Source organism: Physella acuta, unplaced genomic scaffold (genome assembly GCF_028476545.2).
Source record: "Physella acuta isolate Inbredline_101_S28 unplaced genomic scaffold, ASM2847654v3 ptg000323l, whole genome shotgun sequence".
In the NCBI taxonomy this organism is placed as follows: Eukaryota; Metazoa; Mollusca; class Gastropoda; family Physidae; genus Physella; species Physella acuta.
Window position 1 is genome coordinate 41978 of NW_026731842.1, and position 133069 is coordinate 175046.

Here is a 133069-nt window from a genome sequence, read left to right on the forward strand (position 1 = left end):
TTGCAGAAACTTACCTGTCTACTAAAGTAACACAACCTTATTCCTAATAACCTTTTCAAAACATAAAGCTCATTTTGCTAAAAACTTAACAGATTACCAAACTTAACGAACTTTTTAAAAGCCTGCTAAAAATTTGAAAACAACTGTACTATAAGTCATGCGTTAACAGCCTAACTTTCTAAGTCTCGACTGAGTAACATTAACTAATGCAAGCTTTAAGCTCCCCTACCTAACATTTTAACACAAACATCTACCACTCACCTGCCTAACATTTTACCACAAAAATCTACCAAACACCTACATAACATTTTAACACAAACATCTATCACTCACCTACCTAACATTTTAACACAAACATCTACCACTCACCTACCTAACATTTTAACACAAACATCTATCACTCACCTACCTAACATTTTAACACAAACATCTACCACTCACCTACCTAACATTTTAACACAAACATCTACCACTCACCTACCTAACATTTTAACACAAACATCTACCACTCACCTACCTAACATTTTAACACAAACATCTATCACTCACCTACCTAACATTTTAACACAAACATCTACCACTCACCTACCTAACATTTTAACACAAACATCTACCACTCACCTGCCTAACATTTTACCACAAAAATCTACCAAACACCTACATAACATTTTAACACAAACATCTTTAACTCACCTACCTAACATTTTAACACAAACATCTACCACTCACCTACCTAACATTTTAACACAAACATTTATCACTCACCTACCTAACATTTTAACACAAACATCTATCACTCACCTACCTAACATTTTAACACAAACATCTACCACTCACCTACCTAACATTTTAACACAAACATCTACCACTCACCTACCTAACATTTTAACACAAACATCTATCACTCACCTAACATTTTAACACAAACATTTATCACTCACCTACCTAACATTTTAACACAAACATCTATAACTCACCTACCTAACATTTTAACACAAACATCTACCACACACCTACCTAACATTTTAACACAAATATCTACCACACACCTACATAACATTTTAACACAAACATCTATCACTCACCAACCTAATATTTTAACACAAACATTTATCACTCACCTACCTAACATTTTAACAAAAACATCTATAACTCACCTACCTAACATTTTAACACAAACATCTATCACTCACCTACCTCACATTTTAAAACAAACATCTATCACTCACCTACCTAACATTTTAACACAAACATCTACCACTCACCTACCTAACATTTTAACACAAACATCTACCACTCACCTACCTAACATTTTAACACAAACATCTATCACTCACCTACCTAACATTTTAACACAAACATCTATCACTCACCTACCTCACATTTTAACACAAACATCTATCACTCACCTACCTAACATTTTAACACAAACATCTACCACTCACCTACCTAACATTTTAACACAAACATCTATCACTCACCTACCTAACATTTTAACACAAACATCTATCACTCACCTACCTAACATTTTAACACAAACATCTACCACTCACCTACCTAACATTTTTACACAAACATCTATCACTCACCTACCTAAAATTGTAACACAAATATCTACCACTCACCTACCTAACATTTTAACACACAAACATCTACCACTCAACTACCTAACATTTTAACACACACAAACATCTATCACTCACCAACCTAACATTTTAACACAAACATCTATCAGTCACCAACCTAACATTTTAACACTAACATCTATCACTCACCAACCTAACATTTTAACACAAACATCTATCACTCACCAACCTAACATTTTTACACAAACATTTATCACTCACCTACCTAACATTTTAACAAAAAACATCTATCACTCAACTACCTAACATTTTAACACAAACATCTACCACTCACCTACCTAACATTTTAACACAAACATCTACCACTCACCTACCTAACATTTTAACACAAACATCTATCACTCACTAACCTAACATTTTAACACAAACATCTATCACTCACCTACCTAACATTTTAACAAAAAACATCTATCACTCAACTACCTAACATTTTAACACAAACATCTACCACTCACCTACCTAACATTTTAACACAAACATCAATCACCCACTAACCTAACATTTTAACACAAACATCTATCACTCACCAACCTAACATTTTAACACAAACATCTATCACTCACCTACCTAACATTTTAACACTAACATCTATCACTCACCTACCTAACATTTTAACACAAACATCTACCACTCACCTACCTAACATTTTAACACAAACATCTATCACTCACCTACCTAACATTTTAACACACACTTCTATTACGCACCTACCTAACATTTTAACACAAACATCTATCACTCACCTACCTAACATTTTAACACTAACATCTATCACTCACCTACCTAACATTTTAACACAAACATCTACCACTCACCTACCTAACATTTTAACACAAACATCTATCACTCACCTACCTAACATTTTAACACACACTTCTATTACGCACCTACCTAACATTTTAACACAAACATCTATCACTCACCTAACATTTTAACGCAAACATCTACCACTCACCTACCTAACATTTTAACACAAACATCTACCACTCACCTACCTTACATTTTAACACAAACATCTACCACTCACCTACCTAACATTTTAACACAAACATCTATCACTCACCAACCTAACATTTTAACACAAACATTTATCACTCACCTACCTAACATTTTAACAAAAAACATCTATCACTCAACTACCTAACATTTTAACACAAACATCTACCACTCACCTACCTAACATTTTAACACAAACATCTATCACTCACTAACCTAACATTTTAACACAAACATCTATCACTCACCTACCTAACATTTTAACAAAAAACATCTATCACTCAACTACCTAACATTTTAACACAAACATCTACCACTCACCTACCTAACATTTTAACACAAACATCTATCACTCACCTACCTAACATTTTAACACAAACATCTACCACTCACCTACCTAACATTTTAACACAAACATCTATCACTCACCTACCTAACATTTTAACACAAACATCTATCACTCACCTACCTAACATTTTAACACAAACATATATCACTCACCTACCTAACATTTTAACACAAACATCTACCACTCACCTGCCCAACATGATCAAATGCTACCTATCTCAGCAGCAACGACGGAGAAACTTCGCGACAGAACATCCCGGGTAGTATAGATCTAACTCTATAATTGTTCTATCTCCCGAACCTATTCTAGCATCGCTCTTTTACTGTAAACCTTCTCACGGAGGACTTTACATTAGAATAAGACCACCACTTTAAATAAAATTGTTTAAACACACATTTTTCTACATTGTATTTTCATAGCTTTGGTGAGCTCATAAACTAATGCCAGGTTTGACACATATAATACATGTGGCTGCGTGGTCGGACTGTAGAGCATACGACTGTTAACCCCGAAGTCTCGAGTTCGGATCCAGGCCTCGAATCTGTGAACATCCCTGGTTCAAACCAGTGCCGATATGTACTGAGTAAAAATAGGAAAAATAAAGCGGCTGGGCATAGAGTTTACCACACTATCTCCCACTAGCCAAAAACCACTTGTCGTAAGTCACTGGCCGCCATTTAAACAAGAAGGATGGAGCTACAGTTCAAACACAGAGCCTGCTATCTCCAACGCGCATCGACAATAGTCAACTAATAAAGTGAGGCAGGGGCGGTGGAGAGGGGGGGGGGGGGGGTGTGGTCTAAAAACGCCACAAAAAGACAGTTGATTTGATAACTTTAAAAATAACAGATGTCTGACCAAAAGATAGCTACTTTATTACTGTGTATTTTAAATTTTAAAAATTATTATAACTCATTTTTTCTGTTCAAGTTAAAAAAAAAGAAATTATTTAATTTGAATTAAAGAAAGGACAGTTTGTTCAGAAGTTAGAGCAGTGGGTGGTGATAGACGCCCTTGATTTACCCAGCAGGCACCCAAGTGACCGATGCTGCACTGTCTATTTTGTCATTTATTCAAGCTCTCTTCACGCATCTTTACCGTATTTTTAATTTTTAGTCGATATGACAAAATAACGTAATGACTTGCTGAGACTGTACCAGGCTCATCACGACTACATCAAGTAATCCAAATCTACACAGATTTAATCTACACTTGGATCATTCCGCAAACAATTGAAAGTTATTACGCTCCCGCGCGCCAGAATGTCACGCGAGCAATATAAAATAAGAACAGCGTGGATCAGTTTAGCCTGTGGGGTTGGCGTAGTTATCGGGAAAATCCATACGACGGAGTTGGGTGCTAGTTAGCTGCTCAGTGTGTTTTTGCTACACATCGAGTCTTTCATAATTGCACGTCAATACACAACACAGACGAAGTAGACGATTCAAAATAAAATCTGTAAACAATTGTTTCCTTGATTTTTACTTTCTCGTATATACGAAGTATAGAGAAAGTATTGTAATCGTGCAAAAAAAAATATCGAGATTTTGACAAAAAAAAATATCGAGATTTTTACAAATCTCGACGGAGATTTTTACAAATCTCGACGTTTTACACCTCACTGATACGGAAAAACATAATTTTGCAACATTGTCCGTATGTCTGTGTGTCTGTGTGTCTGCGTGTAAACACGATTACTTGAGTACCGTTACAGCTAGGTTGATGAAATTTCATATATAAGTATTTTATTAAAATCAGAGATCCATATCAACTTTTGAACGATTTCCGATAACCGGAAGTGGTACTTTTTCTACTTTGAATTTTTAAAAAGCCTATAACTTGAGTACTATTTCAGATAGATAAATGAAATTTCACAAGTAAGTAAACGATCTAATTCTCTACGTTCTGTCAAATTTTGAATAATTTCCGTTGGACGGGAAGTGCTAATTTACGCTATTTCCGATTTCTCAAAAAATGCATGTAAATTTAAAAAGTACTAATAATATTGCGCACTATTATGCACATTTTGTTTTGGCGTTCGCTTGGTGCGTAATTCTTTTTTCTACGAGATTCTATTATATTTTTAAAAGTTTAAGTAATTAAAAATCATGTCTATATTCCGAGTTATATAAGAATTTTCGAGAAAGTTTAGGGGAGATCTCCCGGTTCATTTTAATTTTTGGATTATGACTTTTTTAAAAAGCTGAATTACAATTCATGATATTACTCACTTTCCGTAGATGTATACAATTTCTACAGGCATCTCTACCGTTTCTTCCCCTTTCATAAAAGAACAGAAAACCCAGTATCTGCTACCCCTATCCCCTCCCCCCACGTGCACATACACACACTCCCCACACGCTCCCCCGGACAGTTTTAAATCCCTACCCGGAGATAAATATCTAAAAGAAAAACCGGGTAGCCTATATGTAAAGAGAAGAGAGCTAACAGTCACCAGAATTCCCGTGTAACGGGTGCCGATGGCTAATATATATATATACATACATATATATATATATATATATATATATATATATATATATATATATATATATATATATATATATATATATATATATATGAGACAATCCTGGCTACGCCAATGTTCTGCTCTATAAATTACTAAACAAATTTAAAATCAAATTTCTTGAAAATAATACTGCAGATCATAATCAAGGCTGAAATGCACCATCTTGGTAAAATTTCGATTGCCAAACAAACATAAAAATAGATAAACTAGATACAAAAAGGATTCTCTTTTTTGTTAACCCTGTGTTACATATCTATAAATAACTTGACACTGAATTTAAAAACCACCCAAGCAAGTTAGTCTTACCACCGCGCCACAATTTCAATAGAACGTGTCCCACTTTTTTTCAAAATATAACATACATATGTTACCCAAAATTACTTTAGCGAAGAAGGTTAAATTTGAAAAAGGCCGCGTAACATGTGCAAACAGTCTGATAAACAGCACAAAGGATAAAGTTGTGAGCCTGTATTTCATTAGTAAAACGTTTTGAGAAACAGGAAACTGGTCAGTGCACAGGGCAAGAACTTGCAGGTAATATTGATTTTCAATTTTGTATGTACAGTACATCTTATTTACTACACCAAAGGTATTGTGAATCGGAAAGTAACGCTTAAGAGAATGAATTGTTATATGTAAGAATTTTTTAAAATAATAAGCATCAGGTCACATCTTTAGCCATAAACGCAATGTTAGATATCAATAAGAACTATTGAACATCTTTATATTTTGAATGAATGTGCTCACCATTAGTGTAAAATTATAATTTACTCAATTCTATAGCAAACCTATACGAAATTTTAAAAAATAAAATGCAATGTTATATAAACTTATTTATATCCAACTTAAGGCATGACTAAAAAAAACTAAATCTAAATGTAATCATAAACATAACCTAAAACTCTGACTAAAAGCTAAACTGGTTTGAATGAAATTAATAATGAATGATTTTCTTTTTAAATATATAATTACGAACTACTATATAAATAAACTAAAAATAATGCGTGCTTAGATATTTTATGTATTCAATGCCTTTACTAGAAATTAATAAATAGTGAGTGATCTCCCCTAAACTTTCTCGATGCTCTTATATAAAATAACAGGGGATGGGAACTCGGGCTATAGACATGATTTTTAATCCATTTTAAATACTTAAAAGTTTTAAAAATAGAATAAAATCTCGTACACAAAAGAATTGCACACCAAGTGAACGCCAAATAAAAAAGTGCATAATAGTGCGCAATATTATTAGTGCTTTAAAAATTTACATTAGTTTTTTGAGAAATCGGAAGTAGCATAAATTACGACTTCCGGTCAATGGAAATTACTCATAATTTGACAGAAGGTAGAGAATTAGATCTTTTACTTACATGTGAAATTTCATTTATCTATCTGAAATAGTACTCAAGTTATAGGCTTTTGAAAAATTCAAAGTAGGAAAAGTACCACTTCCGGTTATCGGAAATCGCTCAAAAGTTGACACGGATCTACGATTTTAATAAAATACTTATAAATGAAATTTCATTAACCTAGCTGTAACGGTACTCAAGTTATCGTGTTTACACATGGACACACAAACACACAGACAGACAGACAGACAGATACACAGACATACGGACAAGATTGCAAAATTATGCTGTTCCGTATCAGTGAGGTGTAAAACGTCGAGATTTGTAAAAATCACGATTTTTTTTTTTTTGCACGATTACAAGACTTTCTCTATAGGCCTACTTCGTATATACGAGAAAGTAAGAAAGCGACCCACGCTTTATTTTTAAATATATAAATATTGGTTAATAATCATGTATTTTTAAAAATCATTTTTCTCCTTTTTAGTGCATTTTTACATAAAAAGTTATCAAAAGTCCAGTTTTTTAGACTCGATCAAGAGTAAAACACCGATATTTTGATAAATCTAGAATCTGAATTTTTGCCCGATTCAAATAAGTCTCCTTTACTCCATATATGATGAGTAAAAATAAAATTTAAAATCTAATGCCGAAAACAATACACAACAATAATGACAACATCGATACTTCTTAATAAAGACAATGTTATGATGTGCGTGATAGGGTACGAGAGTAAGTATGTTGTGAAAGGATTTTTATAAAATAAAAGATCGTAGATGTGTGACACGATTCGCAAGAATGTGACGTTTCGATGTAGGTTTGTTGTTGACGGGGAAGAAGGTTAGGGAGTCTTAATATCTTTTGTTCAAGTCATCCTATGTATCCTTTGTTATAACTTGGGGCAATGTTTTTACTTATTCGAGTGCTTGAGAACACATGGTATTTTTTTGTTTATCGAATAAGTAAAAATATTAGAAAAACATTGTTTTCCATATTAAAGTAAATAATAAGGCTCAGTAAAAATGACACAATATAAATTAAATGTTATCATGAAAACTATCCTTTATTATCGCACGTGCACCGCGCGAGGGGTAATATATATATATATATATATATATATATATATATATATATATATATATATATATATATATATATATATATAGGCAGGGGTCCAAAACAAATAAGTGGGGGGGAGGGGACTTTTTTTCTATTTCCGCCACTGCCGTATGTTCTAAATTAAATTTGGTCCTGTAGCCTATTCGAAAAGGGTCGCTTTTCCTTCGCTTAGGCAGCAATTTATTGTAAACCATTCGTAGTAGCTTTTGGAAAAGTTACAATAGCAGTTTCCTTTTTCTATTAAAATGACAGCTTTTCAGGTGTTTCCGTTTCTATGCTTGAGCCCTGACGCAAACGAATTCTATACAGCACGCTTAAACAACGTTACACAAGATTTGAATTTAAATTCAGCAATACTTTAACTGCAGGCATGCGTGAAGAAAATGAAGGTTGTACCTAAGACATTTTTGCTAGCTAGGCTTAAAAGTCTCATTACTTAGCTGGCGCGAAATTAAAAAATAACAGTTACTGTTAGTGCGTTATACATTACGGTACACTTTTCAAACTTAAAGTGCAATTTTAGCTATTCTGTAACAGCTAATACTATTATTTCATTGTCAGAAGGTAAAAAACATTATATTATCCAACTATATATATATATATATATATATATATATATATATATATATATATATATATATATATATGTATATATATATATATACTAGCCATCGGTACCCGTTTCACGTGAATTATAGGCCTATATATATATTTTTTTTTTTTGTACTTGTTTGAGAATTTTTTTTTATAAAATTTCGTTAAAAACCCGGCTGTTCAAAGGCAGTTATGTTGTTTTAGTCTTTTAAAATAAAAATGTATTATGGGAATAGATTCTAGACTAGATTATAGTCTAAACCTAGATCTAAGCGTCTACGTCTAGTTTTTCCGTAGATCTAGTCTAGATCTAGAATCTCTAGATCTAGGATCCAAATAGATAAAGTAAATTTTATAAGTTTTGGCCGAGAAAATTGTATTATATACATTTCATAGTGTGCGTAGATCTAAATCAAATTTGAATGAAATAGTTCATTTCTTTTTATTCTAAAATTGGAAGATGACACCATGAGTTTTGTGTAAACACTTGGCGAGTGACGTCATTGTTTTATGCGTTCTTTTTCACAACTATAAACTCTTTTCCTGTTGCATAATTAAAACTGTTTTTCTACATTCGGATATGCCTTTATTTTTTATTTTTCTTCTTTAAATAAAATATTGGTTATACATTTAAATCATCTACCATATTATTTTTAACCAAAGTACGTATCAAGTTCTCCATATATCGCTGTAGATTCTGATGTGATATCTGGCAAAAATAATTTGCGGACAGAGATAGAGAAGTGCGCACATGGGCTATTATATATAAGAATATAAATATATATATATATATATATATATATATATATATATATATATATATATATATATATATATATATATATCAATGTATGTGTGTCTGTGTCTGTGTGTCTGTCTTTTATGCGTTAATACACATTTCATCCGATCGCCATGAAACTTTGGGAGGTTGTTGAGAATATTCCTGGGGAGATTTCTGAGAAAAAAAAATTAAATTCGCATGGGTGTCACCCAGGCAGGTCGCGATTTGTTTTTCTCTATATACGGTATATAAAAATAAAAGTCGATTGCGGTTTTACACCGTTCCTCCGATCTCCATCAAACTTTGGGGAGTTTAGGAAGGCTTTTGTTAAATAATCTTTTGTAATATCGCAAGGGCGGCGCCATGGGAGGATGCGATTTTTCTCTATATACGGTATATTTAAAAAATGAAAGTCAGATGCGGTTCAACACCATTTATCATAGTGCCATAAAAAGTTAGGGAGTTGGTGAATACTCCCGAGAAGGTTTCTGGGGGTGGGGGGTTAGGTTAATTTAGCACGGGCGGCCTCCGGCAAGATGCGATTTTGGCGCCCTGGTCTTTCCCGTGAGCGCTATGGCGACTACGTTCGGTCTAAACAGTGTGGTAGACAATGGATAAGATGGGACGTTACAGTCGCTCACTAAATTGAATCAGGCGTGCCCGCCGGCGCTCTGAAAGGGTGCAATTTGGCTGCGAACAAAAATTTAAGTTTCGGCCCCCAAAGGCTAACATGGGCCGCTGAAGACTTTAATTATAAAATTTCAAACAATGGCTTTACTTTGAGTGAATAATGACGTCACATGACTTGTTTACTTTTTAGTACAATAAATGGCGGCTTCAATCCAAGATTTCGTTGCCGATTCAGATCGTTAACGCGTTCTTAAGCTAATTTTCTGTCGGCTATAACTTTAACAATACGTCCGTTTGCTATTTTTATTACATTTCAACACTATTATCAATGTTTTAGATCAGCTATCGATGGAAGAAAAAGTTATGAATCTAGATCTAGATCTAAATCTAGGTCACTAGACTTAACGTAAATTCTGGATCTAGACTTAATGTAAATTCTACACTTAGAATCTATTTCAGGCCTTAATTATTTTATAAAAATCTTTGTTTAGCTTCAATCATCATATAATTCGAGAATGCATGGGATTTATCTATCTAGGCTCTAGATCTATATATAGTAGGATTACTCGCTAATTTGGAGGCGTGTTCGGTTGCTAACAACAATATGGCGCCCGGACTTCCGACCATTTTAGGCCATGTTTACCACGAGCAAAATGTCGGGTTTTCACGTTATATAAACATGCCATAGGTGGCCAGGGCTAGATATGCCAGAAAAGCATTTAAAAATTTGCTTTGGAGAATGAAGGCTAAATTTTAAAGTCGGTGTCATTAAAATTAATAGAACTTTTAAAAAGTAACCTTTGACGTGAGTATATAAAGGGATAGTGTGGTCAGAGCCATGCTCAGCCGTAATCGGTGTTTTTAAAAGATACAAAACGTTTTTTTTTAATGTGAAGTCTGGTTATTTTTTTATGATAAGTCACAGACGTTATGTCATTTATGGATGACCCCCGAAACCCACAGTCATCCAAGAGATGACGTGTAAATCTAGTTGATCTCTATAAATTCCGTGTTATCAAACATGGGTGCGATTTGTCCCCCTGGGCTATCCTCTGAGCGCTATGGTGCATAAGTTCTTTTTACTTTCTCGTATATACGAAGTATAGAGAAAGTCTTGTAATCGTGCACAAAAAACACATTAAATTTGGACAGTTTTCACCGTTTTACTCCTCAGTCCTTCATCACATCCGGGATATAGAAGACTTATTTTAATCGGGCAAAAAATATAAACTCAGATATATAAAAAATTTGGCGTTTTATGTGTAATGGAGTTGGAAAAACTGGATTATCCAATTCTGTCCGTGTGTGTCCGTGTGTAAACACGATAACTTGAGTACCGTTACAGCTAGGTTGATAAAATTTCATATATAAGTATTTTATCAAAATCGTAGATCAGTATCAACTTTTGAGTGATTTCCGATAACCGGAAGTGGTACTTTTCCTACTTTGAATTTTTCAAAAGCCTATAACTTGAGTACTATTTTAGATAGATAAATGAAATTTCACATGTAAGTAAAAGATCTAATTCTCTACCTTCTGTTAAATTTTGAGTAATTTCCGTTGACCGGAAGTAGTAATTTACGCTACTTCCGATTTCTCAAAAAACGAATGTAAATTTTTAAAGTACTAATAATATTGCGCACTATTATGCACTTTTTTATTTAGCGTTCACTCGGTGTGCAATTCTTTTGTCTACGAGATTTTATTCTATTTTTACAAGCTTTTATTTAACTCACTTCCTCTGTCGTCAGTCTGTCGTCAGTCTAGACGGAAACGCAGGAGTGAAAATTCGGACAGTTCTACTTGACCGACACGATTCACATTTGGCACGTGGGTCAAGACATGAAGACAATGCAATCTGAAACTAAATTTGACTTAATTGGATGCCTAATTGATTTTTTATGAATTAATTAAAATTTGGACCGAATTAGTAGGCATGTCTAGCCAACCACACCACACGCGTCATCAATAGCTGCGCCATCACGACCACGTAATGGCTGCGTTCAAAAACCATTGCGCGCCTACTGAACGTGATATTCAGTAGGCGCGAAATGGTTTTTAGTCATGTAACTCTATTGTAGATAAAACATGTAAAGTACTGAAAAAAAATTCATAAAAAACGTTTTAATAACAAGCTTTTATGTAATGATGCACTAAAAAGTAGAAAATAAATTATAGACTACTATTTAAATAACTATAAAGAAAAGCGTGGGTGTCTTCCTTAACAATAGTAAAGGTATCCAATAGATACTAAAGTGACCCACGCTTTTCTTTATAGTTATTTAAATAGTAGTCTATAATTTATTTTCTACTTTTTAGTGCATCATTACATAAAAGCTTGTTATTAAAACGTTTTTTATGAATTTTTTTTCAGTACTTTACATGTTTTATCTACAATAGAGTTACATGACTAAAAACCATTGCGCGCCTACTGAATATCACGTTCAGTAGGCGCGCAATGGTTTTTGAACGCAGCCATTACGTGGTCGTGATGGCGCAGCTATTGATGACGCGTGTGGTGTGGTTGGCTAGACATGCCTACTAATTCGGACCAAATTTTAATTAATTCATAAAAAATCAATTAGGCATCCAATTAAGTCAAATTTAGTTTCAGATTGCATTGTCTTCATGTCTTGACCCACGTGCCAACTGTGAATCGTGTCGGTCAAGTAGAACTGTCCGAATTTTCACTCCTGCGTTTCCGTCTAGACTGACGACTGACGACTTACGACAGACAGAGGAAGTGAGTTAAATAAAAGCTTGTAAAAAAATTCATAAAAAACGTTTTAATAACAAGCTTTTATGTAATGATGCACTAAAAAGTAGAAAATAAATTATAGACTACTATTTAAATAACTATAAAGAAAAGCGTGGGTCACTTTAGTATCTATTGGATACCTTTACTAATGTTAAGGAAGACACCCACGCTTTTCTTTATAGTTATTTAAATAGTAGTCTATAATTTATTTTCTACTTTTTAGTGCATCATTACATAAAAGCTTGTTATTAAAACGTTTTTTATGAATTTTTTTTTACAAGCTTTTATTTAACTCACTTCCTCTGTCGTCAGTCTGTCGACAGTCTGTCTAGATAGAAACGCAGGAGTGAAAATTCGGACAGTTCTACTTGACCGACACGATTCACAGTTGGCACGTGGGTCAAGACATGAAGACAATGCAATCTGAAACTAAATTTGACTTAATTGGATGCCTAATTAATTTTGTATGAATTAATTAAAATTTGGACCGAATTAGTAGGCATGTCTAGCCAACCACACCACACGCGTCATCACCTTCAATAGCTGCGCCATCACGTAATGGCTGCGTTCAAAAACTATTGCGCGCCTACTGAACGTGATGTTCAGTAGGCGCGCAATGGTTTTTAGTCATGTAACTCTATTGTAAATAAAACATGTAAAGTACTGAAAAAATTCATAAAAAACGTTTTAATAACAAGCTTTTATGTAATGATGCACTAAAAAGTAGAAAATAAATTATAGACTACTATTTAAATACCTATAAAGAAAAGCGTGGGTGTCTTCCTTAACATTAGTAAAGGTATCCAATAGATACTAAAGTGACCCACGCTTTTCTTTATAGTTATTTAAATAGTAGTCTATAATTTATTTTCTACTTTTTAGTGCATCATTACATAAAAGCTTGTTATTAAAACGTTTTTTATGAATTTTTTTTAAAACTTTAAGTATTTAAAATGGATTAAAAATCATGTCTATAGCCCGAGCTCCCATCCCCTGTTATTTTATATAAAAATATTCGAGAAAGTTTAGGGGAGATCACTCCCGGTTTATTTAAGAGTGCAATAGACTATGGATAAAAATGGTTACTATAGTCCTTTACTAAATCAAATCTGGGCGTACGCCAGTGATCCGAAACGGTGCTGTTCGGCGCCACGGACCTTCCCGTAAGCTCTATGACGCCTACGTTCGTTTTTAAATAGTTCGATAGACTGGATAAAAAAGGTTACTAAAGTCTTCACTAAATAAAATTTGGGCGTCCTCAGGCGCCCCAAAAGGGTGCTATTTGGCGCCCCGGCCCTTTCCATGAGCGCTATCTTGCCTACGTTCGGTTTTAATGTGTTAAATACTGTGGATCAGATGGGGTATTACAGTCGTTTACTAAGTTGAGTAGGGCAGTTCCACCGGCGCCCCGACAGTGTGCGATTTGGCGCCAGGGATAAAATGGGAGCACTATGCGTTTATATTTGCATTTAGATTTGTTTTTATTTTCTGCCTTAGTGTTTCCGTTAAGGTTTGCGTTTACGTTTGAATTTCAGATTGTGTTTGCATGTGTTTGGGTTTTGTTTGTGTTTATGTTTGCGTGTGTGTTTGCTTTTGCGTTTGTGTATGCTTTTGTGTTTGCGATTACGTTTGTGCTTGCGTTTGTGTTAGCGTTTGTGTTTGGGTTTTGTTAGCGTTTGTGTTTTCGTTTTCGTTTGTTTATGTGTTTGTGTTTACGTTATGTTTGCGTTTGTTTTTGTGTTTGTGTTTGGTTTTTTGTGGTTAGTGTTAGGTTTAAACTTAAAGTTGGGTTTAGGGTTATGTGTTCTTTTGTAGAACGGCCATGTGTTTGTGTTTGATTTTGTGTTTATTTTTATTTTTATGTTTGCTTTTATAATTGCGTTAGTGTTAGCGTTTTTGTTTGTGTATGCGTTTGCTTTTGTGTTTGCATTTTTGTTTGCGTTTGGGTTTGCGTTTGTGTTTATATTGCGTTTGCGTTTTTTTGTTTTTTCTTTCGGGTTTGTGCTTGCGTTATGTTTGCGTTTGTTTTTATGTTTGTGCTTTGGATTTGGTCTGCTCTAGTTAGGGTTCATTAAAAAAGTAATACATTTTCCAAACCCGATCGAGTATATGCTGATTAATAAACACACAAGTCATGGTCCTTTAACGATAGGTTTTTCACAGAGGCAAGTTCAGGGCCTGGTCGTGACGGCTAGTTAGATATACATTTTCACCAACAGACAATGTTAAGCTTGAAGTTTATTTTAAAATAATTACACATTTCTATTTCGGTTAATTGCTATTAATCCTTTGAATGTTTCATACGCAGGTAAAACTACAGCGGTTCTGTGAACTGTATGGGTAGCACCAACAGTGACAACGTGATATAAGTTGTGAACTACTGTTTTGTGTTGGATCCAGCGAGATCCATTTTGAGTTCACGTTTAGACAAGTCATTTGGTAATTATTTTTTTATCATACTCCATTTTGGACGACCGATTTTTGCTTGCAAGTGAGTTTGTTTTTGTTATTTACTATTTAAATATGGTTAAGCAAATGTTATACTTACGAATGTATTTATATTGTATATAGTTAGATTAATTCACATATTTAAAATAAATCATTTGATAAATAATATGCTTTACGTTTGTGCTGTTATAAATCATTTTCTCGTTCCTTTTATTTTGAAAATAAACTAGCATTTTAAAGTTGACGACTAAGCTTTTAACTCAAACCATTAGCATCTCCGTAAAATGTAAGAAAAGCAAAAAAAAAAAAAACAACTCTTCAATGGCTTGTAATAGCAAAACTTAAATGCCAGCCTACCCCATCCCCACCCTTCAGTGTGTAGACTGAACTATTTCTTTGAAGCTCCTGATGAGCGCTGGGCTGCAGCTACACCTCTCCACAGAACTCAGTTTTGAGCAGTTCTCTTTAAGTGAACCCAAATAGGCCCAGCAGCTTTTGCCTTTCCTTCCACTGTCCACCAGATATATATATATATATATATATATATATATATATATATATATATATATATATATATATAGTTATCAGCAGATACACGGCATTGCCCACCCCAACCACAACCAACCAAAACAAAATTTAAAAAACGCAAACATAACACAAACGCAAAAAAAAATACAAACACAAACAAAAACACAAACCTAATCCCAACCACAAACGCAAACACAACACAAACGCGAACAAAAAAAGCAAACGAAAACAAATAAAATTCAAACACAAACCCATCCACAAACGCAAACCCAACCCAAACACAAAGAAAACACAAACTGCAAACATAAACGCAAAGTGCTCACAGTCTAGCCCGGGGCGCAAAATAGCTCCATGCTGGGGCGCCGGTGGAAGCGCCTGTTTAAGCTTTGTAAACGACTATAGTTTCATTTTAGTTAACATTTATAGTATCCCAAACTTATCCGCAAACGAAAAGAAGTAAACATAGACGACATTTAGGAGATGGCTTCTTAACTGTTATTGATTAAAAAAAAAATTAGTAAACAGTACGTTCAGTGTATAAAATAAACAAAACGCAGTATTTAAAATACGTACAACATTGCACTTAATCAATCACCGCTAATTATGTAAGTATTTTTTACCAACACCAAAACAAAATAATGAAAATTAAATTTACCCCCCCCCCCCCCCCATATAATGATTTTATAAAGGGAAGTAAGCCTAATTGTGTTTTCCTAATTTATCAAGGGACGTAATGAGCGCTAAAGGAATAAATGTAAATAATTTTCAGACACAATTACAAGTTTTGTGTAAGTTGATACATTTATTTAAATTTATATATATATATATATATATATATATATATATATATATATATATATATATATATATATATATATATATATATATATATATATATATATATATTACGGTCGAAGTTTAAAACTATCTTTTGAATTTTGCTATCAAAGTGTAGTAAAGAGTGAAGAGGGATTAATGGGGGTGTTGAATGTTGTTTTTACCTTCTACTTTGTACCCTGTCTCGTTCATCGTTGTTCCATCCTTGAGCTGTAAGTTGTGACAACCGATTTGTCCCTGTTTGTGGGTATATAAGGTGCTTGAAAACGTGTGATTGCCTCAGTTTCGGCCCAGTACGTTAAGGCTACAAGGTTAGTGTAGGTTAGTACTTTAGTTTATAGCTACTAAATCTTAGTGTTTGTACTAGCGTATGTATTTCTGTATAGTATAGACTGTGTTAGTGTAGATAGTATTAAACTCTATTTATTATCAACGAGCTTTTGTTTGATTTAGTCTTATTTTGTAACCCGTTTGTTGTTGTTTCGACTTACATTTTGCGAGACGCACTGGATCACAAGTAAAGGCATGTCCGTATTCACAACATACAGGCTTTTATTCACCCAACCTAATGAAGCCACTCGCTAGGTTGAAGGTGGAGATCAGTGTTTCTTCCAGGTATCTTATTAGTCTTATTAGGGGTGATCCGCAACCCCCCCCCCCCCACCTCCGCCCCCGAAGAAAGTCTACCCCCCTCCCCGCCCCCGAACGAAATGGAAATTAATTAATATAGAAAATAAAATTATACACTTTTATCAGTGTCCGCCCTACCCCGGAAAATTTAGTCTGCCTCCCCGAAAATATAAAGAAGTGACCCCCCCCCCCCCCCCCCCCCCCCCGGAGAAAAAAGTCTGTAATAAAAACACTTGTGGAGAAACAATGCCATGAATGGGCGTAATATACAGTAAATTATAATAACCGTATGATAAGAACAGTATAGTTCCATTCAATCTTAATATGGTTAGTAAAATTTAAAGTAAAATATTATTAGCAGAGTTATGGACTAGAAATTCACTTATACTTCTAGACTGTACTTTATCTGCCCCAATTCCTCATAGGTTCTAACTGGTATCCTTCTGTTATGTACCACATTAACATATTATTTATTTTTACTTCAGATAGATATTTTTCTAAATTTCTATTACCTATACACATATAGATGGATGCGCCATCGAAGGAGAAGATCAGCAAAAATATGGTGAAATTGTGTGAACTACCTATCCTTTCACTAAAGTTGTTGCCACATTTACATCAAGTAGGTGTTTTTAAATAACACAGTAGCTATTTATATTTATTTTATATAAGATCATACATTTGTAAACATGTCATAGGCCAAAACCCCGGGACTGTCGAAAAGCTAGCGGCTATTTCGAGATAAACTCGAAATGGTGTTAAAACTAATCAACGAGAACTTTATCCGAACTATGTTTATGGGAAGCCAATACCTAAAATATTCACGTTTTAAGGATTTCTCTATTATTTTGAGTTGAGAAAATATTCTATCACTCTCACTTTTTGCATGCAATAATTTCAATACATGTTAAAAGCTAAACATCATTTTAAAATGTTTGAAATGTAAACCTATAAGTTATTAAAGTGAATATTTAACTAAAGTATCGACACATTATATACAGTTCTATTTACGATGCGCGTATTAAATTGGCGTGCCTTTTTCTAATTTTTCACGTGCAATGACAATAAACAGTTTAGATGATCATTGTAACTATGGGGGGGGGGGGGAAGAAGTGTCTTGGTTTTTAATTATTCAAAGATTAATTTTACGTTTAACGGGTTGTTGATTAGTAGCAATAGTTTCAAGTTTAGTATAAGTTAGTACTACTATTGGCGTTATGTATAGGGTAAAAAATTTACGAATATTTTTTTCAAAATCCTATTTGATGCTAGACAGAATGCTTAATACTTAATATATCTCACGCTATATTGGATTATCGGAATTTCAGAAAGAGATTATTTCTCAAGATGAATGGAATAATGTAAAGGCATGTACTAATAATCGAGAACGGATGAAAACCTTGTTGGAAATACTCTATCAGAAGCCTAAAGGTTATGAGTAAGAAGGATTTTGTTTTTTTAATTTTATATTGAACTTATTGTCTAATTATTTTTTTATTAAACTGCTGATCAAAACATAAACTATTTCTCAGACAACTTATAGAAGGACTGAGGTTGGATCCTCACAATATTGCAGATGAAATAGAAAATACAGTAACAACGGCTGATCCAAGCTTAAAGTCATGCAGTAAGAATACAATACAATACATATATGATAGCTTAATAAATTAATAAAAACAATCACACTAGATAAAGTATATATGATGAAATAGACTGAGAACACATAACACGAATAGTAATGCAAATTAGTACAAAATTACTACAGTTATCAAATTATAGTTGGAAATTTATATATGTGATAGAAGCCTTAGGGGTCATCCATAAATGACGTCACACTCGTAGGGGGAAGGGGGGGTCCGTAATTTTGTGACGATGTGTGATGAGGGGGAGGGGGGGGGTCAGATGTTGCGACGTCACATTTTTGCATTATAAAAAAGCAATGATAGAAAACGAATTTTGGACGTTATTTCGCGTTTTAGATAACTGTTTTAATAAATTGTAATAGTTTAGACAAGATTTTGGAAAAATATCAATGTTTTAAAAAAATTCAACTGCAATTTTGAGGGGGGTTGTAGGTTGAGGTGTGACGTCATTTTAGGGGGGGGGGTCTGGCTTTTTGTGACGAAGTGTGACAGAGGGGAGGGGGGAAGGTAAAAATCGTCAAAAAAAGCGTGACGTCATTTATGGATGACCCCTTAACTTTTTAGGTTAAATTAATTTAATAGCACATTTGTTATGTCTCGGTGTTACAATAAATGTGGACAATATAATAATGAGCAATAGTTCACTAAACTGTTAATTAATACATTCAGTATTCAAATAAAATAAATTTTAGATGATTAATAACCTAAAAAGCACATCTATATATATAAAGTAAAGTGGTCAAGTGCCCAATAGGGCACTTCCCGGCGCCGCAGGCGCGTCAAATTTGGCACGATGGTGCCGCCTTGGGGCGATAGAACACGAGGGCCGGTGACGGTTGGCCGAAAAGTCTACGGAGAAGGGGTCAAAACTGACCTCGACTGACCGGCGCCTTATATGGGCTATATTACGAAAAAAAATTTCCTCCGATGACCCCCCTTGAAATTTTGTGAGGTGGTAGGAGAACGCCTTGGGGTGTCACAAAAAACTCGCCATGTCCGGGAAAATTCGTTAAATGGGTCAAAACTGACCAGTCGTATTTCCCTATATAATCTTTGTATTTTATGGGAAAAACATAGGGTGATTTCAAAACGGATTGTAGGGCACTTACCCACTTTACATCTGGCTAATTTTTTGCATGCTCTTAGGTAAATGGCTTGACCTATAGGGAAAACGGTCGGTTTCACTCAAAGCCCTCGACGAGGGCTAAAAAGTGACCGCGAGTGAAATTCTCTTTATATGAGCTCTATTACGAAAAACAAATTCCTCTGACGACCCCCCTTCAAATTTTGTGAGGTGGTAGGAGAACGCCTTGGGGTGTCACAAAAAACTCGCCATGTACGGGAAAATTCGTTAAATGGGTCAAAACTGACCAGTCGTATTTCCCTATATAATCTTTGTATTTTATGTGAAAAACATAGGGTGATTTCAAAACGGATTGTAGGGCACTTACCCACTTTACATCTGGCTAATTTTTTGCATGCTCTTAGGTAAATGGCTTGACCTTTAGGGAAAACGGTCGGTTTCACTCAAAGCCCTCGACGAGGGCTAAAAAGTGACCGCGAGTGAAATTCTCTTTATATGAGCTCTATTACGAAAAAAAATTTCCTCCGACGACCCCCCTTCAAATTTTGTGAGGTGGTAGGAGAACGCCTTGGGGTGTCACAAAAAAATCGCCATGTACGGGAAAATTCGTTAAATGGGTCAAAACTGACCAGTCGTATTTCCCTATATAATCTTTGTATTTTATGGGAAAAACAGAGGGTGATTTCAAAACGGATTTGAGGGCACTTACCATCTTTACATCTGGCTAATTTTTTGCATGCTCTTAGGTAAATGGCTTGACCTTTAGGGAAAACGGTCGGTTTCACTCAAAGCCCTCGACGAGGGCTAAAAAGTGACCGCGAGTGAAATTCTCTTTATATGAGCTCTATTACGAAAAACAATTTCCTCCGACGACCCCCCTTCAAATTTTGTGAGGTGGTAGGAGAACGCCTTGGGGTGTCACAAAAAAATCGCCATGTACGGGAAAATTCGTTAAATGGGTCAAAACTGACCAGTCGTATTTCCCTATATAATCTTTGTATTTTATGGGAAAAACAGAGGGTGATTTCAAAACGGATTTGAGGGCACTTACCATCTTTACATCTGGCTAATTTTTTGCATGCTCTTAGGTAAATGGCTTGACCTTTAGGGAAAACGGTCGGTTTCACTCAAAGCCCTCGACGAGGGCTAAAAAGTGACCGCGAGTGAAATTCTCTTTATATGAGCTCTATTACGAAAAAAAATTTCCTCCGACGACCCCCCTTCAAATTTTGTGAGGTGGTAGGAGAACGCCTTGGGGTGTCAAAAAAAAAATCGCCATGTACGGGAAAATTCGTTAAATGGGTCAAAACTGACCAGTCGTATTTCCCTATATAATCTTTGTATTTTATGGGAAAAACAGAGGGTGATTTCAAAACGGATTTGAGGGCACTTACCATCTTTACATCTGGCTAATTTTTTGCATGCTCTTAGGTAAATAGCTTGACCTTTAGGGAAAACGGTCGGTTTCACTCAAAGCCCTCGACGAGGGCTAAAAAGTGACCGCGAGTGAAATTCTCTTTATATGAGCTCTATTACGAAAAAAAATTTCCTCCGACGACCCCCCTTGAAATTTTGTGAGGTGGTAGGAGAACGCCTTGGGGTGTCACAAAAAACTCGCCATGTCCGGGAAAATTCGTTAAATGGGTCAAAACTGACCAGTCGTATTTCCCTAAATAATCTTTATATTTTATGGGAAAAACAGAGGGTGATTTCAAAACGGATTTGAGGGCACTTACCCACTTTACATCTAGCTAATTTTTTGCATGCTCTTAGGTAAATAGCTTGACCTTTAGGGAAACCTGTCGGTTTCACTCAAAGCCCTCGACGAGGGCTAAAATGTGACCGCGAGTGAAATTCTCTTTATATGAGCTCTATTACGAAAAAAAATTTCCTCCTACGACCCCCCTTGAAATTTTGTGAGGTGGTAGGAGAACGCCTTGGGGTGTCACAAAAAAACTCGCCATGTCCGGGAAAATTCGTTAAATGGGTCAAAACTGACCAGTCGTATTTCCCTATATAATCTTTGTATTTTATGGGAAAAACAGAGGGTGATTTCGAAACGGATTTGAGGGCACTTACCGTCTTTACATCTGGCTAATTTTTTTATACACCTCTATAGATGACTACGCCGTATGGAAAAACTGTTGGTCAGACTTAAAGCCCTCTAAGAGGGCTAAAATGACCGCGAGTGAAATTCTCATTATTCGAGATTTGGTCATTTTCTATGAACAGGGGAGGTAACTTTTTAATGTAACAAATTTTAAATATTTTGTATACTCTTTTTAAGAAAAAAACAAAAATCATAAAGTATAGCATTGTTTTAAATCAATATTGTGTTATAAATTAAGTTTTGCATTGTACTGAAATTGTAAAAATTAATTGCGAAAGTAATTTTTTATAATATTTGATTGATACTATTAAGAAACCCCTTGCAGTTCTAATAACCTTGCGAGTAATAAGTTTGCGAATATTCCATCAATATAAGTATGTTATCAGAATTACTCCACTGTATAAATTTAGGCCCTAAGCACTTAACATAGCAGCAAATCACCTATTAATGAATCATTCAATTCCTCATTTTTTTTTTGAAATCCTAAGCGAAGCTAGGCAGTATGCCTAGTTGTAATAATAAAGCATCAATGAGATAAGACGAATTCTTAATAATGGAGAATTTATGACAGTTTTGTTGCGCTTTTTAGCGTTTTTCGTTGTTGTGTGCATCTTTGTTGTTGTTTTCTTTATTTTTTTTAAATAAATTAGAAAATTGTATATTTTTTACAAAGTTACATGCCTTGTTCTTTTAATACGAAGCTGATCCCAGTGAACTCGACCCAAAGATCCGTAGTGCTCTTCTCGAAAGTTTAATCAACAAATCCGGTGAATGCGCTTACCTGTCTGAAGTTAAGGAGCTATTAAAAAAGAAAATGGTTATTGAACAGGATGCTGATTACAGCGAAGAGAGACTACTACAACTGATTCAAAAAACGTTTACTGCTGTTATAGAAATTAAAAAGGAAAGACGAATAAGCCGGTGGAAGATACCGGACGTGTATCCTTTATTTAAATTTCATTATTGTTGTTTAAAGTTCTACATAGATTAAGCGAATTAGAAAACATTTTTAATGTAAGTTTCAAATCATCAAAATGTAGTTATGTGTAATTTAAATTGCTCTATACAAAAGCAATCGATTAAAATGTTTCAAACACCAAAACATTTGCTTTTAACATCTATCTAACAAGAATGGCTAACGCTTTGATTTTCTGCCGGGCCATTTTCAACACTTAAAATAAACATTTAATTAACTCTCTTGACTTTGATAAAGATACCTACGAAATATAGGAATGAAAAAAGACGGAAATGTTTCTGCTATAGATGATCAGGCTAATGATTATGTTTACAACTTTGGTAAGTCAAAATACTCGCATTGGAATGTAAAAAAAAAAACATTACCATTTAAACACATAATGACTGACATTGCTGAAAATTAATCGTAATTTCAATCGAGTTTCTAAATTTCACCTATATTTGTGGTGAAATTAAAAACGATAATTTTTTCAACGAACTAAATTGAATATAATATATTAATTTGTTTTGAAACTAAATATCTTTGTCGTAAACTTTTTGGCTTAATAGATTGTACAGCTGATGAAGTAAAAAAGTTTAAAACAGATGAGTTGATGACATTCATAGAAAAACACCTGCTTGAACATCATCTAGAGACAGGTTGTCTTGATTTGTTGAGAGCTGAACAGATCACAGGAAGGGTTTTTTTGGTACAAAATTTTGAATCTCTTAAAGAATTACTAAAAGAGTTTTCCATCGATATAATGAAATGCTTGAGTGATTTAATCACTCGTGTCAAAAATCCATTCCACAATTTAAGAAAACCTTTAGAAACCCAGAATCTGAGAAAATTTGGCAGTAATTACCCTAATAAAAACTATTCTATAAAACGCAAGCTTCCAGTGACAAGAAATATCAACGGGCCACTGACACAGCCAATCAGGAACTTTCATCTGGTCGAGGAGCAAGAATTAGATGATGCTCTTGAATTTATAGCATCAGAGTTCATTCCCTTTGCTTCGGCCTGTTTGAATGAGCGACAAGATGGGACGATTTACTTTGGCGTGAGCCCAACAGATTCTGATAAATATCAGGCAGGAGAAATTGTTGGTATAAAACTTCCACAGAAAGATATTTTGCAACGAAAAATTGATGTCTTTCTTCAACAATGTTTCGATGATAGTAACAGGGAACTTATTTCAAAAATGTTTCATGGCGCTTGTTGTGTTCCTGTTGCAGATGACGTTCGGTCTGATCTTTACGTCGTGGAAATAGACATTTTAGTCTCCAGTACATTACTTAATGATTACACCATCTACACGCAGATGGAATATCTTCCTATCTACCATGAGAAATGTAAGGAGTCAAAAGGCATCTTTAGATTATTTGCTGATGGAATTCCAAGCGTGTGTTCAGCAGAAGAAAAAAAAATTACAAAAAGAAAGATAAACCTACAATAATAGCAAAAAGGCTACAAGATGAGAAACGTGTTCACGAAAAAAAGAAAAACTTGGGCGTGAGACTGAAAACTTTGTTAGGTGTAGGTTCAAGCGGCAGCACTTTCATCTTCTGTCTCATAAGTCCTGACGACGCAGAGTCGCGACCAGACGAGCTGGAGAGTAAAGTCTCATTTATTCAGAACCTGAAGCCTAGGTGTGTCTTCGACTTTGCGACCAGGTCGGAAGGACTTTTTAAATCGCTGGATGAACGTCAGGACGATATTATAAGGGTTTCTGTCTTAGATGATTACGACCCGACTAGAAGAAAGAATGAACATGATTGTAAACAAGAAAGAGACTTGAGGAAGAGGGAAATATCCTGGGTATTTTGCTATGGTTATGAATCATTTTTACCCAAAAATACAATAGATTGGAAAAAAAACAGAAGAACAAAATTTCAGCATGCTCTAGATTTGTTCTCAGTAAAATACTCTGTCATAAGAACAATCGTGGTTATATGTTTGTTCTCTGAACATTATGAGACGTTACTTGAAGCTTTTGACTTAGCTGCTCCGCTGTTTGAAGGAAGATGGTGTCTAATTTGTAAAAATGAAGACATTGCAAACAGGTTTATAGAACAAATTAAAAATCGCAGGTTGGGGGACGAAAAAAATATAAAAGAGCGTTGTGTGGTTGGTCTATCCTGGCAGCAGATTGATGAAACTTTGCTTAGTTCAAGACCATCGCGTGCAAATATTAAGGCATTTGAACCATGTGCCTCTGGGGCTGAAGCTGAAGTCGAAAAATCGTATATCAACAGATGGTCAGACATTGATGTATTAACATCAAAAGAACTCGATTATTCGGATGTTGATTCAAATGAAAAAAAAGAGGAGGTTCTAAAAAGATTTTATCAAGGTGAAGAGGTCGATTGGTGGAACTTTTACTTTGGGGATCAAGTCCTAACGCGGGATGTACATGACGACCTGATGGCTAATGTCAGGGATGCACTGAGCATTCCAGACGACACTGAAGAGGTCCACATCTCGGAAGTAACACTTTTACACGAGCCTGGCGCAGGGGGGACAACCGCAGCTAAACAAGTGTTGTGGGAGTTGAGAAAACAATGGCGGTGTTGTGTTATAAAATCAATAACTGATCAGACAGCAGATCAATTATGGGAGCTTAGGAAGTTTAAGGACTCAACACCCAATCCTGTTCTCGTGCTTATAGATAACCCCAGTGATGAGGATGTGGAAGATCTTAAAGGAAGCTTAAACCAAAAGATTGGCGACAATACAGCATCGAGCAGCTCAGTATACTTTACACTAATTCGCTGTGAACGAAGAACAGAAATCCCAACTTCTACTCCACACATAGCCATTCGTCATAAGCTTACAGAGAGAGAATTAAGTTGGTTATCTGAAAAATCTGTTAAATTAGAAGTCGATTTTCAAAGTAAGTTATCTGATGTCAACCCACAATTTCTTATTTCGTTCAACATAATGAAAAACAACTTTGATCAGTCTTATATTTCCCAGTTGGTGAAAACATTAACGGAGTCTATCACAGATGTGAAGGAGGTAAAGTTAATGACGATTATGTCTTTCATAAACTCATACGACAGCAGAAAAATCCCTGTTCACTATCTGGATTGTTTGATGCTTGAATCGTCTTTAAAAGATGGAGATAATTCTTCAGACAGTCAATGGAGTCGGTCACCATATGGGGAACAACTGCTCAGTGATGCTGTGAATGCATTACTAAACACTACTCGGACAACAGACGGCACCGATGTTACTTTGAGAATATTTTGCAAACTCGTTGCGAAGGAGATTCTTTTATTAATGAAGGACAGAACGGGTCAGCAGGAAAGTGAAATTATGCTTGAGATTTTAAACTCAGACATCGATGTACGCGGGCCCTTTTTAAAAGAAATAATCAAACCAATAATACACAGCCGTGAAAATCTATCGGGAGATCGACGGGAAGATTTTTCAGAATTTGTAAAAAACCTACGTACAGAAGGAGCTGATGTGACTGTCAAAGTTATGAAAAAACTATATGAGCTTAATGAGAATCCTACAACGGCACAACTGTTGGCGAGGTTTTATTTATCAATAGAAGAATTGTGCTTAGCAAAGCAATATGCTACTAAAGCTGTGGAAAAATGGTCTGATAACTCCCATCTAATAGACACTTTAGGCATAGTCTATCTACATGAGCTTTTTAAAATGGTAAAAGAGTGCAAAACTGTGAATAATGATCAATTGCGAAAAATTAGCACACAATGCTGGCTAACATGTCATACATTTCAGAATGGACAGAAAATAAGCGAAAAAGGAGCTGATAATAGTAAACAAAATAGTAAACAAAATATTAAACAAAATATTAAACAAAATCTTGCATGTCATTTTAATGAGTTGAAAACTATAGCGTCATTTCTCAGTTTTGTAGAAAGCCAGGGATGTTCGCTTTCAGATATGCGTCATTTCCTTGTAGACCCGGATGCTCAAACATCATTTTTTAGCTTCTTTACAGAAGATGACATAAAATGTATTAAGTCGTTGCAAACGCGCTACGAAAAGGTAATGAGACGACTGGATGAAGAATATTTGAGTGTAGATACCTCTAAGGGGAAACCAAAGGATAGCTTCCGGCAAAATGACTTAATTGAACTTAAAGCAAAACTTGATCGGTTTTTTACCGAATATACAGACGACATACCAAGTAACTTATTTGGTGCATCAAAATGTGAGTGGAGGTGGAGACGGGCTAGAACATTGGGTGCTGTCTCCATTAAATCTCTGCTACAGATCAGGCGTGATGGGGACAAATTGAACAGGATTTATCAGTTAATGCTAGACAACCTTCGAGAAAGAAATAATAATTTCAATGATTACAGAACTATCCTTCAAACCATTTTGGTTTTAATGCTAGAAAATCAAGTACCGAATAATTTGATATTTGAAGACGTTCTAGAATGGAGCAAAAGGTACTACAGCATGACTTTAGGCACAGAGCTTATGAATCTTGATTGGTTTTTCTTTTTTGTACTTTTCAACTTTCCAACAAAAAATAGAGTGAGCTTCCCTTTAGTATTTAAGGCAGACTTAGCCACTGCACTTTCAAATTGGAGAACTGCTATAAATCAACACAACTTTCGACACAGCACGAAGAACGAATTGCACAAGGTTGTTTGGTTTCTGGGAAACAGAAACCCGGCTTATGACATTGTTCCTGTGTATGAAGAGAATGAAATATATCGAAACTCATACATGCTATATCTTTCTAAAGGCATACTCTCTAAAGGTGGGAGAAGTGTGAAGATTATCACTGAAGACAACGACGGGGTGACACTGAAAATAGAAACAAACAAACATGAACAGAACCATGATCGTTGGATGAAAAGTGTTCAGTTCTACATTGGTTTTAGCTTCACTGGCCCTAAAGCTTTTCTCATATAACAGTTCTTAAAAGCATTCGTTTTACTTTCCATCCACCCAATTCATCAGTTTTTAATGTATGGTAAAATATTACTGCAGTATTCAGCATTAGGAATCCATTCATTTACAAATCATAAACTATAATCAGCATGTTTAACGCCATGTTTCGTAACTCCAGTTTCAACTTCTTGTTCATTCTACCTCTCCGACATTTACTTGATGGGGTATATTATTATTCCGTGCAACTCCATCAAATGAACGTAACATGGACTTTGAAATTTCATCATTCGCGATTCAATGTAATTTTGGACAGAGTCAAGGGTGTTTTGCGATTCGTTTTACTAATGCATCTAAACAAGAACCAAACTGCTAAAATTTAGTTGTTGTTTTTTTTTTACAATAATTTTTAAAATGCTAAAGTGTTACGTTACACTTTCTGGCAACCCATTCCCCGTCTGACACTGTCACTATAGTAGGGCCTTCCTGCTCGCCAGTGTGACTGTGACGTCATTTATGTACTGCTCATACGGAAACTTGCTCTGTTATTTGATGATCATTAAAAGAATTGTTAAAATCATTTTGGTGAATGAAACTGGTGGGTTTTTTTTTCATCATAACGGAAATCTGTGATTATTTTTTTTTTCTTAAATTTCACGAAAACTTTATGATCAGTTTAATTAAAGTGCCATGTTATTGCTATACTTTTGATACTGTTACGTAGGTTTATACAACATATTTTAATTATTGATATCTATGTATGAATGATGGCCTTCCCTTTTCCATCTTCTGATTGTATAAACCAGACATCAATATCCTTTTTTTCTATCGCCACAGTTCTATCTTTTAAACAGTGTAGTTACAAAATTACAATATATTCCATATAAGCTTGTTAATTCTCTGATTTTTATAAAAGACTATTATGTTTACGGAGTAAATAAAAAGAATTCGTAATGCAATAAGATAATAAAATTCCACATGTGTATTCATAAGGTAGTCAACAATTTATATTTGTAGTGAAACAAATCGAATTTGTTTGTTTTTTAACCTCTTAGGTTAAACAGTGTCTTATTAATTAACCCAGGCCCAGCACTAAAGTGTTTTATTTATTCGGCAGTGCTCATATTAAAGCTTCAGAATGTATTCGCTTTGGAAATAGAAATTAATAAAAATGAAAATACTATTTTCGTAGACTTTTTTTCCAATTATTTATTTATTTTTGTTGCTTTTTCCAGATTTTAGTTTTACCTAATTTAAATATAATTAATTCTATATGGATCCTATACGTAAGTTTCTATCAGAGTAATGTACCACACGTTTCTCTTAAACATTCATAATATTGACATTTTAGATCAGCTATTCGTGAAACAGCAAAACTTTTTGCGTCGAGGTATTTTCTTGAAAAACGAGTGGTTTTGTCACACACGTACACACTATTTCTATACCCCGATACAACTTGAAGTGCCACCCCAAACACTTACTGTCTTATACGAATTTACGAGAAATCTTTACCTTTCCCGTTCATGCCTACGACAGATGGGTCAGATAAAGAGTTCATATGTTTAAATGGCATCGGCATATAAGGGGATAATATTGTCAGCACTATGCCCAAACGCCTTTTTCTCTAACAGGAGTCAGGTACCCATCAGAGATAGGTGGGCCGAGGGACGACAAACAGACGAGCCCGTATCCGAACTCGAGACTTTTGGGTTAGTGGGCGTTAGCTCTAGCATTCAACAATGTCATCTTACAACTAAATATGTCTTTTAATTTTTATTCTGAGCTTCGTGTCACCACCATCCCACATACACATTATACGTCACCCCCCACCCCACCTCCACATTAGCTGTCACCACTACCCCTCTTCCACATTAGGTGTCACCACAACCCCTCCTCCACATTAGCTGTCACCAATACCCCTCCTCTACATTAGCTGTCAACACTCCACCACCCCAACTGTAATACACTCAGGGGTAATTACATACGATGCTTCTTGGAGACAGAATTTGAATTACACGAACGTTGGCACGTGATACTCTCTTAAAACGAGTCACAAATCGATGTATGTTGTCGTAGTACGTAGTCATTCATGTACGCCATTTTTCGACACAATACGACTACACTATCCCTATATATGCCGAGAACACAGAAACAGATGAACTCTACTTCACCTGTCCCGTGTCCCACCCAGTTCTGATAGGCAACTTTATCATTCAGTTCTAAAATTTAAAAATATAAAATTGACGTGATGTGTCGCGAACCCGTAACACTCGCATGGTAACAATTACACTATCATCTCAGCTATCTAGGCACTTCCGATTAGGTGCAGAATTAGTGGGGTAATTTATTTAGATCTAGTCTAGACTCTGCAAGAAACACGAGTTAGGCAAATAGGCCCGAATGTTTCAAATTAAATTTTATCCCAAATTAGCAAATTCCATAGCTAAACAAACAAGGATTTATATAAAACTAGCCGTCCCGGCCAGGACCTGCACTGGTCTGTGTGAAAAACGTATAAAAGATAAACGCAAACATAAACACAAACTCAAATTCAAACATAAACGCAAAATGCTCAAAGTCTAGCCCGGGGCGCCAGATTTGCACCATGCTGGGGCGCCGGCGGAACCGCCTGATTCAACTTAGTAAACGACTATAGTACCCAAACTTATTCTTAGTCTTTTGCTCTCACGTAAATGAACATAGGCGCTATAGCGAACACTGGATGGCACGGGGCGCCAAATAGCACCTTGTCGAGACGCCGGAAAACGCCTGGATTCGATTCAGATAAAGACTTAAGTAAGCTTTCTTATCCATAGTCTATCGCACTGTTTAAAACGAAATTATGCACCATAGCGCTCACACGATAGCCCAGGGCGCCAAACCGAACCCTGTTGTCGCGCCGGTGGACGCTTCTGATTCAATTTAGTGAACGACTATAATACCCCAAGCTTATCCGCAAAGGGAAAGATAGAAGTAAACAAAAAGGACATTTAGGAGCTGGCTTCTAAACTGTTATTGATTTTTTTAAATGATTAGTGTACAATACGTTCAGTGTATAAAATAAATGAAAGGCAGTATTTAAAATATCTGTGTTTTACCTACCACATTTCACTTGATCAATCCACGATAATTACGTAAATTAATTTTTTTGCCAATACCAAAACAATCTCGGGTCCGCTCGCTGGCCGCTGTCACATATATACAGAATTCGACTTTATATATAAAATAATTAAGGCCTGAAATAGTTTAGTATAAAAACTCATTATTGGCATATATTCTAGATCTATATAGTAGATAGAGCTAGAACTAGATCTAGAATCTACGGCAGGCTTAAGTCTAGTTTTTCCGTAGCTCTAGATGTAGAATCAAGAAAAATCTAGATAAATCCTTTATATTCTCGAATTATATGATCCTTGTAGCTAAAAAACAAAGATTTATATCAAGTATTTAAGTACTAGCCTTGTTTAATATAGAAACTCAATATTATATTGTGTTTTTTTAATTGTTTTTTTATTTTTCACTAATTAATTTTGACCTAGATATAGGCGACATAAATTTTTACTTTATAATGCGCTAAACTTTTGAATGAGCAACATGATCTTCCATCGAAGCCGCCATGTTTGTTGTAAAAAGAAAATGAAATATATGACTTCACTATAAATACAGTCATTGTTCTGAAATTGTACAATTAAAGTAGTGTTTCTACCAATGAATATATCAAATAAATTAATTAACGTCTTTAAATGAATTTGTGATTAACAGTTGGTAAAAGGAACATTATTCTTTACATAAATACGTACTTTACAGCTCTACTCACAGTGCAGATTCTCTCCTGTAACCAAATGGACAAACAGACCAACAAAAAAAAACAATAAATATACACACTTCAAAAAAAACTTGAGTTTTAGTGGTATATAGATTATCTATTATCCATTTGATAACAAAAGTATTTTCCTTACATCAGCGAAAATATTGACGTTATTTTAGAAATGCTTATGACATTGGGTTTTATAGATCACACCTGAACTTTCCGATTTAATGCAGAATTTATTACTTAACTTGAGAAAACTCATAGGATTGCCTCGGCCCTTCACCGCAGAGCCCATTCAAAAACGGTACCTGTGAGGCCGGACCATTTATCACCCACCAAAATCCATTTTTACACGCAGATATACAATATATACATACATACACACACACACACACACACATATATATATATATATATATATATATATATATATATAATCTAATATATAAAGCTCAATTCTGTATGTAATAAGTTTGTTTGTCGTTAACACACTTCTATGGATTTAAGTGTTAGATAATTAAAGTCCTTATGTTCTAAATTTATGAGTTAAAAAATTAATATTGAAAGTTTTGGGAAATAATTTTCATTTATCAAACTGAAAGTAATAATTTTCGGCATGTTCATTAAACACAAGTTTAAAAAAAATATCATTTACAAAAATTCTAATTATGTTTTTATTTAGTCCTATAGCACTTACTTCCCTTTGATAAATTAGGAAAACACAATTACTTCCCTTTATAAAACCATTGCATTAGTGGAAAAGAATTTACATTTTATTAACACGTTTTTATTAACTCAGCTTCGCGTGTGTTTGTTGTTAAAATTGACATCGAAAATTAGCCCACTTCTGATTGCTCTATAGATCTGAAATTTGGCATGCAGGCTACTTTCGCCTAACAATTTCAGATGCAATCATAAAAACTAGCAATTAGAGACCGTAATTAGCTTAATTTAATTACGCCCTACGGACCATAAAATTGAGGACATGATTTCTAAAGATACCGACAAGACTGGAGGCCTATTGACACAGTTACTTTGGCCCCAATCGATGTGAGCGCGCTGGCTGTGATCGTATAGTGGTTAGTACTTCGCGTTGTGGCCGCGACAATCCAGGTTCGAATCCTGGTCGCTCAAGATTTTTAGTCCGTGTACTTAATCAAGTCATTTATAAAGTAGAAAATAAACTATATAAAAAACTTTTTTAAAAAACACGTTTTTCATGTGTAGCAACGGACTAAAAAGGAGAAAATAAAATACTTAAAAAAAACTTTTAAAAAAACCACGTTTTTCTTGTGGACTAAAAAGTAGAAAATAACTATTTACATACATTTGATGACAAAAAACGTGGGTCGGGCAGATGGGTCGGGAAATTTGATGGTGAACGTACCCACGTTTTTTGTCATCAAATGTATGTAAATAGTTATTTTCTACTTTTTAGTCCACAAGAAAAACGTGGTTTTTAAAAAGTTTTTTTTAAGTATTTTATTACTTTGTTTTGGAGTTGGGAAAAAAATTACATAATTAGCGGGGATTGATCAAGTGCAAATGTTGTAGGTATTTTACGGATAAGCTTGGAGTATTATAATTGTTCATTAAATTGAAACAGGTGCGTTCGTTTAAGTGAGTGCAAAAGACTATGAATAAGTTGGGGTACTATAGTCGTTTATTAAGCTAAAACAGGCGATTCCGCCCCGGGCTAGACTGTGAGCACTTTGCGTTTATGTTCGCGTTAGTGTTTTCTTTGTGTTTAGGTTGGGTTTGCGTTAGTGGTTGCGGTTTGATTTGGTTCGTTTTTGTTCTTTCAATTTTCGTTTTTGTTTGTGTTTTTTTCTTTGGGTTTGTATTTGTGTTTTTGGTTGGTTTTGCTTTTGGATTTGTTTTGTTTTCGTTTGCTTTTTTGTTTGTTTTTTCTTTGTGTTTGTATTGGTGTTTGTGGTTGTGGTTGGATTTGTTGTTAGGTTTTTGTTTTCGTTTGTATTGTATTTGTAATTGTGTTAGCGTTATGTTTGCGTTTTGTTGTTTAGGTTTTGGTTGGTTGTGGTTTGGGTGGGCAATGCCGGGTTTATGATGACTACTAAACACACAGGTAATGGTCTTTAACAGAAAGGTTTTTCACAGAAGCCAGAGCAGGGCCTGGCCGGGACGGCTAGTATATATATATATATATATATATATATATATATATATATATATATATATATATATATATATATATATATATATATATATATAAACACCCAGGTAAAGTGTATCGCAGAAAGATCTGTAATCAATAAAATCAATATGTCGTTTGGTTTCCCTCCTCGCACTTCCAGCTATAACTAACAATAATGCAAACTGGAATTTAAAAATTTTAAATGGCAATGCTCAGAATTGCTCACAGGGATCTAAAACGTAACGATTGGACAAGGTAAATTAAGTCAAAAGATAAGTTTGTACACATAACAATTTTGTTCTAAAGAATACTGCAATTTAATTAACATTTAATTCTTTACATGTTTGAGAAGCGTTACGAGTAATTCCTTAATAAGGGCAAACAATTACACCATATATTATGAGGTTAGAACTACTGTGATTTTACGCATAATGTGCTATACTTATGTTATTATTAGTTATTTGTAATATTCCTAGTATTAGGTGTTAATAAAATTATTTTCATGTCTGACGGCTCTGCTTTAATGAGTTACGCAAAACACAGTTCTAATAAAAAAATACCCATTACGCAAAACACAACTCTAATCAATAAAAAAATACTCATTACGCAAAACACAACTCTAATCAATAAGAAAAATACCCATAAAGCACGTGACAAGTCTGTGTGTAGCACGACAGTTGCTGCTAACACACGCCTAACACACCCCACCGCTCAGTGTGTAAAACGTAACGACACAAGACCTAAAAATATAACATTAGTCACGAACCGAAACAATGAACTAGAACGAAAACTTATTTATAGAAACTGAAACCGACCTGCTCACTACAGGTAAAAATAAATACCCGACGTCAACGGTTCTAAACTTGAAATTAAAGAAACGAACTTGCAGCGCTAGACCAAAGCATGATGGAATCAGCAATTGTTCAATTACAGAATCCCTGCATTGGCTTGGATTGATTATCCTTTCCTGGAAATGGTAGAACTAGAACTAGTAGCCAGAAGTGAAACTTTACAATGAAAACAAATTTTATTATTCAGCTACGCTTTCGGACCAGGTTGTCGTTGTATATTTCAGACTAGAGAAAGATTTCTCAAAGGTAAATTTGTATATATATATATATATATATATATATATATATATATATATATATATATATATATATATAAATATATATATATATATATACATATAATCTATATGTTTCATTCGGAGCTTATGTTTAAAAGTATAGAGTTGTATTTTTATTTACTTTTGGAATGTTATTTGTTTTCATTATATATTTACAGTTGGAACTAGCTTTAAGTTGTAAATTTATAAACACTCGCTCTTTATTTTATCTTGGTTTGGTAGCACTATGTAAACAAGGGGCCTTTTTTTAGCTAACATTTTAATTTACATAGTATTTTCTAAAACAATGGAGATGATTTAATGAGCTATTTTTATCAATTTTTTTTGCCTCAGACATGTAATTTACAGCGCCATGTTCGTCTTAGTATTACAGTTTTCATCATCGGCTTGTGCGGATTGATACAGATTGACAATAGTAATACTTCTTTCTCACATGAAGCCCCTACTTTTATTCATTAAAAATTGTTTATTTATACATAATACAAAACTAGTCATTTAATTTAATTTTTTTTTTAAACCTGAAAATTTAGATAGTGGTGATTCAATGTTCTGTAGAAAATGTGGAGGATCTTGTGAAGTCTGAAAAAAAAACTAACCTGAAATAAATAAAAATACAAGAAGGCATTTTTTGTAAAAAGGGTGAGTGAGGGTATAGGTTTATAACTGGAGCTTAGATAATTTTGGGATTAATTGAATATAATTTTTATAATAAAATAGATAAGATCTTTGTGACTTAAACAAAAGACAATAATTAATGAGGCGGGGAGATTTGAAAAATTTTGTTTTTGTTCATTGGTCATTTTTTTTTTAAATATCTCTCTCTCTCTCTCTCTCTCTCTCTGTCTCTCTGTCTCTCTCTGTCTCTGTCTCTCTCTCTCTCTCTCTGTCTCTCTCTCTCTTTCTCTATCTTTCCGACAAAGAAAAATTATTTCTTTGTGTACTGTGTTTTCATGAGTAAATACTATAATGAATGCTACATTCATTTGTTTATATTCTCGAATCAGAATATCTGTTGATAATATTTTTGGAAGCCAGATCTAATATAAATAACAATTTTAATGAATAAACTATTAAAGCTAACGTCGATGTAATAGATTAGAATACAACGGACACAGAAGCCTTCCAACATGTAGCTGTCTTTATTCGAAACCGGAAGAGGAACAACAATATACAAGGGACATCACTCATAACCACATTATAAATATAATACTAATACAAGAAGAGTGAGTTCCCTTGACTTCACAATTCTCAATATATTACATCCCTTTACCCTTAGTAAACACAACATATCTCTCAATAGAACAAATGATAGTATTCCAAAATCACCAATTATATTGTAACATGAACATTACATGATTTAAATCATTTGGTAGATTACATCCTTACAAACAATGCACAATATGTTACAACATAATTAAAATACAAAACAATGATGTCAAAGTCTTTTTGACCTTTAAAATCATAGGTCTAACTTATTTGGGACTTTGATTGTTCTGTTTGACCTTCTCAGTGGCTTTTGATTTGGTGACTCAAGATTCTGACCATCTGGATTCTCTATCTCATGAGATCTAGGATCTAAATCATTAATTCCAGAATTTACATTTTCTGACTCTAGACCACTTGGTTCACTCATATCAACAGAACTTGGTTGTGGAACAAACTGAGTTGGTGTGAACTGTTCAGATTTGGTGGGATTGACAGATTCACACTTATTATCTGCACAAGTTATTTTTAACTGGTCTGCGTGTCTACGGACAATACGTCCATCATTTGTTTTTACTTTATAAGACACAGGTCCTGTACATTGAACAATTTGACCTGGCATCCATTTTTCCCCTCTCCCATAATTTCTCAGATACACATCATCATTTACTCCAAATTCTCTTTCAATGGATGTTTTGTCATGATTTACTTTTTGTGTATGTTGATGTTGGGAAACAAACCTTTGAACAGTTGGATTTAGTAGGTCAAGATGAGTTTTAATTTTCCTACCACATAGCAATTCACATGGTGCAACACCTGTTGTTATATGAGGAGTTGTGCGGTATTTGGCTAAGAACCTGTTTACTCTTTCTCTGAGAGAAAACTTGTTACCGGTACTCATTTTTACCATAGCGGTTTTGAATATGCCTACCGCTCTTTCAGCCAAACCATTCCCAGCAGGGTGATAAGGTGATGTGGTTATATGCTCAATACCATTTGCTACACAAAACAGTTTAAATTCATGAGCAGTGAAATTAGGCCCATTATCTGAAACAATTTGATCAGGTAATCCATGGGTTGAAAATATTTCCTTAAGTTCTATAATGGTATCACTTGCAGTGATTGTGTTCATGATTTTAACTTCTAACCACTTAGAATGTGAATCAATAACAATTAAGAACATTTTGTTCATGAAGGGTCCTGCGAAATCTATATGTATACGTTTCCATGGTTCGATTGGCCAGTCCCAGTTTTGCAAAGGTGCTGTAGCTGGTTGATTTGAATGTTGTGCACAGCTTGAACAAAGCTTTACATATTTTTCAATATCAGCATCCATATGTGGCCACCAGAACTACGACCGTGCAAGACTCTTCATTTTGGAAGAACCAAGATGAGTATCATGTAAAGTTCTTAAAACTTCTTTTTGTAACATTTTAGGGATAATGACCCTTGACCCCCAGAGTACACATCCATCTTCTAGACTTAACTCTGTTTTTCTTATTTTATATGGCCTTAAATCATCATTCACTGACTCTTCAGGCCAACCATTCTTACAGTACTCATATACTTTTATCAAGCACTCATCTTTTTGTGTTTCTCTCTTAACATCATTCACATTTATAATGGAGTTATCCATGATAGTGAAAAGAACAAATACATCTTCTGGTACATAGCTAAGGCTTTGGTTTTTTAAAGTTAAACGACTAAAACTATCTGCACTATTCTCAGATCCAGGTTTGTATTTCAATTCATAATTGTATGCAGTTAGTGTGATAGCCCATCTTTGAATCCTTGGTGAGGCATGCTCAGGTAGGGGTTTGTTTTCACCAAATAAACCCAGCCATGGTTTACGATCTGTAAAGATGGTGAACTTCCTACCAAACAGAAACTTATGAAATTTCTTAACACCAAAAATGATGCCTAAGCCTTCCCTATCTAATTGAGAATAATTTTTCTCAGCCTGGTTCAAAGATCTACTGGCAAAAGCAATGGGTCTGTCACCCTTTTCAACTATGTGGGATAAGACTGCTCCTACACCATCTGGTGAAGCATCACATGTTAATATAAGTCTTTTCCCTGGGTCATAGTGAGTTAGTAAGGTGTCAGAAGACAAAGCTTCTTTTGCTGCATTAAAAGCAGCATTTTGTTGTTTACCCCAGTGCCAAGTTGCATTTTTCTTCAGCAGCTTGTACAGTGGTGATAGTTTACCAGACAGATTCCCTATGAACTTCGCATAGTAATTTATTAAGCCCAAAAAAGCTCTTAGTTGTTGGGTATTTTCAGGTTTGGGTGCTTCTTTAATGGCTTTTGTTTTCTCTGGTTGAGGTCTGAGACCTTGCTTGCTCAAAATATAACCAAGAAAACTAATTTCTGTCAGCATGAATTGACATTTATCTTTGTTTATCTTTAAACCTTTTTCACCAACTATTTTCAAGACTTTATCAAGTGTTTTAAGATGTTCAGTGTCATTCTTACCAGTTATGTACACATTGTCAAAGTAAACACAAACATTTGGAATATCCTTAAAAATACTGTCCATGACAGCTTGGAAAATTCCAGGGCTGGATGATATACCAAAACATAGTCTTTCATATTGGTAGAGTCCTTTATGAGTATTTATTGTCGTATAGACTTTTGAATCTGGATGCAGTTCTAGTTGAGTGTAAGCATGACTAAAGTCTAATTCAGTGAATTTGTCTCCTCCTGCCAAATTCAAAGAAATTTCCTCAATGTTAGGAATAGGGTACTTATTTAGCTCTATTTGCTTATTCAGTGTAGCTTTGTAGCTTTATAGTCTCCACAAATTCTTACAGAACCATCCTTCTTTAACACTGGCACAATGGGCGTTGCCCAATCGGAATAGTCTACCTTCTTTATGATGCCATTAGATTCCAATCTACTTAGCTCATTTTTAATTTTATCCCTCATTGCATAAAGTGGAACTCTAGCTTTGCAGTATCTTGGATTTGTGTCTTTAATGCTTATCTTCACTGTCCTATCATTTAGTAATCCTGAACTACCAAAAACACCTTCATTTTCAGATATAACTTTATCTATTGAAGTAAAACTAGATTCTCTTGCTTTGTTTACTGAAAATATACTCTCCCAGTTTAACTTAAGATCAACTAACCAGTTCCTACCCAGTAATGGTGGTCCATTTCCTTCAACCACAAGAAGAGGAAGTTTAACACTTTGACCATTATAGCTTACATGAACCATACACTCTCCTATTACCGGAACATTGTCACCAGTGTATGTTGTTAGGCACTTGTGACATGGTTGTAGAGGCACTGATCCTCCTGTGACAGCGTCAAAGTCTTTCTTTGTGATGACAGTTAGAGATGCTCCAGTGTCAAGTTGGAAGATGATGCTCTTACCGTTTATACAAACTGGTACATTGATGGGAGCATGACTTTTTGATTTCGCAGAGAACAGGTTGAACTCCGGCTGCGAATCAGTTTGAGCATTTTCACAGGTAGAGTGGTTCATTTGTTGGGTTAGGTAGTCTTGGTGAGAACTAACATAGTGCTTTCTTTGGTTGCGGTACTGTCTTGACTGGCTAGATTTAGCAACAGACGAAGACTTTGCAAAGCAGGCCTTGGCAATGTGACCTTGATTACTGCACTTATAACAAGTTGCTGATTTGAACTTGCATCGATGAGATGCATGGGGACCATTGCATCGATGACATTTTTGATAATTACTAGATTTAGATCTAGGATGATTTGAACGTGCAGGCTGTTTAGCATAAGTTGAAATGCTCAGATCGGGTTGGTGTTTGTTAACTAACCTGCTGTTTACTGCATGGATCCCTGAGGGTGCCAGAGATCTCGCCGCCTCAGATGACTGCTGGAATGAAGTTGCTAGTTGTATTGCTTTTTCCAATGTTAGATCTGACTCGAGAAGCAACTTTCTTTGAACATCAGGGCTATTTACACCTGTCACAAACTTTTCACATAGTCTGTCAGACAGCGTGTCGCCGAATTCACAGAATCTACTTAAATGAAGTAAAGCAGCAACATATTCTGATATTGATTCGTTTGGTTGACGAGTCCTACCGTCAAATCTGGCTCTACACAGGAACTTTGATGGTGCGGGCGCATGGTGGTCTGTTAGCAGTTTGCTCAGCTCGTTAAAGCTCTTGGTAGTTAGACTAGCTGGTGCGCATAAGTCCTTTAATAGCCTAAATTGTTGAGGCCCTATGACTGTTAACAAAACAGCTCTCTTTTTGGCTTCTATCGTCACGTCGTTAGCTTCAAGGTAAAAGCTTAACCTATCTAGATAATCATGAATGGTTTCATCATTCGAATCAAGTTCTTTTATTTGGCCATACAGCGCCATTATCCTAGAAATACTTAGCCAATATGCTCTAGCAAGCTTTTTTTAAAGTAAGCATGTGCTCTTTTAAGTCGATTGATTTATCCTCGTCGCCAGTTGTAATAGATTAGAATACAACGGACACAGAAGCCTTCCAACATGTAGCTGTCTTTATTCGAAACCGGAAGAGGAACAACAATATACAAGGGACATCACTCATAACCACATTATAAATATAATACTAATACAAGAAGAGTGAGTTCCCTTGACTTCACAATTCTCAATATATTACAGTCGACATAATAACGATGAATTACAACTGTTTTGGGATTTCCCCCTGAGGTCCATGTATGGCTGCATGGATCTAAACCCGCAACTTATATGTTTGTACAGCACACAATCGTCTGGGTCACGGCACCACATCTAGAACTACCTTTTGTGAAAATGCGTCTGATTATTATACTTACTCTCGGTTAAAATTTTGAAAAGAGGTCGCTCTTAACCATTAAGTAAAATTAAGCTAAATATTAGTTTTAATTAAATTATATCCTAATTTAACATATTCCTTTGCTAAGACGAAGATTTGTATTAAAGATTTAAGACTCGTTAATTTTAAAAAAAAACTTTATTCATTGTGTTTACAGACTTCTTTTTTTTTTAAACTCGTGTTACAAACTTGTAAATAGTAGGTCAATTTAGTATATTTAGATAGACATTTTTATTATTTATAGTAAACGTAAAACAAACGTAACAATACTTACAATGTAAATAATCTTATAATTTTTATTATTATTTCGTCTCTTCAGCTCTCTGTAAATGTTATACATATAATGTTATATTTTAAATGATAAGCTTTACAAATAATTAATTTTCATTATTTTGTTTTGTCTTGCTGTAAGAAAAAAATATCATTAGAAACCGTCTTTAAACTTACACACAAACTAGACATTCATGTGGAAGAACATTTTTTTTCTCTATTTATCTAGATGGATGGGATGGATGCACGTGATTGGGATAGACTTTATCAAAATCGAAAAGATTTGCGTGAACAGAAACTCGATAAGCTAGAGCTGATGAATCACTTATACGAGGTAGGTGTGTTAAGATTTCGATCTTATTGAAGCACATGATTTGTTCTCTTCAGATTTGGATATAGATTTACAGATCAACTATCCAAACACATCCGTTTTCTTTTTTTTCTTTTTACATTTTGACTTCGAAGCAAGTCTGGTTTAAAATCTAGTGTCTTTATGGATTTAGGCGAAAACATGAAAAAAATGTCAAAATATTTTTTGTGATTCCATTTTGTGATTTTTTAAAATAGACTGCTATTAGCAATATACCAATTAATATCACGGATGTTGAATAAGAGTATTTTAATTTGATTAAATTAATGTTTCAGTTAAGGCCCATTATCTAATTGAAGTGACAAACAGGCATACATAGATTACCGGCTAAATTTGTCTAACGACCCATACCGAAAAAATCCTGGTTTGAATGACAGCTTAAAAGGGTCGGCCTGGTCGAGTCGGTAAAGCTCATGGTTGCTAAACCAAAAGTCTCGGGCAGATGAGGCTCGTTAATTGAAGACAGCCAATCTTCTAAGAGAGACAACTCCAAAATCAAACAACTGCTGCCTTGTTCTTGGTTGGACAAAGGCTAGGAAGGCAAATTCTAAAAGAAAAGCAGGCTGAAATCGGAGTCAATGTCCTCAGTGGCGCATAACCAGTTGACATTGTGTTGGAAGAAGAATGACAGTTTAAAATTGATTTTTTTTTAAAAATTACAATTACATTGCTAATTGGGAAGGGTGATAAGACATTTTTGTGACGATGTGTGACGAGTGGAAAAAAATCAGAAAGTGTGAAGATACACTTTCACATTAAAAATATTGTGTTTGAAACTGAATTGTATTTGTAATTTTGCGTTTTAGAGTACTGTTTTTGTAAATTGTAAAAGAAATTGATTAATTTACTTAATGTTGACCGCACTCCCTACAAACCTTAGAAAGTAATGGATAATTTGAAAGACAAAAACTGCGATGATTTTGGGTTAGGGATGGGGGATGGGGTTGCAGATCAAAGTGTGACGTCAATTTATGGTGGTCTGGCTTTTTGTAACGATTCGTGACGAAGGTAAAATTCGTCAAATAACCGTTTAGTCATTTATGAGTGATCCTTATTCGTACACTTAACATACGTTTAAGAACTCATTTTATAAGTATAATATTTTTAAAATAAACATTACATATATCCCATCTTTGCTTTAACCTTTAAATTTTAGAAATTCGTCATTTCTCAAGATGACAGAAGGGAAGTGGAGACTTGTAAACCTACTACTTATACCAATCAAATGAACACCTTGTTAGAAATTCTTAAAAAGAAGCCCTTACGACTTAAGGCATATCAGTAAGCATGTTTTAATTGTCAAGGGTTATTTAAATGTTTTATTCTAATCTAATTAAAAGTTATGTATGCTTTTACTTTTAATGTTTTTGTCACAGCCCTTTTGTATGACTGGGTTCACGATATAAACTAAAAGTAAATACCAACCACATTACTGGAGATTTCACAATTTTATTAATATTAGATCTGCATATTCAGAATGACAGTCAGCAGCTACCCTACTCAACAAACACGACTTTAAATTTCGTCATCTTTTCTCTTCTGCCGCCTTCTACCTCTCGCTTCCTTTCCTTTCGCGCATGCGCACACCCACACTATATTTATATTTTATCTCGTCTTTTTAATACACACACTCACAACATACATTCATATACATTTAACTGTTATAATTTTAGACTTTTTTCAACAAACTAAAAATTTCAGGCACTTCATAGACGGACTGCGTACAGATACACCTTGGTTGGCAGATCAAATTGAAAAAACAGAAACAACAGCAGATCCCAGTCTGAAGTCTGTAGGTGGGTACTTGTTTATAGTAGGGCGAGTGGGGTGTTAGATTTTTATGCTAACAACTTTTGTCAATGGCTTTTCTATATGAAATATTAAGTCATGGAATTATTTTTAAAACGCTATCGGTCATGGTATCGATTTATTCAGACTTATTCAACCCGGAATACTAGTGTTCAGTGGACTTGCTTTATCAATAATAGAGATCAATCATGGACTTATTGATTACCAACATATATAGTTGCCGAAAGGCTTAAAGCGTCGATGAACTAGGATTGTAGATAGTCAATTATTGATAGTCAACTTACTTTGCTTAACTCGATAATTTGAAGTTTTTAAAACTGAATAATTCACATTATGATTTAACAGTAGTTGTTATTTTTTATTTTATTTTTTTTTTGTTGTTGTTGTTGCTGATTGTGTTTTTTATTCAGTCTCTAAAAATTCATTTAATTATCAGCTAATTAATTTTTGCTTTATTGTTTTAACCTTTTGTCTTTGCAGCTGATTCTAGTCTCATCGAGCAAGAAATTTCCGAAGTTCTCAGCAAATTGTACACACCCAAGAACGGTGAATCTGTTTACCTGTCTGAGGTTAAAGAAACGTTGAAACAGAATGGAGTCGATACCATTGCCGCTTGCTACAGTGACGAGAAACTCATACAGTTGATTCACAATGCCTTCACCAGAGTGGAAGAAATAACCAGGAGCAAAAGAATAGGCAGGAGGCTCATTGCAGACGTGTATCTTTTATTTAGATGGCTGGTCAGATGTGTATATTGGTGTAGCAAAACTATTTCTAGCACTTTATCATTTACATCTTACTGGGGGGGGGGGGGCGCATAATAACAAAACAGTAATAACAGTTAAAATGTATATAAGTTTAACAATTTATTGAAATACTTCACTGTAGCCCTATATATTTTTAGTTTAAAAACAAAATTATCTATATATATAATTCGCTTCTTGGAGACGCTAGAAAACTAGCTGTAAGCGCGCTCCCTACCACCCCACCCCTACATGGTCTGTTGAGCTTTGGTTCAATCTAAATGTTTACAATCGTAGGAAGAGAGGGGACTGCAAGGCGCGCTTAGAACTTGTTTTCTAACGTCTCCATGAAGAGAATTATATATATAGATACGTAAAAGCTACATCCTTTTTCAACAATAGTAGACCTACAATGTGTTTTGGTGATCGAAATAACATTGCTTAGGCTAACTATTGTATTTGTACTAGTGTATAAACCGTTTCGCCTTGAATGAAAACAATGTATGCTAAAACAAATCGAGCAGGTCAGAATACTGCCTTCTGCTAATTGTGTCCCTTCATGGCCCGTTGCTTCTAAGCATCTCAACAAAATAGCCAGCGAATTGCGTTGGTCTGAAAGGACGTTACAAAGTATATATCATTAGAACGTTATTTTCTTATTTATTTCCAACACGTTTATTTTACATTTTAAATTAATTTTCTTAACTTTGTTCAAGACGATTTAAAAATGTAGGTTTAAAAAAAAGCAGTAAAGGTTCTACTACAGGAGAAATCGACAACAAAGGTAAAGATGCTGAGGATATACAGTACAAAATAGGTAAGTAAAAATAAAATGAGTAAAACACTTTGTTGTTTTAGGGTGTTTTTTGTCTTCAGAATATATATGTTTATAAAAATTATTTAATTACCTTTATTCATTACTCATAATAATGTTTATTATTTCATTAGATTGTACAACTGATGAAGTAAAAAAGTTTAAAACAGATGAGTTGATGAAATTCATAGAAAAACACCTGCTTGCAAATCATCTTGAGACAGGTTGTCTTGAAGTGTTGAGAGCTGAACTTATCACAGGAAGAAGTTTTTTGCTAGAAACTTCTGAATCACTTAAAGGCTTACTAGAAGGTTTTCCCGTCAATTTAATAAATTGCTTGAGTGATTTAATTACTCATGTCAAAAATACAGAACAATATTCAAAGAAACCCTTAGAAACACAGATACTGCGAAAATTTGGCAGTAACAATTCTAATAAAACCTATTCTACAAAACGCAAACTTCCAGTGACAAGAAATATCAACGGGCCACTGACACAGCCAATCAGAAACTTTCATCTGGTTGAGGAGCAAGAATTAGATGATGCTCTTGAATTTATAGCATCAGAGTTCATTCCCTTTGTATCGGCCTGTTTGAATGAGAGACGAGATGGGACGATTTACTTTGGTGTGAGTCCTACAGATTCTGACAAATATCAGGCAGGAGAAATAGTTGGTGTACAACTTCCACAGAAAGATCATTTAAAAGAAAAGATCGATATTTTCTGCGAGAGATCATTCTCAGATAGCCAAAGGCAGCGTATCTCACAAATGCTGCGTAATGTTTGTTGTGTTCCTGTTGTTGATAGTGATCTATCAGATCTCTTCGTTGTGGAGATAGACGTCATAATTTCAAGTAAACTTTTGAACGAAGATACCTTTTACACAAAGTTGGACTACATTCCAATTCACTATGAAATATGCAAGCAACCTAGTGGAATTTTTAGATTTTATGATGGAATCCCCAAAATATGTACACAAGTTGAAGAGATAATAAATTATGAACGGAATGATAAGCTTAAAATTATTAATCAAAGGTTGCAAGATGAGAAGAAAAATGATGTTATAAAAACTAATTTAGGGGTGAAGCTACAGAATCTTCTTGGTAGTGGCAACATCGAGAACTCCTTTATCTTTCTTCTCACAAGTCCTGGGGAGCCAGCATCGACACAAGACGACATAAGCAGTGAAGTCTCGTTTATCCGGACAGTGGAGCCTAGATGTGTCTTTGACTTCGAGACGAGACCAGATGGAGTTTTTAAAAAGTTGGATAATCTTAAAGAAGATTTTATAAGAGTTTTAACTTTAGATAATTTTAAAACGAATGAAGACGCGAATTTGGGCAGAGGTGAAATTGCTTGGATATTCTGTAATGGCTATGATACGTCTCCAGCACAGGAGACAAAAGTTTGGAAAATGAAAAGGAGAAATAATCTTCAACAAACACTTGATGTGTTTCAAAGACTGTACCCGGAAAATAGAGTCATTGTGATTGTCTGTTTGTTTTCTGAAAACTATGATACCCTATTTGAAGGATGCGATGAGGTGTTTAAAAGATATCAGAAGAAATGGATTCTTCTTGCTGAAAATGAAGACTTGGCAAAGAGATTTTTGGACAGGGCTAAGGTTCGAGAACTAGCCGATACAGATGATGTATATGAACGTTGCGTGATCGGTCTGTCATGGGAAGAAGTGGATGAAACTTTGCTTAGCACCAGACCAAAGCGCAATAATGTTCCAATGTGTATACCATGTTCTTCAGGGGGTTCTGTGAAAGTTGCAGAACTTCAGCTAAAACGTTGGTCAGATTTAAATATTTTGACATCGGGAGAACTTAGTTCCACTGAAAGTGAAGACGAGCTACATGAAAAAAATGAAGAGGTCAAGAAAAGATTTTACCGGGGTGACGAAGTGGATTGGTGGAATTTTCATTTTGGGCACCATGTAGAGCGGCAGATTCATGGCAACCTCAAGGTCAGGGTCAGAGAGGCGCTGAGCAACCAAGATGGCTTAGAAGAGAACCTCATCACATGGGTAAACATCCATCATCAACATGGAGCAGGAGGAACAACCGCAGCTAAACACATTCTATGGGAGTTCAGAAACGAGTGGCGGTGTTGTGTCTTGAATACAATTTCTGAACAGACTGCTGATCAGCTTCTGGAGCTAAGGGAGTTCAAAGACAAAACACCAAAGCCAGTTCTAGTGCTCATAGATAACCAAAATGATGACATGACGGAAGATCTAATAGCAATAATAAAACAAAAACTCGAAAACCGTAACAAATTTTCCTATCCAGTGTTCTTTACACTTCTACGCTGTGTGCGGATAATGGATGCCCCCATCTCAGGTTCACACGTATCACTGAGCCATAAGCTGACTGACAAAGAATTACAATCTTTTGATGAAAAATTTGAACTTCTAGAAAAAGACTATAGAACTAAAAAATCAAATGTAGCCCCTAGCAGCCTACTATCTTTCAACATCATGAAAAATAACTTCAAAAAAGAATATATTGAACGAGTGGTCAAAGAGTTTACCAAAAGTATCACTGATGAAACAGAAATGAAGCTCCTCAAACTTGTTTCGTTTATAAGTACGTACTACAGCAATCCTGTGCCTGTGTTTTGTTTTGATAAGTTATTGCTACAACAACCTGAAAAATCCTTAGCAACAGCTGGATTCCCACCCAGCTTTGTGCGAAAACCGCATTGGGAAACAAGGCTGAGTGACGAAGTGCATGTTTTACTTAACATCCGCTTGAACAGAGGCTGGGATAGAATAGCAGCCTTAAGAATATTTAATAGGATGGTTGCCAGTCAAGTATTATTTTTAATGAGAGAGCGCACTGGTCAGAAAGAAAGTGAAATCCTCTTGGAGCTTTTAAGTTCGGTCGAGGTGTTTTGTTTTAAGAATCCTGATCCTTTATATACTGTCATTAAATCGATTCTCCACAACAGAGAGAAGCTATCTGGAAATCGACAACAAAAGTTTTCTCAATTCGTGGAAAACATACGTCAATCTGAAGGACCTGAAAAAACTGTTGAAGTACTTTCTGCATTGTATCAATATAATGGAGACGCTTTCACTGCGCAGCTTTTGGCGAGATTTTTTCTAGACATTGGAGAATGGAACAAGGCAGAATTCTATGCAAATAAAGCAGTTGAAAGATGTCCAAAGAACTCTTTTCTAAGGGACACTTTAGGCCAGGTTTTCTTTAATCAGATTCCAAAAGATGTACAAGATGTAAATGACGACACAACACTTATGAAGAAAGTACAGGATATTATTTTAATTTCCTACAACGCTCACAGAACATTTCTGGATGGACAAAGAGTAAGTAAAGTGGAAGCAAGTCACAAACATAAAGCCCGAAATCTTGCTTGCCATTTTGGTGAATTAAAAGCTATAGAAAATCTTCTGGAAGCTCTATCTAAGTATCTGGACGAGTCTACAATTCACGAGTATCTGGTGTACCCAGATAAACAAGTTGAAATACTTTCCTTTTTGAAAGATCATGAAAAAAGATTTCTAAAGTCTTTGGATCAACGTTATCAGAAACTGATGAGGCGCCTCAGCGAAGAATTGTTGCACTCAGAAGAATCGCTCTGTATCACTGAGCCAAGTTTTCAACAGAAAAAACTGGTGAAACTGAAAGTGAACCTTAAAAAGTACTTTGAAGAGAAATCGGACAGTGTGCCAGCAAATTTAAATAAGACTTTGAAGTGCGAATATCGAATGAGGCTCGTTAGAGATCTTGGTGCAACTTCTGTGGAAGCGGTGCTTACACTAAGGAACAGTAACGATAAATTGATGAAAATTATTGAATTAATAGAAAACAATTTAGCGGGAAAATCTGGCACAGCATACGAATACAAGTTAGTTCTTCAGGCCTCCTTTGTTTTAATGCTCGGAAACAGCTTGCCTGAGACAAAATTTAAAGACGTTTTGGGATGGAGCAAGGAGTTGTACACAATGGAAAGCTTTCAAAGAGATAAGATAGATTTGTACCCATTTTTCTTTTTTGTCATTTTCAATTTTCCAACACAAAGTAGAGAAGCATTTCGATTGCAATACATGTCGGAATTATCCACAGCACTTGAAAATTGGAAAATGGCAGCGATGAAAAAATGTAGCAGTTTAAGGGACAACAAAAGAAATTATTTAAACAGAGTCCAATATTTCCTTGGGAGCGATTCACCACCAAAAGACATCGTTCACTTTGATGATTTTAAACACATATTGGCCATGCCTGATACCTCTGAAAAATGGAAACATCCAGAACTCCGAAATATTCTATTACCTACCAAAGGAATGCTTCTAGAAGGCGGCAACTTAGTGCGCATTTACTTAAAAAACAAGGAAGGAGGCCACGTTTTGATCAGAACAGCGCATTTTGTTTACGATCGCTCCAGGTGGATGAAGAGCGTAGAGTTTTATGTTGGTTTTTGTTTGACCGGACCCAAAGCCTACATCATAGAATTTAAATAAGAACATGGGTTATAACATTCTAGAATAATGAAAGCAAAGTTTATGTCAGATTCACCTGAATATATCAAGTATAGAAATATTAAGGCCTGAACACATTAATTGATTAAATTGTTTCCACACTTATTGACTATAAATGAGGAATGTTTTTACTGCACTTTCTGGCTATTGTTCGTGGCAATTTAAGTTGTTTTAAATTTTTCAGATCTTTGTTATTGTATTTTTTCAAATCATTATTTACAATCAAATCTTAAAATCTACACCACGTTGTACATTTCAGACCGGTGCACATCACTTTTTAATCAAATCTTTATATCTATATACTACTAAAAAAATTGCGGAGTTTGTATTTTTTGTACAAAATCTTATTTAAAGACGCTAATTAATTTGTTGATATATTCATACGTACAAACACAAGTTTACAATTATACAAATTGAGATCAAATACTTTATTTACTTATTTTCCAGGCCCTGTATTCGTATCAATGCTATTAGTTAAATTAGGATATAACTTAATTTAAAATAATATTTGGCGTAATTTTATTTTACGGCAAAGAGTTACCTCGGAGAGTGTTTAAAATAGTACAAATAGTTATATTTAAAGGTGCCTAGCTGGCCGAGACTACAGTGTTATGGGTTCAAAAAAACATCGTGTCAGTGTTATTTTTGTTTTAATTTTCACTCAAAGAAAGGGCACATGGCCTTAATAATGGATTCATTTGTTATTCATTTGAGGTTCGAGCTCAGTAAGAATTATAGAAATAAATCTATGTTTGAAAAGACAATAAGTGTAATAAGTGTGAATTCTTCTAGATGTGTATTATAAAGTTGCCTTTCGGACCTGGCGGGACACGGGGCATGTAAAGTATAGTTCACCTGTTTCTGTGACCTCGGCATATGAAGGGATAGTGTGCTCAGCGGAAATCGGTTCCTTTAAAAGACAAAAACATGTTGGCTAATGTGTTACGTCTTTTTAGATGGGGGTCTGGCTTTTCGTGACGAAATGTGCCAATGGGGAAAGATAGGGCAGAAGATAAAAATCGTTTAACAAGCGTGACCTAATTTATGAATGACCCCTAAATCCACAGTTATCCAGAGGATAATGGGTGGTCTAGTATATACTAAACCTGTATTAATTATTAGAGTATTGATCACTCTGAAAAAAATATATTGATTTTCAGGTTATTTATAATGTAAACATGTTTATAATTGAAAATTTCTTTCACATTCCTGTAAACTAGATGTTTTATAGTCAGATATTTTATACGTCTATTTTAGTCAAAGCACTGTCTTTTTTTCTAAAATGTTTTAATCAAAGAGCAAGAACAACAATTGTATTGGCTGATTCAGCCAACAGCCGGTACCGTTTTTTTCCATGCTACGTAAGATCCCATCAAACACTGTACCAATTATTATGTTCTTAGTTTCGTACTGGGGCTTATGTAAGTTGTCGTGTTCCAGATGACGATTCGCATTTTAGTACTGCAAATAATAAACATAATTAAAACAAATATTGAGCAACAACTCTAAGTTGAAAGTAATAGAGCCCAAGTAAAATTCACAGAGGATTAATAAATAAATAAAAAGGTGAAAGATACTGTATCAGGCTAGGCCAGGGGTCGGCAACCTTTTGAGACGGAAGAGCCAAAAGTTACAATTTTCAAAATTATCCAGTTTTTAAAGAGCCACAAACATTTTTATGTCAATAATATGATCTTTGTTAAAGATTATATATATATATATATATATATATATATATATATATATATATATATATATATATATATATATATATATATATACAATTTTAAATAAATAGCTTTAAATGTATGAAATGATCTCATTTGTTTCTGTGTTGAAAGGGTCTGCTATAAACGTCAGAGTGCTTGAATTTGTTTTGAATTGCTCAAATCTCTCAGTGAAAACACCCTTCATTTTGTTTATAGTAATACTGAAGTGATTCATGTTAGTAGTAGCATTGGTTTCATCACGATATTTTTTTTCTTCGGATTTTTTTGTAATTAAGTAATTTACCGCTCTCCATGTCTTAAACAAAAAAAAAGTTTTTTTTTAAACAAACCACTTCTTCAAGCAAGGCATAGGCTGAGTTTTCCTTTTAGTTTTACATTTAGCTCGTTTAGTTTCTTTATGATCTCCACCATGAAGTTGAATGTTGCAATTTGGGATAGACAAGTTAATAGAAAGTACATTGAAATATGGCGTTACTAAATATTCTAATAGAATAGCGAGTGTTTATTGTTTATGTTTATTATTTTATCGTTCAATACCAAGTGTTGCAGAACAATATTTTTATTGAGCATAAAGCTGAAGAGCCGCAACTTGACATCAAAAGAGCCGCATGCGGCTCGCGAGCCGCAGGTTGCCGACCCCTGGGCTAGGCTACTCAAAAAAAAAACATGGGAAAAGAAATGTATAATTTAAAACATTATTATACTAGAAGAGATGATACTGCAGCGAAGCAATAATATTAATGGCTGGTTCGTTCCTAAATTGCCATAATAGTCAAAATTGTATGTAATTAGTTGGCTTTTAATTGCAATGTTTATAAGTTTTATTTTCTAAATTAATGTAAGTTAATACTTTTTTTTAAATGTCCAATCTTGATTGACATGTTTTCTGCGAATACTAAAATAAGTGGATAATGCACAGATTTTTTTATTGTTGTTTTTCACTCATAATTTTATTCAATTTTACTAGCAGCTTTCTTAACTTCAGATAGTTTTTTTTTAATGGTTTTGATACTTTAATAAAAAAAAATTTCTTGTCAAGTGTGATTGATCATTAGCTTTTCTATTTCTCTATAACTTATAGGCTGTACTAGTTTTATTCAACATACACTTTGTATTTTTTTTTTTTACATTTTATAAATAAAGACTAGAATTTCATTTCAGACAAAACGTGTTTATTACTTTATTGAAAATTTTAGTTAGCGTAGAATTAAATTTAATTAATTTTTAACAAATGAGATATGCACTGGTACAGCTGAGCTGAGCGTCAGTTACTTAATGTAAGCAAGGAATCATTTAATAAGTCAGTGACATTCCCCTCAGCCTATCAATCCCCCGGTAACTATCCTCAAACCAGAGGCGTAGCGACCCTTCCCGGCGCCCGGGACAAACTTTTCGATTTGCACCCCCCCTCGAGATTTTGATTTGCACCCCCCCCCTCAAACTTTCGATTTGCACCCCCCCCCCTCGAGATTTTGATTTGCACCCCCCCCCCCCCTTCAAACTTTCAATTTTGCACCCCCCCTCAACCTTTCAATTTATTTTTCCAACCCATTTTGGCGCCCCCTAAGCTCGGCGCCCGGGGACATATGTCCTCCCCCCACCCCCCCGCCGTCCCCCCCTCGCTACGCTACTGCCTCAAACTCCCCTCCGCTACGTTTATAACCATACAACCCCCCCCCCCCCCTCCCCGTCAATCACTCAGAAACGTTACAATGTACATTATTCCGGCAGTTACATTGTAATGTGTTGTAAGATCGGATATCTCAAATACTAAGCATTTCTAACATGCCAAATATTTACATTTTACATTTTATTGTCGGTGCTCTCCCTTTGTCGTTCCTAAACACCCTCGATGCGTTATAGAAAGTTTGGCTACTAGATCTAGAACTGATATTTCTGACAAGATATGACAACAAATGTATGTAGCCTTAAATCATCTTGGTGTATTTAGGCTAGAATAAAAAACTTCATGCGGGTGAGTTAAGTGAGCTAAATAGTAGTAAGTCCACCAGGTGGCACCAATTAATCATATCATTGTTATTTGTAGGTTGATATTTTTTTGGGTAGGGGTGGGCAATGTTCCCTCTAAGGACCAAGAGTGTGTGTGCAAAAAATATGTTGTGTGCGCGGTGCTAAAAATGACTTGGGCAAGTTAATATGTATTTTTAGTCTTGCAATTAAGCATAATAATGAAGGCATGCATTTTGATAAATTAATAGTATAATGTGTGTGACTTATGAAACATATGCAATTAAATGGAGATACGAATACCATCAAAATAAATAAAAAACTAATAAAAACGTTCAGTTATACTTAGACAACAAGTTATATGGTCGACTTACTATGTTAAAGTAAGACAGTCATATGGTAATAATGCTAATACCATAACGGTAATACAAACGCAATAGTTTAACATATGCAACATTTAATAAAGCTGACTTAAAAACAAATATTAGCTAACCTTTCAGGGGCATTTATTGCAATTTCTCGCGTCTAGCCTTACATTGCTTCCACACCTTATATGCTTTGTTCAAATCCACATCCTCTCCAGCATTTAGATATAATTTAGTTTGCATCAGATTCTCCAAATGTGTGGCTTCAAGTCTATTTCGTGCTTGCACTTTTATTATGTTAATAAGGCTAAAACCTTGTTCGTAATCAGCACTGCATGCTTGGAAGGTACAATAATGTCACTTAACTTTGCCAGTGAGCTAAATTTTGTTATTTGTTTTGACAAATCTTGCATATTCAGACATATAATTTACAGAAACAGATTTGAGTTTTTCACTTTATCGAAATTTGAAGTCATTGTATTGGATGGTAATTAACTGATCATTTGTTGTACGTAACCCGTCTTTGTACTTTACGCACAGTTGTTTGATATCTTTGACGCCGAACTCAAATGCATATTTTTTAAAACCTGTAGCATAAAAAAAGATGACAAAAACTGCAGTTCATCTCTTGGAAACCTAACATTTAAATGTTCGCAGACTGATTGTATGTACTGTGTGGTTTGCCTTGTGTCGATTCTTTCGTTTAACTCACACTTTTCTTGGCTTTAATGTTCAGTGTAGTGCTGTTACGCCTGTCTCCAGAGCTAAGGCATCACTTACAGTAAGCTGAGTTATTCCACTAAAAACGGTTTTGTAGAATACAGAATTGACTGGACGAAATTTAAAATAAAGGATTAGCATTTTATGTACTGTTATGCCATCAACTATAAGCGTGTGGAATGATGCTGCTCGAAGTTCTGTCAGTATGTTCTTTACAACAACTTCGTTAATTACTTGAACAAACTCAAAGGCGTATTTCTTACTTCGCCAACTGTCTGGTATTGAAACATACTTCCCCGTGTGGTTATGAATCAGTTGTACCGACCGCATCGAGGCGTTCATCTTAATGATAAGAAGAACATTATCCGTTAGGATTCGAACTTGATCCTCGTTTGATCGCTGGCGCTCGTTTTGCTCAATTAGTTTTCCTCGCTCAATGTAAGTTTCAACCATCAGACGTTTAAGGTCAGTTCCATGTGAGCTGTTGTAGGAAATCGCAACATTTCCTACGTAAACGAGAGACAATAGTTGACGTTTACAGTAGTCAAGCGCCCATGATTCCCAGAGCTTTCCTGTGACCAATTCGTTGTTTATGTTGGTTTTGTTACAAGTAGTAGCAGCACAGAACTTACACTTCAGTCTAATCTCATCTGAATATTCGTAGATGCTTTTTAATTCAACCGAAACATTATATGATATGGCGTATCGGTTGTTACTATAACTTTGAGCCATTCCAGTTTAAACGAATATATCGCTTTTTTTTGTGCCACATTGTTGTACTGCTTGTTACACACATTTTTCTTTTCAACATTTTCAAATAGCACACATTAGTGGACATTAATTCCTGATTTACCTAACCAGTCTGTGAATACTGAAACAGTTCGATCCAGGTGCACGTAATAATCCCAAAGAATTGGATATATAGTATATAAATCCTTAAACCAAACAGAAAAAAAGACATCCACCTTTAGTAAAGTAGATTTTACATCTGACTTGGGTAAACCGTCTTAGTATCAGGAGGTGGGTGGGGGTTGGGAGATGGGGGAGGGCAGTGACAATAGAAAATAAAACCTTGCATGGTCAGCTAGTAGCCACAATCCCTTTCCGGTATTAGGTGTCAGTAAACCATTAAATCAAGCAGAGGGAGGGTCACCCAGACATCACATCGGTACCCGCCCCGCTCAGTTTAGAGTGAAGTCATTAACTGGACCTGTGGTATGACAATGACAACCAAGGTCACCCCCCCCCCCCCCCCCAAGTCAATGATACCCCTTGGTTTCTGTTTATGCATCAAAACACAAAGACTGTTCGTTTAACAAAACAGGCAATAAAAATGTCGCTTAATTCAAACCACTGGCCACATTTTTTTTGTGAATCAGGCTAGCCCGACGTTCTGATAATCTGTGCGCGGGGTCAGAAAATGTCTGCGCGGCACATTTTAAAGTACTGCGCGGCCGCGCAGCCGCGCCAGTTAGAGGGAACACTGGGGGTGGGGGGAGTTAGTCTTTCCAGTCTTTTGATTCGAATATTTTGATGAAAGTCGAATTGGTCGAGTCGGTAAAGCTTATGGTTGCTAACCCGAAAAGTCTCGAGTTTGAACCCTTGGGCAGAAGAGGCTCGTTAGCTGGGGACAGCCACTCTTCTAGGAGAGACAACTCCAAAATCAAACAACTTCTGCCTTGTAGTTTGTTCTTGGTTGGACAAACGATATGGGAGCGAATCCGAAAAGAAAAGCAGGCTGACATCGGAGTCATTGTCCTAAATGTCGCATAACAAGTTGACAAGGGGATCCCTTCCAACGCTTAAGTCAAGAACAAAGAAGATGAAAGTCAGAAACCTAAATAAAAAGTTGGTATTTTTAAAATGCCGAAAGGCGCCTGAAGGCGTTCGGTCGATAGAGAATTTGTTGTTTTAGAAACTTCGTGATCGATCTTCTGAAAGCCGATAATTTTTTTTTTAATATTTTTTTTTAAACCCCTTGGCCTAGTCATTCTATGTTTATTTATATTTTCAGTGATAGATTGAGGAAAAAAAACTAAATTGTTTTTGACTTTTTTTTAAGCGCTGTTTAGTTACCGAAAGTACTTTAAAAAAAAAATAAAAATAAAAACACCAAGTCCGATAAAAAACAAAAATGAAGTATTTATACCTGCAAACGATTATTAAAATATGCAATGAACAAATCTAGACTATTCACGGTTGCGTCCATTAATATTAGAACTTATGATACATTTTTAGTTAAATATAATTCCGTAAATGACTTGTGTGTTCTGAATATGCGAACCCTCCCTCTGCACACCTCATATACTCCACTGATACCACAGAAAGCCACAGCCGTGTCCATTGATCCGTGAACGTCAACACAGGCGACTCGCGCGCGGTGATTCACCTGCTATTTTTAGCACACAAGGGAAATAACAAGAGGGAGAAAAAAAAAAACTCTTGTCGCCATGCATTGAACCGCACACAACAGAAGTCAATACAGCACAAAGTTTTGGGTGATGTGTTAGAAAGGTCGGTGCAGATATGCCCTGTGGATAAACATTGCTGTACTCAACAAAAGGTAAATGTGTGTAGATATATTATTACTAATAACCCATCAATCTAGTCACCGGTGATCAAGACAAATATTTTCCTTTGTGTATTGTTCCACCTGTGTTCTTTGTGTTCAAGTCGGCTGCGTGCGTGTGTTGGTTTTTTCTGAACGTGTTCACGAAACCGTTGTGACGCTGTGTTTATGTGTGTGTGTTGTTTTTTTTTAAACATGTTCACGAAACTGTTGTGACGCTGTGTGTTTGTGTGTGTGTAGACTTACATGTGTGAGTTCATTGAACCAGTTTTGGAGGTTGTCTGAATATCGTGCACCTGTTTCTGGTTTGTATACATTATTATATCGGTGTATTTTCCTTTACTATGATCGGAATGCCAATAATATGCTGTATAATGGACTTCTTTATGAGGGTTTTGGGCTGCCAGTAGTTTGGGGGGGGGGGGGGGCCTATTCAATTATTGCCATTGTTAAAGATTGTTTTATAAGGAGTTGTGTTGTTAGTTTACTGGTAGTGAATTATAGTGTTTTTACCTGTGTCGAATAATGCCACGATAATTGCCTCCTAAGCACATTTGTATTGGGTTAATAATTAATACGCTATACACTAGTATAACCTCAGGTCAACGAATTGTGGGCCTAGTTGTAGGTCAGTTATGGGCCTAGTTGTGGGCCTAGATGTGGGCCACTTGTGGTCCTAGTTGTAGGCCACTTGTGGGCCTAGTTTTAGGTCAGTTGTTGGCCTGGTTGTGGGCCTAGCTGTAGATCACTTGTGGTCCTAGTTGTATGCCACTTGTGGGCTTAGTTTTAGGTCACTTGTGGTCCTAGTTGTGGGCAGTTGTGGGCCTAGCTGTATGTCTGTTGTGGTCCTTGTTATAGTCCAGTTGTGGGCTTACCTGTAGGCCTAGCCGTAGTTCAGTTGTATGTTATCCCTATCTACATATTCGTAGAGCCAGTTGTATAGGTATTCAATAACAATATATGTTAAGCTAAAGTATAGATTTTATACTAAACTGAGGATTACGTTTGTTTTTAAATACAAGCTAGATCTATAAGCCAGTTAATGTATGTAGGAATGGCTAATCGATAATAACCAAAAAAACATTATTTTATTTTAAGTTAAACGATATTATAAATGAATTGCAATATGTATTCACATTTTACTTTAAAATTTGTATTATGCATTAAATTCATTCTTTCATCCAGTAATGTTAGATATATTTTGAATAGTTTATTTTGTTGAAGTGCTTGTCACTGGTGTCACCTGATTGTAATGAAATTAGGTATCAACACACATACACACACCAGGTATCAACACACACACACACATCAGGTATCAACACACACACACACACACACAATTAAACCATATGCTTTGTTATTAGAAAATGTTATTTTATCATCACTCCACTCCATATAGTATAACACAACATAACGAAATAAGAATACACCTTTTCATGTTAGCTATGTAATATATACATAATTGTTTAGCGACAAACCGAAAAACAAAACACAGCAATTGTGTGGAATAGACCATTGTTGAAGCTCCATTTTTTAAAAAAAACATCTTTGATAATACATAATTTTCTAGGCACAAATTTTGAATGAACGCCAAGACAACAATGCGCCAGGATTAACAGATGATTACTACATGAAAGCATATAATCTTCTTGCATACAACTTATCTTTACAATGAACAATGTCATACAACTAGAGAGTTTAACATCGTATCCTCTATTTATGCGTGTTAGTATTCGACGACAGTGGCGTAGCGAGGTCGGGTGTCACCCGGTGCGGCACTTAATGGTGTCACCCCCCAGAGGCGCAGCGACCATTCCCAGCGCCCGGGAACAAACTTTATATTTTCAATTTCCACCTCCCCCCCCCCTCAAACTTTCGATTTGCATACCCCTCCCCCTCCACCGTTGTAGGGATTTGTCAAATTTGCTCTTAAAAGACTATTTAACACTCTAATTAACCACTTTTTAAAGTGGAATTATAATTTTTCTGTATATATTTTGCTATTTTTTGCCTTGGTGTCACCCCCCTAAATGGTGTCACCCCCCTAAATGGTGTCACCCCCCCTAAATGGTGTCACCCGGTGCGGTCCGCACCCCCGCACCCCCCCCCCCCCCCCCTCGCTACGCCACTGTTCGACGACGCTTTGAATCCTAATCCTCTGTTATATTCGTTTGCTTAACTAATCATAGTCTTACTTAAAGTATTAGTTGGATGCAGTGTTTCTTTCAGACATTTTTCTGAAATTGTCGGGTGTGGGGTGGAGTGGCGACACTGGTTAAAGTATATATTTTTTTTTTAAATATTTTTTTAAAAATTTCCTTTAGATGTGGGTAGGGGAGGAAAAAGAAGCGGTGGACATGCTTAGACTCCCCCTCCTCCTCTAAACCACGTTCAGTATCAGCTCGATCCTCTGAAGAGGTGCATGAAAGAAACTCAATTTGGATGGGGGCGGGGGTGATGGGAATAAATAATCCTAAGAGCTGAATAAATATTACTAATACTTTTTTTTCCTAGACAGGATCTATGGTAGTTGTGTGACGTAACCTTGATTGACAGGCCCATAGAATGCAGGGCAGTGGTCTCTATCCGGACGTACAGCACTACTACAGGGGTCATCGACCCAACCCACCCACCAGGGCGGACACTAGGGGGAACTACCCAGGTCACAGCAGACAGTGGGCGTCACCCGGAAGTGCCGAACATGCCGGATACTTCCGGTCTTCACCGCGGGCCGAAACCCCGGACTACCAAAACACGAGCCGGGGCGTGGCCCGCTACCGGCCCACGACCCCTACGGCTCCCAGCGAGGAGCTGAGTCTCGACAACCACGAGCTGTTTTACGACTCCCGCCAGAAACCGTTCGCGTCGAAGAGACTGGACCTGACGCCCAGCGATCACCCGGGAAACCTGAGCATCCAGAGGTCAGTCAGTGACAACATGGACCCGGTCTATTTAAACGAGACCCCGACCCACGCTTACCGCCGAGACAGCGACCCGCATCTCAATAACCTCAGCACGAACAGACACACGCGTTCTCAACAAAGGGGAGATACCCGAGCTGAACTAGTTTCTCCAAGAAAAACACAGTTACTTCCCTTGAGTGTCAGCTCTGATTTGCCGCCCTTACAAGAACCATGGACGATAACTCCGGACGAATCCCCGCATAATGACTGGCCGAGGGAGGCAGGTCGAGTTGAGGTTAAACTAAGTGATAACATGAGGCAATATTTAGACAACTGCATCAGTTTTGCGCTCCCCCAAAGGGAGGTAATTCAATCGCCTAAAAAAGAAAGCCCGGAAACGATTAAAATTCGCGCGGAAAATGAACGAAGGCGCAGGGAAGCCCAGTTGAGCATGTTTGCCAACACGGTAACTATCGACAATTTAAAACCAGGGAAAATAATCCAATCCCCGGAGGCTGGAAAAAGTTCCGGAAAGTACAAAAAGCGAACTCAGAAATCCGTGTCCCGGAAATTAAAAACCGAAAAACAGCCGAGACGCGCCAGACCGGAACACTCCCGGAGTCCCGGTCGCTCTCTTCTCAAACCCTGCCGGGATGCGTACGAGTCCTGGTTGTCATGGAGACGTGACGTCAACGCGGCTCTGTCGAAAAGGATTCTGGAAGCCAGAGGGAGCCACCAGGACGAGAAGAGGGAGAGGGCGAAGCTGTCGAAAAATCAGCCCAGCACGGAGACAATCCGGCAACTTCTCCAACAAGTCACCATCTCCCAGAACACGTACCTGGCCACCGACTCGTTCCTGTTGTTCGGGATCCCGCGGGTGACCAACGTTAGGGTTTAACGGAGGTTTAACATGTCGGCAAGCACTGTGGAGGTTTAACTTGTTGACGAGCACTGTGTAGGTTTAACATGTCGTCAAGCACTGTGAAGGTTTAACATGTCGACAAGCGCCATGGAGGTTTAACTTGTAGGCAAGCACCAAGGTTAACTTGAGATTTCCGTTTCACTTGCTTGTAAACAGGATGGTTTAACAAAGGTGTCTACCGACAGTAGGTTAAACCATAAACTGAAAGGTTTAACAGTTAAACTCAAAGGTTTATGAGACTAGCAAGCTGTGTTCTTTAATAGAAGGGTTTAACAAGGGTGTGTTAAAAACTGACTAAACCAAAATTGGATGTAAACGGCATGCGAGATTCAGTTAAATGTCTAGTTAACATGTAATCACGGTTAACCTTAAGTTAAAATAATTATTAGCAAAACACCTCGAAGGCTATTTCTCTATATGTTATTCAGTTTTGGAACATATTTTCATTTTTCATATGTTCAATATATTCATATTGTTTGACTAACTAGTCAATTTCTTGTTTTGTTCATATTCTGTTTGTTTTGCCAATCAAACTATTTTATTCATATTCTAATTTATTTTAGTTTGTTTACTAAGGCAAATCTAACTCTTGATATTTTTTTCATATCCTAGTTTAGTTTTATTATTTTACTAAGGTCAATATAACTCTTGATATTTTGCTTATGTTTTAAATTTAGTTTGTTTACTAAGGCAAATCTTACTCTTGGTATTTTGTTCCTATTTTAGGTTTGTTGACTACCTAATATAATCCAAGGGATAGCTTGCAATAATGTATTCTTTAAATACCGCAGTATTCTTTTTTTTTATGATGCATTATACATGTTGATGCGGATTAAATGTGTTTAGTAACAGATTAAAATAGTGGATTGGAGTGGATTGGTAAATATTAAGATATGATCCTTGGAAGTGTGTGTGTAGTAGGTGGGGGGGGGGGGGTAGTAAAAGAAGTGAATGTTATTTATTGCAAGATTATAGTGGTTTGGAAGATTACACATTTTGAGATTGCAATAATTGATATATATTTTGCGCAGGGTTGTTGATTATAGGGTTACTGTTATAATAATTAACAAACTGACTGATTATAATTGCATACGGATTTTCATGCACCGTCTACCCTAGCTAAAAGTATTGATTAAATTATTAACCATTCATGTGCCTGGTTATGTGTAAAGGCGGATAGGCATACTGCTGACCATATCATCCCTTCATATGCCGAGGTCAAGAAACATATGAGCTATACTTCATCCGCCATTTGAATCACTAGGTCTAAATTGGAACTTTACTACATTTTTAATTAACAAACTAATACTGCGTACGAATGTTTATGTAGCCTAACCTAGAAAAAGTATTGATTAAAGTATTATTTAATAATTTATGTTCCTGATTTTGAACATATTTGAAATTATGGCTTTTTTACTAATTTGCATTAAATTTTTGTTCTCGTCAAAGTGTTCTTTCTTTTATCATTATTTTTTTTTTACTATCATACTGAGTTGATTTGCTTTTGATCCGGTTCAGAGACGGTTCTAATCTTGAAATCAGTTTAGTAGATTGGTGGCATATCCTCAGATTAGGCGATATTTGTTCTCCGCTGCACCAATTTTTTAATTTAGGGGCGGACACCCCCCCCCCCCTCCTTTCCACAATATTGCACACCCCGTAGTTTCGCCATTAGTCTTATACAGCCAGAAAAGCTCATTACAGAATCTCTAACGTTCCTTAAAATGGGTGTAGGTTGCATAAACGAACTGTCGTCTACGTTTGAAGTGAATGAAACTATAAATGATACATTAAAACAATCAAAGCACATGAAGCACACAAATGTGACTTTAATTCAACACAGGTAACGTTTCGACACCAGGTCTTCGTCAGATTTTTCCATTATAAAATTTGAAATTTAAAAAAAAAAGCTCTTTATTTGATTTATCGAACATACTTTAAATTAGTATTAAGGTTTAGATTGCACGTGACGTCATCATGTTCAGTCAAGTGAGACGAAAATTTGAGAATATAATTTTTACATAAGAAAATAAATTGTATTTAAAATGTTCAACTTTTCGAACGAACGTTACAATGCCATGCATTATCTTGCGAACGTGTTTTACGTTGTAAAATATTTAATCTGCAAGAGATTGTTTACAGGAATATTCAACCACCCAGTAAAATAAGGGCTAGGTACAACCACCGGATCAACAATGGCGTAACGAATGTGTTAGATCTTTGCCAAGTTTTAGCACACTGGCGTACCCAGGTTTACGGGGGTAGGGGGGGGGGGGCAAGATTGACCTTCACATTTGGTACGAGTTTTGATTAGTGCCAAAAAAAATATTCTATTTTAGTGTAGATCTATAGGTAAACATGTTATGATCATTGGGGGTGCTGGTCACGAGGGGGAGGTCACGAGGGGGAGGTCACGTGGCTGAGTGAAGCTGACCCCAATAACACACAGGTATGCTAGTTATATAACAACTGGGAATTATAGGTTTAACAGTACTCCCATTATAATGTAAGCCTATTTACCTTATAACTTAGTAATTGATCGTATTTATACCATAATTTTAAAATGCGTTTATATAATTAGTGTTTCTGAACCACTTTTTTCACCTTTTTTTAAAAAAATCATCCAGATACATATGTTTCTGATGACAACGCAAGAATATCTTATTTTCAATAAAATTGGATGTTAGATTAATGGTAGGTAAAATAAAAATAAAAACTGATAAAAAATAACCCTTAAAGGAACTCATTAAAATGAGACAATTGAATACGCTTTGTTTAATATAAGCATATGTAGCTAAAATGTGTAAGAGATTACTGAACGACAAATTGCTTTAATAATTAAAGTTTTATTACTTTATTTTTAGTGTATTTAAAAAGTTCTTATTATAAAATATTGTACACATTTTTTTTTGTTTTACTTGTTCATTTGTGAGTAAAATACAAAGAAAAAAAAATGATTATAAAAACAGACCATCAATGTTTTTACACAGAGCTTTACTCAGTAGGCTAAAATACAAAATTAAGCTACTATCTAGGCTGTTGCAAAGATGTAGTATTTTTGTTAATCATTGTAATTACAGCTTCCAAACTGCCGTCTGTGTTCTGTTTAATAACAGTAACACGATTAAAATAACTCCATTATTTATTCAAAATAAATTATTTAAAAAACAAAAACTGAATGAATCTTTAACCTAGTAGAAGCACCGGAAGTTCTAAGAAAAAAAACTGCTTTAGAAACTTTCATTGACGTCATCGACTATTGTCAAGGTTTCCATAACGTAAACGAAAGTTCAATAATGTATTGTTTACCACTTCCTGTGCCTGCGTTAGGAGTAACCTTCCCGAGCTATATTTAGAAAGCTTTAGTATCTTTGGTAAGTAAATTGGCTACTTATTTTTTTTAATCACCGGCATGGGATGGGGTGAATAATGAGAAATTAATTGTAGACTATTCATGGTGTAAAAATAAACGCTTATTGAATTTACTTTATAAAACAAGATGAGATTTATTTTAGGCCCGAGGCGCTAAGGAATTCTGTGTCAACAATAAATGTATCTTTGAAGATTACCCTCTTGCAAAAGACGTCACCAATTCCCTCCTCCTCCCCCCCCCCCTCCCCCCCCCCCCCCCCCAACCTCCACCTCAATCACAAGGAAACCATAATGCAAAGAAATAAAATCATTTTCATATTTAAAAAAAACAAACTAAATAACAAATGCAACTTTGCGTTTATTCAACCCGTCCATCCATCCCTCCCCCTTTTCCTCAAGCACATTTCTGAAGTCTGAGCCCCTTTCATTTAGGCGAAAGACGTCATTTAAAGATCTCTTATTCCCCGTCTGTGTTTATATTATAGTTACGTCATTTACAGTTCACAACAGCTAACCCGAAAGTGTAGAGTTTAATCCCCGTAAGTCCTAGAGTATATCCAGCTCTAATGGGTACCTGAATCACGTTATGCGTAGAACTAAACCATCATTTCATATGCCATGGTTACAGAATAAGGTGCACTCTACTTCACCTGTCCTATTGATCCTCAGGCTCGAATGTTTAGCTTTAACTTACGCCATCTCATGACCACAGCCTCCGGTTGAAGGTTTGATACAGTGCTATGTTGATTGTGTAATGTTAAATATTACATTCCTTTTTAGAGTGATCTCCCTTACGCCTAGCTTCCCACTATACAAAAGTAGTTGTACTTTAATTCTAGCTAACTACACAAGTGTCACTTCGATTCGATCTTGATTTAACACTGCCAGCTATAAAACTGAATTCGTTATAATTACCCAGAGTGCTCTTATGTTTAATGGGTTGGAGATTTTATTTGTCTTGTGATCAGCTCGATTTTTTTGAGCTCACGTGATCGCGGTTAAGCTATCTCTGAGGCTAATCTATACGGCGTAATGAGGTCCATGTTTTCGGTCGGCTGATTAGCGGCTAGAAGCTATGCCCTTGAGGATCATTGAAATCGATCAAGCGGGACGAAATCATAAAGTCGGTGGGCCGTGTAATGGCATCAGAAGTGTATTCTTTCATTTCTTGCCTTCCTTTGCTCAGTCAGCGTATAGAGAGGATAAAGTAAGAATGATTTTTTGTTCCCCAATTTTTTTTTAAAAGCCAGTGATATTTTTAGCACTACTAGACATCAAAATTAGGTTATAATGGTGGCTAAATTCAAAATATGTCTTCCATACAGAAAAAAACTTTAAAAAAAAAACTTTACTCACCTTCATCAAACCATAGTTTACATAGTGACAGAGTGGTGAATTTGATTGTTTTCAATGGGCTTTCGAATCCCTTCCAGCTGTTCTGCTTTATTTTTACAGTTACAGATGTCTGCGCATACGCACTCTCTAATCAGTCGGATAACATTGCCTCTTCACAGCGCTGACTAGAGGTTTATTATCTTTTCCCGTTCGTTCCCAAGACACACGGGGCAGATGAAGTAGAGCTCATCTATTTCAGAGATTTCGGCATTTGAAGGGATAGTGTGGTCAGCACTTTGCCCAGCGGCCTTTGTTTTTCCCTTATTTGAGTCAGGTACCCATAAGAGCTGGGTGGGTTTATTCGTTCTATAGACTTGATGAATTCGGATTCGAACTCTACCGCTAGACCACGCCGTCCCATGTCTAGAGGTTAGAGTAACACTACATTTTCACAATGTTATGGCTGTCTGACGCAGGGTTTCATATACCTGCCACTACAGACATCTCGAAGTTTGAAACATCATTAGTTGTTATTTGATTATCATTTCTTTAAGCTAAACACAAAGATCAACACATTTTCATTTAGTTATAACATATTGCATTTATTTTAAAACAAAACAAATTATACATAGCAATACAACATAATCATTTGTAATAGGTGTAATGTATGTAATAACTCGCGTATTTGGCTAACCTTTCATTGTTTACAGTGTCTAACCAACGCGTGCTTTATGAAAGGAAGTAATGTGACGGTCAGTAGTTAACTGTTCGAATTGCACACCAACGTTGCACACGAATGGTGCACACTTTTGTAGCATCGCCTTACGATTATACTCATTTATGGCTGGCCTACCATTGTGTCTACATAGCCTGTCTGACTATATTAATTCCTTATAATTATTTTACACAGCCTTGTTGGCTACCCTCCATTAATGACTACAGTACCTTTTCAAACCTGAGGGTCCACGTGGAAGGTTGAAGTAGAGTTCACCTGTTTCGGTAACCTCGGAATATGAAGCCACATTCACTTCCCTTACTTGAGTAGGGTACCCATGAGAGCTGGGTGGACTCAAGGATGTTTTAAGGGCTAACCCGGGATTCGAACTCGAAATTTTCGTGTTAGCAGTCCTACGCTTTACCATCCGACCACGCCGTCCTCATCCATGGCTAGAGCTACCTTAATCCCTAAATCCCACTGTGGCTAACTTACGTTAGCTTATGCTACCACAATGGCTATCCTTAAGGCTAATTCACTTGGTGCTACAATTCCTTAAAGTTGTGTCTTGAACGCATACAAAACAACGTTTAAAAGCAAACTAGGTTTAATTTTTACCTTCAATGTAAACCTCTGAAACACCGAATTAAGTTTTGTTAGCGCAGAATATCATAAGCTGATGACAACTTAGTCATTTATCTTGACAAAAAACCAGACTTTAGATATCATCCAATCATACTTGGGAAAAAAAAGTTTTACAGAAACGTCACTCATTAATAGTTCAAAGGTTAAGGGGAATTCCCTAACCCATAACAAAACAGTTGAAGGGTGATTGTTATTTGTTTGTTTGTTTTTTTTTATCAGTACGATGTGCCTAAACTTTCTTCAATCACCAAATTTTCGTCCGAGGCGTTTTTCAGGATAGATTTGATGGGCGTAGGTTTAAGCGTTGGGTTTCTGACGTATTTTTTCCTTGGCCTTGACCTTGTCAGTTCCTTCTTGACATCGTCTGCCCAGTGGACTCGTCCGTTGGAAACCTGACACAGAAAGACATGATACTGGTTTAAAAGGTTTAATAAAAGGTCATCTTACAGACCTAACGATCCATAGGTGTTACGGGTCAGTTGTAGGTTAGATAGAAATAGGTTAGAATAATCTAGAATTAGGGGAGAGTGCGGGTGTGAGTTGAGTTTACCCTAGAGTATTGTTAACCCCGGTGTGTTTATGTATTGTTATCCCAATGTCGAACGCGGTATAAAAGTTGGAGTGATTGGTTGTAAGGGGTTAGTTGGTAGCGGTTAGGACGAGGGCTACTCTGTAATGTGAAGAATTGAGACCAAATAAAAGTATTGAAGATAGCTACGAATCGTTTCCTGAGTTGAACCAAACCCGGACGCAACAATAGAAACATGAAGCAGTTCATGTGTTTTGACCTCTTCATATTAGGGGATGGTAAGGTCAGCGTATGTCCAGCTGTAAATACTTTCCCTTACGTGAATCAGATACCCATCAGGGATGGGCGGGTTCAATGATATCCTGCAGTTCAGAGTCCGGACCGAGATACGAACTCGAGACCATCGGGTTAGCAGTCGAGCTCTCTACCCCTCTACCACGCCGTCGCCAAAATACTTCTGCTCATTTTATGATCTGACAACGCGACTGGATTATATCAAGCCGCAAAGCCTTGGCAGCAAGTAGAGAAGAGCCAGATTTTGCCCGTTTGTCAGCACCCCCCCCCCCCCATTTCTCTTCGCATATCTGATGGACCCAAAGGTAAGGGTAAAATATAAAACTCGGCATTATGTTCTAAAACTTCGAGTATTATTGTCAGAATGTCAAAGCGCCATAATGTTTATCTGATTTAATTAAAGATAAATTATTTGTGATAACTTTTACGAATTTTAGTTTAAAATTCATTTTGAAAAATGATATTTTAATGGCTGTATTAGTGAACTGGTTCTTTTCCGTTATGAGGAACCAGAGACCAGTGTCAAACGATCAGTAACTTATATAAGATATGAAAAACTTTGACTAAACCCTCAGCAATGTCAGCCCATCACACGCCTCTAGCCGAGTGAAGAATGCTACAGTAGAGTGTTACCTTAAACTCTGATTTCAACAACATCCCATCACTAATGTTACCTTAAACTCTGATTTCAACAACATCTCATCACTAGTGTTACCTTAAACTCTGATTTCAACAACATCCCATCACTAATGTTACCTTAAACTCTGATTTCAACAACATCCCATCACTAATGTTGCCTTAAACTCTGATTTCAACAACATCCCATCACTAATGTTACCTTAAACTCTGATTTCAACAACATCCCATCACTAATGTTACCTTAAACTCTGATTTCAACAACATCCCATCACTAATGTTAAACTCTGATTTCAACAACATCCCATCACTAATGTTACCTTAAACTCTGATTTCAACAACATCCCATCACTAATGTTACCTTAAGCTCTGATTTCAACAACATCCCATCACTAATGTTACCTTAAACTCTGATTTCAACAACATCCCATCACTAATGTTACCTTAAACTCTGATTTCAACAACATCCCATCACTAATGTTACCTTAAGCTCTGATTTCAACAACATCCCATCACTAATGTTACCTTAAACTCTGATTTCAACAACATCCCATAACTAATGTTACCTTAAACTCTGATTTCAACAACATCCCATCACTAATGTTACCTTAAACTCTGATTTCAACAACATCCCATCACTAATGTTACCTTAAACTCTGATTTCAACAACATCCCATCACTAAATCGTCTGCTGGTCAGTCGGCCGTTGCCATTACTTTCGTCCATATTTGGCAGCTGACTTATTGCCCCTGATTCATACTGAAAAGCAAAACACATTTTATACTTCAAACCAAACCTATTTCACGGCTACAAGCCAAAATTAATATGTTATTTACTTAAAGTTAAACAACTTGTATATGCTGCAGACTATACACATATGCTGCAGGATATATATATATATATATATATATATATATATATATATATATATATATATATATATATATATATATATATATATATATATATATAAATATATATATATATATATATATATATATATTAATGTAAGCCTAAAACATAGTACACTAACAAGCCAAATGTTCTATACGCAGAGGCGTAGCGATAGGGGGGCGGGGGTGCGGTCCGCACCGGGTGACACCATTTAGAGGGGTGACACCAAGGCAAAAAATAGTAAAAATATATAGAGAAAAATTTGAGGGGGGTGCAAATCGAAAGTTTGAGAGGGGGGGTGCAAATCGAAAGTTCGAGGGGGGTGCATATCGAAAGTTTGAGGTGGGGGGGGTGCAAATCAAAAATTGAAAGTTTGTCCCCGGGAAGAGTCGCTATGCCTCTAGGGGGGGGGGTGTCACCATTAAGTCCCGCACCGGGTGACACCCCACCTCGCTACGCCACTGTCTATAGGTACTCTAAATTAAATACATTTTGTTTTGGCACACGAGGAAGTTTGTGTTTTCTGGCCAGTCAGGTGACACGTTCCGGTATCTAAAAAATAATTTAATTAAACTGCTTGTGTGTACCTCCTCGGCCATAGATTGAGACCACGATCTTTCTCTCTTCCCAGCGGCCTCCGCTGTTGCGTCATCTCCGCTGCTATCGCTGTCGTCCTCACTATCACCATCTTTTCCTCGACACTTCATGCACCGGCACTCGCTGTCCCCCTCCTTGTGAGACTTGCACGAGAGGTAGCGCAGGGCCTGGGAAGAATAGCATAGATATCACAGATACATAAGTATAGCATAGATATCACAGATACATAAGTATAGCTACAATAGGCAGAGAAAGCCCTTAATTGTGATGGAGGCGTGGTCGAGTCGGCAAAAGCTCATAGTTGATGAATTTGAAAAAGTCTCGGGTTCAAACCTTCTGGCAGATAAGGCTCGATCCCTTCTAACACTAAAAATTAAGAACGAAGAAGAAGAAGAAAGATTACACCTAATAGGTTATATCTTGTTGTATCCCATGGTACTCTTACATTGATACAATTGTATATTGCTGTATTATGGGTAGGCGTGGTCGGATGGTAGAGCGCACGACGTCTAACCCGAAAATCTCGAGTTTGGATCCCAGGCTTGAGTCTGCGTGACGTGCTTAAGTCCACCCAGCTCTGATGTGTTTACCTTACTCACATTAAGGAAGGTAATCAGCTAGGCCTAGTGCTGATCATACTATCTCTTTATATGCCAAGGTCATAAAACAGGCGAACTCTACTTCCACAGAATGGATCGCCATGTACGAAACGGTAACTTTATTTAATTTTCGTTACTATTTTTGTTTAAATATTACAACAAAGTGTTTAGCTTCCTCTGCGATTTGAAGGTTTCTTCTTACTGACAAATCGTCATACACTTTGACTTGCCACTGAAAGTAACTCGCAAACTCTTTTTAGTTTTTCCATAATACTTCGTCTTCGTTAACTCTATAGCATTTAATCAACATTACATGCGGTAAAATGCTGTCTACACACAGAATGCCCAAACGGGGAAATGCAGAGTTTGTTTCTTTCAGGCAGTCCACCCCCTTCCCTTTCTAAAGCAAGCCTATGTGAACACGATAGCTTGGTTGCCGTTGCATCTAGGTTGATGAAAATTCACATTTAACTATAAGATTGTATGCGCAGGTTTCTAACAAGTTTTTAACGATTTCCGGTAACCGGAATCAGTACTTTATTTACACAAGATCCCGATAATAAGTAGGCCTACTGTTTCATTTAGGTATAATAAATTTACTACATAAAGTGAATTTACTTTTAGTTCTTGAGTGACGTCAGATACATGCAGTGGTACTAAGCTCTGTGTCCGTTCGCTGGACGAAATTTCATATTTAAGTGTTGGCCCCAGGACGTCTTTATATTTTTATTTTTTTGAGCAATGTCCGGTAAACGGAAAGGGTACTCGACTTTTTCGATTTCTCAAAAGCTGTCAGAATTTGATAATTGTGTACCATATCCTGAAAAAGCATGAACGTTCCGCCTCCGTTTACACACGTAAATCGGTTTGTCACATACAAGCACGCTGATGTATTTATATGCCATTCATGCTTTAGTAATTTAGTTCCATCTCGTGTGGTTTTATTTTTTTTTTTTTATTTTTTTTTTTTTTTTTTATTTTAAAGTAAGAAAATAAATGAGAAAGTCCACGCACAATGAGCATACACTGAAGTTGAAGGTAATGTTTCGCTTCCCTAATGATTATGTATGTAATACTCCTACGGGTGTTGAATATAAATTAAACATTAATAAGATTTGTCTATTTGAGTAATAAAATAAAATTAGAAAATCTTAAAAATGTTTTAAATATGGTTTTCTTTTGTTAATATGTTACGTTAACAAAAATTAATTTCATTATTTTTAAATGTGTCTTTTTGTTTAATAACTTTTTGGTGCCTTTCTACAAGTTGTATCCCATGGTTGTTTTAATTTTTTGATGGGAAGTAACTTGCACACTTTAATATTCCATGTTAATCACATCTGCTTTCCAGCATGCAATGTATTTTTTTTTAATTTAAAACGATGACGTAATATATAATAGTATCTTTGATTATCGATTGTTTAATTCTAGTAGTATAAATGTATCTCTGTATTTAAAATTAATGCATGTTTGTGCGTGTATGTCTGTCTTTTATACATTATTACACCATTCATAAAATCGTTATGAAACTTTGGGAAGTTGTTGAGTACGCTCAATCGAAGATTTCTATGGTTTTTTTTTAATATCGGAAGGGCGGCGCCCCATCTGTAGTATGCGGGTTGCGTCCCGGGTTGCTCAAGTGCATCTTAGCCCCTGGGGTCCGGTTGATTGGGCGTACAGCACAAGGTACTAGGTACTACTTTAATCAACGGTCAAACTGCACTAGAAGCGTTGTCTGACGAGATGGCATTTAACGAGCGTCCCAAGCTTACCCATAAGTACTATGACGCCTACATTTGTTTTAAAGAGCGCACTACAACAGTGATAGGACCCCATTAACATAACCCCATTAACCTAGCCCCATTAACATAACCCCATGAACATAACCCCATGAACCTAACCCCATGAACATAACCCCATTAACCTAACCCCATTAACATAACCCCATTACCCTAACCCAATTAACATAACCCCATTAACATAACCCCATTACCATAACTCCATTAACATAACCCCATTAACATAACCCCATGAACCTAACCCCATTAACATAACCCCATGAACATAACCCCATTAACCTAACACCATTAACATAACCCCATTAACCTAACCCCATTAACATAACCCCATTAACCTAACCCCATTAACATAAGCCCATTAACCTAACCCCATTAACATAACCCCATTAACATAACCCCATTAACATAACCCCATTAACATAACTCCATTACATCAGAACACGTTGCCAGAGACACCTTTACCTTACTTCAGACCCCTATTACCTTAGACCCCATTACCTTGAATATACCCCCATTATCTTCGACCCCCAATTAACTTACCTCTATGTAGTAATAATCCACGGGTACTGTCTTGTTATTGTTATCCACAATCGTCGTGGCTGTGTCGGATTTATCCATAGCAGACCTCACACTCTCTTTACTGGATAACATTTTGTTCACCAGATTTAAAAAAAAAAACACAACTTTCTAAACTTTCGGAAAGTAAATAAGTCTAAATCCACCAACAACCGTTTAAATCCACAAACAGACACGTGTATCCACTAATAAAGTTCTATATCCAACAATAAATGTCTAAATCTACCATAGAAAGACAATAAACAATACCCATCCGTGTATTTGAATAATTATATTGCTACAAGTCACCAATGTTGACTGTGAATTAAATAATTAATTACTAGAGTTGATCGGAATGTTAATTGATAAAATAAGCCTTCAAAACTATTATAAAAACTTTCCACAAGCAATAAACATTAACAACTTTTTATTGTTTTCATTGAATTCCCGTGTTAATAAACAATGGCAATAAACCAATTGCTTTTACAATTTAGAATAACAATTTTCACATGTAATTATAGAATCTTTCTTAGTATCCGAATAAAAATGAATCAAGAGTTTATTTCCTTTTCTTTCCTGATCTACGAACTGTTTTCGTGGTTGTTGACTAAAACACGTCAAAACATTTGTAGGAATATGTTTATAATGCACCTATCCACTCTTACGTTCGAAATTATGACTTCAATCAAAACTTAAACTTATGCGCGTACTATTTAGTTTTTGTTATTATATTCATTCACATACGCCGGTCAACAATTTGAATAGTCGCCGTTGAAGTATAAGCCTCTACTGTGTATTTTTGCTTCTTTCAATATCCTCTGATCTGGATAAAAAAAATAAAACGCTTTTGTATGTTCCTTACAACAAAAAAAACCTTCGCACAAATCGAAACGTCTCGGCCGTTATGCATTCACAGTTCGAATGCTGTTGAAAGTTGGACCACCGTTCGATTAACAAACACTTCGATCCAGGTGATCGAAGCATGCAATAAATAGTCGGGTGGCCAGATTTTTTTTCCTCGTCTCGCTGGCCGGGTGTCCCTTCTCGTCTGCTGGAACGCGGTATCGTCTGCTAGGGATAATTACTTAATTATGCTGGAACTGGTAAACAGTACTGTTGGTGTGTGTGGGGGGGGGGGGGGGCTTAAAGGGATTGTACGTCTGGAAATAGTAACAATGAAGCCGCACCTTTTGGAATGCACCCTACATTTTAAACTGCTACAACTGAACGGTTTTGTTGACAAAATTGACAAAATAAAAGGGGCGGAGCTATTCTTGGGTAAAAGTGATTTAAACGTGGCAAATTCGACTGTATTAACCGTAATTGCGTGTGTAGTTGTGTATTCGACGGCAGTAATTATTTAGTTAAGTTGGGAGTGGGTGTCTTGATTCGGCTGCGTTGATGCCTAGGGTTAGGTAAAAGGTTAAGAATCGATTACATGTAGTATTCGGATATGTCGATACGTCTAATATAAAGGTGCCCCTACATTGTGTTTTCACTTAATAAAAGCTAGGTTTACTTTATATCCGTCACGATACCTGCCCGTGGTATTTGTATTCGATATAGAGGTAGATACCTATAGAGTTTACCGTGTAATGGGCAACACTATTTTCAAAGGTTTAATTGAAGCAGCTTTAGTCTCTGTGTCATGTTTTAACTAAAAAAATCCAGGTTGTCTAGGCAAGTGCTATAACTTTTAATAGTTAGCTTAGTGCTACAATGGATTTGTATTGGTGTCCATTTCTAACTCCGGGTTGAGGTTGTTTGGGCTTTGTTTTTGTCGTCTTTTGAAGTGTAGTTGCTTCCCTAGTTGGTAGCTTAGCTGCATTCTTAGTTGGAGTTTTTGTTGGTTGCTCGGTATTGGAGCCTGCAGTGTAGGTAGCGCTGGTTTTTGTGTTGGAAGTTGCTGTTTGGGCGTTGTCTCTGGGTTTTTCGCTGCATCCTTGGTTGGAGATTTGTGTTGGTTGCTTGGTGTTTTGTTTGGTGTTTCCACTGCAGTGGCGTAGGCAGGGAGGGGGGGTTAGGGGAGGTCATAACCCCCCCCCCCCTCCATAGACCCCTCGGTATATATATATAAAGTATGAGGGGGGTGCAAATCGAAAGTTTAGGGGGAGGGTGCAAATCGAAAGTTTGAGGGGGGGTGCAAATCGAAAGTTTGTTCCCGGGTAAAAATTGGAACCCCCCACCCCTTGAGACGATCCTGGCTACGCCACTGTTCCACTGTAGACGTGTTTGGGGTTGTTTGCTCGTTCGTGGAGGTTGATGGCTCGCTTGATGGTGCATTTTGTGCTATTGAGAGGTTTGTTCTTTGGCACTGGTTCGTGCAATGTAGGTTGGAAGAGCAGATTTGGCAGGCTTGTTTCCTTCCAGCTATTGCGATGAGTATCTTGAGTGTGTTGTCTTTGTAGTTTATTTGTATGTAGTGTGGGATGGTTGTTGGATTGTCAGTGTAGATTGAGAAGCTGCGATTGTTGGTGTGTGGGATTGTGCTTATGAGAGGTTTTTTGTTGCTGCAGGGGCGTAATGCTTGCATAAGAGTGGCGTTGTTGAGTGTGTGGGGTACCCATCTAGGGGTCCCATTGATTTTGTGTTTTTTTTTCGTGTAGTGTGAAGTGCAGTGCGTATGGACCATGAGTTTTGTGTGTGTTGTGCAACGTGGTGACATCGAAGGCTTGCGAAGCGAAGAACCATGTGTCCGCTCTGCCATAGTTTAGTGACTGGATCTGCTGGTTGCTGATTAGCTGTCGAATTATGTGTCCTCTCAGGTTTGGTTGGCCATTTGAGATAATGCTCACTTGTATGGTGGGTGTTTCGGCTGGAAACAGTTCTGGCAGTTTTCCTGTGGCAGGTTCAGGATTGCAGTTGACTTGGCTGAAGGGGGTTGGGCCCAGGATTTCATTGAGCCATCCGAGCCGTAGTCCGGGTGGCTCCTCCCCGGGTCTCTCGACCTAGGGGGGTCATCCAAGGGCGCAACCCCTTTGCTGGCGATGATGATATTTGCATATGTCGTCTTGGAGGATGACATCGTTGAATATTGAGGTGACTCCACGGAAATCTTTAGTAAAAGGCGAAAGATTTACTCGGTGTGAAGAGAAACCAGTAAGTAAGTATGTTTGTAATTTGTTTGTCGTGGATTACTTTTTTTTTTTTTTGCCGCTTGGCGTTTAATAGATTTCCTCACTTGCTGTCTACCCTGTTCGCGCAGGGAGGCAGCAAGAGTAGGTTGCATGATTATATACATACATGAAATATTATACATATTTAAAAGGATTTAATTCTTGCTTGTGTTATTTCCCTTGTGTTTCTTGATTCACTTCTGGTTTCTTTTCGTATTTCTATATTTTCCTGTTTCCTTGATTTACTTGTTTTCACTTCCGGTTTCTTGGTTTCTTTTAAAATAACATAAAGTACATGACAAAAAAAACATGATCGCTTATCGTCCTTTGGCCTTTGTTCTTGCACGTGATACAATCTTGGTTGGGTAGTGGTTTCTTCTTGGTTGGTAGTTGTACTTTGGGAGTGTTAGTGAGGGATGTTCCGTGGTTGAGGCGTTGATCGATGCGTTGGTGAGGCGACGAGTTTCGTGTGTTGTCTTGATGGTAGTATTGTTCGATGGAGTGGAGCTTGGAGAGAGTAGCGAGCATGTATTTGAGGTGAGCGATGTGTCGAGTGTTTATTTTAGGTAAGTTGAGTAGTTGGTCTTTGAGAGGCAGTTAGTTGATTTGCTAGTGTTTGACGTAAGCCTCCCACCTAAGATTTCTCCTAGGTGGGTGTCGTCAGAGTGGTATTGAGTTTGTTGGAAGCGAGGTAGATGCGTTTGACGTATTAGGTGAGTTCGATTTGTTGAGCGAGGTAGTTGCGTGTGACGTAGTAGATGAGTTCAATTTGATGAGCGAGGTAGTTGCGTTTGACGTAGTAGCTGAGTTCGATTTGTTGGCGTTTGTGACAGACCTCCCACCTAAGATTTCTCCTAGGTGGGTGTCGTCAGAGTGGTAGTGAGTTTGTTGGAAGCGAGGTAGATGCGTTTGACGTATTAGATGAGTTGGCGATTGTGACAGACCTCCCACCTAAGATTTCTCCTAGATGGGTGTCGTCAGGCTGAAAAAAAAGAAGGTAAAAATTAGCCACTCGTACATTGAAGCCACCCAATACAAGTACTGGGTGACTCATCTCGAGAGCATGTGCGTTCGAGGGATGTGTGGGAGCAACCCCACAGCGGTCGTTGGCGAGATTTGCGTGAGTTAGAGTAGTAGATTTGACCGCCTCTCGGCCCCGGCAGCCAGCCCTAAGGGGGTCTGACCAACCAAATGGCTAAGATCCGTGTAGATCCATAACTATACTTTGATCTTAGCCAAAAGGCTTACAAAGGAATATGTTTTTTTTTTTACTTTTATTTGCAATTTAAAACAAGTGCAACAACATCAGCATATTTTACATTTTTCTAAATGTTCTTTAAAAAAAACATATCAAGATGAATTTACAAATGTATACACCTTTTTTACTAAATTTTATCATCTAATGAAACCATTTTGTCCTGATGAGCGTATTAATAACAAGTATATACATGATTATCATATTTGTTTTATATATGTTGTTATATAAAATTTTAAGGGATAATCAGTAAAAGAGGTTAAAGTAAAATGATAGTGTTGGAATCGGGCTGAGGAGGGATTGACAAAACTTGTTTAAGTGGTGAGTACAGCGTGTCATATTTGAAGAGTTGTCCTTAGTAGTATAGTAGGTCCCCCAAGTGGTATATTTTGTGCAGACATGTTTATATAGTAAAATATTGAGCAGCCAGAGCAGACATGTTATATAGTAAAATACTCCAGCTAGGGGTAGGGGCGGGTGGAGGTAGCAGGTGGTCCACTCCTTCTATTGTCTTCCGTGACGCTCCTTTACTGCCGCTGGGGGTGGGGGTGGTGGGGGTGGGGGTGGTTGTAGGGGGTGGGGAGGAGAGACAGGTGGCTCCTGCCTCCCTTTATGTCCCGCGACGCCCCAAAGTTTATCGATTTTTTTTTTTTTAAAGTTATGTTTAAATAGTCATTAAAAATAATCTATTTAATAAGGCTTGACTTTATCCATTATTTCTTATGCAATTTATCTATAAATACCCGTTATTAGGGTGTGGGGGTGTTGGTAGGGGGTGGGGAGGAGAGACAGGTGGCCCCCCCCTTTATGTCCCCCTTTATGTCCCGCGACGCCCCAAAGTTTATCGATTTTTTTTAAAAGTTATGTTTAAATAGTCATTTAAAATAATGTATTTAACAAGGCTTGACTTTATTCATTATTTCTCATGCAGTTGATCTATAAATAGCCGTTACTACCAGTCTGTTTTTGTCCTCTGTTCTTTATCTAGTCGTGTTAATTAAGTTAAATTTGATTTCTTTATTTGTTGTGGCTGTTTGATTGGTGGTTTTTAATATTTACATAAAATTTTTGCTTTAGTTTACACTAAATTACACATAGTATATTAGAAGTATTATATTTAAGTGCTAGGTTGTTGGTTTATTGTACGTTTATGTACATAGTTGAGGCTATGGTGTAATCACGAATTTTTAAGTTTTACTAGTGACGATTTCTTTCTAAAATAGTGACCAGGGCTAGACATCAAAGAGTATATTAATCAATTATCTTTAAAAAAATTTAAAAAATAATTATTTTATTTAGCAAGGCTTGACTATATTCCTTATTTCTCATCCAGTTGATCTATATATAAACGTTACTACCAGTCTGTTTTTTTTTTGTCCTGTGTTCTTTGTCTAGTCCGAGTCGTGTTAATTAAGTTTAGTGTGAGTGCTTTATGTGTTGTGGTTGTCTTCTCTTGGCTTGTCTGCTTCGTAGAGTTGTTATATTTTGATTTGATAAAAGCTGTTTGAAAAAAGATTATTATTTTTATTTTTCTTAATTTTTTATTTTTTTTTTTTTTTTTTTTTTGTGGTCGGCGTGTTCTTTTTTCTTGAGGAAACATAATATTGACTTGATCAATCATTAATAAAGACATTGAAAAATTAGCGTCTTTAGAATAATTAGACCATAGTCTGCGCTATTGCTGTAAGGTCGTGTTAGGTTAGTTCCTTGCCCATTTCAGGATTATCTTTTATAAAGTGATGGTACAGTTTGACCACTAATTCGAAAGTCTTGAGTTCAAATCCTGTTTCAAGTTAGTAGCCCTGAGTTCACCCAGCTCTGATGAGTCCCAATTCACGTTAGGAAAAGTAAAGGCGGCTGCGTATAATGCTGACCACACTACCACTTCATATACCACTTGGTCTAAAGAGGAAACTTTTTTTTTTAAAGAATATTTCATCATCAGTATTTTATATTTTTTTATTATATTTTTATTTCTATTTTTTGTTTTATTTTTAATAGTTATACAACAGTCAACAGAACAAATATAATTATTTAATAAAGACATCCTTGTATATCAAATGCTCTCCCTTTAAAAATTATGTAATAATAAAAATATATTCAAAACACACTCACGTCATTCACTTTATTGATTTTTAAGGAACACAATCGCCCTAAAACTCCACCCTTTTGTATTCCGTGAGGACAAAACTATTGTGCGCAATCGTGGCGTGTGAGTATAGAACAATAGCTATACCCCAACGCTCATGGACGGCTAGATAACTAGCGATGCATCTTTTCCGCGAAGCGAGCCGTGAATTGAAAGAAATTAGCTTTTTGACTTTATGTATCAAGCAGGTGACGGGGTATTTTTTCTTTGTGAACCAAGGATGGTAGTGGGGTTCAATGACCTCCACATCTGCGTGACGCACGCTTGCATAATTAGACCAATTATAGAATGATAGTCAGTTTTTTGTTGTTTTTTTTCCCACGCGTTCATAAAGTATAAATTCAGACGAAGTTTTACTTTAAACACTACTGCTCAGCACTGCAAAGCACCTACACGTCCACCTAACTAGCTACACAACCAGCTACCCTGCTACGGACCGAGCTCACTCCAACTTAGACATTCACATCATCCAGCACTAAGGTAAGGTTAATATTATTTATTTATTTATTTTTATTTTTTTTTATTTTTTTATTTATAATTTTATTTTTGCTTTTAAGGGAGTTAACGCCATTAATAAAGATATACCATTTAATTAAATCTTATTGTACACCCGACCCACCCACTAGTCCACTAATAAAAAAATAAACTTAGACCCTTTAATTAACTCTTATTTATTTTTTAAATAAGTAGTCAAATATATTCGTTTTTATTTTTATTGTACAGCCAACCCAATGGACACCAGCGAGAAAAGTCTCAAAGGTATTTGAGAGGTGCATAAATTCATTTTAAAATCTTGCACGGCGTAGTTACAATTAATTTAGTTATAAAATCCTGTCTGTCTGGTTTTTTTCGGACTTTACTAAAGATTGGATGTATTTGATGTTTTTAATATTTTCGGTAACTAAATAAAAATTTAAAAAAAAGCAAAAACAATTTGGTTTTCACGTGTAATGGCGACATAAACAATGGCCGCCATACATTTTATTGTACACATTGTAAGCTAAAAATAGAAAAAAATAGGTCATGGTGTTTAAATTTGCATAGTTATTTAAAAACTTGATCTACAAAGTTTTGTAAACAAAATAACTATAAAGTGGGGCTGTCAGAAATCGATCACGGAGTTCCTTTACAGCCAATCAATGTTTGTCTTACGAAAGTGAAACATCGGGTTATAACTTAGGCTTGACGAAAATAAATAGAAATGTAGCCTTAAACTCAACAAATTATTTTCAAGTTCTCTGGATTTGCAACTTGTATAGCATTGATTCTAAAAATATTAAATTTCTGAATTAATTTTAGGCTTAAGTTTTTAATAAAATTTTATCTTTTATTAGTTTTATGGTCCTAAATCTAAAAAAGCACATTTTTATTCCATGTCAACAACATTACGGAAGGAATCTCGTCAACTCGCTGGTGTCCATTACTGAACAAGGTTTTTTGAGCTAGCCACCCAGCCGACCCAACCACATCCAGCTGCCCAGTCACATACAGCTACCCTGCTACGGACCGATCTTACACCTAGTTAGACATTAACATTAAAAGGTAAGGTAAATATTTTAATGGATTTAACCCCGCTAATAAAAATACGATTTTACCCTTTAATTATCTTATTTATGTTTTAAATAAGTTTTCAAATGTATTTACTTTAATTTTTATTGTACAATCGACCCATCCACTAGACCACTATTAAAAAATACGCTTATACTGCCTTATACCCTTTAATTAAAGCTTATTTATTTTTTAAATAAATAGTCAAATGTATTCGTCTTAATTTTTTTTGTACAGCAGACCGAACCAGCCGACCCAACCACATCCAGCTACCCAGCTATGGCCCGATACACATGTGACATATGTGAACGTACATTCAGCCGTAAAAAAAATTTGACACAACATTGCAAGACTGTACACGGCCGAGAAAGGCATCGATGTATAAAATGCTGGCAAGAATTTACAAGAAAATTTAATTTAACGAGACACTATAGGATAGTGCACACCAACCTACTTACACCAACCGATGCCCCATCATCATCCGACAGACAAACCGAACAACCGACATTAACATCTGACAGACTAACTGAACAACCTACATTAGCAAACGACAGACAAACAGACAACCTATCTATACAATTAAAGAGGCAAAGGACCTATGACGACACAACAAACAAACGCCTAAAGACATCTCACAACGACAGTAACGTTAATTTAAACACCGACGCTATACTTGTAGATGACCTAAGGGGAGATGTGGTAGACCTACATTTAGAGGAAATGAACGACTTAGACTTACCGTTAGACGAAATTGACACCCTTTATAACCTAAACAGCGAATTACAAAACATATACATTGACAATTGGCACTCCATACAGACACATACAACTACAGGCAAACATTTATCCAGATTCAATTTTTTTCACAACCCACTACACACTACTCCAATAGATTGGGATACAAAACTTGTAGATACCATATTTAACACACAAACTAAGCGGTTCAAAATCAACTATAGTCACCATACCATTTTAAAACATAAAGAAACAGGAGAATATCGGTTTTTTCACTCGAGTAACAACAATGCATGCGTCTTAGAGCTTCCTAAATTAATTAACAATAGAGTAGATTTTAAAGATTTTTTAGAACACTTAAACACATCAGACATTCTAAATTACGCACAACACAATAGACCGAATACGAAATACGCCGTTGAGATCATTCCAGCCACCACATTCTATCTCTATCACCTCAATGAATTTCCCATAGGATGACCTCTCACAAACATCCCGATTTTATTAATCCTTAAACCACAACACACTAGACAAATAGTCATTTATGCTAGTCCTCACGATAAAGGAACCGGGTGATGTAACAAATACAGGTTTCAGGGCAGTCAACACAGGGATTTATACATACACGCAATACAGAAACGCACTTTCTTACATTTATATTAAAAGACAAGTACAGTCAGACAATGTGACAACATCTCCCCTAAACATATAATGCTTTGACATTTATAAATTTAACCATGACTTTAACGACACCTTATACTAATGTAGATATATAAATAACACATTTTTATGACTGTATGTTAATGGGGTTGTTTTTAATAAATAAAATTTAAAATACATTTTAAATCGCCTTTTGTGATTAATTGTGTTTGTTAATTTTGCATGAAGTATAACTTGTATTGAGTATAGATGTATACGTGTTTAATATTTAATGCATGGAACACATGGAAAAAAAACAACAACAGATTTACATCCCTGCAACATTCGACACAAGGGTGGTGATGGGTACGGGGAGGGCGGAAGAGAAGAAAAAAACCACCATAAAATGTTTAACGCTACAAATGTTTGGGTTTATTCAACGGTTTAAGAGTAGAAATGTGATATAATTTTATGTATGTCTTCATTGTAACAGTCACCATAACAAATGATTACAATTTTTTATTTTTTGTGCAAGAAAGGCTCCCAGTGTGATTGCACCAAGTCCTGCCACAGACCATGTAATTAATGTTTTAAAAGATGGCCAATCTCTCTGACTTTCAGTGCGTGAATAAAACTCAACCAGACCTTGCTGTAGAAGATAAAAAAGAGACTCAATGTCTTAATTTCCCTATCTTGAAGATGGGTAATCAGTATACTTTAAAGTCATGGGGAGAGGGGTGATAAAAGATAATAGGGATAAAATATAGCTGTAGCATACATGGCAATTATCATAAACGCAATATATATTCCAATGAAAACACATCTCATGATTTTGAATTAAACAATATTCGGTTGTTCAAATGTATCACTTAAAACAAGTCAATATACTGGTTTAGATTCTGCTTATCATGGATTTTAAATTTAATATTATGATGTAGGCATATGGAAACTATTCTTACCCATTTATTATTAGACGTCAGCCATTCTTGTAAGTTAGTGTCGATATATGAAGTAACCCATTCAACAACAATATCCACCAAATGGCTTTTATTATGTACGAAACAATATACCACAAAGCATCCAGCGAAGCCTAAAAGCGCCACAATCCTGCCCCAGTTAACACCATCAAAGAAGGTTTCATCAACTATTCTTTTAAAAGTATCATAAGCGTTGTTATCAGTAATATTAAGCTGTTCAATCAAATCATTGAATCTATTTCTAAATCGTTTCTCAAATTCATCACCAAGACTACGCATGGCCGCTTGGACAGCATTGGGAGTAACACTACTTTGTCGGCCATCATTTTCCCACTGAAAGCCTTCCTTCGCTACTCGGTGTTTGATATAATCCACTACTATTGAACGAGTATTATAAGATTCCATGTTTTCAGACAATTCACTTGAACTTAACACATCTTTTTTTTTTAAAAACCATCTCAAACTTTAAATGAGATTCATTTATATTACACAAAAAACTGCCTAATTCAGCAAACAAAAAAGTGAAGACCTTTTGTCATTCGTATCAACTAAAGCGCCAACCAATCTTACGGCCACCTGCATAGTCGATCAAATTATAGAATGTTAGTCAGGAAGAAAATAGGCGGAGGGGGAGGTCACTAGGTCACACACACACACAACACACACACACACATTTACACACACACACACTTATTCTACTTCAAAATCTTTCCTGGTCAAATCATCGGATTCTGTTCCACACCCAACTCAAAGCTGTTACACACTCAAATAAAAAAAACGTCCCACTCTAGTGTAACTTCTGCACCAAACAACTTAAGAACCTTCTCTACCCAAGTTTGAAACCTGCCCTGGACAACACGAAAGACGTCCACACTCGAATCGAAAATTGCCCTCACTCAACTCAAAACCTTGCCCTGGACAACACAAAAAACATCCACACTCTCATCGAAAATTGCACTCACTCAACTCAAAAACCTGCCCTGGACAACACGAAAAAACATCCACACTCACATCGAAAAATGCACACACTCAAATCAGAACTATCTGACATTAAGTCTGGTTGTTGCTGAAGTGTGACATCAATTATGTATGTCGGTGATGATTAGAACCTATGGCAAGCAGTATTCACGGACCAGCCGCTCACCTCGGGTGGTTGCACGGAGCAGGGACGGTGGTAGTAAGGGTGTCACCAGACCATCCCTACATAAAATGGTTGGTAACGATGGTATTCATGGAGTAAACAGATGAACATCTGCTCTTTTACCACTTACACATTTAGATTTGCAAGACAAGGGAGGTTAACGCTACTGTACAAAAATCATTTCCCCTTTCATATTGTAGTTGGTAAAACCCGACTTTAAAAATAAAACGTATATTATTTTTAGCCTTGGTGAAGTAGTTTTCAAGGTCCGTTACGGTTGAAATTTTTTAAAAGAGAATATCCTGTAGCAAACATATCAACTGTTCTTAAAATTAAGGCCACTATTTACACGAAAACTTGCGCTAGCCTTCGCACGAGTATTTGATATTTTCTAAGATGGAATTTTTAATTCTTGCGAGAAGTCATAATTTTACAACCACTCTCAGATGATGCGTTGGGGTGCTGTATTCAGAGTCCTCTGGTTTGGAATATTATCAAGTAGTGCCAATAAAGAAGCACAGTACTAACTACACTTTCCCTCTAAATGCCCTAGTCAACGAAAAAATCTTTATTACTTTTCCTTGCTGAAATATGTTATGACCAATTTCTTTTAAAATATGACACTAACGCTAGAATACTTCACAAAGAATGACTTCAATAGCCTTTTACATAAAATTTCGACATTTTATATACATTTTAGGCCACATAAAGATATAGTATGAACAAGTTGTAAAGACAAAAATAATTTAATTAAAATTTATTTCACTGAACTCGAAGTTTAGCGCTTTCTGGTCCAAGTTTATGTTAAGCTATATTTAATATAAAACAGTTGTACAAATCACAAGTCTATGAGATTGAGACACGCCGACCACAAAAAAAAAAAAAATAAATAAAAAATTTAAAAAAATAAAAATAATAATCTTTTTTCAAACAGCTTTTATCAAATCAAAATATAACAACTCTACGAAGCAGACAAGCCAAGAGAAGACAACCACAACACATAAAGCACTCACACTAAACTTAATTAACACGACTCGGACTAGACAAAGAACACAGGACAAAAAAAAAACAGACTGGTAGTAACGTTTATATATAGATCAACTGGATGAGAAATAAGGAATATAGTCAAGCCTTGCTAAATAAAATAATTATTTTTTAAATTTTTTTAAAGATAATTGATTAATATACTCTTTGATGTCTAGCCCTGGTCACTATTTTAGAAAGAAATCGTCACTAGTAAAACTTAAAAATTCGTGATTACACCATAGCCTCAACTATGTACATAAACGTACAATAAACCAACAACCTAGCACTTAAATATAATACTTCTAATATACTATGTGTAATTTAGTGTAAACTAAAGCAAAAATTTTATGTAAATATTAAAAACCACCAATCAAACAGCCACAACAAATAAAGAAATCAAATTTAACTTAATTAACACGACTAGATAAAGAACAGAGGACAAAAACAGACTGGTAGTAACGGCTATTTATAGATCAACTGCATGAGAAATAATGAATAAAGTCAAGCCTTGTTAAATACATTATTTTAAATGACTATTTAAACATAACTTTTAAAAAAAATCGATAAACTTTGGGGCGTCGCGGGACATAAAGGGGGACATAAAGGGGGGGGGCCACCTGTCTCTCCTCCCCACCCCCTACCAACACCCCCACACCCTAATAACGGGTATTTATAGATAAATTGCATAAGAAATAATGGATAAAGTCAAGCCTTATTAAATAGATTATTTTTAATGACTATTTAAACATAACTTTAAAAAAAAAAAAAATCGATAAACTTTGGGGCGTCGCGGGACATAAAGGGAGGCAGGAGCCACCTGTCTCTCCTCCCCACCCCCTACAACCACCCCCTCCCCCACCACCCCCACCCCCAGCGGCAGTAAAGGAGCGTCACGGAAGACAATAGAAGGAGTGGACCACCTGCTACCTCCACCCGCCCCTACCCCTAGCTGGAGTATTTTACTATATAACATGTCTGCTCTGGCTGCTCAATATTTTACTATATAAACATGTCTGCACAAAATATACCACTTGGGGGACCTACTATACTACTGTCCTTCTCGCTGTTTATGTTCTGTCGTCTGCATATATGTAAGAAATGGATCTGTCTGGGTTGAGGATGTAGAATATTTGATTGTGGCAGGGGTCGTTGTCGGGGTGCTGGTCGTTGAGGTGTTTTTCTATGTCGTATTTGGTGTATAGACTTGTTAGGCAGTATCCACACTGGAAGACAGCGGTGTCTGGGTGTTTTAGTACGTGGTGCTTTATTGCTCCTCTGCTTTTGATCAGATTGTTGCAATGCGGGCATTTACTCGTATCAGGATGGGAAGTTTTTGTATGTGTTTTACACTCGCTGGCAGTACTGAAACTGTGAAAGCAATAACCGCAGCTTTTGTCTTTTCCAGGAGTTAAAGGTTTGGGAATTTGAATTGGTTCAGTGGTAGTTTCTTGTTGCGGCTGGGTTTCTAAGGTGTTTGTCAGGCGATCTAAGATTTGATTCGCGATTTTTTTTGTTAATTTTCCTTGTTCTGTGGGGCTGATTTCATTTTTTCTTTTCATTGACGTGGTGTTATCTATTTCTGAATCTGGGCTGTGTGTTTCTCCAGTGTTTTGGATTTTTGTTGATGTAGTTGGTGACTTCGGGTAAGCCGTACTTGGGATCGCTTTTTGGTTCGACAGGTTAGGGGTTACCAATGTTTGCTGCGGTGTGGGTGGTGCTCTAGGTGGTTCTGTTAAAATTGTATGTGAGGATGGTTGTTGAGTTGGTTCCTGTATTGTTGACAGGTGAACATTGGGTGTTGACTCTGGTGTTGATGATTGGCAGTGGTTGGTCCAGTGTCTGTCCGAGCCGCACACCTGACAGGCTTGGCGTCTTCCTGGCAGTGCGATGAGGATATTACGTGTTGTGTCTTTGTATGTAATTTGGATGTAGTGTGGGATGTGTTGTGGATTGTCGTTCTGGATGGTGAATCTGCGATTGTTTGTGTGCGGGATTGTGGTTATTGTAGGTGTAGATTTGCTGACTGTTTGCAGTGCCTTAATCAGTGTTTCGTTGCTCGGGGCTGGCGGGACCCATCTAAGGGTTCCGATGATTTTGTCCTTGTGGTATCTGTCGAATTTCAAAGTATATGGGCCGTGTGTTTTTGTGGTGCCGTCCAGATCCGCTACATCAAACTCGTTGGACGAGAAGTACCGGGTATCCCCTCGTCCATAGTTGAACAGCAGGATCTGGTGTGGGCTAATGATATCGCGCAAGAGGTGACCAGGGATGTTCTGGTGGTTGGTTGATTGGATGGTGACTTGAATTACTGTAGGCGAGTCGAAGAGCTCAGGAGCTATTTCATCAGACTGGTCGATGGTGATTGTTGTCTTGATATCTGAAACTGAAAGAGTTTGGGCCCAAGTTTTCATTAAGCCACCCGAACCGTAGTCCGGGTGGCTCCTCTCCGGATCTCTCGACCTAGAGGGAACAAAAAGGCGCAAACCCCTTTGTTGACTTTCGTGATAGTTGCATAGTCCATTTCTAGTGCATGGAGATGAGGACTCTGTGCATTTGCTCAATGTCCCGGCAAGACCAACTTTAGAAATGATCCTTAAAAGTATGATCTAGTTGAGTAGATTTAGTTAAGATCAGTAGACTACGAATAAACGGATCTTAGCCAAAAGGCCGAAAATATTTAGGAATATGTTTTTGAAAACCTAAGCAAAGTTGGTCATCAGCATTGGAGCGCGTATTTCTCTGGAAATGTCCTGTCTCTTCTGATTTATCACTTAATTTTACAAAGGTTTTTAATTTATAATTACATTAGATTTAAATAATAATTATAAAATTAAAAAACTATAAATATTAGATGTAATAATACAACAAAATATATACGTTTGCGTTACAAATTGTTGATCAAGTATTTGCCAATTGTATATTAATAACAAATTTATCTCTATATTAAAATACTTTTGGAGACATAGTTGTAGGTTATTTCTCTTAGTTATTTTAAATTTATAAATGGGAAGTAACTTAGGCAAATAAATTTTAAGTTTGAAAACAGTTGTATCGCGTTAAGTTAATCTCTAAAATTCAGCAGGTATTATTTTATCCACAGTGGAAGGCGTAAACGGATGGTAGAGTACACGAATACTAACCCGAAAGTCTCGAGTTCGACTCCCGGGTTCGTGTCAGTAGAACGTGCCTGAGTCCACCCAGCTCTTAGGGGTACCTGACTCACGTTCGAGAAAGTAAAAGCGGCTGGGCAAAGTGCTAACCACACTATCCCTTCATATGCTGAGGTCACTAAAACAGGTGAAATCTACTTCACCTGCTCCGTGGAGCATCAGGTTTAAACAGGTACTTTTTCTAGTTACTTACTATTTTATCCATACCAAAGTTTATCATTGTATTTGGACGTTAAACATAACTTCTACAATTTTTTTAGAAACATGCTATAAAGCGTATCGCTATATTATTTTTATTTTTATTGAAAACTTTTGTTTATATATCTGTAAATGTTCCCCCTTGCACCAGTGGGAACCTTCTCTCAGTTTGTAAGCCGCCGGTCCAATAAAAAAGATGAAACAATTGTTTTTCTTGTCGCTAAGGAACTGTGTGAACATATTTAGAATTCAACTTTTTATGTTTAGATTATATTCTAAAAATAGTACATTTTAATGTAGAGTGTTATTAGCTAAACAACAAAAGGACCACCGCCTATTTTGAGATCGACTATACTCCTTAGGTAGCTCTGCATCGCTTAGTTAGACTTTAGATCCTGTCTGAATCTCACAAATACAGCAGTTGCTGTCTTTCTGCTGAAGAGAGTGAAGTTTGCAAACATAATTTAGTAGCAGCACTAGCAGTTTAAAAAAAAATAAACACTTTTCAGTGCAACGTGAAAATATAACCTGAAAGTATTTCTTTTCTTTTAAATATTCAAACTCTATCAACCACTTAAATTGAATTAGGAATACCTGTGCAGTCAACTAATTCCCCCCCCCCTCCCATACACACACGCCAAATAAACCTAAACTTTGTTTGAATGTACGCAAAGTTTTGGACTGTTTCCTGTATATAATCAATGCCTTATATCTGAAAGATACTCAGCGTAGGTAAACCTATTCATCGAAACAAAACATGAAGAACACAAAACCCCGAGGTGTTTATCATTAAACTATCATTGATCACTCAAATCACGCAGAGTCTTTGAACCCCCGCAGTAAATCAAGTAAAAGAAGTATTTTTTATGTGGCAACTTTACTGTACCAACGTACGGTTAACTTACTCTTTTGTTGAGACCTTTGTGACAAAAGGCACCTGAGCACTTTTAAATTAGGCCGTCTATCTCAAGCGAATACAGGGTACAAGCAAGTACATTTATCTTGGTAGATTTTATAATTTTTTTTTCAAACACCTGACCTAGATTTATTGTGATTTCCACAATCATGACCTAAAAAAATTGTGTCGACTCTGCAGTTTTAGTGGGTTTTTTTAATAACCGACAAGTAACAACTTATTCTGGTCAATGTGCTGGTTTAAGCAATTTTAGAACAAAGTGTACAGAAGTACCGAGATCAGAGCTACTTCCATTCGGGGTGGGGGGGACACTATTTTCTCCCCGAGACTAACTATAGTTCGCCCCCCCCCCCCACCGGAAACCTAAGTTCGCCCTTCTCCTGGTTGTTACAAGTCCCCCCCAGCCCCCCACCCCCCCCCCCACCCCTAGAAAAAAAGTGAAAGAGTCTCAACTGGCCGAAATGAATCGATAAAAGTGGGCTTTTGGTAAAGACGAAACATTAATTTCACAATATTTTTCTTCTTCTTCGTTCCTCTCAGTTGTTCTTAAATGTAATATTGGAGAGATATCATATTACCCAATTAAGTATTGCGCAGAGGCGTAGCGATGGGGGGGGGGGGCAGGGGGGACATATGTCCACGGGCGCCGACCTTAGGGGGCGCCAAAATGGGTTGTAAAAACAAATTAAAATGTCATTTTTGCAGTTTTAGGGGTGCAAAGCGAAAGTTTGAGGGGGGGGGGTGCAAATCGCAAAGTTGAGAGGGGGGGGGGGGTGCAAATTGAAATTTGCTTCCGAAGGGGGCGCCAAATTGAAAGTTTGTCCCCGGGCGCCGGGAAGGGTCGCTACGCCTCTGGTATTGCGTGTCAACAAGGTATGTGCCATATGCCCGTTAACTGCGATTTCATCATCTTTTGGATTTACTTCCATAGCATTTGTCCGCAATAATAATTTTCAAAATGGGTTGCTGCTCACAGCTGGCGATCTTCATTTGCTGTGGTCCTTATTCTTCGTTCTTAATTCTAGAGTTGAAGGGATTCCTATACTTGTCAACTGGGTATGCGCCATTGGGGCCATTGACTCTGACTTCTGCCTGCTTTTATTTTTAGATTTGCGTCCATAGCCTTTGTCCAACCAAGAACAAACTACAAGGCAGCAGTTGTTTAATTTTGGAGTTGTCTCTCCTAGAAAAGTTGTTGTCCCTGGCTGTCGAGACTCATCTACCCTGGTGTTCGAGCTCGAAACTTTTCGGTTAAGTAACCATGAGCTTTACCGAATCGACCACGCCAACCCTTGCAGGGGTCTCAACTCCCCTGTATTTTCCTTCATTTAATTACTATTATTTCATAGGTTTTTTCCTCGTTAGTTTTTTTTCACTATATATTGATGTTGTGTTTGTTCACTTATTCTGCTTCGTTCTTAATATTTGTTCACTGATATTGTATATTTCTAGATTCGGCGTTTTCAGTTAAAGAAAAAAAAGTTCATTGAGCAGGAATGTGTAGGTCTGTGCTCAGCTCATCTTTTTATGGTTTTTCATCAGACCTCAAGCTATTGACATACAAAAAAGCGAACTGGAATTACATATCCGGGTCTAAGAAGAGAGATTCATTTTGGGTGAAGATGCTTTATGTGGGTGGGTGGGGCGTAGCGGGTTATTGGTTTGTGTTGTGCAGCTGACAGTTTTCCAACGGGAAACCGGGTGGTCTAGTTACTGCTAAAAATAAAATATACGAAAAACAATATCTCAATTTGGAAACAATCAAAGCTTGTTAAAATTGTTTTTAACGTTGACTTTAGATTTATTATCTTTTTTTTTTTTTTTGCAACAGCAAAAGTAGTAGTTACACTTATAAATAAAGCTGCACTGTTTATGTATAATGGTGTATTATAATTTTAAAAATATATGTGACTCCTTAAAATTCTTTATTTCATTGGGGTTTGGTTTAAAGGCTCGAGTTAGAATGGAGATAAGGCGACTACTAAAATAACAGCTATGAATAGGCTACATGCGGCTGGTATTTTAATCTCTTGTCGTTTGAACATGCTAAGATTATTTTCATACCAAAGAAATAGTCGAGGCGGGGGGTTAAAAATTAAGACATTGTAACAAGATCAGTATTTGATCTCACATGAAACAGATATCTGCTATAAACGTAAAGTTAATCACATAGCCGTATCTCTGTGTAAATGAATACATTCATGAGTCTAACGTTAAACAGACTAATAATCAAAACCCCGTGTAACTATTTTTAGCCCTCTACCACCAGCAGTAAGAAAATTACGACCCAATTTTTAACGGTGTCAGAAATTCATGACTGCTGTATCGGAAATCGCTGCAGGGGTCCGAACTGCCGAATCTCTACGTCAACTTGTCGATATTTATAGATTATTTACGAGCCGGATTTTTTCAAAACACGGAACCAGTTGTGTTTGATTAAGATATGACAAAACAATAAACTGGTACTTTGGTCATGGGTAGCCTTCTATTCACAACCATCGATAACACATATATTTGTACGTCGCGAGCTGAAGACATTTAATATTGTCTTTGAAATGTTCTTCATGTATATTTTTAGTGTGATACTTGATTAATCATTAAACTATATTTAGCAATTCTAAAACATTAATCTAAAAAAGAAATAAGAGAAACGTCGGAATAGTTTTTATATTGGTTGAGATAAGAGTTTAATGAGTGGCTCTTAAGCTCCGTCTGAGTACGATTAGCTTCTTATTTGACATTTTGTAGTACGGGTGTAATTGGCTGGGTGGGTGGGATGGGGGGGGTCCATATATTATGTCACGTTGACGTGCATGGGGTCAGTTGATTTTTATGATTCTTGTTGACAAGAGGACGGGGGGCTTCATGAATCATAACATTAAGTCTGAAGGAAATTTTAGTAGCTGCATGATGTGAATTTCCGCAAAACTATTCGTGGCAGTCGTAAAATCGCGAGTTACAACTTGGTTTCCTCGGTCTCGGAGAGTGGAGGGTGTGTGGCTTTTAATTATATTAGAATGTGGTGAAATAGAGATTGTGGGAAGGTGGGGGCTATTTTTTTTTAATTTAAAAAAAGGCTCAAGGCAAGAAAGGAGAGTAATGTCACAAGGCGGGGGGGGGGGAGGGGTGTTCCGCAACGGGTGACACTAATTAGGGGTGACATGAAATAGAAAAAAATTGTAAAATTTGCGGTCAAAATGATGTTTTATTTTTATCAACTTAAAATACCAAGATAGTAAGGCAGACAGGTGACATCATGCGGGAAATGCAACGCTGTAGGGGTGGGGCGATACCCTCACATACAGCACCCGATGACACGCACCCTAGTGACGCCACCGAGAGGGTGTGTAATAATGTTAGTTTAACAGAAAATCCAAAGGGCAAAAGGATACACCTGGGGACAGTTGGAGATATGTTTGGACAGCTCTTGTCAGCGGCCTATGCCCCAGGAAGGGCGACAGGCTAACCTAACCTAAATGCTAAATATACTTTACGTCGTTGAGCTGCGCATATTTAATTCTTAATCTTAATTCTTGAAGCTTATGAGCAATTTATATTTAAACAAAATTAAGCTTATGTATGTACACCGATTAATAAATAGCAGCTTTAACATGTTTAAGTGCCGACGTGGCCTTGCGGTAGAGCGCTAGATTGCTAACCCGAAATTTGGGGGATTTAAACTGAGATCTGTTCAATTTTCACTTTTTAATTATCCTTGTTACCGTACAGGGATTCTGATATATTCTGCATTACAATTATTACAGGTGTCATTTGTTAAGTCTATTTTTTGTTACTCTTTTTTTTCGATTTCTCCATAGGAAAGGGGTTTAATGCTTTCAAAGTAAGGGGCGGGGATTCCGTTGAGAGATGTCTAAAATAAAAAATAAACACTGTCGTTGGTGTTGTGGGACAATAGAATATGAGACCGATGAAAAACAACGGCATGTAGGCTATTAATTTTTTTTTCTCTTAATGACAAGGCCGCGCAAACAAATAATAATTTAAAATGTAAACTTAGTATTACTAATTTTTAAAAAAATTCACGAATTGCTTTGCTTAAAAAAAAACAAGTGTTGTTTCAATTTTTCAGGTTGCTATTCGTCAATACACAAAGTGATATTTTGGGATAAGATGAAAGTCATCATCATGACACAACTTTTAGAACCCTTGTAATGAGTGAAACGGTGCGTGTGTTGTTTAATTACGCTCTTCAACATGCAACAATCAGACGACAGTTCACGTGGCTATAAAATCAATAATGGATCTTGTTCTATCGCACACACAGGAAACCAGACGCACTGCGAGACCAACTCATCTTTTGAAATAGCTATTGGCGCGTAGCAATACGTTTTATGTTTAGATTTTATCACCCCCCTCCCCTAACCAGACACACACTATATATATATATATATATATATATATATATATATATATATATATGGCGTCTGGCCAGGGAATCAGTAGAATTCTTTCTAGGCACCTGATACACGATGGTCCATTTGTAAAAAAAAAAAAAAAATCTGCGTGCTTGACTTAATAGTGAGAGAAATCGATGAAGCGGGAAATCTCTTTATTACTTTTTAATGATGTTGCCAGGTAACAGGCGCCATTATTGTCCAGAAAGTGGTTGAAATGGTTGATGCCACTTTGTCAATCAAATTGAACAGATCGTTATTTCATGAATAAAATGGGAATGCTGTATTCCTAACTAAAGAAAATACTATAACGGTTCTTCAAATCAATCCTTTTAGAACAATTATATAACCATAAAATAAATAGAAAGAATGTGTGGGCAGAAGCAGTTATCTAATAAAGAACACCATTTAATTATTGTCTTTTCAGTTAAAAGAATTATCGTTTTGGTGTTACCCCTTTAAGTCCCTTAAACTGCCCTTCCCCCCCCCCCCCCCCACAGCACATTTAAAAATCAAAACAGACCAAGCAAGCAATTGCTGTATCTTACTGAATATTGCACCAGAAAATTTTGCAACAATTTTAGTGAAAAAATTCAAAAGTTGAGGTTGAGACCCATTCTTTTATAATTATGTCATTGTCACACAATCAAATTCAAATACATTTTTAATTTGAAGAAATAACTTGTTTTCAACGAACACATACATCTGAAAAAATACACCACGCATTTGTATAATGATTTAATGACGTGATATATTAAATACTGATATATAATGTACCGGTACAGCTATACATTTTAAAACAATCACTCCAAATGTCCACCTGTCTATCACAGAAAATGAATATATGATTATTCAATGGTGAGAATACAATGCCTTTTTTAAAAACATTCAATTTTTTATTAAATAAATAAATAATAAACCTGCTCTTAGTCATTCATACTAATTTTATAATCATTTGGAGCAATATAATTTTATATGCATTGGTAGTCTAAACTGCATTGGTATTAAATTAATCTTCTTAACATGCAAAAGTAATTTATTTTTTATTTCAAAGAATGAACATGCATTTAAGAAAGAGACCAGATAAAAAAATTTGTTTCAATTCTAGTTGTAGTAAAAGGTTTTATACTAGTAGTTATAAACATGAAACTATGAATTTCCACATTTAAAGGATTATAGCTATATATATTCATATAGATACCAATCAATATTTGGCTACATTTAGGAAAGGTATACAAGTGAGTTAGCTACCTGGTTCATAATAACAGACAGGATATTTCCATGAATCTGGGATATACAACAGACAAAGGGACATCTCCACGAACAAGCAACATCTATATGAGCCAGGGACATCTATATGAGCCAGGGACATTTATATGAGCCAGGGACATCTATATGAGCCAGGGACATCTATATGAGCCAGGGACATCTATATGAGCCAGGTACATCTATATGACCCAGGGACATCTCCATGAGCCAGGTACATCTATATGAGCCAGGGACATCTATATGAGCCAGGTACATTTATATGAGCCAGGGACATCTATATGAGCCAGGGACATCTATATGAGCCAGGGACATCTATATGAGCCAGGGACATCTATATGAGCCAGGGACATCTATATGAGCCAGGGACATCTATATGAGCCAGGGATATCTATATGAGCCAGGGATATCTATATGAGCCAGGGATATCTATATGAGCCAGGGACATTTATATGAGCCAGGGACAACTATATGAGCCAGGGACATCTATATGAGCCAGGGACAACTATATGAGCCAGGGATATCTATATGAGCCAGGGACATCTATATGAGCCAGGGACATCTATATGAGCCAGGGACATTTATATGAGCCAGGGATATCTATATGAGCCAGGGACATCTATATGAGCCAGGGACATTTATATGAGCCAGGGACATCTATATGAGCCAGGGACAACTATATGAGCCAGGGACAACTATATGAGCCAGGGACATCTATATGAGCCAGGGACATTTATATGAGCCAGGGACAACTATATGAGCCAGGGACATCTATATGAGCCAGGGACAACTATATGAGCCAGGGATATCTATATGAGCCAGGGACATCTATATGAGCCAGGGACATCTATATGAGCCAGGGACATTTATATGAGCCAGGGACATTTATATGAGCCAGGGATATCTATATGAGCCAGGGATATCTATATGAGCCAGGGATATCTATATGAGCCAGGGATATCTATATGAGCCAGGGATATCTATATGAGCCAGGGATATCTATATGAGCCAGGGACATCTATATGAGCCAGGGACATTTATATGAGCCAGGGACAACTATATGAGCCAGGGACATCTATATGAGCCAGGGATATCTATATGAGCCAGGGATATCTATATGAGCCAGGGATATCTATATGAGCCAGGGACATTTATATGAGCCAGGGACAACTATATGAGCCAGGGACATCTATATGAGCCAGGGATATCTATATGAGCCAGGGATATCTATATGAGCCAGGGACATCTATATGAGCCAGGGACATTTATATGAGCCAGGGACATTTATATGAGCCAGGGATATCTATATGAGCCAGGGATATCTATATGAGCCAGGGATATCTATATGAGCCAGGGACATCTATATGAGCCAGGGACATTTATATGAGCCAGGGACAACTATATGAGCCAGGGACATCTATATGAGCCAGGGATATCTATATGAGCCAGGGATATCTATATGAGCCAGGGACATCTATATGAGCCAGGGACATCTATATGAGCCAGGGACATTTATATGAGCCAGGGACATCTATATGAGCCAGGGATATCTATATGAGCCAGGGATATCTATATGAGCCAGGGATATCTATATGAGCCAGGGACATCTATATGAGCCAGGGATATCTATATGAGCCAGGGATATCTATATGAGCCAGGGACATTTATATGAGCCAGGGATATCTATATGAGCCAGGGATATCTATATGAGCCAGGGATATCTATATGAGCCAGGGACATTTATATGAGCCAGGGATATCTATATGAGCCAGGGATATCTATATGAGCCAGGGATATCTATATGAGCCAGGGATATCTATATGAGCCAGGGACATCTATATGAGCCAGGGATATCTATATGAGCCAGGGATATCTATATGAGCCAGGGACATTTATATGAGCCAGGGACAACTATATGAGCCAGGGACATCTATATGAGCCAGGGATATCTATATGAGCCAGGGATATCTATATGAGCCAGGGACATCTATATGAGCCAGGGACATTTATATGAGCCAGGGACATTTATATGAGCCAGGGACATCTATATGAGCCAGGGATATCTATATGAGCCAGGGATATCTATATGAGCCAGGGATATCTATATGAGCCAGGGATATCTATATGAGCCAGGGACATTTATATGAGCCAGGGACATTTATATGAGCCACTGACATCTCAATGACCCAGGGACATCTATATGACCCAGGGATATCTACGTTACCCAGGGATATCTTTGTGACCCAGCGACATCTCCATGACCAAAGAACATTTCCATGACCCAGGGACATCAACCTAAAATGCTCAGAAACAGAACTTGGAGACATCATGGTTAGCTATTATCTTTTTATCACAACCACACCACCTTAGAATTGATTTGATTCACTCTTAAAAAACAGCATGTAAATGACATTTGAATAAAAATTAGAAGGCACATATTTGATGTACATAACTATAAAATGAACTTATATTGTGTAGTTAAAAATATATTCTAAAAAACAAAAGTTGCCTCTCCAGCATATCATGTCTGGATAAACCAACTTTTACGTATAATATAAAAAGTAAACAAACATGATAAAATTGTATATAAAAAAACAAATTTTGTAGCGGTATACCACATACAATGATTACCACATTTTATATCACCTACTCAACCAGTCTTTACGATATTTTTTTCAAACACATGTCAACAAAGTCCAAACAAAGCTGTGAGTACTCCTCCTGGTGGGCGTACAAGTGCCTGGCGTGCTGGGTGTCATCCCAGCATTTCTGGTCCACCATCCCAAAGGCAGCATGACGATGGCTGATAGCCTTCTCAACGTCTGTGTGGGGTACGACGTGGTCAGATGTGGAGTACAGGAACAGCTCATGCCATTTACCTGATAATGGACAAGAAACATCAACATTTTTTACTATGTTACACAATAAATGACAACAAACTTATTATATATTGAATGTTGTTTTTTTTTATTAATTTTAACCTGCAATTTTCTTTATAAATCCTATTTTCAAGTAATTATTGGAAATTTTAAAAAGTTTTACGTTGAGGCTATGAATTGGTTATTTTCTGTGAACTCTACTTCACTTGCACCATAGACCATCAGCAATTTTCCCTCTAAGCTGCACAGGTGTCTGGCCGCGCAGTAGTTTTTAGCTGCCGCGCATAAGACATTTAGAACAGAGGGCACAGAAAATACATTTTGCACATTAGCTTTTCCCCTTAGAGGGAACAGTGACCATCAGGTTTGGAAGGGGAACATTACTTCACATACATTAGTTTGAATAATGTATATTCTGAAGAAATATTACAAAATATAATAATAATATATAATATAATAATCCCCTTGTCATTTGGACTACTCTCGTAATTAGACAAAATCATCCTTTTAAGAAAATGTTGTTTTGAAGATATTCTGAGCTTCATCTATTTTTGGTCTGGTACCAACAAAATATGTTGGCTAACTAAACTAACCTGGATGGGTACAGAAGTCTTGATAGTCATCTACATTTCTTGCCCCTCCAAAGAATTCTGGGAAGAATGTGCGTACTAAACACACGAGCAGAATATAAAAATCATAAATAAATGAGGCTCTATTCTTTATCAGTTCCAAAATTCTGCTTTTCTGCATGGGGCAGCTATCTAGGATACAGCCTCTAATCTGTTGGTTAAATAAAAACATTAAGATTATTATAATCAGTAAAAGATTGCCAACATTTTAAAACAATAAGTTATCATGTTATATTTGTAAGTAAAAACTAGTGATGTGACATGAGAATGAGACCAGAAGTCAAATTGGCAAAAAGGCCAAGGAAACAGGACTCAGAAGATCTTTGGTTGGCAGCCCATACTCCATCTTGGATGACATGCAGTGAGTGTATGTAATAAAAAAAAAGTGTATACTTTCTGATTCCTTCTAATTTAGTACAATAGGCTGCAAAAATGGATTTCTACCTGTACTATGTTAGGACATAGCCAGGGTACAAAATGGATTTCTACCTGTAATGGATTTAGGGAATGGCCAGGATGCAAAAATGGATTTCTACTATGTCAGGGCATTGCCAGGGCACAAAAATGGATTTAGGGCACGGCATGAGTACTTACATCATAATAGTTACCAATCTCTCTTTCATCATGTACTCTGTGGCATAGTGCATTGTGAAAAGGAATTGCATCATGTCCTAAAACATGCAATATAAGTGGGTTTTTATCAAGTTGGCGCTTTTCTAGGCTTTCTAGAAGACTTGTAACCACCTCTTCAATATTTTGAGCTGTCAGTCTGTCAGCTGTTGGGGTAACCAGTAGAACTGTATAACTGAAACGTAAATAGTAAATGGGTTGAATTATTAATATTTTAAATTATTAATATTATTAATCAATTTCATTTAATTGATTTATTAATAGTTAGTTTAAGAATCTAGACTTAATCTCTTCATTGAATCATTATAATCTAATCTATATCTAGATTTAGATCCAGTCTATATTCTAGGTCATTTTAAATTTTAAGCATAATTCTCAGAAAGAATCAGCATAGTCAGTATTGATTCATTCAGTTGTCACTGACAACTTGTCAGTAGTCCTAGATTCTAGATCTAGATCTAGATCTAGATCTAAGTCCTACCCTTTCATTTCGTAAATTTTCCGAAATGGGCGCAGATAATTTTGGTCGTTTTGAGGAGATGTCTTGTTGATATTTTCATCTTTTATATAAATCAAAAGTACAACTGGATTTGATTTAAAATAAGAAGAAGATATATTAGATGTTCTACTAGTAGGAGATCTAAGTCTGGATCTAAAATAATAGTTTTCAAAACTGTCGCCGGGAAAATCATTAGACTCTTCTTCGTCCATCGTTTCTATGTTACATTACACGTTTTTAAAAAACTTAAAATTTACATTTCTGAAACAAGACATTCTAACAAAATTAATATTATTTGACAACATTTAAACTTAGACTAGAGACTAACATAACTTTTAGCTGAATAGAAATTTTTCTTTTATTCGAAAAAACAATATTTTATTTGTATATCTAGATCTAGATCTAGATTAAATTATTAAAATCATTTTACATCGAGAATGTACCCGCAGGTTTATTAAAAAATCGATCGCAATATGGCGCTGTAGCAACATGTCAACAAAGATTCCGTTTTCGAAATCATACCAATTCTTTACTAATTTTTAAAGCTGTTCAGTGTTATATTTTTAAAATGGGCTCGGCAAAACAACAGACATCAATTTCGCGGGTTATGGATATTTTGCAAGAATGGGACAGGGGTACAAAGCAAGTCAGAAGAAAGATGTTAGAAGATTTCATAGCACAAAATCAAAATAAAACGGGACCCGAGCTTGAACAGGAGTTCGCTCAAGCAGCCAGTCTCTTTCTCACTAGGTTAACAGCATGGCTTAGACTTACGTATCCTTTTAAAATTAATTAGTTTATCAACATACTAGTAAACTAGTATAGTTCTAAGTATAGTATAGAGTAGAGTATAGAGTATATACTACTATTTAGTATTTACTTAACTTTAACTATTACTATAGATCTAGAATTCTAGATCTAAATAAAAATACTACTAACTAAATACTAAATAGAAAATATATATATTATATTTATTATTTATTTATTATATATGGGATGGAGTGGTCTAGCGGTAGAGAGCTGGACTGCTATAATATTAATATAACCCGTAAGTCTCGAGTTCGAATCCGGGTTCAAGTCAGTAAACCGTCCTTGACTCCACCCAACTCTGATGGGTACCTAACTTTAATAACTTTAGGTTAGGAAAAGTAAAGGTGGCTGGGCATAGTGATGACCACACTCTCTTCATATGCCGAGGTCACAGAAACAAGTGAACTCTACTTTACTTGCCCTATAGACTGTCAGGTTTGAAAGGAAACTTTACTTTACTATATATTATATAATATATAATATATAATGTATATTATTATATATCATTATGATAATTGGCATTATCATATTTAATACTAATATCTATCTAATATGATTATTAATCTAATAAAATGTAATACAGTAATAATATAGTAGTATTTTAGTACTATTTAGATTCTAGTTACCAACACGGTAAACTAAATAAATTAGATTCTTACTTAAAATACTGAATCTGTAAGTACTAATTATTAAGTAGGTTTCGAGTACACTAGTTTACTAGTAGTATTACTAAAAAACAGAAATTTATTTTAAAACTGAAGACCCATTCAATATTGGATAAAAATTACAGCTGTTTTTCTACATTATATTATTAATGTTAATTAGCCTATTATTTAGGCTGTGTAGCCCTTTGTAGCATAATACTATAGGCCTATTTTTAATATGATACATAGTAATGTATAATGTATGTATAGGCCTATATTTTATATGTTATTTATTTTAGCATAAAGTTAATTAGTTTGTCTAGTATCCATTTTTATGAAACTTTATCATGGATGACTGCTGAACAGTTCTCATCATTGAAGTCAAATCAAGTGTTAAGCCTTTAAATAATTAGATCTAGATTTAATAAGCACATGTCTATATTGTTATATTTTCCTTAATTTATCTCTAGTTACATGACTGGAGTATGTTTGAATGAGTTACTTCAAGCTGTGACAGTTTTTCTTGCTGCATCTAGTGGGTATGAAATTCTATTCAGAATTTTTTTTATTAATTTATTTCTACTCCTTTATGTTCATAGGCAGACTCCGTCAAATTAATAGATATTCCCTACACCTTCAGCCATGCCAAATCAAGTATTTGCTATCTTGCTCCAGTGGCGTAGCCAGGATCGTCTCAAGGGGGGGTTCCAATTTTTACCCGGGAACAAACTTCCGATTTGCACCCCCCCCCCCTCAAACTTTTGATTTGCACCCGCCTCATACTTTTTATATATATACCGAGGGGTCTATGGGGGGGGGGGGGGGGTTGTGACCCCCCCTAACCCCCCCCCCCCCCCCTGCCTACACCACTGTCTTGCTCTCAACCAATCTTTTCCAGATCATTTTTTATTTCCTTTTATATTTTTCCTTGTTATTCTAGTCCTGTGTCTGTGTAGTGATATTATTATGGTTTTTTTTTTTTAAAGTGTGTAGATCTATATGCAATCCTACTTCTCTTGCAACAATTCATTCCGAAATGTCATAAACACCGGTATAGCCTTTATAACTATATAGGTGTGAAGGCCTATTTCTGTTCATTAGACAATGTACTTTTATAATGTATCTTAGTGAGTTTATTTGTTTAGTGACATTTGCTTTAAAAAATATATTAATTTGTTTAAAATTATATTTCCGCAGTCATAAGTTCATGGCAGAATTTATGGAAGTAGGCGGAACACTGACATTGTTGGAGATCATTGGTCTTAAACAAGCCAAGGAAGCTGACAAAACTGCAGCCCTGAGGTGTCTACATCACATCGCCAATGCCGGGAGGAAATATAAAGAGCTGATTTGTGAAAGCTATGGTAACGTTATAGTTGGTGACTTTTGATTGAGTAGTATTTCCAGTCTATACTATAGTAGCATTTAGGGATTGTTTATAAATGACAAAGAGAAGAGAACAATTCATTAAGACATCATGTCTCTGCATAAATAAAAATTGTTTTGAGATGTAGCTTCAGCTGTAATGTTGGCCTACATTAGGTAAATTTTCAAGTGATGTCTCTTAAGCTTCAACATCCCTATTAGATTTTTATGTCTCTTTTGAATAAGCTTGTTCATAAAATTCATGGTACCAGTCTTAAAATACATTACCTAATAAATACATCAATGAGATTTGTTTTGGGGATGATGAGTAGGGAGGATGGAGATTTTTTGTCATTTTTCCTTCTCAAACTGCTGATCATGTTTTAAACCATGCTTAGCAGCTAAATTCTTATCTATCCATTTTAATATAATTAGACTCTTACAAGTTGAGGAAGTCTGTAGTATTTTTAATATATCTTTGGATTTCTAAGTAATTAATACACTATTAATCAATGCATATCTTTAGCTAAACGAATGAGTTAAGACCTTTAATATTTAGACCCACAACAAGATACCATATTCAAGTTAAAGCAATGCCGGACATTTCTATCATATTTTAAACAAGGTAAGCATTATAGCTTACAATTCTATGAGAGAAATTAAAATCTTTGTAACGTGATTTTAAAACAAAAGGTATCAGAGCTGTAGCGGAGTGTCTGGCCAAGTCTAAAGTGGAGGAGACGCAGGACGCTTGCAAGAATCTACTTCTTATGCTTGCACAGGGCAATCCAAAGTTTCAAAATCAGGTCTGATGATAATTAAAGATAATTAGAGATTTTCTTCTTGAAATTTAAAAATGATTGGCTTTTTTAGGATTAGATTGAGAATTTTTACATCAGTTTTTGCTTTTTAAAAATTTAAAGGAATCCTTATTCAGCAACAAATTTAGAAAGCAAAAAAAAAAATTTGGCTATTTAAACATACCATCTTTGTTATAAAGCTTGATAACTAGATTAAATAGACAAGCTTGAACATGTTGTAAACATGTCATATATTTTACAAAGTATTTTCAATTCAATCTATTTCACATAGTAAATATTTAAAATGTTGAGAAAGTCCTGTAAGATAACATGAGTGATGTTGACAGTATCATTATTGTGTGCTGTGTTTAATGTCCAGGTCTACAAAGGATTTATTGCCCTGCTGCCCTGTAGCTCCCCCAAAGCCCAACAGATGGCATGCAGTGCCTTACGTGTGGTGCAGCCCATTGTTGGAACAGCCAACGCAACAATTATAGAGCCACTGCTGAATCTTTTGAGGACATTACACCTTGAGGTCCAGTTTGAAGGTTGAACATTTTTAAACCATTAAATTACAATAACTCTTTTTATTATGCAAAATGCTCATGGTTTTTTAATATGTTTATAGTTAAATATCTGAATCTTGGATGTACAACAAATGCTCAAAAGACACTTGCCCGAATGGATGTTGCCCCAAATGGACATTTCCCCAAATGCAACAAATGCCTGAATAGGACAAATGCTAGGATGGATATTTGCTCACAATTAACAGCTGTCCAAATGGACCTTTGCTTGATAATTTATAATGTAAATTTTTTATTTGGGCACAGGCCTATTTGAGCAAACTACCATTCAGGCAAGTGTTTCCCGGCTACCCTGGATTATTATGTATAAATAAATGGATAAATATTTGTTAATTTAAACGCTAGGTGTGGATGAGGTGGATATCACACGATATTTAATCATTTAAATTTGGTAATTTAAAGATACATTTAAAATGTATTACAATTATATATTATATTTGTTATTTCTATTCATGTGTTGACCATTAGCCATTGAGCTGATAAAAGAGTTGATGGATTATGAGGTTGCTGATTCGCTGTTAAGTGGCCTAGTGGCCCTGTTGAGGCCAGCAGTTGAAGATGTGTTGGCCAGGCATGACACATCTGATGGTTAGCGGTTTATTTATCTAACTAGCTAAGTGTGTTGTTTGTCATATTTTTACATTTTTCATTTCAGTAATCTGTGGGATTTTTTGTCATGCTTGAAAGAGTTTAACTAATGTTATTATTAAAAAATCATTTACAATACCTTTATTTGCTACTTTTTGCTACAAAGCTATTTGTTTTCACTATTATCATTATAATAACTGTAACACTCATTGTTGTCCCATAATGTAATTATGGAGTAGGTTATTGATCCAACTACCTCTTACATCCTAAGCAAGAGCTCTACCACCTAAGCTTATACCCTATTGCTTTAACTGTGAAACATAGTTTAAATAAATAAATGCACTTAAGATCAACTGACTAATTATATTTTATTCCACCACAGTGTTTCAAAATTTCCAACTAATATTTCCTTTAATGGTTTATTTGAATACTAGACTCCCTACAACCCAAGTTAAATGCTCCAATGCCTGTGTTTGTACAACAAGCTGCCGCTGCTAAAACTATCGGGTGAGTTTATCATTTGAGTACAAAGCAAACACAGCGTCTCCATTTTTTTTTCCTTTATATAGACTTTAAATAACGTTAATATCATTAGGTAGTTTTTTGAATGCTCTTCAGTCTCAGATTTTTTTATCCAATAATTTTTTTAAAGAATTCTAGCTCGAGACAATAACAGAGTAGCTGAGAAGCTTATTCAGGTCAGTTATAAATAGACTTGGTTATGTTGTACCAATACCATTTAAATGTCTTTAGTATTGTTAACTGAGCTGCATTCTGTGCTGTGCTAACCTTACAACTAATTAGCTAAATCTGATGCCATTTATTCCTTTAGTTGAGGGTGACACACCACCTGTTGTATGCTATGGGGAATGTTGATTATGCAGACAGCCAAAGACAAGCCAGTGTTACTCTAGAGGTGTGTAGATGCTTTTATTTCATATTATAAATACTAGACATGCTTGCGTTTGAATTTGAATTTTTTTTTCAAGTTAAACATAGTTCTATTTGGTATTTAGGCATTATACTCTAAAATTTAAAAAATTCATTTCTGGATATCTTTTAAACTTGGATTTTTTTTTCATTTTGTACGAATATAGTAAATATTTTCTTTTAAATGTATCTAACTTATGTGTATTTTCCATGACAAGTCATTTGTTAACTTTAACTTCTGTGTATCGTTGAATATAGACTAGTTTTATGCATATGATTGATCACAAACTCATTCTATAATCAAAAGTTTATTTATAGCACCTAAATTAAAGAATCAGTAAAACTTAATTTTCTCTGGTATCTTTAGCACTTTTGTCGGACTTTCTCAATTGTTGATGACCATGTGCGTGATGCTATTGGAGAAACTTTGTACGATTTGTTTATGGTGAGTTGTCCTAACATCATACTGTTATTGCATTTTGCTGTAATAATAGACAGCGCTTAATCATTTTAGTGTATTAAATGTAGATGATACGTTTTGTTTCTACCATTATTTTTTTTCAATGTGTAGTCAAACCCAGAAACCTTGTATCTCAACATGAACCATGTGCAAGCTGATGTTTTAGTCTCCAACAAAGTCAACATTCCCAAATGTAAGTATTTGGTCAGCAGTTTTACAATGGTTTACAGTATTTAACCATTTCTACAAAATAATGCATAAAACTGTAAATGTGCAATAAATACTACGAGCCGGCCCGCAACATAACATACGCCGCTATTTAATTGTTGTTTTTTCTACTTTTCAGTAAATCATAATTTGTGAATTCGACAGTACCAACGCTGACACTGAAAATATTTCTTTAAAACACTATAAGTAGCTCGTTAAGGACCATAAACCCCCCCCCCCCCCCCCCCCCCCAACGTTTAAAATCGTTTCAAACTAAATTATCTGCCCCTAATAGCCGTCACTAAACCCGACTCCACGAAGGTAAACATAGCGTGAACCACAGCTCACTAAGACCACGTAGGGGTGGGGATGGTAGGGAGCGCGTTTACAGCTTGTTTTCTAGCGTCTCCCAGAAGAGAATTATATATATAGATAACTATTACAGTTTTAAAAATATATCAAACTTAAAATTTAAAGAAAGGGAGCATTAACATGCCAAGACACCACAATCTAAAGTGCCTAAAAGTACAACAGAGTTGAATTTGGACCACAAGTTATTTAAAAGTCTGGATAATTAAAAGAAAGGATATACAATTTATCATGACAACAAAACTGCTGTAATTTCAATCATGAAAATGTCTTTTAACTATCCATTTATCTTTACAGTGAAACAGATCAAAGAGTGAAATTTCTCAAAGATAAGAAACCCTTATTTCTGTACAAAAATTAATGCCTGTGATGAATACTGTGTGTTGTTTGTTATTATTATTACTGTATTAAGTAACCAGTATGGCACTATGCATATACAATAATTTATTAGTTATTTTGATAATTTTATAACTACAATTTTCTTAAAGCTTTTCCTGGGACTAGATATTTTTTTTTATTGGTTTGTGCATTATACTAAAAAAAATTGTTATGTTAAATTTTATAGTAAGTATTCCTTGGTAATTAATTGAGCCAAAAATGCTTTTTTTTAAAAGTTGTTTTTGTAAAAAAAAAATTAATGTAAAAACTGTTAAGAAAATTTAATAATAAAAAAATTGTATGTGAACTATTACTAACTATTAGTGAAATACATGTTTAATTTTTCCATTTGATTAACTATTTATGTGATGTGTTGTTTTTTTCTCAGATTTTTTTATGTAACTACTTTTACAAATGTTGTGTCATTTAATTAAAAACAGTTAAGACTATTTTTTCTATGGATTAAAACAGAGTGTTTGCTAGTTAGTCAGACAAAAGAAACAGTTGTTAGGTATTTCCTATCGGACATTTGAAAATGTGAACAATAAATTATAGACATGATATTGAAAATCTCTAACCCTATGTTTTTCTTTCTGACATTGATTTCAACAGACCCATTTGTGAACAACCAAAAATTGAACAGCAGATAAATGTTGATAAAATAAAATACAGGTTAATGTTAATAGACAATGGATTTTATTGCTTCAACAATTTTAACAATAAGTACATTTAATAGCACATTTAATTATGTTTCTGAATCACTTTGACATAGCTCATTAGTACATAAAAAGTATGAAAAAAGTTTTTAAAATTAGAGATATATAAGTAAATATGTGCAGCATTAAATATAATCTACTTAAGATCTATTACAAGTTTAATGTGAACCAGCACAAAATTTAAAAAAAAATTTAAATATTTAATTTGCAGTACAATGTCAGGAAAAAACAACTCAGATGGTATTCTCAACATCATTGACACATTATGATATATCTTGTATAAATATACTTAATAAAAAATATCAGAAAAAGTGTAAAGTATGATGTAAATTATCATACAAAATTAAGGACACTTATAAAATAGTTAATAAGCACATTAAAAACAATTTGTTTACACTGATGCAGTTGATACATATATTGAGGGTGTTAAAAAATTGATCAAAACATCTACATTAAGACAAGTGAATGGAATATTGGAGATTTATAGTACAAACCTTTCTAACAACAAATAAAACAACACTGTGCCCAAAATTGATAGGATATATTGTATATATTGTATTGCACTGTATTGTATTGAAAGTTAACAAATAATCAAAGGAAATATGCCACTTATTGATCCATAATACAAACTGTAAAATGATTGATTATACAGAAATGATTAATTATACAACACACAGACAAAACTCAAATGTTCATCTTAAATGAGCAAGGTACAAGTATTTTCTTGTCAATGGAATAAATAAATCTATTTAAAATATAGCTTTTAATTAAAGAAGTTATCTGCTTCATGCTAGTTGTACCATGCTGTAAATATATATATTTTTAAAAACAAATTGGTAATTTATTTTTGTGGTGTAGAGTTTACAAGGTTATAAAAATTGGGCTCTGTGACCAGCACAAAGCCAAGTCAAGTGCAATAAGGAAGGCAGGTTCAGAAAAAATATAAAAATCTATGAACATTTTTGTTGCTATCGTATCACAAGTAATATGCTCGGTAAATGCAGATTTTTAAGTTAGACTATTTTGTATCTTATCCAGCATCTCTATGATACAATTTTAAAAAAAATGGGTTACAAATAAGTGTATAATAAATCCAAAACTAAGAAGAAATAATTAAATTCTCCCCAGCCAACTCTAACTCCAAAATGAAATATTTACTTTATCACGTCCGTAAAGGGCAGCATATGATGAATGAAGTCTGAGAAATAGATAACAAATCAATCTTACATCCTATGTCTAAGATTGTAATTTTAGAAGTTCCTAATCAAATTAACTGTTAGCAAATTAAAGTAATTAAATAACTAAAAATAGGTTAACACATTTTGAAGGAACTTTTACCTATTTAGAAGACTTAAGTAAAAAATAATTACGACGCAACAATCTATTTCTTACCTGACATTGATCTCTGAGTTGTCCACATAAACAATTTCCCCATCTATGTTCAAAACTTTCTCCATCTCTCTTGTTTGAGCTTGTGCTTGCGTCAAGTTTTCTTCAGACTCGTCTCTCAACAATTTGATTTTAAACGCAGTCACATGAGGTATGAATTCTAGATTAGCCGCAGGGGTTGACTGATAAATAAAAGAAGATAATATTTAATAAAAAGAAAGAAATATCTCCCTGAAGAATTACCTCGCACATATTTTTAAAAATGGACTGAACTATCGTTTAGCTTAAAGGGATAATTATTAATATTAAAGCTTCAACAGTAAAGATGTTGACTGGAAGTAAGTGATAAAATATCACAATTTTGTACAGAACAGTCATTAAAGCCATAAGTGAAGGTTACCTCTACTTCCTAATCTTGAAATGTAGATGCAGTTTTATGCTACGGTTTAAAATTAATTTTAGAAGGGGCATAACTATTTCTATCTTACTGAAGTTGTTTCATCTGGAGGAACATAAAACAAGTTCTTTAACATCGCAAGCTGGCCATATCCTGTGTCTATGCCAAGTTGGATATGTGTACCAAAAGGACTGAGAACTCTTTTGTCTCCATCTGGTACTGTAGTAAGTGTTGCACAGAACACACCACAAAAGTTGTTGCTTTTTGTGTTTGTCACCCATTCTATAGATAAAAAAATGTTATTTTTTTTAATTTTTAAAATACTTCAAATTCAAAAAAGTATCTTTTCTATGAACAATGAAAATAAGTAAATAAATTATCCAAACAATATTGTCATACATTAAAAACAGTTTAAATGCTTAATACTTCTTGTACTATTAAAATTATCCAATATTAATTTAAAATGCTTGAAAGTATATATTAAAATTGTGCAAGAAAAATAGTATGAGTTAGCTACACAGGCAAATCTCCAGTATTGAAAAAAAAAACTTAGACATGCTAAACATAGTACCTTCATCTGGTTCACGTGCTGTATCTCCATCAGTTTCAACACTAAAGAGAATTAAAACATTGATCAAACAGTGGTAAAAGATCATCAGAAAAACTTATTGGCCATACATGTGGCGAATGTTACCCCAACCCTTCAATCAATCAAAGTAATTTTTTCCTACAGACATGGATAAACTATTGCTTATGGCAATAATCAAACTAGAAATATATTAAGTCCACAACAACATATCTACAATAATTAATTATACTAGTTAATTACTTCTTAATGAATTTTTTTTAAAATAAAGTTCAATGGAAAAAAATAATTTTGGATTGTTGCCAATTTCTCTAGTATTTCAAATGTTTAGTTGGGCATGACTATCCCTTTCTGGTTTACATACTGTATGATTGATTACATGAATGCTATAAGTACTAGTGCTGTTTCTGCTTTACTCAAATATTTAGAAAAACCTCACCAGTTTTTCTTATCTTTTGACACACAGTATGTGAGTTCACACTTGAACACCCTTTTCTTCTTGAAGAATGAGGCAATTATGACATCTGAAATATATAGAGCACAGACCTTCAGCTTAGGTAGTTATTGAAAAACACAAAACTTTAACAATGTTATGTGCTTTCTGATGAGTCAACTTGGAGTAACTAGTATGAAAAATAGTGCATTAAAAATAGCAGTGTTTTTTTAGCCACATTGCTTCCTGTTGCTTACAAGCATATCTGGCCCTTTTCATCCACCTCAGCTCCTCAGCTCTTACAATCAGGTCAGACCACACCCCATAGCCCAACATCATGGCACTGACACAAACAAATTTATCACCACTGTGTACTGTAAACATCTGGCCTCTGTGCTGTTCACCTACAGATTAAAATATTTGACATTTTTTAAACTATCTGAAAAAATATTTATACCATAGATGACATCAATTAAAAAAAAGGTTTAACAATTTAAATACTTTTGGAAATTTTAAATACTACACATCTGAAAGTCAACTATACAAAAATCAAAAAAAAATTGGTAGCACAAGTGACTTAAGAAGTTAGATAAAAATGTAAGTATCCTTGTAAAAATTTTGAATATTACAAGTACACATCTGAAACTTAAACTTATAAATAAATATTAAATAGACATGACATGCTGGCTGTTAATTTCAACAAATAGGTGCAAGTATTTGGTGCACATGTTTATTGCAACAACAACAAAAAAAAACAATAATTACTAGTTACTGTGGGAACCGTTCTATGTTCTTTTACCTCTAACTATGTTTAAGGCGGATGTTTCAAAATCAGTGGTACCATTAATCCAATGGCTAATACCATTCCCTGAACCTGTGGTAATAACATTACAGAAATGAGTTGTATTTCAGTATGCATATCTAACTAATTAACAGCCATTTCTCATACATAGATTTATTTATGATACATGGCTTGCAAAATTACAAGGCCTCCATTTCATTATTATCCCCAAGCAGAAAACAATACATTATTTTAAAGAGAATAACTGAGCATATGTTGATGGACTGTTGATGTAAGCACCATACAGAATCATGCAAATAAAATAAAAAATGAGTAGACTTCAAGATGGTTGATTCCATTTAAAATATATTTGTTATGTGTTTTTATATTAACTTTCTCTGCTCTTTGGTGTTTAGTTTGTCATACCCCACTGCAGTAAATATATTATTCAAGCTCCATTAAACATTATGGAATTTAGAAACTATTAATGTTTGTAATTTCTGGATCCCATAATTTTACAATATTTCAAAACACGCTAATTGCAAGAAATAAAAAAAGGAAAAAAAAAGAAACAAATGTTAATTTAATTACCAACCAAATACATTAGTGAAACTATAATAAGTCTGTTACCTGCAGCAATAATCCCAATGGGGATTGGAGTTGGAACAAACTTGGTGTCTGGACTGGGGTAGTTGACACCAGCTTTTTTCTGTGTTTGTATTGTGAGCCCTTGTAGAAACTCTTGATACAGCCCATCACCACCAACTAATACAACTCTGCGAGAAAAAATTGCAATCATGTACAATAGGAAATTTTAAGTAACACAGGAATCTGTTAACATACTTGTCAGAATAAAATCAGTTGATGGAGGTTATAATTATTTCTATTACATATTTGTATGCCTAATAAAAGAAGGTATACAGATTAAAAAACAGAATTTTTTTAAAAAAAATCATACTACCAAACATCCAATCATGTTCATGTAATGTATATAAAAATATCTATATAGATTTTAGTTTCACAGTAATTAAAGCTTTAACCTGCTGAGGAAATATTAAAATTTATACCCATCATATAAGGAAAAATCTTGAGTCTCTCCAATTTCTGAAGCATGCTTGGGTCTTTCTGTTTCTAAAACAATGCCAGTTAGCAAAAATAATCTATAGATCAGCAACCAGCAACAAAGTAGAGCATCATGTAAATCTTTAATGAAATAAGTTCTCTATTGATTAGATTTAAGATCTTGTTACTAAGAGAAATGTGAAAAAATGTTTATACATTTATTTTGATGTGGATTTTTGTAGATTCTATAACTAAATGGTTCAAAGCTAAAATAATTTATAAAATGGCAATTTACTTTAAAAGGGTAGCAGAAGTTTGTTAAGCATATTAAAAAAAAATGTATCAAGTGATAATGTAAAAGAATTGTGAATACCAATATATTCAGTGATAAATGTTTTTAAAGAATAGTTTCCTAAATTTTATAATTTGAAAAAAAAAACCGACCTATTACTGTTGTAGATATTTGAGCTAATTCAAAAACAGGTGCCCATTTTGTTGGTAGATCTATCTAGCCTTTCCAGTTCCTGCATTTGGATTGACGAGGACAAAAAGATTTTTAGGACGGCCATCAACTGAAAAAACAAAACATCTGGAAATTAAACACTCAATGCTGATTTTTTTTTTTTAATTAAGGAAACTTGTCCCAAATATTTTACCTGTAAGGCATTGATCATGAATGGTGCTAACCCATTTTTCATCCTGTTCACCAAGCTCTTCAATCCTTAATGATGTTTGCCTCAAAGTGCCATTGGCTCTGTTTTGTGTATAATGAAGTATAACTGAAGAATTTTGTTGACCAGAAGGTTTAGTATCTTTCACTGCTGAGATGATATCACGCCATGGGACAAAAAGGACTGAAAAAATAAATGTTGTAACTTAATGTAATAATGTGTATGATGGAATTTAATAACTTGCATGAAGGTCTATAATTGTTTGTAATTAATGAAATATCTCATGTAAACAACACATATGGTCATCCACAAATGCAGTGACATACAGAGAATCAGGTGGGGATCTGACACTTGTGGTGATGCGCTATGTAATGGACAATGTGTGTGTGTGTGGGGGGGGGAGAGAAAATATGACAATAAGTAAAGGTACCCTTTCAAGCCTGGTGATTTGTGGGGCAGATAAAGTAGAGTTTAACCGTTTCTATGACCATACAACATACAAAGGAATAGTGTGATCTACACTAAGCCCAGCCACCTTTACTTTCTCAAATGTGAATAATTAATTTCCCATTAGAGACCCAAGTCCATGATCTGAATGCAGACTTGCAGGCAATCTCTAGTATGCTCTGTTATCTGACCACACCGCTCCATAATTATAGCAGCATATTATTTATATTTCTTGAAAATTAAAATTATGAAAGCACTTTAATTTGTTTTAAGCCTATAGTTCTTAGTGGAGCATGTTTAAACTTTATGATTTCATTGTGTGTATGTGTGGGGTGGGGAGGCTGTAGTTTTGGTGATAGGATCAACATGATTGACAGATTTAAGCTAAAATAGCAGTGACATTTATCATAATTAAAACGTGTCCCTACTAGTTCTTTTTATTTTTTTAATATACAACACATGTAACCTTTGCAGTTGTCTTTCTTGGGATTCACAGCAATCTCAAGCCCCTTAGAGTTTAACTGAATGAATTTATCTTTCCCTGCAATTTTTACTGCTGTCTCCAAGATTATCTCTGCTGATTGAACATTACTTGATTCACTTGCAGATTTGCCAGTTTCAAACAAAACCTATGAGGCTCCTTACAATCAGACACTGAAGAATTTTTAATGTCATTTTCTGCTCCACTTGTATTTGCAGTTTCATTATTGATTGCAGCCATTATGAAGTATTGTCTGTTCAACTACATACATTAGGCCTAATAAAAAATAAATCATAAAAAACATTATTATATCTAGATCTACTATCTACGCCTAGTCGTTATTCACTTCAGTATATTAGTCACTATATTGATGGTATTAATTATACTGTTACTGGGCATTATTATTTATAATTTATTTTTTAATAGTCTAGGATTTAGATTTAGACTAGTATAATACTAATAATAGTATTTATGATTTGAATGACAGTCAGTGAGTCACTCCTATTCGGACAAATCAAATGGTCTAGAATCTAGATCTAGATCAGACTAGATCTAGATCTAGCTCGAGTCTGCTAGAGTCTAGAGTATAACAATTTACTATGATTGTAGTTAAAACCTAGTCTTACTAGATCTACTACACTGCCCAGCTACATTCAAACTACACTAAAACACTGGATCTAGCCTAATAATACTAATATTTAATAAATGTGTTTGATACATTCATTGTCTTTCGTGACACAGTGACAGCAGATCACAATTTTAAGTTTTTGTGTAGACCCAAAATGGCGGATATTTACAAGGGGACTTAAGTTTACTTAACCGTGACGTCACGTGCAACCTCTCTATTGCGTCTCGGACGTTAGCGCCTTATTATATTGGTCGGTATTAACTTTTACTCACGGTATACGTTTTGAGATGGTGGAGCCTAGCTTAAGGCGTATTGTCAAAATTCCTTAGTAATTATTTGTGGCCGAATTGCGATGCCTTTTTAAAACGTCTTACCTGTCGTTAGCAGTCGTCTAGGCTGTAAGTGTCAGGCGGGCATTTTAAAAGTCGACGTCCAGTCACCCACCTATAACTGCTACAGGGCCCTTGACAAAATGCTTCCACCATGCTCTATAAGCCTAGTGGAGCGGAACGTATCGCATAGGCCTGCGAGAACAGGCATCCTCTGTTGTTTTACTGCTGTAGCAGTGTCAAGGTCGTGTATCTGTGGATTCGAATTAGTTGAGTACCCTGATAAGTTTTTTTTCTCTCACGACCAGTGCAGGCCATACATCCTGCAACTCGTGAGAGGGAACAACCTATTAAGAAGGATTTTCATGGCTGCAGTAAGCGTCTTAATGTCTGTCTGTGGCTTGAGAATCCATATAAGTAACCTGGTGGTGGTCTTTCGCTCCGATTAATTTCAGACACCATTGATTTCATCGGGTTTCTTACATAAAAGGATATTCTATCGACCACTGATCGAGGCTAGTGCGTCGTTAATTTCACGCTTTTTTTTTTTGTGGAATAATAAACGGACCGTCGTTAATTATTAATTTCACGCTTTTTTTTAGTGGAATAATAAACGGAAAAACACAGCTAGATCAAGGAGAACGGTACATCCTTGACAGAACACTGAGTGTCGGACTCAGCCTAGTCAATGTTCAGAACATCAGCTCCTAATGTCACCCCCCCCCCCCCCCCCCCGAAAAAAAAAATCTATTATATAGACCTATATGTATAATTATACATACGTGTATATAAAATATATATTCATATATATACATATAAATATATATATTAGCCGTATATATATTTATAAATATGTATATATTATATACCTATATATATACCTATATATATATATAAGCCATATATTTGTAAGCCCTGCTAAGGGGATAACTATACTATTCTCTCTAATTAAACTTGTCCGGTCTGTGCAACCATGGTCAAACCCAAAAATCTTAAAATCTTAACCTTGTTAAAAAAAACAAAAATAATTATTAATTAAGCTTATATATAGTTTTATTTTCATTTGTTTAAAAAACCCATCAATAAAAACACGTAAACATTATTTCAAATCCAAAACATCCTAAACAAAAGTCTAATCAAACACCAAACAAACACACACAACTTTCGATGGAATATTATGATCCTTCGATGCCTCGATAGTCTAGGCTCTGCCCACACAGACAACCTTTTTATCCCCTACGGCAACCGAAACGCCATCTAATATCCGCACCAAACACAAAATATCAAACAAAACAATACATAAAAAACACTACATACAAAACACCCAGTCAAGTTGCAAATGCAACCTACTGGAAAGGGGAGGGAGGAAAAGAAACTAATAAAGAAGCATGAATAAAATGCATGGAAAATATATACATAAATATACATACACATGTTTAATATACTACCTACTACTACTAAAAGGTATCTAGCTAAAACCTTGAGTAAAATACTAATTTGAATCCTTATATAAACCTAACCAGTTCTTACCAGTAACGCCATAATACCCAACAGGGTTAAATAAGTAATCAGGATTAATTATACAAAATAGAATTTGAACTAGCAACTTAAAAATAACGTGCTATCATGGTAGAACCAACTTAAGCTACACAATGAGCAGCCCGAAGCCATTTGTTTAAAAGCGACAAAGCATTGACAACAACGACGTTTATGTAAAAGACCAAACATCTGCCAAATAAACCAAAAAGAAGAATACGCCATACACATGTCTTTTTCCTTGCCAGAGAAGAGTTTCGCCTGATTGTTTGCAGTCTAGTTTCCCCAAAAGTATTCAACTACACTTAACTAATTAGTCCCAAAATTTGAAGCTTATTAAAAAAAATTGCAATAACTTTTGTAGCTATGGCGCATCTGCCAGGTTTTTTTAGAGTTCAGACTTTCTGTAGTATCTTTTAGGTAAAAAAATTTTTCTTTGGTTTGAGTAGGGTGATTGGCCTAGCCGGTTATTTTTTCACATTCACCACACAGCTTCATTAGTCTCCTTCATGGAGCTCTGTACTCGCCTCTCATTTTGTTTAATACTTAGCCTTTTCTTGTGTTTCTGTCACAATAATTATTAAATGGACAGGTTGTTAGCCTATCTCTCAAGCTTAAAGTCTTGGGGAGGTGATACGTCTTTTGTTGGCCACTTTCCAAAGTGCACTGATTAGATATAAGTTATATTAAACTGACTGTCCATTAGACAGGGCAGATAAAGTAGTTAATATGTCACTGACCTCTAATAATAAAAGAATCATGAGGTCGGCACTATGCCAAGCCACATTTACTTTATCTTTCTAAAGTTATGCAGGGTCTACTTATCTTTGTTTTGTCCCATCATTATTTTTTCCACTTCATGCCTAAGACACATAGGGCAGATGAAGTAGAGTTCATCTGTATCAATGACCTTTGCATACAAGGGGATAGTGTGGTCAGTACCTTGCTGTAACGTGAGTCAGGAACCCATCAGACCTGGGTGGACTAGAGTCAGGAACCCATCAGAGCTGGGTGGACTAGAGACAGGAACCCATCAGAGCTGGGTGGACTAGAGTCAGGTACCCATCAGAGCTGTGTGGACATGGATGTCCTACAGACTCAAGTCTGAATTCCAAACTTAACCCTTTCAGGTTAGCAGTCGTAAGAAAAACATACTCAGTAGGGCATATATCTTGCATAAAATAGCTCAATAAGACAATAAAATGAATCTTTCCAAAAAATATTATATTTATCATCATCAAGTAATTACAAAATGAATCAAATAACAGTAAATTAAACAATATTAAAAATGTACTTACAAAATAAATATTTGTAAAAATATCTCAGAATAACAAATAGCAGCCAAGTAATAATAGTTGTCAACAGTCAAGCTTGTCAAAGTGCATAGACACAACCACAAATTGGTAAGAGAACACTAGCACTCATCAAGAAAACAATATATATACAGAGGCATAGCGACACATTCCGGCGCCCGGTGCGAACTTTCAATTTTTCGCCCCCCCCCCTTCCAATTATATACAGGCTATATATAGTTATTCATGCTGGTCCTACCCATTTTGGTGCCCCACCCGCCCTCCCCTAGCTACGCCTCTGTATATATAACTCTAATGAACTATACTTAATACAGGAAAACTGAAGAGAAAGTCTATACTGAGGAATCAAGACCATTAACACAATGATACACAAAACAGGGGCATCTACTATGTTACCTAATAATAAAATCAAACACAAAACCAACATGGACTGACCTGGTTGTAGGCTAGAAACATTAAGGCATATACACTGGAGTAAGACCCTGATTCACATTTTCAGGCATCATTTTATACTCATACTAAAGCTGGAACTAATTGGATGCTGACAATGTTATAACCCACAACAACTCACACAGGAGAGTGAACAGTAATGACAAGACAGGCACAAGAACACTAATCCAAATACTCAAATTCATTTAAGTGTAAAAGTAATACTTAAAATTAGATTTTAATACATGAATTATCAAGGGCACTTACAATAAGCACATATTTTATATAAAGTACACATATAAATTCCAATTAAATGTGTTCATTTTATAATTGCTATATCCTACATTAAAAATGATTGTTATTCATTATTGTAAACAAGTAAACTAAAGGTTTTGACACTACAACTGCAATACGTTGGAAACAAGTTTAACAGATTGTCAAATACAATTTTTGAAACAAAAGTACATATAGAAATCTTCATAAAAATGTTGGATTTAATATATATAATTGTATTGCACTTTTATACATACATATTTATATAACGCGTAACAATCACATGAATTTTAACACAGGTAAACTGGTGTACAAAAATAGTGGTAAAATAATTACCAGAAGAATATAGTGACAACATTCGTTTAAATTACATAGAGTAACCAGCTTTCACAAATATTTTATTCTGAGAAATTTTGAAGCATAATTTTTTTTTCCATATATATATTTTTAAAAAGTAATAAAAGTTTAAATACTGAATGAGGCCTTAATTAAGTTAAAGTGAGGTCAAAGTTTATAAAATTCCGGCATTAAGTCTGAGGAGTTTGTGGTAGAAAAATGCACCACTGCCTCTTTTTTATTTTGATTATCAATTGGGTTTGAAAGAATTGCACCAGACAAATAATGTTCAACCATAGAACATATATGTAAAAATGGTATAAAAATATTTATCAAGGTAGAGAATAATAAAAGAAAGCAAAAAAAAACAAAGCAATGATCTTTCTTCGTTTCTAATTAATAACCATTTTATAATTATTAATGCCTATAAATTCAGCCTTTTATATAAATTTTATAAAATTTACCATCATGCCTACACAAAAAGTTGTCAATACGTCGAACTGTGGTGAAATTCTCTTTCCCTGATTACAGGGAGAATCTTTGATGTTAAACAGTTCAACAGCCAAAGAAACTTGTGAATTACCAAAAGGACTGCTTTATTTTATCACGCCCATAAAGTGCAACATAAGCAACATGAAGCCTGAAATAAATACAAAGTTAAACTCAAACACAAATGTTTATTAAATACAACAAAGGTTTAAAATGTGAGATGGACATTAATTAGTATAAAAATAAAAAAATAAAAACAGGTTAATACCATACATGTTGATGTACATTAGTGTGCAGGAAGTTTGAATTAAAATTTGGAAATGTATAAACTGTGCACTTTTGCTTACATCTTTTCTTATCAGGACAAGACTATCAGGACTTAATCTTTTAAAAACTTCCGGGGTTGTCAAAATTGTTGACTACTTTCAACTTATCAATACTTTAATAGGACAAGTTATTTATTACACCACCCAATTTTTAGAAGTGGAATTTTATAATTGGGAAGGTATAATCTAGCGTTAGAGAGCTAGATTGCTAACCCGATAGTTTCGAGTTCAAATCAGTGGAACGTCCCTGAGTCCATCCAGCCCTGATGGGTACCTAACTAACTTTAGGGAAACAAAGGCGGCTGGGCATAGTGCTGACCACACTATCCCTTCTCTGAAGCAGATGAACTCTAATTCATCTGCCCCATATGTCTTGGGCACAAATGGAAAATGAATTTCATAATAACAGCACCAAAAAAAAAAAAAAAAAAATCGAAAATTCTCGTAAGGTCCGCTATTGGTTTCAGGCTAGAAGCCCAAGCACCAAAGCTGAAACTTCAATTGCTACCATTACCTGACAAGTATGTCTGGGTTGTCAACGTAAACTATCTCCCCATCTGCGTTTACAATTCTCTCCAACTCTCTCACTCGAGCTTGTTCTTGTGTCAGATTGTCTCCTGGTTCATCATGCAGTACTTTGATCTTAAAGGCTGTCACATTGTTTATGAATTCTAGATTTGATGAAGGAGTTGACTGAAAGGGAATTTAAAATGGATTACTTAATTATGACACTTGTTAAGTATTCAAGTAGGACTACTAAGCAAATAAAAATATTTGATATTGTGTATTAGCGTAAAAGAATACATTTTTGCTACAGTTGATTGCGCTGTGTAGCATGATTTTTTTTATTATTGGCTATTATATTAACAGTAAACAATATATAACAAACACTTCTTGTTTAGTTAAAAAACATATATATATATATATATATATATATATATATATATATATATATATATATATATCATAAAAATTATAGGCCTATTTGTATATTATAAAAAATGAATTATTGGAACTAAAAATACTTAACAACACAAAATGTTTTTCGAATTAAATTTTTCAGTTTTGGGCTTTCAAGAAAACAATATTTCTAAATATATAAGTGTTGTATGCAGAACATGTTTTGAAAAGCTGTTTTATTTAGCAATTGAAATATGCAAACATTTACACTTTTCCTGTTAATAACGATTGAGTAGACGCCATTCATTCCAATACAGCAAATGCAACTGGCTATTCTAACCCTGATTTAACCAGCATATGAAATATTTTTGATTTAACCAGCATATGAGATATTTTGTCAGTTAATTTCCAGTTATATAAATCAAAATAAGTAGTGGCAGATGTAAAAAGTTAAATATATTTAGCAGTCACACATAAAGGGTTAAATTGTGTGTCTTACTGAAGTGGCTTCATCTGGAGTAATATGAAACATGTTCCGGAACATTGCAATCTTGCCACAGCCAGAGTCTATGCCAAGTTGGACGTGTGTGGCAAAAGGGCTCAAGAACTGCTTGCCACCATCAGATTTCGTATGAAGGGTTCCACAGGATATGCCGCAGTAATGATTGTTGCTTTTTGTATACATCGACCACTCTTAGATTTAAAAAAAATTTAAGTCCTTTTATTATACAATTATTTCTGGTAAGTTTATTAGTTTATGTTATAGAAGATAAAAAATACATCTTTGTAAAAGTGAAAAATAGATAAGAGCTTTTTTATGCATTGGGAGATTTAATAAGTTAAAACTTAATTACTGAGATCTTTGGCAGGTTAAAGTTAGTTTTTACAATAACAGTTTGAGAATTGGGTTTTAAGTATCTGTAATGCTTAGTTTTTAGTGCAATTTTAACTGTAAGTTAAGATTTGGTTTAGATGTTAGATTTAGGAGAAAATGAGAGGGGTTAGGAATAGAATCAAATGGTTCAGTCAAATTTTTAGATTTGGTTAATGCTATTTTTAAAAAGAAAAAGCAATTAATCACAAATGTAAATATTTGTTGTGAAGCAGCTTACATAAAAAACTATTAGCATTAGCTTCAACCTTAGTTAAGGCTAAGTACTGATATTGATAAGTATGTCTTTGTACAGATAAAATAATTGTCTAAAGTACAAGATATGCAAAGCTAACAACCTTCATCCTGATGGTGTTCTGTACTTGTGTCTGTGTTTGCATTCTCAACACTGCAGTATGACAATATTTCCAGATAAACATTTTTAAACTTTATTTACATAAATATACATGTACTTGAGGCAGTCAAACACGGCTGAGTCCACCCAGCTCTAATGGATATCTGATTCAAGTTAAGTAAAGTAAGAAACTGGCCAGGTACTTACATTAGACTGAGCATGTACTCTCAGTTTAACCCTGTGATTCGACAGGTACTCACAAAGTCTTAACCCTGAACTGACCAGATAATCACAGAAGCCTCTTAGTGAAAACACACTAGTACAACAATGTATTACCATTTTAACAACATAGCCATGCCTCATCCATTCCTGTACCCATAATAATCAAATATTTCAATTTATTTTACCCTTACATGAGTACTGGACAGAGTGGTCTAGTGGTAGAGAGCTGGACTGCTAACCCGTAAGTCTCGAGTTCGAATCCAGGTTCAAGTCAGTAGACCGTCCCTGAGTCCTTCCAACTCTGATGGGTACCCAACTCACGTTAGGGAAAGTAAAGGCGGCTGGGCATAGTGCTGACCACACTATCTCTTCATATGCCGAGGTCACAGAAACAAGTGAACTCTACTTCACTTGCTCTATAGACTGTCAGGTTTGAAAAGGGAACTTTTTTTACTTTACACGAGTACTGTGTTAATAACAATTACAAGCAGTAGCATGTTGAAAAAGAACCTTGTATTTTCAATTCAAACCAAAACCTTCTGAAATTACCTTTTGTTGTTCTCTGTTGAGACCCTGTATGCTAACTCACACTTAAAAACTCTTTTTGTCTTTAACAAAGCTGCTAGTAAGACATCTAAAGAAAAAAAGGAATAATATTTTAGGCAGGAATTTTAGTTCATTTATCAAAACATAAAAAAATCTGTGACATTGAAGATGAAAAATTCTGCTTTGGCAGACCATGTCTCAAAACTAGCATTTTTAAATTAGTTTTAAATTAACATACACCTGCCACACAAAACAAGGTAATTAAAAAGTCTAGTGACAATTTTAGCGCAATTTCCTTATGTTATCTAAAAATAGCTCTGTCGTAGCGTAAATCAAGAGCAGGGTTAGTAAAACCATTGTTTAGTTATTAAGACGTTTTTTATTAATTTTTTTTTTCAGTATTTTACATGTTTTATTTACAATAGAGTTACATGACTAAAAACCATTGTGCGCCTAGCTACCGAACGTGATGGCGCAGCCATTGAACGTGATGGCGCAGCTATTGAACGTGATGACGCGTGTGGTGTGGTTGGATAAACATGCCTACTAATTCGGTCCAAATTTTAATTAATTCAAAAAAATTTTGTGACCGAACGAAAGGATATTTTTGAAAACTTTCTTGGGCAATATTGTTCTAAATTATAGCAGGAATCGATTGGTAAATGTTTCAAGTCGCTAAGTGGTCTGGTTGCCGAGATATGGGCCAAAAACTGCATTTTTTCGAGGTTTTTTGGCTTTTCCGGGAAATCCATGAAAGAAACCCGGAATTTTTTTGGCCTATGTTCATCCTTGTAACTTGCTTAACATAATTGCTTTGGAGGAGATACGACTTAAAGCTGCGGACACACATCCATACATACATCCAGAAATGACGGGTTAATAAACGCAATTCTCCAGAATGGAAATTGCGCTAAAAAGTTTCTTTTAAAGAAATAATTTGGATAAAATAAACTTACATGCGTATCGAGCCCTTTTCATCCATCTTAGCTCTTCACTTCTTTTTATTATTTCTGAGAACAGCCCATAGCCCAACATCATGGCACTGACACAAATAAATTTATCATCACTGTGTACTGTAAGAATCTGGCCTCTATGCTGTTCACCTGCAGAAAAAACTTTTTATGCTGTACTTTAAACATTTTTTAGTGGCTCACACCCAGTTATAGCCAGAATAAAACAATTTTAAAATTGGTATGAAAATCTTGCATTTCCCTACACATTTTCTATTATAATAACTTGACAAATATAGAGTGATAAATGGCAATAAGAGCTTCAATATATATTTTTAAATATTTAAATAATAAGAATGTAATTTATTTTCTTTCTTAATTCAGAAAATTAGGTTTATCGTAAAGTTCAGAATGCTTGTAAATAAAGTTCTTGTAAGACATTTTCTTACCACGAACAATGCTTAATGCAGATGTTTCAGGATCAGATGAACCATTGATCCACCTACCAACACCATTTCCTGTACCTACAATTACATCATTACATAATTTAAATACACTTATTGTATGCCACAAGTTTTCACATTAGAAATAAAATACTATACTAAGAGAAAAATAACCCAGTGCTAGAAAGCTCTTCTAAAACCTGAAGATGCAAGGTTGGTAGATGCTTTTGAAGTTACAGAAAAAGAAAAGATAGTTAAATGTGCAGTACATCAGAAGACATATGAACACAACCAAAAACTAGTAACAGAACTCTAGACTTTAAAAAACAAAGGCTCGTTATAAGTAACAATAATAACTTTACTGAAATATCATCACAAAACTAAGAGGATAACAGTCTAATCTATCTATCTTAAAACTCGAGAACATAGAATAAAGTAAGACTAGAATACAGTGGCATTTACTAACCTGATATGGAACGGTGTGATCGAACTGTAGAATGTACGACAGCTAACACTCAAGTCTTGAGTTCTAATCCAGGGTTCAATTCCGTAAGACGTCCCCGAGTTAACCCAGCTATAATGGGAACCTAACTCACATTAGGAAAAGTAAAGACAGATGGGCATAGTGCTGAACACATTATCCAAAGTTGCTACCTCATGAACTGTCAGGTTCAAAAGGATACTTTATTTACTTGCTTACTTACTAACCTGACAGTAAAGATACATAAAACTGTATTAAGACAGCTCTGTTCATATGGACTTGAACTAAGATTTTGAACTCAAGACTTTTGGGTTAACAGTCAAACGCTCTACTATTTGACTATGCCGTCCCATAATATACCTGGTAATTGACAAGTAAAAACTGCAATAAAATCTAAAAGAAAGGTTCTTTAAAAATGTAGCCTTATAATATATAAAAAACATTTTGACTTTCAAACCTGCAGGAATGATCCCAATGGGGGTTGGAGTTGGAACAAACTTGGTGTCTGGACTGTGGTAGTTGACACCAGCTTTTTTCTGTGTTTGTATTGTGAGCCCTTGTAGAAACTCCTGATACAGTCCATCACCACCAACTAATACAACTCTGAGAAATACAGGAAAACATCTAATTTACATTTATTGTTAAAAGACGGTGATAAAAGATAAGAAATCTGTCTAATTACACATTTTAAAAAAAAGTCAGATTTGTTCTACAAAGGGGACGGTGGGGGCAGGGGGGGGGGGAGTCTGCAAACTCCAAAAGTCTGCAGTTTGGACCCCGGGCAGATGAAGCTAGAGTAGTAGCTAGGGACAGTTACCCATCTTGATCAGAAAAACAAGAAAACAAATTGCAAATTGTTCTTGAGCGGAAAAGGTTAGAGAAGTTAACCCTTTAAAAAAGCAGGCTGAAGTCAGAATCTAAGTAAAAGTAAAGGAAAGTTTCCCTTTCAAACCTGACGGTCTATGGGGCAAGTGAAGTAGAGTTCACTTGTTTCTGTGACCTCGGCATTTGAAGAGATAGTGTGGTCAGCACTATGCCCAGCCGCCTTTACTTTCCCTAACGTGAGTTAGATACCCATCAGAGTTGGGTGGACTCAGGGACGATCTACTGACTTGAACCCGGATTCGAACTCGAGACATACGGGTTAGCAGACCAGCTCTCTACCGCTAGACCACTCCGTCCCATGAATTCAGAATCTAGGCAGGAGAAAATATCTCCCAATTTGAAAAAGAACGGAGTAGAAGTTCTATGAATGTGAACATGTTATTTTTGTAAAAACAGAAGTCTTATTAAAAGATGTATTAATTGGCAAAGCTTACATGTAGTGATGATATGATCTACCAGTGAACTGGTACAAGAGTTGGTTGCAATTTAGTGTTAATGCTAAGTTTGTATGGCTACAGGACATTACCCCCCCCCCTGGAGGAATTACCCCCCCCCCCCTCAAGTTAGAATCCTAACCCTAACTAGAATTCTATACCTATATACTATATACTACTTTAATCCTAACTTGAAGAAAAATACCAAAACCTAAGCATCCATCTTAGCCTAAAACTTAACACAAAACCAAAACCAAAGCTAGACATTGGCGTACAATACTATCAAATTTGAAACAACAAAAGCTTGTACAAAAACACAGCACTGAGTATTAAAATCCTTTGAATAAATTTCCTACCCATCAAACGATGAAAAGTCTTGAGTTTCTCCAATCTCTAAGGCATGTTTGGACTTATCAGTTTCTGAAGTTAGAAAAAAAAATTAAGATTAAATAAAAAAAATAATTAAAACTTAGATTAATATATTTGTTTCAAAACCCAGAAAAAATCACTCCAGAAAATGAAACACTATTGTTTTACCATCATAGTAATTGAAAAACAATTGCAACAGTAATTCTGAAAACAAATCACCTGTGTGGCTGAAGTGTGAAATGTGTCTGAGATAATGTACCAAAATACTTAATATTTCTCAAAAAAAAAGCCAAACCTTTAACTTTAGTAGCTATCTGTGCTAGCTCAAAGATAGGGGCCACACTTTTGTGGTAGATCTGCCTGGCTCTGCCAGCTCCACCAATGGGATTTATGAGGACAAAAAGCTTATGAGGGCGTCCATCAACTGAAAACATATGCAACAATATTTTAAAAAAAACTCTATCTATCAACATAGACTAATGATTTTAACTAAGTTATTCTGCTCTTAAAAAATAAATCTTTGTGACATTAATCAAGAATGTTGCTAACTCATATTACAACCTGTATTATTACCTACACCACGTTATTTTGATATTAAAAATACCTTTGAGACATTGATCAAGTATGGTGCTAACCCATCTTTCAGCCTGTTTTCCCAAATCTTCAATTTTTAATGATGTTACTTTCATGCTGCAGTTTGATTTGTGTTGTACATGATGAACCACAAAAGATGAGTTTTGTTGATCTGAAGGTGTAGTATCAATCGATGCAGAGATTACTTCACGCAACGGGATAAACATGACTGAAATACATTTTGAAGAAAAAAAATTAAACTTTTAAAAATGTTGACAAAACATGTTTAATGCTATTTTATTTTGCTAGTATTACTACCAGACTTGGGGTAAAACCCTAATCTAAGTTATGACCATAAAACTCACTCTAGTTCTATTACACATAACGGGGTCATCCTATTTTAAACTTCCCTCACTCCCCGTTTTCAAAAAAAGGCAGACCCTCATCCCTCAGCTTACAACCCCCTCCCTTCAATCCCCTCAAAATTGCAATTTTTGTTTCTTTTATAAAACATTTTCTGAGCTATGTCAGCATTGAGAATAGTAATTAATTTTTTATTTTTTTTACAATTAACAAAAAACAGCAAAAATTCAGTTTCTTTACACTTTCCAAATCTTCCCCCCTCATCACAGATAAATTCTAAAACCCCCCATTACAGCAGGTCCTTATTAATTGTTTTTATAATCGTATTAACTTATGTCCTTACTAATTAATTTTATATTTTAATGTACAACACAAGCAACCTTTTGATTTGTCTTTCCTGGGATTCACTGCTATCTCAAGCCCATTAGCTTTTAACTGCATGTGTTTTTCTTTCCCTGCAATTTTCACTGTTCCTTCCAGGATTATCTCTCCTGGCGTATCATTACTCTCCCCTTCTGTTGTTGGAGTATCAGTATCAAGAGAAACTCCATGCTGCTCTTTAGAGTAATTGTGCTGAGTTTGATCACCACCTTCTCCGCATTTGTTTTCTGCACTTACCACAGACATTCTGAAATGCAAATTTTTTATCAATTTACAGAAATGTATTTAAAAAGAAAGGTTTCTTTGAGTATCAATAATGAATGAACTTCCGCTTGTGATACTGCTACTATAATGGCACCAGATGTCTACTCTTAAGTGGCTGTGATGTGTAGGATTTTATTGAAGCTAATAATAGATACCAGCTCCTATTCCCAAACAAAAAATTTGCTATAAATAAGGATGGGGGTCATCCATAAATGATGTCACATTTTTTGGATGATTTTTACCTCCCCCCCCCCTCCACACTGTCACAAAAACATGAACCAACCCCTCCTCCCAAAAATGATGTTGCACCTGAGTCTACAACCCCCCCCCCCCCCCTAAAAAAATGTGGTTTTTTTTAAACATTTATCTTTCCACTCCCCACGGGCTCCTGGCACTCTTTTCAGTGGAAAGATTTGTCAGAGGCCCTATTTTCTGCAAGGAGCAAAAAGGTAAAATAATTATTTGAATACAGGCTACAGAAAGCAAGGTTTTAAAAAAACCCACTAAAATTCAGTTTCTAACATTACTTTATAAAAAGCAACACTATGAAGTCACAAGATGTGGAACCACCCCCCCCCCCCCCCCCTCCAATCTCCCCCTATGAGTGTAACGTCATTTGTTAATGACAGATGGCTCCATTATGCTCTTTTTTTTAGTCTTGCAAAATGTATGCCACTGCGCATTTCGTAACACCCAGCCTTGACCCACATAGCAATATAGTCAATTCCTAAGTGACTAAGTGTCAAGTTCTTAACCGCCTCGTCTTGACTGAATCTCTTGTCTTAAATTCAGTTTTAAAGTCTTAACTTAAGCCCTTCCCGGCCCGTTGCCTGTGTTATTAAAATATTAAGCAAGAGGTAGTCTATTCATATTATGTAAATAAGCAAGTTCAATATTGAATCTTAAAAACTGAATTATTTACTTTAAGTAGGATCGTGTATAATCTAATCTAGATCTAGATCTAGATCTAATTTCTAATCTAGTCTAGAATGATTTAAATTAATTCAATAGACGACTCAGTTACGAACACACAAAAAAAATAAAAAATTTTAAGAATAGCCAGATCAAAATTTCGAAAAATTGCCAGTAACCTCTAGCTAGATCTAGATGATGTTGAAGTTTTCTTACTAGGTATGAGATACTTTCATGCAAACCTTAATGTTTAGAATCGTACCAGAGTGTATTATTCTATTAGATCAAGATGCTGCCAAAAAGTGGAATAACCCAGTGGATTAGCACAAAATTTGACAATCATACCCAACCCCTATCCAAGTGTGTTGGAAGTAAGAATGTGTAAGCCAGACGTGTCACTTTATTCAACCTTTTTTCTGTAACAGAATTTTTACTACACTAATAATTTTGTAAAAACTGTTATAAGATACTGACCTTGACTCATAACACAAATTATTGAAACAATATAAAAAAACTCCAAAAACTCATATGTGCACTATGCTTAACCAGTGGACCGAACAGGCTCCTTCGCATGACTACATTACACATTTAGTGATACAAGATAAACAGTACACATACAAACACAACTCAGAAGTTTATAAAGAAAAATTAAAATTTAATTTAATACTTTAAAAATTCATAAACCCAAGCTCAGTAATCTATGTGTGTATAAATCAAAGCAAAAATACAGTGCATCAAAAACATATTCACAAAAAAAAAAAAAAAGTTTTTAAAAATATTAAAATTAGACAAACACACAAACTTATTTTTTATGTATCATACATCAAGTTTTTAAAAAAATATAAACCGTATGTTTTAACTACTGTACTGAAGCTCATATTTTTAAAATTGTCTGATAATCTACTGTTACATGGGAATGGTAGCACTAACATTACGTTCAAGACCTAAACTTTTCTAGAATACATAAAATTTCAACAAATTTATTATATGCAGCATTGGTCAGGTACAAAAAATGTTAACCATTAAAATTATTTGTCTAAAGTCTGTTTATACAAATAAAATGAAGCCAGAGAGGACTAATTCTTGTATAAAATGGTAGGTCAATAGCATTGTGATCGCCAAAATTGTGTAGGGCACAAGATATAGATGCTCCATTGTAATACAAAAAAGAAAGTTGGTGGATCAACTCTTAAGTTTTCTAAATAAATGTTGTGTTATTGCCCTTCGATAGTCCATTAAAAAAAAAATTAATAATAACATTGTTTAATTATTTGGTCAAATTAAATTATTTTAACTTAGAAAATGTATGGAAGTATGGGGACCTGTTTTGACAGCCATGTGCAAATTTATAAAAAAAAATAAAAGTTGCATTGAAAGTGAATTAAAAGCAAAAATGTGAATGCATTATCTTCTCAAAACAAAAATGCACATTTTGTTGAGCAACAAATATACACAAAATTAGTTGTTTTTATAATTATAGTATACACTTTTTAAAATTGTGTCCCATCAAGTTAGAATCATACTATTATTACTACATTTGCAAATTATATTTTTTTAAAAACACTTATCTTATAAAAATTTGAATACAAAACCTAAAATGTTTTAATTTGAAAAAAAAAAAAAAAAATTTAAAGTGTTTTCTTCTTGACTTGAACTGTATGAACATTAAGAGAGACACAGTGGTGGATGAATACAACCTAAACTTGAATGATGTTTATATAGAGCATCAAAATGATATGTTAGCTGGAAAAAAAGTGAACCAAATAGAAATATTACAGTTTGCAGTTGTAAGGGATAACATAATTCCAAATTATCCTGCTGGGTGATGAACACACTTCTCCTAACACCTCAGGGTTTTCCAGGAGAAAATTATAAGTTTCAATGAAATGTTAGCCTATATAAAAATATAAATGCAAATTTTTAAAACCTTTAAAATCTTTGTTCAGAATTTTTAGCTAACTTTTCTTCAAAGGAAAAAAAAATCTCTAAAAAAATTAAAGTAAAAGTACTAAAAATTTTAGTACTTAGATTGAAAGCTAAATAAAAGAAAGAAATAAACCATGTAAAAGATTTAAATACAACAGAATGTGTTCCCAAACACTGTTTTTCAAGTATTATTTAGAAAAAACAAATAGTTTTTCCTGATAGCAGAAATTTCATGGAGGGGAAGTTTACTTGATTCTTCGTATGCTATGTTTGCAAGACCAGCTCATCAAACTGACACTTTATTAGCTAAACACGTGTTTAAACATGTGAACTTAGCAATTACACTACTTTTTAAAAAAAGTAAATTTAAGCTCCGCAATATGATTCTACACAACCCCACTGATATGCTGCCTGTGACCTGTTTTCTCACCCAACACTGGAAAAAGAATGGCTGAGAAAATGTCAGGCTGCAGATGAACCAGTCATCACAGGGGAGGGCTTTTATATCAATTAAAGCCATAGCTCTTACTTTACCAGTCATCACAAGGGGGGGGGGTGTCCCCATATCAAATAAAGCCATAGCTCTTACTTTACCACTGTCACTTCTTATAATTATGACACCAGGACAGTATCGACACATTTTTCTGAAGGTATTACCACTAGGACTCAAGTCCAGGGGGTTAGAATAGTAATACTGGGGGGGGGGGGGGGGGGGGAGATTTGAATATGCCCTGATGACACATTAGTCAGTAACAATAACTTTTGTTAAATATTAGAATTTTCATAGAAATTACTTTTTCAGCATTCTGAAAATGCTCCAGAAAGGACTTACAAAGACTAGAAAGAATGACACCAATATTATATAATTAGTTACTTGAATACATGAACAAAATATTTTTCACTATTTACCAGCAATGAGTGAAATAAAGCGAAAAAAATAAATGGGAATGACATCTGTTGCGTTAGCAATGTTAAAAAATGTAATAAACTCCTAATCAAATTAAATTATGTTGTAATCTTAGTAACATTATATTTCAAGTGAAATTTAATATGTACACCACAGCTTAAAACCACATGTTACTTATTGATTTAGGTCCAGCCTTTCATTACTTATGAGTGCATTTTTAATACTGAATATTCATGCTAACTTATGAACTTGCACGTTTACATTTCAAAGTAATGTTATCTGTATAATTTAATAAATATTTCTTTGTTCTATTTGGCTGTTTCATATCCAGAGACCAGTAGTAGTTTGTTTTAGTTTTATTTGGCTAACCCCAGAAAATGAATGAATTGTATGTGTGTTCTGGTCAGTAATGTTTGATCTTGATAATTAGACGTGTATGGTTCTGCTCTACAATTATGGCAATAGGCTAAAACAGCAATGTCCCAAAAAAAATTATCCATATGCTAAATTATGCAAGATAAGAAAAATTGGTTGAATCGTTAAATAAATACATAATAGCTCTAAAAAAAACTTATTTTAACATTCCACAATTTTATTATTGCAAATTTAAAAAAAATTTAACAGAGTAGAAGCTCACTCAGTGAGTGTCAAGTACTTCAGTATTGCTACATAAAGAGATCTTCCTGTATGAGTATTTTTGGTAACTCAAGTACCAGGAAGATTAAAGGGTGAATATCTTGTACTAAAGTTAAGTACCAGTACCTTCCCCAACAATTATAATGCTGAGAAAGTATTACAAAATTATAAACATTTAAATTTCAATGAAACGTTGACAAATGAAGCATCTGGTTAATTAATTAACATTTTAAAACATTTTCCAACAGTAATAATTTCTAACATTGAAAATATGAAATACATTGGACATCAATGCAAAAAAATGTAAACCCTCATTAACATCAACATTAAACTAATTTAACTAAATTACTTCAGGTTATATTTCAATGGATATGATAAACAATACATCTACAAACTCAACTTTGCCAGTAACACAATAACAAGAGAATTTATTGAGAAATTAAAACCATTTCAAAAGTAATACACCAAACATACTATATTCTTCACGTATTTATCCTATTTGGAACATGTCACATATAAAAATTAAAAAAAAACACTGGTTATAAGCACTTGTTCTTGTGTTCTAATGTAAACAATCAAGGGTTGTGCTATTAAAATTTGTCTGTTTACATAATTATTTTCTTGGACCCAGCAATTTGTAAACTTTGGTTATAAGCACTAAAACTAATGTAAACAATTAGTTTATTATCACTTTCTTTCAACATTTTTTTGACCCAACCTTACATAAAAATAACTTAAAGATATATTTTTTTTAGAAAACAAAATAAAAAATGACAGAAAATTGTTGTTTAATACCAAGCAGAATTTATACTGGAATGTTATTTACACTATGTTAACAAATGTATTATAAGAGAACTTCATTGAAAATACTATATATTGTATGAACGTTCCAACAACTTCAACAATAGAAACATAATGGTCCACTATATATATAAATGGTACACCTTTCAATAACATACAAATATATATATATACTAGCCGTCCCGGCCAGGCCCTGCTCTGGCTTCTGTGAAAAACCTTCCTGTTAAAGACCATTACCTGTGTGTTTAGTAATCATCATAAACCCGGCATTGCCC

At 35.3% G+C, this 133069-nt stretch overlaps 9 protein-coding genes and 1 pseudogene across 9 annotated transcripts in view; 3 read left to right on the forward strand and 7 right to left on the reverse strand.

The window, feature by feature from the left end:
- LOC131940610 (beta-1,3-galactosyltransferase 1-like) overlaps window positions 1-3212 on the reverse strand; it is a 5504-nt gene extending 2292 nt beyond the window's left edge. Inside the window, exon 1 of the mRNA XM_059299318.1 lies at window positions 3180-3212. Within this exon, the coding sequence (XP_059155301.1) occupies window positions 3180-3190 (11 nt within the window). The 5' untranslated portion in view covers window positions 3191-3212. The remainder of the gene's footprint in view (window positions 1-3179) is intronic.
- Window positions 3213-17721: 14509 nt separating this feature from the next.
- LOC131940598 (sterile alpha motif domain-containing protein 9-like) lies at window positions 17722-27892 on the forward strand. The gene is made up of 7 exons (XM_059299303.1): window positions 17722-17817; window positions 18524-18633; window positions 18728-18822; window positions 22734-22971; window positions 23246-23328; window positions 23557-24342; window positions 24450-27892. Exons 1-7 carry the CDS (start codon window positions 17722-17724, stop codon window positions 27890-27892), a joined length of 4851 nt encoding a protein of 1616 aa, XP_059155286.1.
- Window positions 27893-34871: 6979 nt separating this feature from the next.
- Window positions 34872-51069, forward strand: LOC131940605 (sterile alpha motif domain-containing protein 9). The gene is made up of 7 exons (XM_059299312.1): window positions 34872-34931; window positions 41470-41574; window positions 42767-42891; window positions 43312-43406; window positions 43900-44137; window positions 44879-44979; window positions 45111-51069. Exons 2-7 carry the CDS (start codon window positions 41470-41472, stop codon window positions 49463-49465), a joined length of 5019 nt encoding a protein of 1672 aa, XP_059155295.1. The 5' UTR covers window positions 34872-34931; the 3' UTR covers window positions 49466-51069.
- Window positions 51070-65963: 14894 nt separating this feature from the next.
- Window positions 65964-72998, reverse strand: LOC131940594 (uncharacterized). The gene is made up of 4 exons (XM_059299298.1): window positions 72616-72998; window positions 69668-69844; window positions 68835-68945; window positions 65964-67119 (listed from the first exon to the last, which is right to left on the reverse strand). The coding sequence occupies exons 1-4, from the start codon at window positions 72724-72726 to the stop codon at window positions 66943-66945; spliced, it is 576 nt and encodes a 191-aa protein (XP_059155281.1). The 5' UTR covers window positions 72727-72998; the 3' UTR covers window positions 65964-66942.
- A 2675-nt stretch (window positions 72999-75673) lies between these two features.
- On the reverse strand, window positions 75674-75721 carry LOC131940611 (uncharacterized; annotated as a pseudogene).
- Window positions 75722-81478: 5757 nt separating this feature from the next.
- Window positions 81479-83454, reverse strand: LOC131940599 (apoptosis regulator R1-like). Its single transcript, XM_059299305.1, has 3 exons — window positions 83032-83454; window positions 82648-82721; window positions 81479-81527 (listed from the first exon to the last, which is right to left on the reverse strand). Exons 1-3 carry the CDS (start codon window positions 83452-83454, stop codon window positions 81479-81481), a joined length of 546 nt encoding a protein of 181 aa, XP_059155288.1.
- Window positions 83455-97521: 14067 nt separating this feature from the next.
- LOC131940609 (transmembrane protein 53-A-like) lies at window positions 97522-100039 on the reverse strand. Its single transcript, XM_059299317.1, has 4 exons — window positions 99801-100039; window positions 99284-99494; window positions 98654-98840; window positions 97522-98060 (listed from the first exon to the last, which is right to left on the reverse strand). The coding sequence occupies exons 1-4, from the start codon at window positions 100028-100030 to the stop codon at window positions 97843-97845; spliced, it is 846 nt and encodes a 281-aa protein (XP_059155300.1). The 5' UTR covers window positions 100031-100039; the 3' UTR covers window positions 97522-97842.
- Window positions 100040-100288: 249 nt separating this feature from the next.
- LOC131940607 (armadillo-like helical domain containing protein 1) lies at window positions 100289-107523 on the forward strand. Its single transcript, XM_059299315.1, has 12 exons — window positions 100289-100592; window positions 101743-101811; window positions 102470-102636; window positions 103331-103443; window positions 103817-103985; window positions 104490-104609; window positions 105044-105116; window positions 105262-105307; window positions 105442-105525; window positions 105907-105984; window positions 106111-106192; window positions 106873-107523. Exons 1-12 carry the CDS (start codon window positions 100387-100389, stop codon window positions 106890-106892), a joined length of 1227 nt encoding a protein of 408 aa, XP_059155298.1. The 5' UTR covers window positions 100289-100386; the 3' UTR covers window positions 106893-107523.
- A 243-nt stretch (window positions 107524-107766) lies between these two features.
- Window positions 107767-114156, reverse strand: LOC131940600 (uncharacterized). Its single transcript, XM_059299306.1, has 12 exons — window positions 114081-114156; window positions 113005-113171; window positions 112762-112825; window positions 112323-112386; window positions 111886-112031; window positions 111274-111348; window positions 110732-110878; window positions 110481-110565; window positions 110027-110067; window positions 109547-109737; window positions 109062-109240; window positions 107767-108867 (listed from the first exon to the last, which is right to left on the reverse strand). Exons 1-12 carry the CDS (start codon window positions 114154-114156, stop codon window positions 108804-108806), a joined length of 1299 nt encoding a protein of 432 aa, XP_059155289.1. The 3' UTR covers window positions 107767-108803.
- A 4365-nt stretch (window positions 114157-118521) lies between these two features.
- LOC131940608 (ceramide kinase-like) lies at window positions 118522-128564 on the reverse strand. The gene is made up of 13 exons (XM_059299316.1): window positions 128535-128564; window positions 127348-127595; window positions 126636-126833; window positions 126327-126455; window positions 126019-126082; window positions 124801-124946; window positions 123869-123943; window positions 123426-123572; window positions 122473-122557; window positions 121706-121755; window positions 120975-121168; window positions 120090-120268; window positions 118522-119400 (listed from the first exon to the last, which is right to left on the reverse strand). Exons 2-13 carry the CDS (start codon window positions 127592-127594, stop codon window positions 119340-119342), a joined length of 1575 nt encoding a protein of 524 aa, XP_059155299.1. The 5' UTR covers window position 127595; window positions 128535-128564; the 3' UTR covers window positions 118522-119339.
- Between the last annotated feature and the right edge of the window lie 4505 nt (window positions 128565-133069).

Coding starts and splice junctions, on each gene's coding strand:
- LOC131940605 (XM_059299312.1), top strand. CDS start 41,470: ATGGATGGGATGGATGCACGTGATTGGGATAGACTTTATCAAAATCGA. Junction 42,892..43,311: donor TTACGACTTAAGGCATATCA/GTAAGCATGTTT, acceptor TAAAAATTTCAG/GCACTTCATAGACGGACTGC. Junction 44,980..45,110: donor GGATATACAGTACAAAATAG/GTAAGTAAAAAT, acceptor TTATTTCATTAG/ATTGTACAACTGATGAAGTA.
- LOC131940607 (XM_059299315.1), top strand. CDS start 100,387: ATGGGCTCGGCAAAACAACAGACATCAATTTCGCGGGTTATGGATATT. Junction 105,117..105,261: donor GCCGCTGCTAAAACTATCGG/GTGAGTTTATCA, acceptor ATTTTTTTAAAG/AATTCTAGCTCGAGACAATA. Junction 105,985..106,110: donor CTTTGTACGATTTGTTTATG/GTGAGTTGTCCT, acceptor TTCAATGTGTAG/TCAAACCCAGAAACCTTGTA.
- LOC131940594 (XM_059299298.1), bottom strand. CDS start 72,726: ATGTTATCCAGTAAAGAGAGTGTGAGGTCTGCTATGGATAAATCCGAC. Junction 69,845..72,615: donor TGGATTATTACTACATAGAG/GTAAGTTAATTG, acceptor TATTCTTCCCAG/GCCCTGCGCTACCTCTCGTG. Junction 68,946..69,667: donor CTCAATCTATGGCCGAGGAG/GTACACACAAGC, acceptor TTTGCTTTTCAG/TATGAATCAGGGGCAATAAG.
- LOC131940608 (XM_059299316.1), bottom strand. CDS start 127,594: ATGTCTGTGGTAAGTGCAGAAAACAAATGCGGAGAAGGTGGTGATCAA. Junction 126,456..126,635: donor ACTTGATCAATGTCTCAAAG/GTATTTTTAATA, acceptor ATATGTTTTCAG/TTGATGGACGCCCTCATAAG. Junction 121,169..121,705: donor AGAACACCATCAGGATGAAG/GTTGTTAGCTTT, acceptor TTTAAATCTAAG/AGTGGTCGATGTATACAAAA.
- LOC131940598 (XM_059299303.1), top strand. CDS start 17,722: ATGGATGCGCCATCGAAGGAGAAGATCAGCAAAAATATGGTGAAATTG. Junction 18,823..22,733: donor TCCAAGCTTAAAGTCATGCA/GTAAGAATACAA, acceptor TTTAATACGAAG/CTGATCCCAGTGAACTCGAC. Junction 23,329..23,556: donor TGATTATGTTTACAACTTTG/GTAAGTCAAAAT, acceptor TTGGCTTAATAG/ATTGTACAGCTGATGAAGTA.
- LOC131940599 (XM_059299305.1), bottom strand. CDS start 83,454: ATGGAATCTTATAATACTCGTTCAATAGTAGTGGATTATATCAAACAC. Junction 82,722..83,031: donor TGACGTCTAATAATAAATGG/GTAAGAATAGTT, acceptor TATCTTCTACAG/CAAGGTCTGGTTGAGTTTTA. Junction 81,528..82,647: donor TTTAAAACATTAATTACATG/GTCTGTGGCAGG, acceptor GTTTGCCTGTAG/TTGTATGTGTCTGTATGGAG.
- LOC131940600 (XM_059299306.1), bottom strand. CDS start 114,156: ATGGCTGCAATCAATAATGAAACTGCAAATACAAGTGGAGCAGAAAAT. Junction 112,032..112,322: donor GATTTTTCCTTATATGATGG/GTATAAATTTTA, acceptor TTTTTCTCGCAG/AGTTGTATTAGTTGGTGGTG. Junction 110,879..111,273: donor CGCCTTAAACATAGTTAGAG/GTAAAAGAACAT, acceptor TTTAATCTGTAG/GTGAACAGCACAGAGGCCAG.
- LOC131940609 (XM_059299317.1), bottom strand. CDS start 100,030: ATGGACGAAGAAGAGTCTAATGATTTTCCCGGCGACAGTTTTGAAAAC. Junction 98,841..99,283: donor AGATTGGTAACTATTATGAT/GTAAGTACTCAT, acceptor TTTAACCAACAG/ATTAGAGGCTGTATCCTAGA. Junction 98,061..98,653: donor AGACTTCTGTACCCATCCAG/GTTAGTTTAGTT, acceptor GTCCATTATCAG/GTAAATGGCATGAGCTGTTC.